The following is a 144,179-nucleotide window of genomic DNA, read 5'->3' as shown; positions in this document are numbered from 1 at the left end:
AATAACAAGGGAGTAAGTTTCTAAGAATACATAACGCATGTGATCTACCAGCCTTTTTTAAAATCTCACATCATTTGTGAACATGCCTGATTCTATTATGCTTTTCATTGACTCTGTTTCCGAGACATAGGCCTATCGAAATGACTTTATAATGACTTGCCAGGCCTCACAGAGCCAAGCTACCACCCCGAGATAAAGCTGTGCAGTTCTGTCAGCTCTATGTCATTACCAGTTCCTTTTATTCTCAGGCAAGGAGAAATTGAAGTGTCAGTACAAGAAAGAAGATTAAGAAAAAGAATCACAGTTTCAAACTACCTCAGATACATTGATTGCGATCCTGCTGGTATTTCAGTAAGCTGCAAGAAGACTGATGGTAAAGTGGAAAGATCTGGAATCGGAGAACCTAGGCTTATTAGGTTATTTTATTTTATTTAGCAGGTATTTGATTTCTGTTTGGCGAGAGGCTTTGTTATAGAAAATTTAATACTTTCCGAGTATACTAAAACACAGATGTAAGTAGCTCGTGTGAGGACATGTGGGGACTGTTGTCACTGCAGTACCTCAAGGTGAGGAATATAACAAGATTTCTCCTGAGGGCTCATGAAGATGCAAGTGAAATTTCCTGTCTTCAGAGTAGAAACAAATAAATTGAAAGCCTCCAGCAGAAATTTTGGTATGTTTGATAAGATTCAGCTTCTTATAGTCTCCATACTCTGGGGGAAACACCTAGATGAAGTCTCTATCTTTGTATGATTCCCTTTCTAATCTGATTCTATTAAGAGTCTGCTGTCTGACATTGAGCTGAAAATAAGACAAATGAGAATGTAGCCATGTGTACATGTGTGACGTGTACCCTCACGTCAAGGGTAAGAAAGGTTAGAAAGCGCTCTCGGTGTCTGAGACAGGATAATAAAGAAACCTTGGTAAAGCAGTGCCAGAAAATAGATTCTCTGTTCATCTGCTCATCATATGTGCTTAGCAGGTAATATGTCTTCTTTCTTTCTTTCTTTCTTTCTTTCTTTCTTTCTTTCTTTCTTTGTTTCTTCCTTCCTTCCTTTCTTCCTTCTTTCTTTTTGTTTTTGTTCTTGTTTTTTGAGACAGCGTTTCTCTGTAGCTTTGGAGCCTGTCCTGGACCTAGCTCTTGTAGACCAGGTTGGCCTCAAACTCACAAAGATCCGCCTGCCTTTGTGTCCTGCTGGGATTAAAGGCGTGCAGCCACCACCACCCACATCACAGGTGCTTTTCCAGTAGAAGTAATATGGCATGCTATTGAACATCCAGGGCAAACAGGTGATATTTTAAAGACACATTTAGAACGGACTCAACTACTGAACATTTGTCTTGATTGTTTAGGTGTGCAATACAACGGGAAATAGGAGATAAGAATGCAAGAGAGAAAGAAAGATCAAGGTCATTTTAGGATTACAGATCTGTACGTGAAAAACTTCCCGTTTCAACGTTCTCATGTGGTAAATGACAAAGCATGGGCCCTTAGAAATACTCAACCCATGCACGGTCTAAATAGATGTGAACACTTCCCTCACAGAGATCTACAAGATCTATGAGATTGCAAGTTTTTCGTAGGGTGTGTTCACACAGCTCATGATCTAGTCTTGTTCTATTAGCTTTATCTTCCTAATTATAACAATTATTATCATATTTTATGTTTTATACCAAAGTATTTTATTGAAACAATAAAACTAAATACTGAAATACTAAATACTAATACTGAAACAATAACATTAAATACAGTTAAATACAGTAACTGATGTATTTATTGGATTAATTATGCTTATTGTATTGATACTATCACTCACCAGTAAGGCCATTGTTTGACTTTTAAAATTCTCTTAATTTTTAAAAATTTTGTGTTTTTGAGATATATTCGGGGTTTTGAGTGGGTTGGCCTCAGCCTCACTACCATCCTACAATCTCCTATGGGGCGGTGTCTCTGTTCCCAAATCAAGAGATTATCTTTTGAGATAGGACCTGGAGCTGGGACTGGCCTCAAACTTTCTCAGTATCTCAGGATATCCTTGAAGTTTTTAATTGTTCAGCCTCTACCTCCCAAGATTTAAGATTATAGTTGTGTATCATTTTACCTGGTTTATGTGGTGCTGGGAATCAAATCCAGGTTTCAGTTCAAGCAGTGTACATCTTCAGACACCCCAAATTAATATTCCTTTAAAACATTTTCTATGCTCTAGGGCACCTTTGGGGAATCCCTAAAGAGTATAGAATGTAAAATTCAAAACTAGGTTAAGAAGAAAAGATGGGATTTCCAGATGACTTTAACACAGCTGTCAGTAAATACCATTTTATCATTACACTGGTCTCTCTGGAAAAATAGTTCAAATGTTTGTTTCTAATTTCATAATGAAATTATGAGTGACAGGCAATGTAGCCCATGTCTAGTTTTTCTCATAAGGAAACAAGATCTTAATGTTTTCAGCTATAAATAATTTGTAGACTTTCCTTATCTCCATTTTTTTATGAACTCAAATAACTAAGGAAACACTATTAGAGCTTTTGTTGCATTTGTCTATAAACAAGGAAACAAAGATGTCTTAGCACAAGGATAGATGTATAGTTGATACTCACAATGAACGTTGAGCAGCCAAGAATGTATGCTATCTAGCTCAGCTTCCTGTACAGAGATAATTTGTCATTGCTTCTCTGTCATTGCTAAGAAGGAAATACATACATGTTTGTTACAAATCTTTATCAAATGCAACAAACAATAAAATCTTATTTCATTTTCTTTTCATTGCATATCTTCAGCATCAGCATACTTCAAAGCATGCCTTTCTGCCCAGAAGACATTATGGAAGAAGGATACAATCTTGTGTTTCGTCTCTCTGGATATGAGGACCGGAAAGGAGAAACTTCTTGCTGTGTTTATGAATGGTGGTGAAAGTAGAGTAATCAATGAGCACTAATTAGTAAAACAGAGAGGATATTAGAACTACAATGTGTACAATAAGATTACACTCTGGAAACTCACCTTAAAAATTCTTCTAATGGCTGAAGTGTATCCTTATGTGGAACATTTTCTTCTTCACTACGTGTTTAAGAATAAAATATTGGGTGGGAGGTTTGAGCTTTGTGAGATGAAGGTCCAGGAGAAGCCACTGTGCTCTAAATTCAGCCATCAGTTTCTCCTGATGATCCATACTACATCATGGTCCAGAACAAAACTGGAGCATTACATGACAATGAACTAAAAATGCCAAGGGAGTAGGAGAGATGTTGGTAGAAAAGGACAATTTTCTCAGTTAAATTGCTACTGTTGTTTCAGTCTAAGAAAAATTATCTCCCTGTGATTCCTGCTTTATTCAGTAATTATTGGTTACATCAAACATCAAGACTCAAATGTTCTGTCAAAGACACACGCACAGCTGTTCAGATTCTTCAGGCAATTTTACATGACTCACATACCTAACTTTAAAGAATTAAATTTAGCTTTGTCAAATCCTTCAGTAAATTAAGTTTATTTCCTTCTCCCATGGAAACAATTAAACTTTATTATACAATTTTAGTCTAAATCTGAATGAATTGAATATCACTTTTAGACATTGTAAGCCTTGGTAAATTTACCTATCACCCCATGCCTTCTCTTGTCTTTCCAGTCTAGCACTCCCTTATAAGTTCTTTAGCTAGACATATATGCCACACAAAGATCACGAGAAAGCAAGGATGTGAGTATGCAAGCAGGCATGAAACCTGGGTTAGTGCTTATTTACAGGGAGTAGGCGATGTTTGAGTTCAGATGTTACAGCCTGCATTTCCTGAGTCTGTGTTGATCTTTCATCTATGAGCTAGAGAACTGCCAGTCACACTGTGTGATAAGCCTGATTTCCAGCATATGTGGATGCTGTCCTAGAATTTTCTTTCTATTTCCCTATTTTTAAATAAATTTAATGGAATACCAAAGAAGCCAATATCTTAAATCCAATCAAACATATTTTCAGTGGTAAATTCTCAAAGCAAAGATTTGATGTTAAAGTTTGATCTTTTAGAATCATGTAATCAAGTATGCCTCAACTATTTTGGTCTAATTCTGTTATATGAATATATACATATATGTCAAAGTATATTATATAAATGTATGTATAGACATATATCAGAGTAGTTGGTAACTTATGCAAGGTTCTCATTTACACCAAGCTCCTTAAATTTCTGTTTAATTCCCGAGAGGAAGGAGCAGAGTTCCAAACCATGTAGAGCTCCTTACCTTCCTACCCACCACACTCTGACCACATCTAGACATTGACAGAAATGAGACTTTGGAAGAAATCATAAACAGCATCAAGACAAAGATGAGATGGTCCTCATACCCTTACCAACAAACCAGCGGAAGTGCTCACTCTGCTGGTACCACACAATCATCATGTAGTTGCTGGGGATCTCTTCTGATGTTTCTGTTTGTGGTGTCTTCCTACCAGTTCTTAACTGGTTAGTTTTCCTCACTTCTCTGTGGGTACAACACTCAGTCGATCTGTGTAAGTGTAGGGAAGGATGCAGTCAGGGCTTGGCTTTGAGGAGCCACTTCCTTTGTACGAGACATCACCACCTAAAAGGCGCCTACCTCACTACAAACAACATGCATTGACTAAGGAAAATCATTTCATCCTTCTCTCAGCCAACTGACTTGGGGACTTGTGTTCTCAGCCTTCGCCCCACATCAAGACAAGTGAAATCTTGATTCGGTGATACCTCCTAGTTCCGGGTAGTATAAAAGGCATTCTCAATGTTCCACCTTTCAGGAATAGTCCAGAAAAACAACGCTTTCCATATATTAAGAGCACATGATCATATGCCTTGGATGAGCCTCAAACTTCCATTATGAAGAAGTGATAATCACAAGAAAGCCCAACACCCATGCCATAGTGACAATGCACTAATATTGTTGTGTGGAAGACACCTTAAACCTAAAGAAGGAAAATGCTAAGGTCTTCTCCTAAGACAGTTTGCTTCTACAGAGTCTCCTGATGCTCCACTGGGCTTTAGTCACAGTTGGCTTCCTCTTCCAAGACTTCTACAATCTTAGCTGAACCCTGGATACAGACACACAGCAGAGAAGCTACAGATGATATTCTTTCATGCTTGTCTAGACAAACCAGGACCTTACCTTCAAACAGCTGAGTGGCCAATGGAAACTTCTCTTTGGTTTACAGAAAGGTTTATCTGACCCATGGCTACACACGTGGTGATTGCATACACAGATAGTATCCATCCCAGACAGGAATGTTTCTGTCATCATTATTACATGCAGACATGGAGAATTCCAGAGATACTTAGGTGTGTGACTTATCAAAAATAATTTTATACTCTGAGAGTAATGGTATTGTATTTCTTCTTCTAGCTTCTCTCTGTATTTGTTTGCCTGAATTTTCATATACTCTGAATCTAAATATTATATGTCTGTCTTTCGAACAATAGGTTATGAAATTTGTTATTGCTGAGCTATTTTTATCATGTTAGGTTGTATATATCTTTATTCGCTTTGTACTTATGAGTTTCTTTTTTTGGTTGGGGATATTATTGCAGTAAAATGCTTTCATCTAACAAGCTTCCAACATACCTTCCTACTGCTCATTCAAAAACTAACTCTGAAACAGGGGCATGGGAGATCAGAAATTCAAGATTATCATTGGCCTGCTAGTTTTGGACCAGCCTACATTACCTGAGACTCAGTCTCAAAGCAACAAATAAAACTCTTCTGATGTGAGACTCTGGAAGCCACAAAGTTATTTCTAGTTCAAATTCTAAATACTTATTGACTTTGACAAACCATTTCATCTTACATTTTGATTATTTCTTTTGAGGAAAAAGTAAAAATATTTATATACCAATAGTCAGTAAAACATTTGAAATAAGAATATTTAAAGCAATTGATCACTTATCTTTTATTCTCCTACCACATAGTCCTGATTGTCTGTGACTACTTTCAATTTTTATTAACCAATGCTTGACCCTAAATATCTCCTATTAAAAGTCAAGAAGAATTCATTTATTTTAATCATGATTTTGAATTAGCAATAGTTCTCTTTCTCAAACCTCTGTTTCTCTATTAGTCCTAAAGTTTTTAACTGATGTACTCATACAGTGACAATGTCCCTAAGCCTCAGTAAAATTGAGTGGTTTCCCCACATTGACTGTAATCCTAGGGATGAGAGTCAATCTTAGCATTAGTAGTTCATATGTAGGATACAGACTTCCCCCAAGTCAGTCACTACTGCTTCTGCCCACCTATCTGCTCCTGTTACACACCCCTTCTTGATATCTGTATTTAAGTTCTCCAGTGTTGGTCAGTGCTGGGTAGTATAGCCTGTGTTCTAAAGGATGCTCCCTATGCGTGCACAGCAGTGGACCATACTGATCAGTGCTCCAGGTCTCCTGGGTTCCATGACTTAGAAATCCCTTGGAACCTGTTTACAAAAACCACTGGAAGGAAACTTAGAGATGATTCCCAATGGGCTCACACACAGCACTAATAAAGTGAGATAGAGGCTGCCCTGGTGGCCTTGTGTTGGCAGAACCCCTCAGGAACTTCTTGAATTGAGATGTTAATTGCTGTCACCACTCCCAAAGATAAAGCTACCATGCTGCCTTTCCTCTCCCTGAGGAGGAAGGCTGTTCTTCATCTTTCCTTTCTAAAGTTCCACTGAAGCCTTGAGTCATTTAAATAAATCAACTTTATGACATTTTTTGATGTCACCTTACAGCACAAATAGGTTATCCCAGAGTGCTTGTGTTCTGTGGAGGTGTGTCGGGGCCTGGTTCAATACAGGTGAAAAATACAGTACTCTTCAATTATCTGCATAAGATCCTTGCTTTGCCTCGGGAAGCACAAACCCACTCTCTGTTCTGTTGAGGAGCATGCAGAGAATATTATGGGCTACTGTGATGCTGGATGATCAGCAAATGTCTCATGGCACATTTTAAGTCTGAAAATAAAGGCATTGCATTAAAAGATATAAGACTCTGAATAAACACACAAAAATAATCTTATGATTTACAAGAAAAAATTGAAAGAGAAATAATGAACGAGAGTAAGGTTAAAAGAGGCTATCTGGGGAGTGTTGGAATCCTTCGGAGAATGTAGATCACCAGGAGCATGTCTATGAAGGTTGAACCTGAGTTAAAATCTATCAAACTCTAAGCTTCCCGTAAGCCACTTCCTTTTCCATGTGCTCACACCACCATGATGTTCCTCCTCACCATCCTCCCCAATCAATGGGCTTAAGAATCATGGGCTGAAATCTGTGAAATTGGAGGCAGTAACAAACATTTTGTCCTATAAGTTTCTTAAGTCAATAATCTTGTAAGAGTAATGCGAATCCTAACTAGGACAGAAGCTGATTCCATAGCTCAGCCAAAGAAAACAAAGAGCATCAACATCAAACATGATCTCCTTTGACCACTTTCCTTCCAGAGGAATACGCCTGTACACACACACACACACACACACACACACACAGACACATTCCCCTACACATATACACTCACATAAATTCCCCCTCACACACCCATATACATATATACACACACTCCCCTACACACACATTCCCCTGCACATACACACATACACAATACTCTCCTTTACACACACACACACATTATCCTACCGACACATAGACACAAACATTCCCCTACATACACATACACATTGCTCCCCTACACACATAAACACAAATACATACAATACACTCCCCTACACACACACCCTACTACACATATACACAAACACTCCACTTTATACACATATATCCACTTATACTCTTTCCTACACACATAAACACACACTCAAACAATATACTCCCCTAAACACACACACACACATACACACACACTTACTGCACAGTTTCTCCTGTTCTCACTACTTTAAATATTGTCTCTTTTGCAGAGAAAAGTTTTCTATTAAATATCTACCTAGAAATTGAGTCACTTCCTTTCAGAAGCATTTGTGAAAAACAAGTTACTATTGATTCATGTGTTTGGTATTGCAAAGAGTAGCGTTATTGTGACAAATTGCTTCCTTTTGAAAATTATGTATATAATTTGGGTAAACTACTTCCAGTGAAGTATTGGATTTTAGAAAAGTAAGAAGAAAATTTAATGGAGAAAACATTGACTTTTCAATAAGAGTAATGAGCAACTCGACAGTCGCCTGCAAGCAAGGATTCTAGATGCAGAAGCTGAACAAGATGCACAGCCTCAGACAGATAATATGGATGGGATACTGAAAAGTACTGTAGCAGAGACTTACATGCTGGTGAAATAAGACCTTGAATTAGCCAATTGTTTCCCAAATAAGACCAAAACTGTGATCATGAAGGAGTTGAATATGCTTGCTTTCTTCAAAATTAAAACCCCTGGGGTTGAAGAGATGGCTCAGCAGTTACAAACACTGGCCACTCTTGTAAAGGACCTGGGTTTGGTTCCTAGAACTCACATGGAAGCTCATCTGTCCATCACTTCAGAACCAGCAGAATCTGTGCTTTATTTTCTAATTTTCTTGGAGACCAGGCAAACACCCATTAAATAAAAATATACACAGGCAGAACATTCACACAAATAGCATAAAGGTAAATAATAAAATAAAAAATAAATATTTTTTAAATTACAGCACTATTTCTTAAAAGACTCTTGAGAGAATGAGGAGACAAATCATAGATCAAGTGAAGATTTTGTAAAATACATATTACATAAAATATCTGTGTCCAAAACATCCAGCAAATTCTTAGAACTCAATTTAAAAGCACTAACAATGAGAACTGAACAAAAGATTTAGCAGACATTTCAAATATTTGCAGATAGGTTGAAAAACACAGGAAAAAATGTGGCATCCTACAACTTCAAAAGCAGACTTCAGCTTTACCAAAGAAGAGGCCAGAAGGAAACCTAACCTGACAGCTATGTTGGAAGCCAAGCTGGTCTTAGGAACACCAGACCAAAAGACCAGAGAGACAAGAAATACCAAGGAACAAACACCCATCCAACAAAGAAAAACACAGGAATAAATACCTACACCTTAGATGCCTAAATGCCAGTGTAAGAACACAGTGAATAACAGAAAGGGCAATATGGCATCCCTAGAACCCAGGTATCCTATGACAACAAGATCTGAACAATCCCACACAACTGAAGCACAAGAAAACAACCTTAAAAATGACTTTATGATGAAGATAGATGTTTTAAAAAAGAAAATTAAAAAATCCCTTAAAATAATTGCAGAAAAGACAAACAGAAAATTGGAAGAAATCGGGAAATTTCCAAAAGAATTCTAAGAAAGTCAAGAAAAAAAAAACATGAAGGAAACTCTTCAAGACCTAAAAATGGAAAAGGAAGCAATAAAGAAAGCACAATCCTAGAAATGAAAAATCTGGGTAATTGAACAAGAAGTAAAAGCAACCATTACCAATAGAATATAAGAGATGAAAGAGAGAATCTTAGGAATTGAAATCACAATAAAAGAAAATAGATTCATCAGTCAAAGAAAATGTTAAATTTATAAAATTCTTAATACGAAATATCCACAAAATCTGGGATACTATGGAAAGACCAAACATAAGAATAATAGGAATAGAAGAAGGAGAAGAGATACAGATTTTAAAAAACAAACAGAGAATATATTTAACAAAATCATAGAAGAGAATTTTCCCCACCTAAAGAAGGGCATACCTATAAAGGCTCAAGAAGCTTATAGGATACCAAATAGAACAGAAAAGAAAATCCCCTCGCCACATTATAATAAAAACACTAAACAGACAGGACAGAGAAATAATACTAAAAATGGCAAAAGAAAAAGATCAAGTGACATATAAAGGCAGAACTATTAGAATAACACATGACTTCTCAATAAAGACCCTAAAATCCTGAAGGACCTGGACTGGTGCCTTGCAGACTCTAAGAGACCGCAAATGTCAGCCCAGACTACTATAGTCAGCAAAACTGTTTATAAACATAGAAGAAGAAAATAAGTAATTTCATGACAAAATCAACTTAAATAGTATCTATTTACAATTCCTGTCTCACAGAAAGTGTGAAAAGGAAAACCTCAAGAAGTTAACTACATCCACAAAAACCCAGGTGATAGATAATCTCACACCAGCAAAATAAAAAGAAGAGAAGCAGGTGTGTGTGCAAACACACACACACACACACACACACACACACACACACACTACCACCAGCAGCAAAAAATAACAAAAATTAACAGTCATTGGTCCTTAATATCCATCAGTATCAATGGACTCAATTTGTCAATAAAAAGACACAGGCTGATGTAACGAATATGAAAATAGGATCCATCATTCTGCTGCATACAAGAAACACACTTCAACATCAAAGATGGATATTACCTCAGAGTAAAGGGTTAGAAAGAGATTTTCTAATTAAACTGACTTAAGAAGCTAACTGGTATAGCTATGCTAATATCTAAAAAGATAGTCTTCCAAAACAATTAAATAAAAGAGATAGAAAAGAGCATTTTATAGTCATCAAAAGAAAAATCCAACAAGATGATGTCTCAATATGAACATATACGCCCCAAATGAAAAGACTCCTACATTTGTAAAAGAGGCATTGCTGAATATTAAATCACACATTGAACATCACACAATAATAGTAAGAGACTTAACACCCCAGTCCCATCAATTGACAGGTCATCAAGACAGAAACCAAACAAAGAAATAACAGAACTAACAGATATTATCACTCAAATAGATCTAACAGAGCATCTCACCCAAACACAAAAGAATATATCTTTTTCTCAACACCTCATGGAACCCTCTAAAAAACTTAACACATACTTGGTCACAAGACAAGTCTCTACAGATACAAGAAAACTAACATAACTCCCCCCCCCCGGTTTTTTTTTCAGTTTGTTTATATGGTGGATTACATTGACAGATTTTCATATTTTTGAAATCTTTGGAACTTTTGTATTTTCTGCATCTCTGAAATGAAGCCTACTTGATCACAGTATATGATCTTTTTAGATGTGTTCTTGAATTTGGTTTGCTAGTATCTTATTGAATATTTGTGCATTTATGTAAATGAGTGAAATTGGTCTGCAAATTTCTTTCTTTGTTGAGTCTTTGTGTGGTTTGAGTAACAGAGTGACTGTGGACTCATATAAAGAATTTGACAATATTCCTTCTACTTCTATTTTGTGGAATAATTCAAGAACAAATTATCATGTCATTAGATGCTGAAAAGACCTTTGACAAAAACCCAACACTCCTTCAAGATAAAAGTCTTTGAGAGATCATGGAAACAAGGGACATACCTAAATATAACAAAGACAATATACAGCAAATCAACAGCCAACATCAAATGGAGAGAAACTCAAAGCAATCCCACTGAAATAAAGAACAAGGTATTACTGTATACTCTCTCCAAATCTATTCAATATAGCACTTGAAGTTTTAGTTAGAGTGATAAGTCAATGAAAGAAGATCAAGGGGTCTAGGAAGGTGAGCATCCGAACAGAGTAGGATCACAAAAAGCCAGTACATGCAGACGAAACAAGTCCCAATACCATTACCAATGGCTTCTCAGACAGCCCCCATGTCAGCTACATTCAGAGAATCCAGTTTGCTCACATGCTCGTTCAGTTCCAGTCCAGCTGGCCTTGGTGAGCTCTCATTAGATCAGTCCCCTTGTATCAGTGGGTGAACGCACCCCTCGCGGTCCTGACTTCCTTGTTCATGTTCTCCCTCCTACTGCTCCTCATTTGGACCTTGGAGGCTCAGTCCAGTGCTCTAATGTGGGTCTCTGTCTCAATCTCCATCCATCGTTGAATGAAGGTTCCCTCTGATCCTGACTTCCTTGCTTATGTTCTCCCTCTTTCTGCTTCTCATTTGGACCTAGGGAGTTAAGTCTTGTGTTCTAATGTGGGTCTCTGTCTCTATCTCCATCCGTCGCCAGATGAAGGTTCTATGGTGATATGCAAAATATTCATCAGTATGGTTATGGGCCAAGACCAGTTCAGGCACCCACTCCTTTGCTGCAAAGGGAACAATCTGGGGACCTCTCCTTGGACCTGGGAACCCCTCTAGAATCAAGTCTCTTGCAATCCCTAAAATGACTCCTTTAGTTGAGATATATAATTCCCTGCTTCCATATCCATCCTTCCTCCCTCCCCCCCCATCCCATTCCCCCAACCTATCCCCCATCCTCCCCTTCTCCCTTCTCTCTAACCATCTCCCCTTACTTCCATACCCCACCCCCTGTGCACCCAAGGTTGCCTGGCAATCTTGTCTACTTCCAATATCCAGGAGGATATCTATATGATTTTCTTCAGGTTCACCTTCTTATTTAGCTTCTCTAAAATCACAAATTATAGACTCAAAGACCTTTAACTATGGCTAGAATCCACTTAGGAGTGAGTACATACCATATTCCTCTTTTTGGGTCTGGCTTACCTCACTCAGTAAAGCGTTTTCTATTTCCATCCATTTGCATGCAAAATTCAAGATGTCATTGTTTTTTACCACTGAGTAAAACTCTAATGTGTATTTGTTCCACACCTTTTTTAACCATTCTTCTATTGAGGGGCACCTAGGTTGTTTCCATGTTCTGGCTATTACAAATAGTGCTGCTATGAACATAGTTGAACAAATGCTTTTGTAGTATGTTAGGGAATCTCTTGGGTATATTCCCAAGAGTGGAATTGCTGGGTCCTGAGGGAGGTTGACTTCCAGTTTCCTGAGAAACCGCCACACTGATTTCCACAGTGGCTGCACACGTTTACATTCCTACCAACAATGGATGAGTGTTCCCCTCACTCCACATCCTCTCCAGCATAGGCTATCATTGGTGTTTTTGAGTTTAGTTATTCTGACATGTGTAAGATGGTATCTCAAAGTTCCTAGACCTGGAGGGAGGGGGGAGGAACTTGAACTTCCCACAGGGCAGGAAACCCTGACTGCTCTTAGGACTGGAGAGGGAGTAGGAGAGGGAGTGGGGGGAGTGGGAGGGTATTGGGAGGAGGGGAGGAAGTGGAAATTTTTATAAATGAATAATAATGATGATGATGATGATGATGATGATGATGATGAAAAATAAAGTGTGAATGCCTAATTAGAGTATTTCAAAATTAACCAATGCAGTAGGATTAAATCCTGCTCCAAGGTATTATAATGTAAAACAATACAGTAGGTCAGATTCATATGAATAAGACTATAGATTTTATAAACAATGCAAATCATCTGAAAACAGAGCAGAGGAATGCACTTAAGCCCAGATTTTATTGACACAATAAAGCCAAAGAAGGGACCAATGTTTGTAATTATTATAGTCATTCCTTTAAGTGTGTATGTGACAACTTACCATAAAGTGAGGGATAAATGTTTCATGGAGAATTTTTTCCACTTTGCTACCAACTGATTGACAATGTTTACACAATCTTTTTGGTTAGTTAACCATTATTCTGGTTGATTGTTACCCTAATTATTCATAGTATGTCTTCTTTGCTACTACCATTAAGTATCTTTATTTGAGTTGGTATTTTTTCTAGTAGTATTTAACCAAAATAACGGTTTGTGTTTTCTCCTGTCTTCTACTTCTAAAAATAAGAAATCTTGAAAATTAAAAAATGTATTTCACAAAAAAAAGAAGATCAAGGGGATATAAATTGGAAAGGAAGAAGTCAAAGTATCCCCATTTGCAGATGATTTGATAGTATATATAAGTGACACCCAAAATTCTATAAGATAACTCCTACATCTGATAAATACCTTCAGCTATGTGACTGGATACAAGAGTAACTCAAAAAATCAGTAGTCCTTTTATATATACATAATAAACGGAATGAAAAAAATGAGGGATATGATACCCATCACAATAGCCACAAAAAATAAATATCTTGGGGTAACTCTGACCAAGGAAGTGAAAGACCTGTATGAGAATAATTTCAAGTCTTTAAATAAAGAAATTGTAGAAGATACCAGAAGATAGAAAGATCTCTCATGCTCAGAGATTGGTAAGATTAACATAGTAAAAATGGCCATCATAGACATTAAATGCAATCCCTTGCAAATTCCAACACAATTCTTCATAGACTTTGAAAGAACAATACTCAACTTCATATGGAAAAACAAAAAAACAGGATAGCTTAAAAAATCATGTACAATAAAAGAACTGCCAGGGATATCACTATTCCTGATTTCAAGCTCATTACAGAGCTAGAATATTAAAATCCATACATTATTAACATAAAAACAGATAGGTGGATCAATGGAATCAAATAAAAGATCCAAACATAAATCCATAACCTATGAAAACCTTATTTTGGACAAAAAAAAGCCAAAATTATACCATGGAAAAAAGAAAGCATCTTCAACAAATTGTGTTGGTCTAACTGGGCATGAGCATGTAGAATAATGCAAATAGATCCATATCTATCATCCTGCACAAAACTCAAGTTTAAGTGGATCAAAGACCTCAACATAAATCCAGATACATTAAACCTGATATAAGAGAAAGTAAAAAATAATCTTGACACATTGGCACAGGAGGCAACTTCCTGAACAAGACAACAATAGCACGGACACTAAGATCAACAGTTAATAAATGGGATTTCATTAAATTGAAAGATTTCTTTTTTCCCTGTTTTAAATTGATTTTATTGAGGTATAAATTTTTCTCTGTTTCCCTCCCTTCCACCTCCCCTTCAACTCTCTCCCATGGTCCCTATGCTCTAAATTTACTCAGGAAATCTTGTCTTTTTCTTCTTCCCATGTAGATTAGATCCATATATGTCTCTCTTACAGTCCTCATTGATGTCTAGGTTCTCTGGGATTGTGAATTGTAGGCCGGTTTTCTTTGATTTATGTCTAAAAGCCACTTATGGGTGAGTACCTATGATATTTGCATGTTGGGGTCTGGGTTACCTCAATCAATATGATGTTTTCTATATTCATCCATTTGCTGCACATTTCAAATTTTTCTGCTGTGTTGTACTCCATTTTGTAAATGTACTACATTTTCCTTATCCATTCTTTGGTTGAGGGGCATTTAGGTTGTTTCCAAGTTCTGATTATGACAAACATTGCTGCTATGAACACAGTTGAGCACATATCCTTGTTTTATGATTGAGCATCTTTTGGGTATATACCCAAAAGTGGTAATACTGGGTCTTGAGAAATGTTGTTTCCTAATTTTCAGAGAAATTGCCATACTATATCCAAAGAGGCTATACCAATTTGCACTCCCACAAGCAATGCAGGAGTATTCCCTTTACCCCACATCCTCTCCAGCATAAGTTGTCATCAGTGTTTTTGATCTTGCCATTCTTACAGTTGTAAGATGCAATCTCAGAGTTATTTTGATTTGCATTTCTCTGATGACTAAGAATGTTGAGAATTTCCTTAAGTGTCTTTCAAGCATTTTATATTCTTCTGTTGAAAGTTCTCTGTTTAGATCTGAACTCCATTTTTTATTGTATTATTGATTCCTTGAGTTCTTTGTCTATTTTGGAGATCAGTCGGTCCACTGTCTTATGTGGGGTTGGTGAAGATCTGTTTCCATTCTGTAGGATGCCATTTTGTCTTGTTGACAGTGTCCTTTGCTTTACAGAAGCTTTTCAGTTTTAGGAGATCCCATTTATTAATTGCTTCTCTCAGTGTTTGTGCTTCTGCCACCATTGGACAGGTCTGTCAGACCAAAAATTAACAGAAAAATAAGGAAACTAACAGATGTTATGACTCAAATAAACTTGACAGACATATATAAAACATTCCATCCAAACATAAAAGATTATACCTTCTTCTCAGAATCTCATGGAACCTTCTCAAAAATTAACCACATACTAGGTAACAAAACAAACCTCAACACATACAAAAAAACTGGAATAACCCCATGTATCTTATCAGATCACCATGGCTTAAAATTAGAATTCAACAGCAGCACTAATTCCAGAAATCCCACAAACACATGGAAATTAAACAATGCTCACTTAAAGCATCAGTGGATCAAAGAAGAAATAAAGGAAGAAATTAAAGACTTCCTAAAATTCAATGAAAATGATCACACAACAATTATGGGACACAATGAAAGCAGTGTTAAGAGGAAAGTTCATAGCACTAAATGCCTACATAAAGAAGCTGGAAAAATCCTACACTAGTGGCTTAACAGAACATTTGAAAACTCTAGAACAAAAAGAAACAAACTCTCACAGGATGATTTGGCAGGAAATAATCAAATTGAGAGCTGAAATCAACAAAATAGAAACAAAGAAAACAATACAAAGAAGCAATGAGACAAAGAGTTGGTTCTTGGAGAAATCAACAAAAAAGACAAACCTTTATACAAACTAAACAAAAGGCAGAGAGAGAATATCCAAATTAACAAAATCAAATGAAAAGAAGGATATAATAACAGACATGGAGGAAAAACAGAGAATCATTAGGTCATATTTCAAAAACCTGTACTCCACAAAATTGGAAAACTTAAAGGAAATGTACAACGTTCTGGATAATTATCACTTACCAAATTTAAATCAAGACCAGATAAGCAAATTAAATAAATCTATAACTGCTAAAAAAAATAGAAATAGTCATCAAAAGTTTCCCAACCGAAAAAGCCCAGGACTTGATGATTTCAGCATGAAAGTCTACAAGATTTTCAAAGAAGAACTAATACCAATACTCCTCAAATTGTTCTACCCAATAGAAACAAAAGGAACATTGCCAAACTCACCCTGATACCCAAACCACAGAAAGACATTACTAAGAAAGAGAATTACAGGCCAATCTCACTCATGAACATTGATGCAAAAATACTAAATAAAACACTGGCAAATTGAATCCAAGACCACATCAGAAAAATCATCCTCCATGATCAAGTCAGCTTCATCCCAAAGATGCAGGATGGTTAAACATACAAAAATCTATCAATGTAATCTACCATATAAACAAACTGAAAAATAAAAACCACATGATCATCTCATTTGATGCTGAAAGAGCCTTGGACAAAATACAACACCCCTTCATGATAAAGGTCTTGGAGAGAGCAGGGATACAAGAAACATACCGAAGCATAATAAAGGCAATATACAGCAAGCCAACAACCAACATCAAACTAAATGAAAAGTTTTTATAAGGCAAAGGATGCCATCAGTAGGACAAAAACGACAGCCCACAGAATGCACAAAGATCTTCGCCAACCCCACATCTGACAAAGAACTGATTTCCAAAATACAAAAAGAATTCAAGAAACTAGACATCAACAAACCAAATAATCCAATTAAAATATGTAGTACATATCTAAGCAAAGATTCTCAACAGATTAATCTCAAATGGCTGAGATACAACTGAATGGATGAAAAATGTGGTACATTTATAAAATGGATTATTGCTCAATTGTTAAAAACATGGACATCAGGAAATTTGAAGGAAAATTAATGGAACTAGAAAAAAATATCCTGATTGAGGTAACCCAGACTAAGAAAGGCAAACATGGTATGTACTTACACATAAGATATTAGCCGTAAAATAAAGGATAACTATGCCACAATCCACAGACTCAGAGAGACTAGGCAACAATAATGGTTCACAGGAGAATGCCTGGATCTCTCTTGGAAGGGGAAATAGAGATTTTGTGAGTAGATTTTGGGTAGGTGGTAATAGGAACACGAGTGGTCAGTTTGGGGATAGGGTAGAGTGGGTGAGTACTGCAGACGATTACTGAAAAGAGGAGGGCATCTTGGGGCTAAGTAAAAACCTGGGTCAAGGGAATCTCCCAGGAATCTACAAGGGTGACCCTAGCTAAGACTCCTACCAATGGCAGATACATAGCCTTAACTGCCTATCTCCTGTCAATGGGCCAGATTTCAAGTGTAGGGAGTGGGAAACCAACCCAGACACATAACCTTTGACCTACAGTCTGTACTACCTGTGTTATATGCTGGGGTAAGGGTGGCCTAAAGATTGAGGGAGTGGCCAATCAGTGGCCAGTCTAGCCTAAAACATGTGCCAGGAGAGTAAGTCAACCTCCGACACTGCCCAGAGCACCAGGATGCACAGGCCAGATGACCCAGCACTTCGGATAACAATAAACATGGCTAGAATGGAAAAAATGTCAATATAATGATTTCTAATGATATTCTGCTATACACATAGGTTGGTGCTTAGCCCCATTGTCATTAGTTCATCCAGCAACTGATGGAAACAGATGCAGACCCAAAGTCAAACATTAGGTGCAGTTTGGGGAATTCTACCAAAGAGGATGAGAAAAGATTATAAAATCCAGAGGGGTCAAGGATACCACAAGAAAACTCACAGAATCAACTAACCTGTAGTCACAGGGACTCGCAGAGACTGAACCAACAACCAGGGAGTCTGCACGGGACTGAGTTAGGCATTCTGCATATATATGTTACAATTGTGTAGCTTGAACCTCTTGTGGGACTCCTACCAGTGAGAAAAGGGGCCGTCTCCCACTCTTTTATTGGGTTTTGGGACTCTGCGCTTCATACTTACACAGCTTTAAAACATGGGGAGGTGCTTTGTCTTACTGTGACTTGATATACCATGTTGTTGTTGTTGTTGTTGTTTGATAATCATGGGAAATCCACCCTTTCTGAAATAGAAATGTAGGAGGAGAATAGTGGGGAGTGGGGACAGAGTGGTTAGGACAGGAGGAGGGGAAACCGCAACTAGGATTTAAAAATCAATCAATAAATAAAATTTTGAAAATACTCGATATTAGCATTCTTTAGTCACTGCAAATAAAATACTCAAAGAGAAACCATGTGCCACTTACCTCTGACCTTTAAAGACTACCAAACTGGCCTCAGCAGCTGTTGTCAAGGAGTTAGACTAGCGATTGCTCTCCCAGTTAGCACATGCATCCACAGTTGGTGCAGCAACTTTTAAAAATAGGTTGGCACTTTTGAAGATCTTAAATATTTCTTGGCAAAACAAACTAGTCATCACTTCTTATGTCAGATGTCTGGTTTCATCTAACGGAGTTAAAAAAAAAAAGAACAGTTTGCTGGATGCTTTAAAAAGCTTTTCTTCATCATTGTTAAATGTAAGGTATAATCCCAATGTACTCTGAAATAGCAAACTGACAAACTATGACACATCAATAAAGCGGACTATTATTCAGCAATTAAAGAACCTGCCACTGCCATTTGTAGCATCAGTGTCTGAAATGCAGCGTGCTAACTGAAAGAGGGCAGACTCTGCAGTATGTTTCCTCTCATATAGTATTGTACTATAGCCAACTGCATGAACCTGAACTGACTTTCAGAGAGAGCTACCCAAAGGAACGGATGATGTTTAAGAGAGAATATGCTATGTTTGGAGGTTCAAGCATTTCTCTATCTCCATCGTAGTGACATTCACATAACTGCATGCATTTTTCAAAGGTTGTAAAAATGTGCAAAAGCATAAAGATTATTATGTATAAAGTGATACTAATAAAATTATGTTTCAAAAGAGTTGCCTGTCAGTATTTATTACAACTTGAATAATATTTAGACTGAAAAGTTTAAACTTACAGTAAGGAATTAATAATTCTTCTGGATATAATTTGAACTGTATAATAAGAACATGATGGTTATTTAATTTGAAACAAAAACTAAAATAGTCTTATCCATATTGATAATATTTACAAACCCCAAGTTACTAAAAGTTGATTCATTAGTGAGCTGTTTGAAAGCAAAGAACATCTGTTATCTGTTGCTAGATGCACAAAGGATATTTTTGAAATAAGTATATCCAAACCATGATCCCATTGCATTATCATAGGTAGACTAATTGCTGAAATAAGCAATCCCAAAATAGTGATGACTTACTAGACTGAGTTTTTATCTCATTCATGAAAAATTCCTATGTGGGTTATTTGAATGAGGTTTGATTTTTCTGAGCAACTCTTATCCTTTCAGTGTCTTGGGACCTAAAACTCTCCACCAATAGGTATTCAGCTCTCTGAACCTAACCCCTGCACATTTTGCCTGCCAGAACAAGAGATAAGTACTCTCTCTTATACTGCAATTGATCTTTATATTTACCCATTCCAACACTCAGTAGACAAGACACTATAGGTCGATACTACCAACACCTTCCCATCTCTGAGTCCTTCGTCTAGTCCATTATGACAGGGTAGAGCTACTATAAAATGGAAAATTTTATACTATAGTAGAGCTACTATAAAATGGTAAAGAGGGAAGGAACTTTAACTATGGAGGAAAGAGAGATGAATAACACAAAGGGTATTTGATAGTCATCAGGAAGTATTTTATAAGCTTGCATATATATATATATATATATATATATATATATATATATAAAGAGTATAACAGATACTTACATATGCATATGTATGGTGTGTGTGTGTGTGTGTTTTAATGAGGTTATAATGCTCTCCCCAAGGGCCGTATACAATTTAACAAAAACTCCAGTGTCGGGCATGGGAAATTTCTCTTGTAGTTGTTGGTCAGGGGTAGCCAACAGATTCATAAAACAATATAGGCTATTACTAATGTACTTAGTTATCTCTAAGAACCTGAAAGACTGTTGTTGAAGACACTATATACTTCAAACACAGGAGACAGATGAATAAAGCTAGCACTGACCTAGAAGCTCATTCTGTGAAGACTAACTGTCTAATATCTGAAGGTTCTATGCAAGCTGCATTGGGAGAAAAGCTCTAAGTAACCCTATCCAACTAAAAATCTTATGAATCATAACAATAACTGTACCAGCAAGACAGCACTACTGGGGAAATAGTGGCATTTCTTTTCTTGAAGCTGACTAACAACTGTCTAATTGGTGTAAATCCCACTGAATAGGATAGAATTCATGCTTGGTACTTTAAGTCTACACGGGTACTCATGGCTGGTAAGGGAATCATAGGCCCTAGAGAAGAACTTACTTTTGCCATTTTCCTAAATCAATATAATTCTAGTTGTATTCTAAATACTTATTCTTAACCCCACAGGTAATTATAGCTCTCCCACCTCATCAAATAAGTTTCTTTTTGCAACAGATAAAGGTCATTTCAGATATACACAACTGGTCAAATGTGGAGAATAAGAGTGACACATTTGCATGCAAACTCTTCACCTAAGACTCTGGGAATATCATGAAAGAGAGGGTAGAAAGACTGTAAATGCCAGAGGACCAGGTGCATGCTGTGAGACAGTGTCTTCAGGACATGATAGGGATACTACACCCACAAAATGTCAACAATATGGCTCTGTAAATATCACTTACATAATTTCAACACGAGTTGATAGGACAGTATAAATGGAAAAAATTCACAAAGTCCAACTCATAGAAGAAGAGCTACAGGCTTGTGAGAGACAATTAGTCTTCCTCAGAGATGAGCCCTGTGATCTATTATTCAATTCCAAGTAGCCAGCCATAAATATATACACATATGAACAGCACAGAATGGGCTCAGTAAGTACACACAGACACACACACACAGACACACACACACACACACAAGTGTTTATATGTGTGTGTGTGTGTATCTATGTCACAAAATAATTAAATAAAAAGAGATCATAAGTTTGAAAGGGAGAGGCAGAGACACAGGAGCTGGTGGGGGAGCAGGAAGGGTAGAAAAGATACAAATATAGTCCTCATGTTTGAAATTCTCAAAAGAAAGAGTTCTATGATTAACTAAGACTCAAGAATTCATTCCATCTCAACAATTGTAGACGTACGTCACAAAACAATCCCACACCAGTTTGGAATTATGATTAATAAAAGAGTTATTTATTTAAGGGGAAAATTTACAAATCACTGTTCTAGACAATAGTCCTCTGCATAACCAGGAACAGAGTCTAGTAGCTGGAAGCAGAGCTGGAATCAAAAGAGAGAGAGAGAGAGAGAGAGAGAGAGAGAGAGAGAGAGAGAGAGAGAGAGAGAACAGGGCTACCGCTACTTTCTAAAGCAAAAGAGACCATGCCCAAGTGGGCTGGTATCTTAAAGGCTATTGACTGAAAAAGCGGAAGGAGCTCCCGCAGCAAGCAACCATGAATTTCATTCATTCTTCTCTTCCTGAATTAATGAGAAGCTGGTCACAATGATGTAAATGGAGGCTGCTCATTTGTTTCCCGACTGCTCAGACCCAAATAATCACATAGAAACTATATTAATTACAGCTTAGGCTTATTTCTAGCTAACTCTTACATCTTAAAATAACCTTTTTCTATTAATCTGAGTATTGCCAAGAGGCTGTGGCCTATGGTAAGGTTCTGGCTGGCAGCTGGCATTTTTCTCCTTCAGCAGCTATATGATGTATCTCTTACTCTGCCTGATTTCTCTCTATATCTCTGTTCATAATTCCTGCCTGGCTTTACTCTACTAAACAACTGATTCTTTAATAACCAATGCTAATAAAACATATTCACAGCATACAGAGGGAAACCCTACATCATCTCCCATTTTCTGTCTAAATTAAAGGGAATGTTTTAACTTTAACATAGTAAAATCATATATAACAAAACAGGTATCAAATAAGAACTACAGTTATAGGCCAGTCAGTGGTGGTGCACAACTTTAATCCCAGCACTTGGGAGGCAGAGGCAAGCAGATCTCAAGTGAGTTCAAGGCCAGCCTGGTCTGCAAGAGCTAGTTACAGGAGCTAGTTCCAGCTACAGAGAAACCCTGTGTCAAACAAAACAACAGCAAAAAAGAACTACAGTTACAATATTTGTATCTATTTTATCTTATAAGGAAAACTGTAATTATAACTATCTATTCTTAAACTACATCAAAGACTTTAGAAGTATATAATATTACTTAAGTTGACAGAAAGTACATTGTAAGCAACTTCCAAAATTTTAGAATTGACAGAAACATCTCAGTGCCTAGACAGTCACCCAAAGTTCTGTAACAATGGGGCATCCATCTTCAGCTTACAGGCCCATAGTATCCAGCAGACTTTTCCATAAAGAAAGAAATGTGAAAGACTGTTTTACCACTATTGAAGCTTGTCAGTCACATTCTTCTGTGTCCTGCAGAATGTCTACCAGACTCTTTCATGACACAGGAATCCCGAAGGACTGTTTTGCCTTTAGGCAAGTTCAGCAGTCATTTCTCTGTGGGTCCTGCATGTCCAGTTCATACAGCAAACCATCAAGCAGTACAAGAAAGAGCAGTTTCTTGCCCAAATGGCTAGCCTTGTCTCATTGAAGGCAAATTCCTAAACTAGTTTCTTTAATATTCATCATCCTCTCTGAAGTATTACTTGTTCTGAACCTTAAGAATCCTTCTTATAAACTGTATGCTTTCCATTCAGTCTTAGTTCCTTTTCCCTCATTTCTGCTTTGCTGTTACTTTATCAGAACATTGTACGTATGACATCAGAAATTTATCTCCTCAGAGGGACAGCCTCACACTGTAAGTAGTTTCATTTAATTTGCTTTTTTAGTGATGCAGGAAGATGTTTTATTGTGTCACCAGCTTTAAGTAACAGCATTTGTGAAAATTTCAAACATGTTGTCCAGCTCAGGAATACTATCTTACCAATAAAAATTGTGACTGGATGACTTATTTATTGATCTTTGCATCTCTGTTTCAGTGGGTTTAAAGATAGGCATGGTTTCTAAAGAGAAACTTTAACATTTTGTGCCAGTACCAGAGTCATAGCAAGTGCAGCACTGAAAATAATTCATACATGGGTGTGTGTGTGGGGGGTGGGGGGGTGTGTGTCTACAGTCTAAGCAATGTAGTAATTGCAGTAGTACTCAGAAAGAAGAGATAGAGCACTGTGGGTCTCTTGATAGAGGATTGTTGCCATCCAAGAGCTTCTGCTTTGTAGGGAGCATTGGACATCCTGAATGAACAAAATTCTTAGTGATTTGTGTATTATTGACAAGGGCACAGTAATGTCAATGAGATTAAAGGCCTTGGGCCCTGTGGAACCCACAGAAATTGATCTATTACACCTTGACCAGAGATCAGAGAATTCAAACCTATCCTTGCTCCTTCAAAGTTATACAACAGGCTGTTTTGACCTAATGTGTGGCTACAGGATGTGTTGCCTAGTCAAAAGGATATGTTGACCTAGAGTGTGGTGTGGCTACTTAATGTTTGGAGATGTGTGGAGAAGGAAATTACTTTGTTTGTTCTTTGTATCATGGCAAAGAAAGTATGTTGCCTTCCCCTCTTTTTGGATTGGGGTATATAAGAAGTTTGAATAATAAACTTGAGGCAGATTACAATATTCACTGAATACCCTCTCGACTCTATCTGTTGTCTCTTACCTATTTCTTTCCTCAATCCACACTCCCCTCCTCTGGAATGTGTGGACCCATCAGACAGGACCCATGTAAATCATCAAAACTGTTTCCCCACGTGAGTCAGACTCAAGAGGAATGGCAAATCTCCTGCATTAGAGTATGAGTGTTTATGGACAATTTATCACTGTGTTTGTAAACTGACAACTACAACTTCCTCTCCCACCCTGATGTTTATCAATTGAGACTGCTAATCTACTGAGATCTCCTCTGGAGAGTAGCATTCCCCCATCTTGTGTTGTACCTAGTAAACAAGCTGAGGTTCCTTGCTGCAGGTGAGGTTCCTTCCCCAACCTGGTCTCACCTTTCCTGTACATCTGTCCATGGGTCAGTCCATTATTCATTGTCTTGAAGCCCACGGTATGTTTCCAGGCCCCAGTTCTCATGGGTCACAGTTGTTAATTCCAGAAAAATAAAACGACTGACTCCAAAGCTTCTGAATATAACAAGTGATACAGAGTCTGAAGAGTGCTTTGAAAATGTACTCCCTCAGTATGCCATCAAAACAAACAAACAAACAAAAAAAACAGAGGCTAAACAGAAAATCCAACTGAGAGGAACAGTATAGTGCTATTGAAAAATAATGCCAGTGCTAAGTAAGGGGAATTAGGAGGAAGGATATAATTTAAAGTATTTTCAGAGATGTAGTAAGCTATTGCCCTACCTATAACTTACAGAAGTTTTTGCTAGAACAATAATTTTTGCATATATTGTGCTTTTTAAAAGACAAACCTCAAATGATAGTTCATTATTAGTAATTCTTAAATAAACTTTTAAAGTGCCCAATTTTTTTTGAAAAATACTTAATGACTTTTATTATAATACTGTCTCATCTTCTCAGTGAAGCAATAATACTTTCTCACTTTCTACTGGGAATGCTTTTCACACACACCTAAAGGCTGTCATCTCAAGAAAGTTAACTTAGCCAAGGGTTAAGTTTTCATCTTAAAAACAAAAAGAAAAAATATGTAACAATATCAGATAGAATCTTACTGTGATAATCTGTCACTACGTAATCAATGGTCTCAGTAGTTCTGCTTCTTAAGAAATAAAAGTTGAAAAAAAAACCTTCACATAAAGGCTTCAAAATGAAGGGGGATTTTTATGCATAAAGATGTCATGGAATGATTGGACAAGAGAAGTCACAAACATGTGTCCAAGGGAAATAACCACATCTGAGGGAACATAGCATCTTAATGTGTCTTCCTCTATGGTGGTGAAATGCAGGTAGTATGTATGTATTCTCTTTCTTTGAATATGGCAAAGGAATATTTCTATTCTTAGATATTGTCATTGATATCTTACACATTATGTCAGAATTTATGTTATTTATGCTTTTACAATTAGAGAAAGGCCTTGTCAATTTCTTAGTGATTAGTCCAATTCAATCTTTTTACATTGACACCTTTATACATGCAACAAATTCTGTTTGGAATTAGTTGAATGTGGTCTGTTCATATCTTAATGTTTTCTTGGTCAGTTAAATGGTTTTATATGAAAACCTTTGATTAACTCCCTTTAAGGGTGAGCTAAGAGCCTCACTTTGTCTTTCTGCAGTGAATTGCATTAACTAAATGTTGATGCTGCATGTAGATGGTTGCACACAGAAACATCTTAAAAGCTTTAACAGCAGTTTCTTCCAAATGGTGGCTCACTCAGTAACTGCCTCTGATGATCTAGATCATACATTGTTTGAGTCTACCGACATAGAAATGCACATCTGCTTCCCTGGAAACACCATAATCTTCTCTGAAAGGCATTGACACACATACAGATAGGATACTTTGTGTACAAGTATGTGTTTCAAGAAAAGATTCATGACTTCAAACAATGTGACAAATTGAAAAGGTTAGTGGTTTCTTTTTTCTTTTTAATTGTCATATCATAAAAACTGAGACTGAATACTGGTGTTATCTCAGTGACAGAGATGCTTATCTCCACTGTCCACTCTGCTGTGACACAGATATCCACCCACACCACACATCCCAGCACAGCCACTCAGCCTCCTGCATAACATCACCAGTCATGATGCATCAGATCTACCTTTGTTTCCATGGCAATGACTGTCATATCTGAGTTGGGAGCAGAACAAAGGCAAAATCTTTTTCTCCAGTGATGCTCACGATTCCTCAGGTTTTCAGTTTTGATGCGAACCCAGAGACCTGCCCCAGTAGTTTCTGCCAAGCCCCCTTCACCTCCTTATTCCTCAGACTGTAAATCATGGGGTTGAGCATGGGTGTCAAAATTGCATAAAACAGAGAAATCAATTTCTCCTGAAGGACAGAGGGGCTGGAGCGGGGTTGGATGTAGGTGAAAATGGCCATGCCATAGCACAGGGCAACCACAGTGAGGTGGGAGGCACAAGTGTGGAAGGCTTTCCTTCTCCCTTCTTTCGACTGGATCTTTAGGATGGTGGAGATGATCTGGATGTAGGACAGGAGAACCAGGCAGAATGGGGTCATCAGGAGGATGATGCTAGAAACCATAATAGCAACTTCATTGGTAGAGGTGTCCACACAGGCCAGCCTCACCACAGCAAGGAGCTCACAGGATATATGATCGATGTACACATTAGTGCACATGGGCAGCTGGAAGGTGATGGCAGTCTGCATGACTGAATTGACGGAACCACTGACCCAAGATACAAGAGCCATCCTACTACACAGTCCTGCATGCATAATGGCAGAGTATCTCAGCGGATTGCACACTGCCACGTAGCGGTCGTAGGCCATCATCGCCAGTAAAACAAATTCAATCCCTCCTAAGCCCAGAGAAAAAAATAACTGTGCCGCGCAGCTCAGAAACGGAATTGCTTTGTGTGTGGCAAGGAAATGAGCCAACAGCTGAGGGACTATGCTTGTGGCATAGAACACATCCACAAGTGACAGGTTGGTGAGAAAGAAATACATGGGGGTGTGGAGTCTGCTGTCCAGTCTGATCAGAAGAACGATGAGGAAATTCCCCAGCACTGTCGACAGGTACATCAGCAAGAACAGGACAAAGAGAGAGACTTGAGTGTCCCAGTTACTGGACAGGCCAAGGAGGATGAATTCATGCACCCATGTCTGGTTGTCTGTTCCCATTGAAAAATGTTAGTCTGCAGTGAAAGCCAAACAGATGCTCATTAGCACAGAAAAGAATACTTTTGATTCACTGTGTAATATACCCATATGTCATCAGTTGGGCCAATGGTCTTTTTTGAAAGCTTTCAATCTTTTCGACTTTTATTTAACTTGGGGAAGGAAATTTGGTTTTTTCCACCCTTTTAATGTGTTGTTCTTGAGAATCTATCCTCAAGATGGGCTCAAGAGATGGGTCAGGACTTGGTTTCCAACACCTACATGGTAGCTCACAACCATTTGTAAGTCCTGATCCCGGGGCTCCAAAACCTTCCAACGTCTGCAGGCACCAGACATGACAGTCTTATGGTGCCCTTACATGCTTATATCCAAAACATTACACATAAACCAAATAAAAATTTTTCTAAAACAGATGCCCTATATTTTGGATCCTGCTCCCAAGAAAACAAGACTGTAGATGCTTAGATGATCTAAATAAAAAGAGCAAATATTTAAGTCTTTACCACCCAGACAAGAATAAAGAACGGATTTTCCTGAGAGTGTAGTTGGATAGACATTCCCACGTTACTTTTGCTGGGCTAGCCCCTTTCCAGTAAACCTGTTATGTCATAACATGAATGCTGACCAGAAACATGCTACATTGAACTTTTTTAATTGGCTCATTATTGCTGTGTGTCTGGCTACTCACTGACATTCCCTTTATCAGTGCAGAGGAGAAGAGTCTGAGGACAGGAAAAAAGAAGGTTGGTCAGATTCGGAAGATCTCTGAGCTGGAGGGCAAAGTCGCCACTGCTTCAACCCTCTTATCAGACAAAGGACAAAAGAGAACAGCCAGTTCCAGAAATCTCTGTCATACACGACCCAGACAACCTCATGTTTTCCACCTGCTCCCTGGGGTCCTCCTCACAACCTGACCCGCTTTCAACAGCTTCTCCTTTGTTGCCCAGTCCTGATCCTTCTACCCGCATCTACCTTGTTGCTTTTTAAAACCTCAAGCAGACTGAAAACATCTAACTGATTTTAAAAGACATTCAGTCTCGAACGTAAATTCTAAAAAATCTCAAAAATCAGTTCATCAGGAACAAATATGTCAACAGGTGAGTGTTGATGATGTAGTAATTCTGGGCTGAATGGAGCGTTTCCTCTGTTAATCTTACAGATCACTCAGCACCACCTCTGCCAGAAGCTGGGATTTCAGGGTGAATCCCACCTCACCATTAGGAAAATGCCAGAGGCAAAGTGGAACATTGGCTAGTGAATGGTGCCTGGTGCTCTGCCCTGCTGTCTGGAGACAGGCAAGCATTCAGTTCATGTTCTCCTTTTGTCTACTTTCAGCTGCACTAACGCCGTGTCGCACTATTAATGAGTCTCATATCCTTTGTATCCTTGTAGCTTCTTTTCTCTAAGGCCTGGAGCAAACTGTTTATACATACACACATACATACATACGTTCGTACATACATACACACACACATACACAGTCTAAGTGGCTGAAGTGGTCCCTTGTGAAATAAAGACTGGGAGGTGAGCATATACACAGAATTCCTGGACATGCAGGTACCAGTTATTGGTTATGATAACTCATCTCGACTTCCTGCTCTCCACCTCCTTCAGGATCCTTCCTTTCTCTTTATCAACCATGGGTTTCTTTGCTCTGGAGTAGGAACTGTCTCTTCAAACTTCTCCCTCATTATGGAAAATATGCATATGCAAATCTTTGTTTGGAAAAAGAACATTTGTTAATTTGTGTATGCTACAATTAACAGTTGCTCATGATTGGATTCACGTTCCAGATTCACTTTCTATTATTTTACCCTTAAACCGTGCAAAATTCTACACATTAACTTATAAAAATCCAAAACTCATGTTCACAGGAAATCATTAAATCCATAGACTTTTGTTCTGTGTTCGTTTAGTAATCCTTTATTCTTAAACAATAATCAACTGTACCCAATGTTCCTCTTGTGCTCAGCTTCCATTCTAATTCCCTCTTTCTCTTTGGAATAGTTTCTTTTAATTCTCTTGCTGGGCTGAAGTGAGTGTTTCCAAAAACTGTGTTCTCAGAGCTTGTACTTTTCTCTTTTCAGTTATTTATTGGGAGACCTCTTGATCTTAGTATCATTATTTTCTAGACTGTATAGTTTAAGTTCAATGAACTCTGCAAAAATCTCCCAGAATTTTCGCTAAAATAGATGAAACAACTTAAATGAATATTTTTTAAATCTCTCACCAATGACATTAATCTCCCCACACACTGGATTCCTTCCCAGCTGTGTTTTATTTCTGACATTAATAAAAGAATTCCCTTCTTTTTTATGTATTGCATATCTCTTCAAACCCTCACATGTTATCATGGCTGTCTTATGGAGTACATGATTTCTTGATTATATCCTTCATGTAATCTTTACCCAGTCAAAAGGCCATATCTTATACTCTAAATTGATCATTCAAAGCATGAATTTATTGATACAGTTTCCATGTGTAAATAGATCTATACTTTTTAAGTGTTTTTGGAATTAAGTTTATCATTGACAGATTTCTACATAATTCATAATCTGTTCCTGTGTTATTATTTATTTTGCTAATTTTCTGATGCTACACATTGTAGACAGATAATTTTTATTGAAATAAGTTTCTAGCACTTGGATACCTTCTGAATATTTTGGATGATGTTGCTTAGTCTACTATAACTGCTATTTATTTCTAAGGGAATTTTACTGTGGTTTAAAATAATTAATATACAAATATTCTTTTTATCCTCATTCATTCGTATATATAAAACCTGCATTTGAAAACACAAATGGTAGAAACGTGTTGACTAGATGTTTTCACACAGCTCTAGTTAATAGTATCTCCCCATTACTTTGTGCTCATCTTCCATCAAGATATAGTTGAGTTTCTTTATTTCACTATGAATATGTGAGGGTCCAAATACTGACTTCATGACAAACCATTCCATTTAGGAAGCCAGAGCTTTGTCTTTACAGCTATAGACAATTTGTAGGTTCTATAAATCACTCTAAATTTTTTATTTTTTTCCCATTGACATTAAAAAAGTATAGAATGAAAGAAATACTTGCTCTATTTATGTAAACAAGACAAAAAAGCCAGTGAGTCAAGGCTAAACGCATAGCTGGCATCAAGAGCACACTGGGTTTGAGCAGTGACAATGGTGACCATGTCAGTTTTACTGAGCTCTCCCTCCTCCACAACTCCACTTCATTTTCTGGTCAGTATTTGTCCAACTGCAGGCATTTTTCCTGTTTGCCAGGGATCCTCCATGATCCTGTGATAAATAATAAAATCCTGTTGTGCAGAATCACAGTATCCACATATTCACCATACCTCAAATAACACGGTTTTAGACCTTCTTTAATATTTATCAGTGTGCTCAAAATTAAACTGTGCTCAAAATACAAACTCATCACACAGAACATCATGTTGAAAGAAGACTTACACCTGTGGTCATTGACTGAGATATGAGTATCATGAAGGAAGAACTTTCTTTTACTGTGTTTTAAAAAATTATAGTAGGAGGTATAATCACTGTGGCCAATGAATATAACGTAGTAAATGAGACACCAAGAAAAGCTTTGCAACTGGGGGCATAGCTTAGGGGTAAAGCATGTACTTACCATGTGTGCGGCCCTCAGTTTAATCCCTGGCATGAAAAAAGGGAAGAAATAATGCAGGAGAAAAAGAATATGGGAGAGAAAGGACTCTTGAAACATCCTAAGGAAAATGATCTCCTCTGACATCTATATCACACCCCTCTTCCCAAGGCTTAGGGAACATCACAGGTGATAGGGAAGAGAGATTCTAAGATCCAGAGAGATGTGAGACCTGAGAGAAAATACTGTCTTCTTGACATAACAGAACCACTGAACTCACAAATTTACAATAACCAAAGTTCCATAACTCCTTCCCAAGATCACACTAACCAACATTCCATCATGACAGTTGATGGTCACTAGGGGAGGGAGAGACAGTTTTCTTTAAGAATGTCACTGCTGGTAGGTGGGTGGGCCATGCTCCAGTGTGTTGCCCCATAGCCATGAGTCTGTAGAAAACACACATTTTATTTGTCAGGTAAATGAATGCAAAATAATTACCTTTGTTTGGCCCTTGTGAAAATTACCTTCATGTGCCTTTGAGACTTATCTAGTAATTACTCACTGCTGCAATTTATTAAGAAATAAATGTGTGCTCTATGACAAAGAAACAGAAACCCAAAAAAAATTTTTTCAAGATCCTTTAGGCAAACTTGTTCATGCACAATACAGGCAATTTAGAAATTAAAAATTATTCAATAAATCTTTCTTTAGTGAAGAAAATCTATTCACTGATTATATGGAAACTCTCATATTTTCTGCTAATATTTAAATCCAGTTCTAAATTATAACAGCTCAAATATTTTTCTTTCACTAATTCAACCATATATGTGTGTGTGTGAATGTATGTATATATACATATATACACACATATATATATGTTCACTCACTGTTTTACATTTATCTTCCCTTTTTCCATTTTCTGCCCATCTATTATTTCTTTTGTTGAAAGTATCTGCAATCTGAAAAAAGAATGAAAAGAAAGGAATTCATTCATACAGCCATAAAATTTCGTGTAATAACCAACTTGACAGGGCTGGAGAGATGACTTGGTGGATTAAAGCACTGACCGATCTTCCACAGGTCCTGAGTTCAACTCCCAGCAATCACATGGTGGCTCACAACTATCCATAATGAGATCTGGAGCCCTCTTCCAGTCTGGCCTGCAAAAAGAACACTGTATACATCATAAATAAATCTTTTTAAAAAACAGATTGGCATTTATCTAGATGATATAGGTGAAGTTTGACTTCGGCTTCTCCTGCTCCCTTGTTCTGGAATTGTCTTTTAACATTTCATCTCTATGCCGCATAATTGCAAACAATACTCTCCATGTCTCTGCCCAAGGGCTCCTTCTAAAGGACACGACTCCTCTTACATGAGCATCCTTTCCTCTCTTCTTCTAAAAACAGAACATTTAAAAAGTCAAGATTTTCAGTATTGGAGCTCTCTAATAGATCTTGATGTCAGGGATAGTGATGTCTCCAGAAGTTCCTTTATTGTACATGATTATTTTGGGTTTTTTTTTATATGAAGTTGAGCATTGTTCTTTCAGGCCTTGAAGAATTGTGTTTGGGTTTTGATGGGTATTGCATTGAATCTATAGATTGCTTTTGGTAGGATTTCTACTTTTATTATATTGATCCTATGTATTTAAGAGTATTGGAGATCTTTCCATTTTCTTCTAGCTTCTTCAATTTCTTTATTCAAAGACTTAAAGTTCTTGTTGAGTAGATCTTTCACTTCTTTGGTTAGTGTTACCCCAAGATATTTTATGTTATTTGTGGTTACTATGAAGGGTGTTGTTTCTCTGACTGTTTGGTATTGGTGTAAAAACAGACATGTTGATCAATGTAATCTAACTTAAGACCTGGATATTAATTCACAAACCTATGAACAACTTATTTTTGTCAAAGAAACTAAAATTATACAATGGAAAAAAGAAAATGTCTTCAACAAATGGTGCTGGCTTAACTGGATGTCAACATATAGGAGAATGCAAATAGAACCATATCTATTGCCATGCACAAAACTCAAATTCAAATGGATTAAAGACCTCAATATAAGTCTGGCCACAGTGAACCTAATAGAAGAGAAAGTGGAATGTAGCCTTCAATGCATGGGCACAGGAGACCAATTTCTAAATATAACCCCAGTAGCACAGTCACAGAAAACAACAATAAATAAATGGAACCTCCTGAAAGTGAGGTGCTTCTGTAAAGCAAAGGACACAGTCACCAAGACAAAAATGCAGAGTGGAAAAAGATCTTTATGAACCCCACATCAGACAAAGGACTGATCTTCAAAATATATAAATAACTCAAAAATATAGACATTGAGATTCTAAATAACCCAATTTAAAAATGGGGTACAGAACTAAGCAGAGAATTCTCAACAGAAGGATCTCAAATGACCAAAAGAAAGTAAAGGAAATGTTCAGCATCCTTAGTCATCTTGGAAAAGTAAATCAAAACAACTCTGAGATACCATCTTATACCAGTAAGAATGGCCAAAATCAAAAACACCAATGATAGCTTATGCTTGAGAGGATGTGGAGTAAAGGGTACACTCCTCCTTTGCTGGTGGGAGTGCAAATTTGTACAACCACTCTGGAAATCAGTATGGCAGCTTCTCTGAAATTTGGGCATCAACCATCCACAAGACCCAGCAATACCACTCTTGGGCATATACCCAAAGGATGCTCAATCATATCACAAGGACATTTGTTCAACTATGTTCATAGCAACAGTATTTGTAATAGCCAGAACCTGGAAACAACCTAGATGTCTCTCAATGGAAGAATGGGTAAAGAAAATGTGGTACATTTACACAATGGAGTACTACACAGTGGTTAAAAAAAATGACATTTTGAAATTTGCGTGCAAATGAATGGAACTAGAAAAAAACACCCTGAGTTAGGTAATCCAGACTCAGAAACATGAATATGGAATTACTCACTCATAAGTGGATGCTAGCTGTAAAGTAAAGGATAACAAGCCTGTAGTCCATGACCCTAGAAAAGCTAAGTATCAAGGTGAACCCTAGGAAAAACAAATAAAGATCCACCTGGAAAGTCAAAATAGACAAAATTGCCCAACAAAACTGGAAGCATGAGTGTGGGGGAGAAGGAGGGTGGAAGTGCCTGAAGAGAGGAGAAAGAGTGAGGGTGGAGAACTTGCAGGAATGGAATAGTCAAGATCGAGGAAGGACAGAGATGAGAGCAAAGAAAGAGATTTTTATTGAGGGAGCCATTAGGGGGCTAGCAAGAAACCTGGCACTAGACAAATTCCCAGGAATACACAAGGATGACAGCAGCTAAGACTTTAAGCAATAGAGCAGAGTGTGCCCAAATGGACCTTGGCGTCAGATTGGTGAATATCTTAAATATCACCATAGAACCTTCATCCAGCAACTGATGGAAACAGGGGTAGAAACCCTTAGCTGAGCACTGGGCTGAGCTCCCAAAATCCAGTTGAAGAGTGGGAGGAATGAGAATATGAGCAAAGAGGTCAAGACTATTATGGGAACACCCACTGATACAGCTTACCTGAGTTAATGGGAGCTCACCAACTTCAGTCAGACAGGAAAGGAATCAGCATAGTACCAAACTAGACCCTCAGAATATGGGTGACAGTTGTATGACTGGGGCAGACTGAGGGGACACTGGCAGTGGCACCAGGATTTATCCCTACTGCTTCTACTGGCTTTTAGGAATCCATTCTCTTTGGATGAATACCTTGCTTGGCCTAGATATAGAAGAGGGACCTTGAACCTTCCTCAAAGCATGTGCCTTATCATCTCTGAAGAGTGGTTGGGGTGGGGGGGAGGTCTAGGAAATGGGAGGAGGAGAGGGGCTAGGAACTGAGATTTGTAAAATGAAAAATAAGATCGTTTGATTTCTTTTTAAAAATATAATATAGAAACTCAAAGATTTAAGTCCAATAACCATATTTCTGATGCTAAATCTCAGACAATGGTTTGATTATATTTGCTATTAATGTTTGGTGTCTTAAAGTCAGGAATTCAGACATCACTTAGTTTATTGAAATTTATTCAAATATACAGAATGGGAAAAGATCTTTACTATAGAGAAGCTACTTCTTGCAGCAGATGGTAGCAAATACAGAGACCCACAGCCAGATATTATGCAGAGAGTGAGAGACCTTGGAACACTCAACCCTATATCCCTCCCATCAGGGTTCAGGGAACCCTGCAGGAAGGAGTCAGAGAGGATGGAGTATAGCAAGAAAACAAGGCAGTTGAAACCAACATGGCCGGTGCATATATGCTCAGATACTGGAACACATGCACAGGGTCTACATAGGTCTGCACCAGACGGGACCCTAGAGACGAGAGGAGAAGTGAATATATGCCCCATCCCTAACCCAGAATTTCTCTCCAATTAATAACAACATGCAAAGAAAAATGTAGTTTCCCCAAAGGGAGTCTCTCTGAAAAAACAAACTTCTCTATTGGATAATCTAAATGCTCGGGAGCAGATGAATTCAAAAGAAAATGAATTCAGTAGTATCTTTGGAGGTACCTTGACTCACAACATTGTGCCAGGGGTTTTCCATTTCAAAAAAAAAACCTTTTATTTTTATACTTATTTTATTCTCTTTATATTTATTTTCTTCTCTCCTTTTCCACAATAGATAGCCGGGCAGTGGTGGCGCACACCTTTAATCCCAGCACTTGGGAGGCAAAAGCAGGTGGATCTCTGTGAGTACGAGGCCAGCCTGGTCTACAAGAGCTAGTTCCAGGACAGGCTCCAAAGCAACAGAGAAACCCTGTCTCAAAAAACCCCCCCAAAAAATCCACAATAGATAACATGCATACATGTGTAGTTCATATATATGTATATATGTAGTATACCTTCTAGTTTCATGAGTTTTTTATTTGAATACACACAATTTTTATTCTTTTATTTATTTTACAATCCAGCTGCAGCCTCCTCTCCCCCCCTCCTCTCCACCCAGTCTTTCTCTTCAATTCCGCCTCTTCAGCTCCTAAATTCCCTTTTCTTCCGTCTCCATCCAAGAAAAATCAGGTCTCTTATGAGCAACAATAAAACATGTCATATCAAGTGACGATAAGACTAAGCACCTCCCCAAGGTATTAAGGCTTGGCCAGGCAACCCCATAGGACAAGTAGGTTCCCAAAAGCCAATAAAAGAGTCAGAGACAGCCCCTATCCCCACTGTTAGGTGTCCTGTAAGAGGACCAAGATATTATAGGTCAGTCTCATGCATGCTCACTGGTTGTGAGTTCAGTCTTTGTGAGTCCCTATGAGCCTTCCTGTGGTGTTCTTGGCCTCTCTGACTCCTACACCCCTTTCACCCATTCCCAACGGGACTCCCGAACTCCTCCCAGTTCTTGGCTATGGGTCTCTGCATCTGTTCCCATAAGTTGCTGGATGATGCCTATCTGGTGGCAATTTAGCCAGCCACCAATCTTGTCACAGGAGAAGGGCACTTCAGGCTACTTATACACTATTGCTAGGAGTCTAAGCTAGGGTCTTCCCCATACACTTCTGAGCGATTCCCCTGCACCAAGCTTCTGCATGACCTGGAAATGCCCCCCATGGAGTTCCCCTCAGCACTCTCCTCCTCCATGCCCCACACCTGATCACCACCTGCTCTTGGTCCACTTAAAATCCTTTATTTTACAACTAATATCCACTTTCTGTTTAGCATGTTTATTGTTCTGGGTTTCCTCACTCAAGATGAACTTTTTAAATAATCTTTTTTTATTTTACATACCAACTCCAGTTCCCCTTCCCTCCCCTTCACCTACTTGCCCACCCCAACCCTCATGCATCCCTCAGAGAGCATGAGGTCCCCCATGGGAGTCAACAAAATCTATTACATCACAAAGGCAGGACCAAGGCCCACCTCTCTGTAACTAGTCTGAGCAAGGTATCCCTCCATAGGAAATGGGCTCCAAAAAGCCAGTTCGTGCACTAAGGATAAATCCTGGTTCCACTGTCAATGGCCCCACAAACTACCCAAGCCACACAACTGTCATTCACATTCAGAGGGCCTAGTTCATTTCTATACAGGTTCCCCAGTTGTCAGTCCAGAGTCAAGCTCCCAGTAGCTTAGGTCAGCTGTTTCTGTGGGTTTCCCCCACATAACCTTGACTCCTTTGCTCATATTATCACTCCTCGCTCTCTTCAACTTGAATCCTGGAGCTCAGCCCAGTTGTTAAATGTTTATTTCTGCATCTGCTTTAATCAGTTACTGGTTCTATGATGACAATTAATGTAGTTATCAATCTTACTACAGGGCACAGCCAGTTCAGGCACCCTCTTTACTATTGCTTAGAGTCTTATCTGGGGTGATCCTTGTGGATTTCTTGGGAGTTTCCCCAGTGCCAGGTTTCTTTCTAACCCCATAAAGACTCCATCTACTATGATATCTCTTTTCTTGTGCTTTCTCTCTATCCTTACCCCAACTGTACCTTCTCATTCCCTCATGTTCTCCCTACTTGCCTTCTCCCCTTCCACCTCTTTGCTATGCTCTCAATTTATTCAGGAGATCTTGTCTATTTCCCCTTCCCTGGGGGATCCATATATGTCTCTCTCATGGTCCTCTTTGCTACCTAGCTTCCCTTGGGTTGTGACTGCAGGCAGGTTATCTTTTCCTTTATGTCTAGTGTCCACTTATAAATGAGTACATGCCATGTTTGTTTTTCTGGGTCTGGGTTATCTCACTCTGGATGAGATTTCTAGTTCCAAAATGATTTTTTTCTACTCCCATTCATTTATCTTAAAATTCTTGGCATCCTTGTTTTGAACAGCTGACTAGTGCTCCATTGCGCAAATGCACCATTTTCTTTATCCATTCCTATGTAGAATGACATCTAGGTTGTTTCCAGATTCTGACTATTACAAACAAAGCTGCTATGAACATAGTTGAGCAAGTGTTCTTGTGGTATGATTGAGCATCCTTTGGGTGTATGCCTAACAGTGGTGTAGCTGAATCTGGTAGTAGGTTGATTCCCATTTTTCTGAGGAACCACCACACAACTTCCAAAGTAGCTGCACAAGTTTGCACTCCCACCAGCAATGGAGGAGTGTTCTCCTTGCTCCACATCCCCTCCAGCATGAGCTGTCATTTGTGTTTTTTTCTCTTAGACATTCTGACAGGGGATAAGATGGAATCTCAGAGTCATTTTGATTTGCATTTCACGGACGTCTAAAAATGTTGAACATCTCCTTAAATATTTCTGGACCATTTGAGATTCTTCTGCTGAGAATTCTCTGTTTAGATCTTTATCCTGTTTTTAATTGGATTATTTGTTGATATCTAGTTTCTTGAGTTCTTTATATATTTTGAAAATCAACTTTTCACCAAATGTGGGATTAGTGAAGTTTTTTTCCCATTCTCTAAGTTGCCATTTTGTCCTATTGGCAGTATTCTTTGCTCATTGAAACTTTTCAATTTCATGAGGTCCCATGTAATAATTGTTGATCTTAGTGTCTGTGCTATTGGTGTTCTGTTCAGGAAATTATCTCCTGTGACAATGCATTCAAGATTATTTTCCATATTTTCTTCTGTCGGGTTCGGTGCATCTGGATTTATGTTGAGATCTTTGATGCACTTGAATTTGAGTTTTGTGTAGGGTCATAGACAAGGATCTATTTACACTCTTCTACATGCTGACATTCGGTTAGACCAGCACCATTTCTTGAAGATGCTTTCTTTTTTCCATTGTATAATTTTGGCTTTTTGTCAAAAATCATGTGTCCATAGATGTGTGGATTTATGTCTGGGTCTTTTATTCAATTCCATTGATCCACATTTGTTGATCAAGATTTCTGTACTGCCCAGTACCACAGTTGTTCAGTCGCAAAGAAACACACAGAGGTCTACATTAATCATATACTGGTTGACTTAGTAGCTCAGGCTTCTTATTAATTAATTTTTACATCTTACATTAACCTATTTTTCTTGTCTGTGTTAGCCACATGGCTTGGTACCTTTGCGGTGAGGCAATCACATCTTGCATCCTCTGCATCTGGGTAACAACTGTAGACTGAATCTTTCCTTTTCCCAGAATACTCATGTTTGTATTTTTTTTCAGGAGCAATTTGTAATTCCTATTTAGGCAAAATGTTTTTTACTTCTTCAAACGTGCTTTTTAAAGTATCTGCATTTGAGTCAGATAACAAAATGTCATCTATATAATGGTAAATTATAGACTTAGGAAATTGCTTAACATTATTTCCAATGGCTGATTTATCAAATGTTGGCACAGGGAGAGACTATCGAACATTTCCTGTGGGAGGATGAGTCATTGATATCTCCTAGTAGGCTGAGAATTATTATAAGTAGGTATTGTTAAAGCAAATTTTTCTTAATCCTTTTCTTCCAAAGGTGTAGTGAAAAAACAATCCTTTAAATCAATAATTATAAAAGGCCATACTTTTGGTAATAGATAAGACAGAGGAATTCCAACCTGTAGAGGGCCCATAGGTTGGATATCCTTGTTGACAGCTCTTAAATCTGTCACCATTCTCCATCTTCCAGATTTCTTTTTAACAACAAATACAGGAGAATTCCAAGGGCTGGTTGATTCTTCAATATGCTGAGCATCTAATTGCTCCTGTACCAGCAGTTCTAAAGTTTGCAGTTTGTCTTCCATTAAAAGTCATTGTTTAACTCATATGGGTTTCTCAGTTAACCATTTTAAAGGCAATGCTGCTAGTACCTCTAAAAGTTTGCTAGTTGCTTTGTGTTCTTGTACAGCCTGAATAGCTGTTGACCTTTGTTTACAATATTTTATAATATTTTTCCCAGAAACATAAGTTTTGGGCACTGCAGGAATGTTAACCTGAATATTCCATTGCTGCAATAGGTCATGGCCCCATAAATTCACTGCAATATTAGCTACATATGGCCTTAGCCTTCCTTTCTGTCCTTCTGGCCTTAGACATTCAACCCACTTTGTACTTTGTTTTACTTGAGACAGGGTTCCAATTCCTAGGAACTGAATATCTGCCTCTTGAAGAGGACAATCTGGATATCAAGATTCTGAAGTAATGATAGTCACATTCTTACCTGTATCTAGTAATCCCTCAATTACAATGTCATTTATACACACTCTTAGCTTTGGTCTTTGATCATTTCTAGAAGTCTTCCAAATTATACATTTTCTATTTCCTACTGGAGTTTTTGACTCATCCCCCAGATCTATTTCATCATCCAGAACAGTATGATTTTTTACAGTAGACATTGGATTATTAAATTGTTTAACTGTTGACTAAGGTTTCTGTCCCACCCAGTCCTGCAGTCATTCAGCCACAAAGAAAACACACAGAGGTTTACATTAATTATAAACTGATTGGCCTACTAGCTCATGCTTCTTATTAATTCTTATAACTTATATTAGCCCATAATTCTTACCTGTGTTAGCCGCGTGACTTGGTACCTTTATTGTCAAGGCAGTCACATCTTGCTGTCTTGCTTCCTCTATGGCTGGGTCATGACTGCAGACTGACCTTTTTTCCAAGAATTCTCCTGTTCTCATTGCCGCACCTCTACTTTCTGCCTGATCGCTCCACCTATACCTCCTGCCTGGCTACTGGCCAATTAGCATTTTATTAAAGAAGTACAAGAAATAAATCTTTACAGGGTAAAGCCGTTGTCCCACGGCACGCATTTCTGTTTTAATGCCAATACCATGCAGTTTTTAGTTCTATAGCTCTATAGTGGAAAATGAAATCAGTGGTGATGCCGCCGGACAGTTTCTATTGTAAAGGATTGTTTTAGTTATCCTGGGATTCTGTGTTTGAATATAAAGTTGAGTATTGCTCTTTCAAGATCTGAAAAGAATTGTGTTGGGATTTTAATAGGGATCAAATTGAATCTACAGATTGCTTTTGATAAAATGGTTGATTTTGACTTATTAATCCTACTGATCCATGAGCATGGGAGACACTCCTATCTTCTGATAGTTTCTTTGATTTCTTTCTTCAAAGACTGGAAGTTCCTGTTCTACAGGCATTTCACTTGCTTATTTAACATTGCACCAAAAATATTTTTTATTATTTGAGGCTATAGGTGTTGGTTTTCTTATTTCTTTCTCAGAAATACATTTCTTTATTGTTCGTTTATAGGAGGGCTACTGATTTTTTTAAGGTAATCTTGTATCTAGCCACTTGACTAAAGGTATTTATCAGTTGTAAAAGTTTCCTGGTAGCCTGGTAGAGAGTTTGGAGTTACTTATGTATATCATATCGTCTGTAAGTAATGATTCTTTGGCTTCTTCTTTTCCAATTTATATCCCTTTGATTTCCTTTAGTTGTCTTATTGTTCTAGCTAGTACTTCAAGTACTATATTGACTAGACATGGAGACAGTAGACAACCTTGTCTTGTTCCTGATTTTAGTGGAATTTCTTTGGGTTTCTCTCCATTTAATTTGATGTTGGCCATTGGCTTGTTGTACATTGCTTTTTATTATGCTTAAGTATGTCCCTTGTATTCCTGACCTCTCCAAAACTTTTATCATGAAGGGGTGTTGGATTCTGTCAAAGGCTTTTTGTCATCTAATGAGATGATCATGTTGTTTTTATCCTTCAATTTGTTTATATGGTGGATTATATTGACTGATTTTTGTATGTTTAACTAACCCTGCATCTCTGGAATGAAGCCTAGTTGATCATGGTGGATCATACATCTATAGATCACATACACATATATAGAGAGAGCTTATATGTGTGTAAATCATATGTGTGTGTGTGTATGTGTGTGTGCCTTTCTATTTGATGTTTTTATGGGATTCCCAAGTTTGCAAATGAGTGAGTTTGTTTATTCTGCGTTTACATGGACTCTTTTCATTCTGTTTGTTTATTTTGTCCAATTCAGGTAGGTTAGATTTGTTTTATTTTATTTTGATTTATTTTATTCATTAGAAGACTGTTTGTTTTCTTTCCTTTCAGAATATGAAAATTTATTACTGTGTTTCCATGACCAAAATTTATGATCTTGATCTTTCCTTGTTGCCTTTGTACAGGGACAAAAGAGACACACTGGTTACTTTAACAAACTGAAATTGAGCTTCAGCAAGATCACCTGCAGCATGACCTTTTGGACTAAATCCAGCAACCAGAATCTCATGGTTTTCCTCAGCAATGTTTAAGCAACCACCCTTGGGCTCAAACTCTGTGACCTTTCTGTTCCTGATAAGCTGCACCCTGACGCACTTCCTGACAGTGGAATTCATCTGTTTGGCGTCCCAGTACAGTTCTCTTTGCGTGAGAAACACCTCCAAAGGGTTTATCTTCAAGGCTTTCTTGTGTTGTTCCTCATGCCTTTTCTGGTCGCATCTGAGACTACAGAGCTTCTTGACAGTACACAGACCAGGACACTTGCCTGTCTTGCTGAGTCACAGGCCCAAGTGCCTATTTGCTTTCTAATGAGAGATAGAAGGGGTGGATCTAGATGAGAGGGAAGATAGGGAGGAATTAGGAAAAGTAAAGGGAGGGGAAACTGTAATGAGGATATATTATGTGAGGGAAAAAAAATCTATTTTCAATAAAGAGAAAATATGCCAATTTCAGAAGGAATGTCCTCAACCCCTTTTTCTGTCAAAAAGAAAAAATAAAGACAGAGAAACTTAATCTCTATTTTACCATACAATTTTATATGATAGAGTTTAAGAGTCCTTGACTCCTTGAGCTCTGGGGTTCTGAAATCATTGGAGACTTATCTAAATTTTGATGAAACCTTTGGAGAGAAAGTTCACAAGTTTCTTCAAATTGGCTCACCCCCAGATCTCAGAAAATAATGGAGTGGCTACATTAACAATGTGAGGCAGTCAGAGTCTCCCTCCCCAGGAACCCCATTAGTCTTAATTACTGTCACCACTCCTAACCCTCAAGAGGAAGACTTCCATGTTGCTTTGTCTCTGTGGAAAGATATTCACCTCTACCCCACCATTGAAAACGTTTTTTTTTTTTTTCCTTCAGGGTCACAGAAGCTTGACCCGTGGGGTTTTATGGTGTTCTCTGACAGTCCAAGTTTGAACTTTAGTCCCCATGTGAAGGTCTGATGAGCAATCGCCCTGCATACCTGCCTGGTGAGTCAGGTCAGCTCTCATCCTTGGTGCTAGGATGCTTTTATTTATCGTCTCACAGACCATAGAGCTGTTCCTCACACTCTAAAGTTATGTGTGTGTGTAAGAGAGAATTTTGTCAATGAACAGCTAAGTGCATTTTCATAATACTGTTTACATTTCAAAATCAATAGTCAGTGTTCAGCAGCAGCTCCATCTCCCTGGCCATGCTGGTAGCCAACTGTCTGTCATCTCAATATTTACATGCGCATATATCCCCCCTGCTCATGCACCCATTGCTGAGTCCCATCATCTATATACCTCACTTTGTATACTCAGTCCTCAGTTATTATCCTGGTGGTGAGGTCAGCCTCTAGGAATCAAGGGAGAAACAGAGAGATTCCCAAGCAAATCTAGTAATCTAATTACAGCTGGGGTCTCTCTCTCTCTCTCTCTCTCTCTCTCTCTCTCTCTCTCTCTCTCTCCTTCTCTTCCTCCCCATCCATATCTATTCCTTTATTCAATACCCATTATTAATTTAGAAGGTTGGCTTGGTGCTTTTTTCTTTCCTTATTCTGATCATTTTGTTGCAAGCCTTTCACCTGTATCTGTGATTACAATTCAATGCCTCCTCAATTTATTGAGACAAAATAATTTGTCCATGTGGGAATTCCCTCTCAGAAGATCTGGCTATGCTAAGCTGCTCATCCCAGCTCCATTCCCACACTTCAGTTCAGATTTGTCTACTATCTTAGGACTGCTGTTGAAGCAGCAATTCACTAGATTTAGTCCTTATTCTGATGATTTCCCCTTTAGCTCTTTTGCCAGGGTGATATTTCAAATGTTAAACTTCATCAAACCATGACTGGAAGTAGGGTGAGGCTCTACCTCTAAGTTATCAAAGCCCTCCCTGGGTAAGATACTTTCTCTGGCAAGGCTGTCCCTCCGAAAGGTTCCATAACCTCTCCAAATTGCACCACTGCACCACCACCAGATCAATTGTTAACACACATAAGTATGCGTGATAGTTCTCGTTAAAACCTCTACAAGCCTCAAATCCATGATTCTTTTGTCCCAGCCTTTCAATTTCTTGGACTAAAAGTCATCATCCTGATTCTTAGGTTCTTTTAAACAGGAGGATTCTTACACTGTGGAAACACTCTGCAACACTTGCAACATCGCTAAATAATCACTTCATCGTCTGCCATCACTGCTGTTGGGACCATACTCCTAATCATCAGTAATTACTAACTATTGAGTCCCCTAAACCATTCAGTGTGAGCAACATACAGTAGATGGTCTACTGGTATTGCATGAACTCAAGTCAACAAAATTTAGTCTCTTGGTCTTGTGAGATATCTGCCTATCTTGCGAAACTTAGAAAAGGATCACAGGGAAAATTCAAATGTCAGATGGTCTTTGAATTACATGAAGTTTAAATTTTTCACACTAGAGTTCTGTGTCAAGACACTTACCTTGTGTTTTCTTAGATCAATAACATTTCTGATTTTCTAGATATCATCTAGTGTCTAAGGTAGCTGATATTATTTCCTAAGTTTCTGAAAAAGGTGAACATTTCAGACATCAAAAATTGTTTGATAATTTTTACTTCATCTCCAATTGATAAATAATAACTATACATATTTATGGAGGACAATGTGCCATTCTTATGAATGTATGTGACAACTCTTATATATTCAGTAAAATTCTTCTCAAACTGAATGCTGTGTGATATTATCTGAAACACAAGACTCTCTGTGGGCAGTAATAACTCTGTATGCAAACACCCTTTACTTAGCTCCTTATCAGAATGAAATAAGACCTCACTGGACCCTTCTCCATTTACTTTTTTGTGTTCTCAAGCAGCACATAAGTAATGGGAACCACACAAAAACATTTTAGTCAGCTTGATAAAAATACCCTTTTCGCCATATTGACTCATGCAATTGCATGTGACTTCCATGGTATTTTCAAAGAAGTCTTAAAATGTAAAAGTACAGTTTGATTTTGTTCTCAATTGAAACACCAAAATTATTTTTCCATAATTGAGTAAACGTTATTTTTAACAAAAGGAGGTCTCATCCTACATAGTACTAATCAGGTGCGTAATTGCAGACAATAGAATGCATCAATTGCTATCAGTCATAAAGTGGAGATGAAGTGCAGGAAGTCATATCTCAGCGGTGATTATCTCTGCCGTACACTCTGCTGTGACATAAAAATACACCCACACCCCAGCGCAGTCACTCAGCCTCCTGCAAAGCATCACCAGTCGAGAGACACCAGCTCCACCTTTGTCTCCATGGCAATGACTGTCATATCTGAGTTGGGAGCAGAACACAGAAGCAAAGCAGCTTTCTCCAGTGATGCTCATGATTGTTCAGGTTTTTCTGTCTTGATGCAAACCCAAGGAATTGTGCTAGTAGTTCCTGCCAAGCCCCCTTCACCTCTTTCTTCCTTGAATTGTAAATCATGGGGTTCAACATGGGTGTCAAAATTTCACAGAACAGAGAAATCAACTTCTCCTGAAGAATAGAGGGGCTGGATCAGGGCTGCATGTAGGGGAAAACAGCCATACTGTAGCACAGGGCAACCGCAGTGAGGTGGGAGGCATACGTATGGAAGGCTTTCCTTTTCTCTCTTTCGACTGGATCTTTAGGATGGTGGAGATGACCTGGATGTAGGATAAGAGAATCAGCCAGAATTCTGAGCATATGTGTGTTCTCATAGTGGCTGAATTACAACTATAGAAAATGGAAGCCAATTTTTGGAAGCTTCATATCTTCACTGCCCTACCTTGGTGTCTAAGACAGAGATTTGTGTCTGGGGATGTCAGAGAGATGATGAACAAGAACTCAAGGTTCAATTCTCCTGTATTTTATACCTAAATGCCCTTCCCTAAGGATATGTGCAATAAAGACTCGCTCCATAAGGGAAATGATGGAACTTTAGTGGTTGAAACACAGTAGAAGATCCCCAGATTGGTGAGGGTGGGTCCCTGAAAGGAATATGGGATCACAGCCTCATCCTTTCCCTCTTTGTTCTCTGGCTCATGATGAAAAAACAGGTTTGTTTCATCCTGTATAAGTTAAATAGAGCCAAAATCAGAACAACTTAGTGTTGTAATACAGAATTGAGGACAATTTTATTCCTTGTAATTGTTATAAAAACTAAGACACAAAGCAATGAAATTTATAATAAATTAAAGTATAAAATTTAAAATGAAAAAATTCTGTTTTCAAAAGAACATAGAAATGTGTAAAAATGTAGAGATTTATATACAATGAGTGCTAAGTTATTATCAGCTTGAAGTAGGCTGTCTTGAAGTATAACGTTATAAAGCATTCTATACAACCACAATTCAAAACAAAGTAACCAAAAACAAAACAAAAGAAATAAGATCCTCTTTTGGAAGCATGATCAAAACCAGAAAGGATTCAAAGACATCAGAGGGAAGCTATCAAACCAGTGATCTGCAACATTGGAAAAATTGACAGTAATGAGGTTTTTAATCCATCAATAATTACTTTGAATGACAGTATATTTAATTCTCTTTTACAAATAGACTCCCTAGTTAATTTTTGGTGGATATTTGCTAATCCCCATGTGATGATATTACTTTTGTTTGCTCTCTCAATCATGCTGGATGCTCTAAGCACCTGATTTGATGATATACTGCTATCAACCTACTGCTGTCTATCTTATATTTATTCTTTTGCTTGATATATAATCAATAAATTCACTCATTCAAATCTGAAAAAAATAGGTGGGATGACCCAACAATATACTATTATATGAAACAAATTAGCTTTAAATAAAGGAACCAATGTAAAAAGACCCAACAATATGCTATTTATATGAAGCAAGTTAACTTTAAATAAAGGACCACACAATGACTAAAACAGATTTGGGAAAAGATATTCCACATTGCATTGTTTATACCAGATCAAAAAGACTAAGTCAAAAGCTATAAGAAAAAACAGAGACAAACGTTCAATACCGAGAAAAGACTCATTTAATCATTCAAGTCCTGACTTCCCATGTTCCTCTTACACACCTTTCCTTCTGTATCACAACCCTGTCTTATCAGGAATGAGTGACAGGGGCATGAGCTTCAGTGCTTAGTAGTTCTTGCCTGATCTACATTTTTTTTTTCTCTAGGATGTCAAAGAATCTACTTGGTCTCTTTGAGTTTCTTGTTTTATCTGTAGAATACAAAAGCTCTCTGTCTCTTGAACGGGCTGTTAATGAGTTCACATTAACTGGAGACCCTAAATTCTTGAACTAGTGACTGAACCAGGTCAACTGCTTATCCTTTATTGATGATTATTGGCTGCCTGTTAACCCCATGTTGGTCATGTTCACCTTTGTTTATTTCTCTTGTCTGCCATTCTTTTGGCTTTTATCCATCCCTTCATTATAGCAGGCACATGGGCATTTTGGGACAAGGAACCTTTGTGTCCAATTATCTTTCTAATTCTCACTTCCTCTTGCACACAACATTGCCCATTGTTTCACATTCACTTTCTGAGTTTATGTCCTCCTAACATCGACCATTTAAGCCCTGAAAATTTGCATTCCACTTTCAGTGACTGATAGTAATTAATTGTCTCCTATGACTAGGGCAAATCATGTACAGAGACTTCGGGATGCAGAATAAAACAGTACTTGCTAGTACTCTGTTTATCTGAATGCTAGATATTCAAAAGCTAAGTCTTGATCATCCCCCACTCTAGTGTTTAATGCTCCTGAAGCTATTCTCAGATTTATTTTGATTGATATACACATTCATAATTTCAACATAAAAATGACAGAGTTCTGGGGATAGTTTTTACATCCTCTCAATGAAATAGAGATGTCAGAATTCTACTAGCAGAAGTAACCAGTTTTGAAAAACGAACATAGCAACAGTCAGCCCTATTTTGGTTCTTCTCTGTATCATCCTGAGTCTACTCTTTTCTTTTGGCAGATATCTAATGTTCCTCTATAAACAAACAAACAAAAACCTTGTTTGTATTGTTTATCTTTCTGCATCCTTACACAGAGCAAACCTCAAATCACATTCTCAATATAATTTAAGCTTTCTTTGTTTATTCATAAGTAGATCATCTATATTAATCATTCTGAACATGGTTCTGAAAAATGACACTTCTCTTTGACTCTCCTTTAGATGTAAGTACCGAAACGGAAAGAGTCTCACACCTATGCTTTATGAATTGTGGTTGGCATAGGGGAAATAATGTAACCATAGAAAACATGAATTACATGAAAGATGTCATTGAAATGTAACACTATAAACTACTATTCTATAATAAATTAGTAACCAGCTATTGATTTCTGAAAATTCAATACTACTATTTTATTACATCTATGTAGATATTTTCTTCTTTGAGAGTTGGAGATATAATTATTCTTAAGTGTATTTAAAAACTATTATCTTGACCTTATTTTGACCTTATTTTGATCTTTTCCATTAGATTAGACAAAAGTAGAAAACTGAAATCCTTAACATTATAAGGAAATTAGGTATATGCTGCTGACATTAGAGACCATCTCTTCAGTGTCAAAAGATTATTTCTGTTGACTCATATTTAAAGTATCTCAAGAGCACTGGAAGTCAGGACCGCGAAGGGTGCGTTCACCCACTGATACAAGGGGACTGATCGAATGAGAGCTCACCAAGGCCAGCTGGACTGGGACTGAACGAGCATGTGATCAAACCGGATTCTCTGAATGTGGCTGACATGGGGGCTGACTGAGCCCCCAAGGTCCAAATGAAGAGTGAGAAGCCATTGACAATGGCACTGGGTCTTGTTTTGTCTGCATGGACTGGCTTTTTGGGATCCTGGCCTGTTTGGATGCTCACCTTCCTGGACCTGGAGGGAGGGGGGAGGAACTTGGATTTCCCATAGGGCAGGAAACCCTGACTGCTCTTGGGAATGGTGAGGGAGGAGGAGAGGGAGTGGGGGGAGCGGGAGGGTATTGGGAGGAGGGGAGGAAGTGGAAAGAGTGTTTTCGGATACTTGAATAAACAAGTCTAAAGGGAAAAAAAAAGTATCTCAAGATTCCTTACCCTGTCCAGTCAGTGGTCATTGCAGAGAACTGAAACAAAATGCTTTCCTTCTATGACAAAGAAATAGAAAAAATGTATTCATAATATAAAACTTTTCACATAACTTAACACAGATACTCAAACATTTAATTTTGTTAGTTATAATTTTTTGTTCAGACCTGTGTAGCCTCAAATTTATTTGAGATTCACAGTGGGTTTATAAACATTGTTGGTCTAGGGAAGTGAGAGTCCTAAATACCCAAGCAGAGTACATGAAGACAAATGTTTCTTTTATGCTGATCAAAATGACTGAAAAGGAAAGCAGACACATCTAGTTTTGAAATTGAAGGCATGAACCCTCTTCTTTTAGTGGAAAGAAAATCTGTGAGGGTATGAAACACTTAAACTTCACTGTCAAACAGTCTGCTTCAATGGCCACTAGTAGACTGAGCTGCTCAACAAGAAAGTACATCTTACTTTCAAATGTACAGAACATTCACCCATGCACACTTTGTCTATACTCGGCAACCTAATTACCAGCTTGGCTGTGTTTGAATCAGCTAGGAGAATGAGACATACCATTGGAGTATCTATCGGGGCATTTCTACAGAAGACAGGTCGCAAGTAAATGGCCCACCCTGAGTGTCAGAGCCATGAAGCCTTGGGGACCTGAACAAAGTAAACATGGCAAAGAAAAAAAAGAGTTAAATGTAGGCATTCCCTTGTCTCTGCTTCCTAGGATGCCATGATGCAAATTAAATTTCTCTCCCACGCCCTCCCTGATTGCCATGCTTAGCAATGATTACAACCTCTAGTTTAAGAAATAAGAAAAAGAACAAATTTAACTCAAACAAGTATACAGAGGGAAAAGTAATTTTACAAGCATACTTCCATAACTGAAAAGAAAACAATTGCACACTGATTTCATAGGCCAGCATTACTTTCACACCCAAAAAAGAAAAGCTAATGTTATGGAAAGAAAAGCTGTAAGACCATATCCCTGCTAAACACAGAGCCAAAATTCTTAACAACATGCCAATGAATTCAATCATGGATTGTGTGAGAAAGATAATACAGCATGATTTTTAAAAAAGTTAGATAAATACATGTGAACTAATCAGGAGGATTCATCATATCAACAGACTAAGGAAAGACCATAAAATTGGTTCAATAGAGACAGAAAAAACACTTTTTATATTCAGCATCTAGTCATAATAAGCACATCACTAAATGATTTGAGATGAATTTTTTCAGCCTGATAAATACTTTTTGCAAGAAAACCCAGAATCTGAGCTCCAGCTCCATTATCAGACCACCTGCTGTGGTCTCTTTTCCCTCTCTGCTCCCATGGCCAGTGGATCATGCAGATCTGCTTCTCCAACCTTCCTTCCCAGCCCCTCTCATCCCCTTATCTTAACCCACATCCGCAGCAAGACATGACCTAGAATCCCATTGGCCACTTTGGCTATGGAAGCAGGCAGGCTCCCTGTATATCTTCACTTTTCCTTCTTCTCTTCCAAATCCAATGCCCCAGTCTTGCCCTGAATTCTGTGACAGACAAGCTGCTGCGACCTCGCCTCCTTCTCTGTCCCATCTCCAACAGATCACATATATTATTTCCTTCCACCTCCTTCTCTATTCATCCTCTTGTCTCAGTCCCCAACTCCTCAGGCATTCCCTGGAAGCCTGCTCGCAAATCCAGCCAGAGATAAAAGTAGGCCAGTAAGGTTTTAGCTTGTCATTCTCTCCTCTTCCCTTCAAATCCAATCCCCCGGTCTCATCCTCAGTTCTGAGCAAACTGTCTGCTGTTGTTTCTCCTCATTGTCTGCCTCCATCCCCAGAAGACTACTCAAATTCTGGTGGACCACTCTTTTTCTTTCCTCCTGTGAACCCTCTCAACAACCTCTCATTCCAGCTCATCTCTGCTTCTAAGTATCAGCTCCTAATACCAAGAACCAGATTGCACATGAGAGCTCAAGTGGCCATGCCTAGCAGGATCCTGGAAGCATTCCCAAGAAGACAATAAACAGCCACCATCCCTATGAACCAGAAAACAGCAGCAGAAACCAGGGAACAAAATACCCACCCAGTAAGTACAAGATCATATATCAGTACCTAGAATTACAATATCCTCAAATCCAGATACTCAGGCATCAGTATAAAAACACAGTCAATAATAATCAGGACAAGATGTCCCCACTAGAATCCAGCAACCCTAATACAGTAGGCACAGAGAATTGCCACATAGCTAAAGCCCAAGGTGAAAACCTTGTCATACCCTTTATGAATAACAAAGCATTAAAGGAGAAATGAACAGTCCCTTCAAGAAATATATGAGAGACACACAACAAACACACAGAAACTCATAGTGGAAGTAAATAAATGTAACTGTTTGAGACTCAAAAGTGGAAATAGACGCAATAAAGAAAATTCAAATTGAGAGAAATGTGGGAATGAAAAATTTAAGAATGTGAATAGGAACCTCAGAGGCAAGCTTAGCCAACAGAATACAAAAGATGGAAGAGAGACTCTCAGACATTGAAGAGAGTGAGTTTCAGGACAGCTAGGCCTATTCAAAGAAACTCTGTATCAAAAAACAAAAATTTAAAAAATCAAAAAGAAAATAAAAATGGAAGAAAGAAATTAATAGGGCATTTCCTCAGGAAGATGGGAATCAAACTGATGTACCTGAAGATTCAGCTATACCAATCTTGGGAATATACCCAAAGGACTCTTCATCCTACTACAGGGACACTTATTCTATCATATTTATTGCATCTCTATTCATAATAGGCAGATATTAAAAAGCAACCTAGATGTCCATCAAGAGATGATTGGATAATGGCAATGTAGTACACTTTCACATTGGAATATTACTCCATTGTCAAAAATGAAATCAAGAAATTCACAAGCAAATGTATGGAACTAGAAGAAATTATCCTGAGTGATATGACCAGATTCAGAAAGACAAATATGGTATGTGTTTGCTTGTGGTGGACATTACTTGTTAAGTCAAAGATAAGCAAGCTCCAATCTGTAGAACCGCAGAGTTTAGGTATAGAGTGAGTGTCTAGGGGAAAGGAACCGGTCTACCTAGGAAGGGGAATGATAATAGATAGTTATGGATAGGCAGGTTTGAGCTAAAATGAGAGGATCAAGTGGGAAAGGGGGAGGAAAAAGGGAAATGAGGGAGGGAATATGGGGAGAGACCGCAAAAATTAAGGGACATTTCAGTGGTCATATGGAAATCTAATAAAATAGAAGCTACCTAAATTACATACATATATGAAGGTTATCTAAATGAAATTGCCAAATTATAGGAGACTGGGGACCAATTGGATATCTCTCTTCCCCAAATGAAGCTTTAGCATTAAAAGTGGGCTGCATGTAATTGAGTTGTCAGTCAAAGAGGCCCTATGGGAATCCCCCAACAACGCAGGCTGTGGCCAACAAAATAAGTTGCTCTCCAAAAACTGAGCAAAAGGCTTCACTGCTAAAAATAACACCTGCACAATGTATTGAAAACAGAGAAGTTGAGCTGGTGCCTACGTAGAGTCTTCACCCCAACACCTAGTGTTCTTGGAACTTGAAAGTACTCTACACACTATGAAAAAGAGAACTGTAAACACCAACCCAGCTAGCTTCCAACCCTTTGATCTACAATGGGGTCATGCCTGAGAGAAATGTTAGTGAAATGGAGGCAAAAAGTTATCTCCACCAATATCTGATTTAATTTAAGGTCCCCTTCATGAGATGGAATCCACACAAAAGCTGCTTGTGTGACCAAGAGCCTGAGACTAGAGAGCCAAGGACCTGTGGGAAAAGAAAATGCTACTGTTCTACTAAAGGACTGTAGTGAAATGACTCCTAACGTCATTCTGCTATACCCATAAATAAATGCCTTGCTCAGTCGTTGTCAGAGAAGCTTCCTGTTGATGATGGGAACAAATACAGAAATCCACAGCCAGTCAATACCTAGAAAGTGAAGCTACCTCAGGACACTCACTTCTAAACAAGATGTCTCAATTAAATCCCTCCTCTCAGTTTTCAGGGAACCCTGCAGAAGTGGAGGAAGAAAAGTGGGGAAGGAGAAGGCCTTCTAATCACACCAAGACCAACACACACATGAACTCACAAAAGACGGAGGCAGCATGCACAGAGCCTTCATGAGACCCACGAAGACAGTGCACCAGTGGGGCCCAGAGTTGAAAGCAGAAGTGAAAATACACCCTATTCCTAACCCAGAAGCTATCTCCAAATGATAACCACTTGCAAATGAAGCAATCAATTTCCTCAGGGGAGTTCCCTGGGGAAGCTCATTACTGCTCAGAGTAAGCGGCCTGCATCAGGCAGTGGAGAAATTTTTATCTTCAAATGGTGTCAGGAAAATTGAATATCCACATACAAAAAAAAAATAAAATTTGGTTAACTCCAAATGGACTGCAGGCTAAAACACGAGATTTAAAGAGTCCCTGAGAAAACAAGAGAGAGATATCCTTAGCATGTATCTTGGGAGCTGCCCTTTGGATGTGACACCAAAAGCATAAAGAACAGAAGGAACACTAGACAAGTCAGATATCAACACCTCACAAAGGTGCTGTGCAGCCAAGGAAAACAGTCGGCAAAAGGAAAAGGCAAGTAACAGAATAGGGGGAGGGATCTAAAGGCATTATTTCCAGCTAATAAGAGGCTAATACCAAAAACGCACAGAAACCTGAGCAAATCAGTAACAAAAATTTATCCTGTTTAAAAATTGGGAGAGATTCCAAAATGCTTTACAAGTGGCCAATGTGTACATTGTATAGGTGTATGTATACACACACACACACACACACACATGCCCAATACCAATAGTTAAGAAAATACAACTCAACGGCACAATAAAATATGACCTGTAATCTGTGAAAGTGATGTTTTCAAAGGCTAGCAGATCACAATATTTAGGAGGGTACAGTGTAATGGAAATATTGTGTGGTTGGGATCATAAGTTACAGTCTTTATGGGAAACAGCATTGACTTTCCTCAAAATTATGAATATGTAGATAGATAGATAGATAGATAGATAGATAGATATAGATATAGATGCAGATAGATAGATAGATAGATAGATAGATAGATAGATAGATAGATAGATAGATAGATAAGACAGTGCAACCTATCAGTGTTACTCTTTCATGTGTAACCAAAGGAAATGAAATCATTATATAAAAGAGATTATATATATCATGTTTATTACAATTTCTTCATAATAGCTCAGTCATAAAAATGTGTCTGCAGATGCATAAAAGTAAGCAAAATGTTATGTACATGTGTGTAGAAAACATACAATGTGTGTTTCTCAACTTTAGGAGAGAAAGAAGTCATCTTGCCATATCTAACAACAAGGATGAACCTCATGATATACTGAGAAAAATAACCCGTAATTCCTATTACATGTGGAAGACTTAATAAACAGCCATGTAAGAGTTTAAAATAATCCCTTCCAGGTATTGATGGTGAGGGGAAGGAGACAGTGGTTAAAAGGCACAAACTTGTAATTAATAGAAGAGTAAATTCTGTAGATCTTTACACATTGTGATGGTAGTTAACAATAATGTAGTGTGTAATTGTAATTTATGAGACTAGGGTGTTCACACTCAAAATAAATGGCAACTGTGTGATAAGAAAGATATAATATCAGCTGGGTTCAAAAAATAATTTCACAGTCCATAGGTGTGTCAAACATCCATGTTCTACACATTAAATGTATAGATTTCTATCAAGCAGATCTCAATAAAGTTGAAAAACAAAGAAGGGAGAGAGGAGGCAAGAGGGAGGTTGGAGAAAGAGAGGCAGACACTGAGTTGTGGCTGTTTAAATTGACTAACATAGCCTTGTATACGTGGAGATTCACTATAATTTCTTCTTTGTGTTTCTTTAATCAGGAACAGTTTATATTAATGTAAACACCAGAGTTGTACTACTCTTTTATCTAGTAGTGAAAATGAATAGGTTCTATGAGGTGTTGAAGAATGTTCTGTTGTTGCTGTTGTTTGTTTGTTTGTTCTTTAAACAGCCACAAAGCGTTTGACTGCTGGAGTACCAACTGTATAAAAAGAATAGGCTTGTGGTTCATCGTTCAGGAAGAAACACAGTAGCTATGTGAAGGAGATTTAGAGTTACTGTTCACAAGTTTTGCCAGGCAGTTAATTCAAAAGTCTCTGTTTTCCAATATCTTTGTTCCATCTCTGCTAAGAAGTTGCATTAAGGCAATTTCTTAATCTCTCTATGCAACTTAGGCACTTCTGTAAAACTGGGGATAGTAGTAGTGCCTTTCCCACAGCGTAATGCTTCCTGCTGGAGTTAACATGTGGAGTTAACATGTTAGCCATGCCTTGTAAAACTAGTAAAGAAAGCCACTGCTTTACTAGTTTTGATCAAAAACTAAGCAATTGTCTAATATGTCGGAAGCTAACAAATTTTGCCAAAGAATCCATTCCCCAGGTGGTATGATTGATTGAGTAATTAGTGTAATATTCATAGAAATCAATGCTTTCAGAGCCGCTTTGTTGTGCAAGCAGCCGAGTGGCTGCATCTGGAGGTGCTTTTGTCTCCAAGGCAACATTAGGTTGTATTTGGAGACATTCCCAGTGTCTGATGGGTAGAGCTGAACACATTGTAGGACCATTCACTGGAACAAAGTATTGGTTCCCAATGCCAATAGCATCCAAAAGGAGAAAGGGTTCTATTCTGTCATCCACCTGTGACTTGTCCAGATCCAGAGAAACAGCTAGATCACGTTCTAAAAAAAATGTTTGTTGATAGCTTTTTTCAGTTATACCTATCATATCAAAAAATTGATCAATTTCAGCATAAGTAGTCTCTCTCTGCATCCTTAACTTACTTTGATGTGTGAGAGAAAAATGAGCAATTCAGGATAGTTTTTAGGTGCTTTAAAACCATGCACATTGGATATTGCTCATCATGGTGATCAATTTTCACAAAGGCCTATGCAGATCAAAATAATCAAGCCAAGCAATAAAATTCCAAAGACCTTAAAGGGCCTTTAACATGCACAACCATCAAGGATGCCTTTATGCTATTAAGTGTTGAACTAGATTTTTATTTTAAATTTTTGTCAGTGTCCAACTGACAAAACAATTATTTTCTGGCTGGTTTTATTGGTTGGAATTTCAGCTGATGTTTCCTTTCTCAAGGTCTTTTTGCCCCCTCGTATGGGCCATAGTATTTCCCACAGATGGCTCCTCAGGAATGTCTATAGTCTCAGGGTAGTCACGAGAATTTGGTTTACTAGCACTGGTGTAGAAAATGTTGTCCTGTTGGGAAAGAGGGGGACAAACTCCAAAGCGAACAAGAGAAAAAGGAACTTGAGTAGATTATGAAGTACATGACATTCGGTTTCTACACACTCTGTGCCCACTCTCAATATTTCTGCTTCCTTGGAAAGAAGATATGGCTAGCCCTCAAATGAAGAATCCAACTGTGCTGAGGGGATAGATTAGAGAGAAGGGACCATGGATTCATTGCTGAAGAATAAAGCATGAGAATGGGTATAAGTTAATGATGACAACAATCAGAATGCTGCAGGAAGATGTGTCTGTCCCTTCTTAGTGTGCCCTGCATATATTTATTTACATTTTTATTAAGCCCTTCTTTTGCTTCCTTTCTTTACTAGCTTCTTTAAGTCTGTTTGTCTATCATGGTGCATTTTTTAGATTGGTCCACAGGTTATAGAGCATCCATAAAGGGTTTGATATCTATTTACAAGATCTAATCTTGGAGAAACAACAAATAAGTCTTTGATGCCTATGCAAGGACAGCTACTGATTTCCATCAGTGCTTTGTTTTAGCTGTGAGATTTTGTTAAAGATTAAGAGTTGGGGTGAACATGGTGGTACATTCCTTTAATCCTAGTGCTTAAGACACAGAAGGAGAGGATCTGAGTTCAAATCCAGCCCAGTCTGTATAATGAGTTCCAGGCTAACAAGTGTTACATAGTGAGACTTCTGGGGTTTTTTTTTGACAACAGATTAATTGGAGGGCTACGGAGGTGATTCATCAGCTAAGAGCAATATCTTCTCTTTCAGAGAATATGAGTTCAGTTTCCAGCACCCACGTGGTGGTTCACAGTCACTTGTAGCTCCAGTTCCAGATCTGAAGACCTCTTCTAGCCTTTGTGGACACTTGCATTCATGTGCACATGAATACACACACACACACACACACACACAGAGAGAGAGAGAGAGAGAGAGAGAGAGAGAGGCACAACACACACACAAATAAATAAATAAAATTCTGAAAGGGGATGTTAACATGGAGAAAATAAATATGCAGGTTAGATATAGTCAACAGTGTGAGTTGTTGAGATGTCTGTCATGATCCTATTTCCTTGCCAGTGTCTCCAAATCCCTTTGCATTTGGAACTCTAATTCTTAGGAGAGGCTGGATGCTCTCAGCACTGCTTATAGAGGTGCACAGGCTCATCTAGTCTCTGTCACTCAAGTCCTCTTCTGTCAGAATTTGGCACAAGGCCTTGGAAATACTCCAGAGCAAATGCTCAGCATGAAACTGGGGTGAGACTGGTACTAGAGGCAGCAGACAGTTTAGTTTCCAGATTTGGTAAGGATGCTAGGTCTGAACATGGCCAGGGTAGCAAGGAGGTTCTATTACACTATGAAATTGAGAGCCAGGGGATCCTACAGTGGGTGTCGCCATAGAATCAACAGTACAAAATAAGTTTTGTACATTTTTCCAGCATTGGTCAACTCTGAGGCTAATACGTCAGTGTTAATACCTCTTAGGAATGTGTTTTCTGCTTAGATTAGCCCATGTGTGCTTCCGTGGCTCTTCAAGGGGGGGGGGCAATGATGAGTGATGGATATGCGGAGAGCAAACAAGTCTGGTGAGCTTTTCCTTTTCCTTTTTATATGTTGAGCCATCATGACACAAGTTAAGAAAGAGAACTTCGATTTTGTTTATTTATTTTTTATTTGTTTATCTGAATTTTATTTGAAAGTGTAGCGCAAGCTATAACCATAAGGAAACTTTCGGATGACAACTGCATAACAGCCCTTGAACTTTCTAGGCCTCAAGCTCAGCTTTTTGCAATTGCAGCTGCCTATTTGCATCAGCCTTGTCCTAGAGAAGATGATTCACTCAGATAAGCTGGATAAGGCCTCCCAGGCTGCCAGCCACGGCGTCTGAGACAGCTTTCCAAGTCAGACTTCTGTCTGTATCTTATGCACTTAGCACTAACTTATAGAGATGTGTTTAGATTGCTTTTATGGCTATTGGTATTCTCCAAGAAATTCTCAATATCATCCTTTCTCAGTTTCCTTGATCTTTCTCCTCTCCTACTTCCATAGGGAAGTTTCTTTGTTTATCAAATTATATACAATTCCTAAAAACACTAAGACACATACCCAGTTTTTTTCACAACCTGTGTGTTTTTCCCTTTTTTCACTCTTTTTTTTTTTTTGAAGCACAAACTCATAGACCTCAATAAAAGAGGGTTAGGGTAGGAAGAGGGTTTTGTAGAAAACCATTCAAACCCAGTGGGAGTCAGGAACAGTCAGGAACAGTCACTAGAGAAACACGTGGTAACTCTGTTGGCTGTTTTACAGACCCAATACTTTCTTATAATTTACATATGCATAAAGTACAAATTTTCCTAACTGATTATTCTTTTTCAAGTGAATTTTGGATGTCTTGAATTATTACAAGGCATAGAAGGGTGTATAACCCTGTGGCAGACTGCTTTCTTATTGGGCTCAGGCCCCGGGGTTCAATCTCCAGCACCTGAGAAAAACAAAACAAAATGAACAACAAGGGCCAAAAAACACAGTCAAAAGAAAATCACTGTCATGGTTGGTTATCTGATGGGAACTAGTTCCCAGACTATATGATGCCAAACTCTGCAGACATTCAACCTACGTAACTCAGTACAGGGTAGCATTTGATGTGATCGATATACACCCTCTGCCCTGCTTTCAGCATGTCTAGAATACTTATAGGAACTAATGCAATGGCAGCACTGTATCCGTTACTGCCACATTGCTTGAGAGCAATGGTATCAAAGACACTCTGTAAATGTTTGTATAGATGAACCTTTTCCCAAATACTCTCAAGCCTTATGGGTTGAGATCCATGGTTGTAGAAGTTCCTGGAAACAGCAGGATGACTTCGCAGCAAAGGGTCACAAGACTCATCTGTCTCTGATAGTGTTGAATAATTAGGTTAATAAGCAAGCAAAACAAATGCTACTCGGGCCTTGCCTAATAAACTTAAAAAGCAAGATCCAAAAAGATCAAATTAATTCCTTGCAAGCTGGAGCAAAGCTCAGAGTAATGTAATAGATTAAAAACTGTCCAGCACTGAAACCAATAAAAATCACAGTGATGTAGCAACCAAATATACAAAAAGACAGGATACTATGAACAATTTCATGGGGGAGAAACAAAGGAGAGGCTAATAAATATCATAGACTTCGCAGAATAGCACTGCAGGCCCTGCCATAAATCTGTAAGACATGAGTTACCTTGCTTAGTTTGTGTCCTAGACTGTCACCACAAACTGCTATGCAGAAATTAAGAGTAACGTTAAAGAAGACCTGGTAATAGTGTGGACATAGAACAATACTTTTGTTGTGATGTTTATAAAATTGTCAACTATATATATAAATAGTTTCTTTGTTTTATAACCCTGAAGAGATCATTTAATCACTATAAGCCTTTATTTATTATCTAAAATGTAGACCACAGTACTTGCCTCATCTGGCTATAGGAACAAAAGTAACAGCTGTAGACATGCTCAATTCTTCATGACCATCGTTAAACCTTATTTCTTCTTATTCCTAGTGCCCAGAACAGTATCTAGCATACAATATACAAAAATTATATTTTTATGAATATGCATAACTATAAAGAAATATATAAGGGAGTCTTGTGATGAACCAGTACTAGGCCTGAATTGGTATTTAAGCAAACCTCTTATATAATAAAAGACATAAAATGATACAGGTGTATGTACAAAGGAGCACATTAGGAAGTGAGGAAGCACTCATCAACTCTGCATTATATACGAGGCCTGTTTTCGGTCTCTAATAAGTGAAGCTACACCCTAGCGTCATTCTTTTTGCAACTTCCTCTGAATCTTTATTTCAAAATTTAAAATCTTGAATGTTTTTGTGTTACATTGTATTTATTCTGTCTGTGCACACACATGTGTCACAATACCTATGCAGAGGTCAGAGGTCAACCTGTGGTAGGGTCTTCTCCTTCCACCATGCCCATCCCTGAATCAGGTTGTCAGATTGTCAAGTTCCTTTACCCATTGAGCCATCTTGCCAGCTCTAAAAAGAATCTTAAAAAGTTTAAATTGACCAGTAAGGCACAACTTAGAGCTGTTCTTTTAATAGACAAATTTTAAATATAAATGTTTTACAATATTGAGTGGCTTTTTCTTACTATAAAGGATATTTAGTTCATCTTCTTGTTCAAATAAATTCTAATGGGAAAATGTAAGAGGAATTGATTTTTATTGTTCTTTGTTTTTCCTTTAACTCTTCAGCCCATCTTCTTCTTAGGAAGAGCACTGAGTTAATCCTTGACGTTACAAAGAATCTACTCTCTCAAGCTCGAGCTCCTGAAGCTGAACTCTTAATTTGTTCTGAGGTCAGAGAGTGCTGAGGTCAGAGAATGGCTGTGTAGCAAGTCAGACCTCATGAATTATTACGGAAGATGCTTTGAAATTTTCTTATATAAATACCCTTTCTAGAACCCATTGCTCACCTTTTTTCTGCCTTTGCGGTGATCTATTTGCTCAAAATTTAAAACTCACTGGAAGATCAGATTTGGTTGTTTCTTAGCTACTTTGTCAAAATGAAATATGTCTCTTTACCTCACCCATCTGAAGCACAACACAGTTGGCGGGCTCTGAGTGGGCACTTCCATTCAGTCCTAATGTCCTTGCAAAACCAAGGCTCATAATTAAAATGTTCCATTCAAAGAAAGCATTTAGGCTTTGAAAATTCTATTTATTTTAGTGAACAATAGCCTGTCTTTTTTTTTGTGCTTCTTTATCTGATATCCACTTGTTAATCATTTTCTTTTTTCTTTGTTTGTTTGAGACAGGGTTTCCTTGTGCAACAGCCCTGGTTGTTTTGGAACTTGATTAGTAAACCAGGCTAGCCTCACACTCATAGAGATCTATGTGTCTCTGCCTCCCGAGTGTGGGATTAAGGGTTTGGTTATCACCACCATCTGGCATTACTATAGTTCTGTAATAGAGCTTGATGTCAGGGATGATGATGCCTTTGAAAGTTCTTTTATTGTACAGGATTGTTTCTAGCTATCCTAATTTTTTTATTTTTCCATACAAAGTTGTGTATTGTTCTTTCAAGGTCTGTAAAGAATTATTAGAATTTTGGTGAGGAATGGGTTGAATCTGTAGATTGCTTTTAAAAACATGGTCATTTTTACTATGTTAATCCTACCGATCTATGAGCAGGGGTTATCTTTCCATCTTCTATCTTCTCCAATTTCTTTTTTCAAAAATCTGAAGTTCTTGTCATACAGGTCTTTCACTTACTTGATCTGAGCTACGCCAAGATATTTTACATTATTTGTGGCTACTGTGAAAGGTGTTGTTTCTCTGATTTCTTTCTCAGCCTGTTTATCCTTTGTATGTAGGAGGAATGCTGATTTTTTTTTTGTAGCTAATCTATCCAGCTACTTTACTGGAGGTGTTTATTGGTTGTTACAGTTCTCTGGTAGAATTTTCGTGCTCATATATATATTGTGCTCATCATATATATATATGATGGTATATATATATACCATCATAGCATTTGCAAACACCAATATCTTAGCTTCTTCCCTTCCGATTTGTATCCTCTTGATTTCCTTCAGTGGTCTTATTGCTCTAGCTAGAACTTCAAGTGCTATTTTGAATAGATATGGAGAGAGTATTCAGCCTTGTCTTGTTCCTGATTGAGTGGAATTGCTTTGAGTTTCCTTGTATTTAATTTGATGTGACTGTAGGCTTGTTGTATATTGCCTTTGTTATATTTGGGTATGTTCCTTGTATCCCTGATTGCTCCAAGACTTTATCATGAAGGGGTGTTGCATTTTGTCAAAGGCTTTTCCAGCGTCTGAGATGATCATGTGATTTATCTCTTTCAATTTGTTTATATCGTAGATTACACTGACAGATCTTTGTATATTGAACCATCCTTGCATCTCTGGGATGAAGCCTACTTGGTGATGGTGGATGATCTTTTGGATGTGTTCTTGGATTTGATTTGCCAGTATTTTATTGCATGTTTTTGCGTCAATATTCATGGTGGATGTTGGTCTGCCATTCTCTTTCTTGTTATATTTTTGTGGCTTTGGCATCATGGTGACTGTTGCCTCATTAAATGAATTTGGCAATGTTCCATCTGCTTCTATATTGTGGAATAGTTTGAGGAGTATTGGTATTAGCTCGTCTTCGATAGTTTGGTAGAATTCTGTGTTAAAATCATCTGTCCCTGAGCTCTTGGCAGAGGGTGGGGAGGGTTGGGAGGCTTTTAAAGTCTGTTTATATTTCTTTAGGGGTTATGGGTCTATTTAAATTGTTTGTCTAATCTAAATTTAATGGTAGTAAGTGGTATCTATGAAGAAATCTCTCCATTTCTTTTCAATTTCCCTATGTTACAAATTACAGGTTTTTTAAGTATGACCTAATGATTCTTTGAAATTTCTCAATGTTGGTTGCTATAGTCCCCTTTTAAGTTTTGATTTTGTCAGTTTGGATATTCTCTCTCTCTGCTTTTTAGTTACTTTGGATGAGGGTTTGTCTACCTTGTTGATTTTCTCAAAGAACCAACTCTTTATTTCATTGATTCTTTATATTGTACTCTTTATTTCTATTTTGTTGATTTCAGGACTGAGTTTGATTATTTCCTGACATCTACTCCTCTTGTGTATGTTAGTTTCTTTTTGTTCTCTAGAGCTTTCAGTTGTGCTGTGAAGTTGCTATTATGATATCTCTCTAATTTCTTTATGTAGGCACTTAGTGCTATGATCTTTCTTCTTAGCATTGCTTTTATTGTGTTCCATAAGTTTGGGTATGTTGTGTATTCATTTTCAACACACTCTAGGAAGTCTTTAATTTCTTTCTTAATTTCTTCCTTGACCCAGTGGTAATTCAGTAGAGTGTTATTCAGTTTCCATGAGTGTGTAGGCTTCCTGTTGTTTCTGTTATTGTTGAATTCCAACTTTAATCAGTGGTGGACTGATAAGATACAGGGGGTTATTTCAATTTCCTTGTATCTGTTGAGACTTCCTTTGAAACTGAGTCTGTGGTCAATTTTAGAGACAGTTCTATGAGGTACTGAGAATAAAGTGTATTCTTTTGTGTTTGGAGGAAATGTTCTGTAGAAATCTGTTAGGTCCGTTTAAGTAAAATGCCTGTTAATTCCATTGTTTCTCTGTTTATTTTATAGGAGACTGCTTACTCACTTCCCAGCCAACCAGACTCCCAAAATAATCATACAGAAACTATATTATTTAAATCACTGCTTGGTCAATGACTCTAGCATATTCCTAGCAAGTTATTGCATATTAAATTAACCTATTTATATTATTTTATATTTACCATGAGGCTTGTGGTCTACTGGCAAGGTTCCAGCTGGCAGCTACGTTTTTCCCCTCTGGCAGCACCAATAACTTCAAGAAGAAGATGGACACCAAAGAGGCTCCTTATGGAGTTTGTTAGCCATTTGGGCAAGAAACGGCTCTTGCCTGGACTGCTTGATTTTATGCTTCATGAACTGGACATACAGGTGATGTAGGTTTGGAAGATGCTTATTTCTTGTTTACTTAGGTAGTATTATATCCTTTACTTAGGTAGTATTATATCCTTCTGGAGTCTTTGATGGAGTTGAAGGATAAATAGATAGTTATAGTTTTCCTTAGCTATGATAAAAGATAAAGTAGATATAAATATTGAAAGTGTAATTTTTGCTTGAAAATTGTTTTGTTATATGTAATTTACTATGTTAAAGTGAAAGCCTTTCTTTTTGTTTCAACAGAAAAAGGGGAAATGATGTAGGTGGGTCTTTTGTTTATGTGTTACTTTCATTAGTCAAATAAAGAGACTGACTTGGCCTTTGATAGGGCAGGATTTAGATAGGTGGAGAAGACTGAACAGAATGCTGGGAGAAAAAAGCAGAGTCAGGCAGACGCCATGAGCTCCTCTCCGAGATAGACTCTGGTTAAACTCATGCCGGTAAACCACAGTCAAGTGGTGATACAGGTTATTAGAAATGGGTTAAAAGAATATGTAAGAGTTAGCCAATAAGAGGTTAGAACTAATAGGCCAGCCAGTGTCTAAAAGAATACAGTTTCCATGTAATTATTTTGGGTAAAGCTAGCCATGAGCTGGGTGCAGAAAGTGGCCTGCTTGCTCCTTTTACAACATACAGGACTCACAGAGAAATGACTGTTGCAGCTGCCTAAAGAGGGTGAGACAGTTCTTTGGGGTTCTTGCTTCATGAAAATGTCTGCAAGGCATTCTTCAGGACACAGAAGAAAGTGACTGACAAACTGCCAATAACTGTCTTTGAAATTTCCTGCTTCATCAAAAAGTCTGCTGGATACTCTGACCCTCTGGGCTAAAGATGGATACCCCAACGATATAGAAGAACTTTGAGTGACTGTCTAGGCAGCAAAATGTCTCTGTCAATTCTAGAGTTTTGGAAGTTGCTTACAGTACACTTCCTGTTTACTTAGGTAATACATCTTTCTGGAGTCTTTGATGACATTTAAGAATTGATAGTTATAATTTTCCTTAGTATTGATAAAAGATAAAGTAGATATAAATATTGTAACTGTAATTCTTGCTTGATCTCTGTTTTGTTATATGTAATTTTACTATGTTAAAGTTTAAAAAAAACCTTCCTTTTTATTTAAACAGAAAAGGGGAAATGATGTAATAAGTCCTTCTGTATATGTGTTGCTTTTATTGGTTAGTGAATAAAGAAACTGCCTTGGGCTGTTGATAGGGCAAAATAGAGGTAGGCAGGGAAAACTAAACTAGATGCTGAGAGAAAGAAGGCAAAGTTGAGAGCTGTCATGTAGCCCCACTAGAGATAGACACTCAGGATGGAACTTTACCTGGTAAGCTACAGCCACATGGCGATACACAGATTAATGGAGATGGGTTAGTTTAGGATATAAGAGGTAGCCAGAAATATGCTTAAGCTATTGGCCATTCAGCTACAGTGGCCTCCTACAACAGTTTAATTTTTGTTTGGATGATTTGTACATTGGTGGAAGTGGAGTATTGCTACCTCCTACTATTAATGTGTGAATTTCAATGTGTGATTTAAGCTTTTGTAACATTTTGTTGTTGTTGTTGTTGTTTGTTTGTTTTGTTTTGTTTTTAACAAATGTAGGTGCCCTTTCAAACATCATTTGGGGCATTGATGTTCAGAACTGATACATCTTCCTGGTGGGTTTTTGGGATAGTGTTTTGTACACTGTAAAGATTTGTCATTCATATTGATTTAATAAAATGCTGGTTGGCCAGTAGCTAGGCAGGAAATGTAGGCTGGATGACAAGACTAGGAGAATTTTGAGAAGAATAAAGGCAGAAATGCAGTTGCCAACCAGATGCAGAGGAAGAAAGATGAGAATGCCTTACTGAGAAAAAGTACCAAGGTACCTTCTGTACATGGCTAAACATAGGTTAGAACTGTGGGCTAATTTAAGTTGTAAGAGCTAGTTAGTAATAAGCCTGAGCAATAGGTCAAACAGTTTATAATTAATATAAGCCTCTGAGTATTGATTTTGGGACTAAACAGTTACAGGACCAGGCAGGACAGAAACTTCTGTCTTCAGATTTTCCTTTGATAACTATGAAATGTCCTTTTCTATCTCTTTTGTTAAATGTTTGTTAGAAGTCTATTTTAGATATTAGGATAGTTACACCACTTTTTCTTTTTGGATCCTTTTTCTTGGAAAAAACGTTTTCCAGCTCTTTACTCTGAAGTAATATCTATCTTTGATGTTGAGGTGTTTTTCTTGTATGCAGCTAAAAGATGAATCCTGTTTTTGTATCTGCTTTGTTAGCCTGTTTCTTTTTATTTTGAAATTGAGTAATTAACGTTGAGAGGTATTAGTGATCAAAGATTGCTAATTCCTACTATTTTGTGGTTATTGTTGTATGTGATATTAATGATCAATGATTGCTAATTCCGACTATTTTGTAGTGATGGTTGTTATTGTTGTTGGTGGTGGTGGTAGTGGTTGCAGTGGGGTGTGTGTGTGTGTGTGTGTGTGTGTGTGTGTATGTGTGTGTGTGGTGCCTCCTTCCTTTTGTTTTTACAATTATGAAATTATTTATTTCCTGTGGGTTTTTTTGGCTGTAGTTAACCTCCTTTGGTTGGAATTTTCCTTCTAAGTACCTTCTGTAGGACTGGATTTGTAGGCTGATATTGTTTAAATTTGACTTTGTCATGGAATATCTTATTTTCCCCATTTATGGTGATTGAAAGTTGTATTGGGTATATTAGTCTGGGAAGGCATCTGTAGTCTCTTGAAGTCTGTAAAACATCTGTCCATGCACTTCTGGATCTTGGCGTCTCTATTTATAAGTCAGGTGTAATTCTAATAAGCTTGTCTTTCTATGTCACTTGATCTTTTTTCCTTGATGCTTTTTAATATTCTTTCTTTGTTCTGTAAGTACAGTGTTATGATTATTATGTGTTGGGGAGACTGCTTTTTCTGGTCCAATCTATTTGGTTTTCTCTAAACTTCTTGTACCTTTATGGGCATTTCATTATTTAGGTTAGAAAAAATTTTCTTCTATGATTTTGTTGAAAACGTTTGCTGTAATACGATAGCTGGGCTCCAGTGGTGCCATATTGCCCTGGGTATTGTTGATTGTATTCTTATGCTGGCCTCTAGTCATCTATATTTAGTGTTATTAGGTTTAGGTGCTGATTTCTGAGTATATCTTTGTTGGATGGATATTTCTTGATTGTTTTCTCTTTCCTTCTGTTTCCTCTCTGTTCTTCTTCCCTAAGTAGCCTATGGTTCTGGTGACCAGTGAGTATTTAGGTCTGTCAGTCCATCTCTGTATGACTTCTGGGTTTTGGGGTGCTTGCATTGCCTCTGGGGGTCTGGGAACTGGAGTGATCTCTGAGGTTCTAGATACTGGTAAGGCTTCTGAAGCTCCAGGTACCTGGGGTTCCTGGTACTGGAGTGGCCTCTGGTAGAAAAAGGGTATGCTGCTGGAGTTGTAAGCTGGGATATGGAACCAAGGAGAGGGATAGACTCCAATAGAGCAGGAATCTTCTGATAGAGTTGTGGTCAGGGTATGGAGCCTAGAGGAGGAGGTGCTGCTGGGGATTACTGGGGTTTCTAGTACCAGTGTAGCCTCCTGTACAGTAGGAATGTAGAGCTTAATATTTTGAAAAAATATAATTTAACAAAGCCAATAGAATTCTAAGCACTTTAATTTAACAAAAAAAAGAAACAAACAAGTTTACAGCTCTGAATTTCCTATACGTAAAAGTTTCTGTAAATTTCCTATAATTGGGAACACCTCCACCATTGTGCCAATCCCTTCCACCTCCTCGTCTTTTTTCTGAAGATGAATCTCATATAACTTCTGTTCTGAAAATGCAGAGGAAGCCTCACTTCTAGGCTAATGAGGAATGATCCTGCACTGAGGGTGTGCAGAATTTTCAGAAGTGCCAAGGTTATCAAAGCCAAGGAAAAATTGAAGACTGAAGAGATGACAGTCAAATGTCACATGCAGCTCTAGGTCCAATCATTACAAATACCATTTGGGGGATAATTGGTCAACCTCAGGTTGAATCTGAAGAGTAGATGTCAGTAATAGCCATTCTGTTTGTGATTGCTTTGTATTATTTATGAAAGAAGACTTGCTTATATGCAGAGGGGATTAGACCATTGTTTTAAGAAATTGATTTTGAATGCTTTGGCCTAAATATTCTCAGCGTATTAAACAGTACTGCAATTTGTGTGGTTTTAACAGCAATGATTGCTTCTATCTGGAGTGGTTTCAAATACTTCTTTGTCTTCCACTTCTCTAATAAAATGGTAGTTGATTTTCTCCACATTCAAAAGCATCTGTTATTAGACTGTATCTCATAATTGGTGTCTAAAGAACCAGCTGCAGGCTATTTATTCTGCATCTCCCTGGAACATGCTGTCTTCTAGGCACATCTCAGTGTACTCCATGGGTGTTACTGTCCCTGCAGTTATGTGAATTTCGGGAGAAAGGTGGGCCTTTATTATCTTGTCTTTCTAGTTGAATTATTCACAAAGTGGTTTTTTGTGAGTCTGATGTCAACCAAGTATGGGATTTTGAACAGAAATGGTCCCCATTTACTTATGTGTTTGAATTCTTGGCTCATAGGTAGTAGCACTATTAGGAGACGTAGCCTTTTTGGAGGAAGTATGTCACTGTCGGGGCATAGTTTGAGATCCCATATGTTCAAGCTATGCCTAGTGTAGCTCACAGTCTTCCTTCTGTTGCCTACAGATCAAGATGTAGAACTCTCAGCTCCTTCTCCAGCAGTGTGTCTATCTCCACAGTCCCATGATTCCTGTCATGATGAAAATGAATGAAACCTCTGAGCTATAAGCCAGCCCCAATTAAATATTTTCCTTTATAAGAGTTGCTGTGGTCATAGTGTGTCTTCATGGTAATAGAAACCCTAACTAAGACGAAAGTTGGTATAAGGGCCTGGGGTATCACTGTGACAGGCTGAACCGTGGTTTTGTTTGGAGGAATGTGGACTTTAGAACTTTGGGACTTTGGGTTAAGAAAACAGTGGAATGCTTTAAATAGGACTTAGTGGCCCATACTAGTAGGAACTTGGAAGAGGAAAAGAATTGTAGTATGTGGTCTAGAGACTGTTATTGTGATATTTTGGTGAAGAATATGGTTGCCTTTTTCCTTTATCTGAAAAATCTGCCTGAGGTTATATTGAAGACTTTAGGGTTAATTGAGTTGGTAGAAGAAATCTCAAAACAGCCTAGTATTGACTCTGACTTGTGGTTATTACTGGTCACTCATATGCCTATCTATAATGAAAAGAAACAAGTTGAACAAAGAAAGACACAAAATGTACATTTTGAGGAGAAAAATGAAATGGAGCTTAGTCCTGTGTTGAAGGAGAAGAGCAGATTAAAAACAGATGATATTAAATGGAATAAAAGGAGTAGGGACCTCAGGGCAAGACCCCATCCAGCTTCCAACTTGTGAAAAGGAACTAAAGAATAGCTTAGATCCAGGTGTGGTGGTACATGCCTGTACTCCAAGCACTCTGGAGACAGAGGCAAGTGGATCTCTAAGTTTAAGGCTAGCCTAGTCTACACATCAAGTGTCATGTCAGCCAAGGGTAGGCAGTGAAGGAAACCATCAAAAACAGAAAGTTAATGAAGATGTAATTGAATGAGGGGACCATATTCTAGACCCTGCAAGGAGCAGAGCTTGGTAGCTTTGGTCACATGGTTCTGGCTTTAGGGTCAAGGACACAAGGAAAGGGTTATGACTTTCATAACCCCTCCATGACTGAAGAAAGCCATTGAGGCAGGCATGTGACAGTGGTGTCCCTGCATGGAGGCCTAGGGAGGCCATTGAGGAAAGCTGTGAATGTGAAGCCTGGATTGAGTTGGAGACCCCAAGATGTGGCAGATGCCAGAGCTGTTAATGGGGAGCGGAATCAGCCAAAGAGAAAGAAGTGTGTTACAGTTAACAAAACTGAAAGGAGCTGGAGAACCGAAGAGTGCCTTGACATCAGACAGGGAGTTGCAGAATTTAGAGTTTGCCAACTGGGTTTCTTTCTTGCTTTAGTTCAATATTTTCTCATTATGCTCTTTTTCCTTCCTTTTGGGACAGCAATGGATTGTCTGTGCCGTTATATTTTGGAAGTGTGTGATCTGATTTTTCATCTCATTTTACAGGGGATCCCAGTTAAGAGGTTGCATGAATCTCAGAAGAGACTTTGAACTTTCATCTTTTAAACAAGTTGGAGACTGTTAAATACTATGGGGACTTTGGAAGTTGAACTAAATGCATTTGTTATGGCTACAAGCCTATGGGGGCCAAGGAGTGGAATGTGGTGACTTGAGCAGTAATATCTCCCATAGACTTAAGTATTTGAATACTTGATCCATAGAGAGTGGCACTATGGGAAATGTGGCCTTGTTGGAGTAGGTGTGGTCTTGTTGAAGGAAGTGTGTGCTAGAGGTAAGCTCTGAGGTTTCCAAAGCTCAAGCCAGTGCTCTGCCTGATGCCTGAAGATCCAGATGTGGAATAATCAGCTCCTCCAACGAGTCTGCCTGCATACTGCCATACTTCTGACCATGATGATAATGAACTAAACCTCTAAAATTGTAAGTCAGCCCAAATTAAATGTTTTTCTTTATATGAGTTACCATGGTCATGGTATCTCTTTACAGCAATAGAAACCCTAACTAAGAGACCAAGCCTACATAGTAAGCCCCTATCTCAAAAAAGGAAGAAAGAAAGAAACAAAAAGACAATGTACCAGTTAGAAGGCAGTTGTAAGCAGAATCTCTTAGTTGTGGGAAGGTCAGCCTTTTTCTTCCATTCAGGTCATCATTAAGAAGGGCAATCTGCTTTCATCACTCTCAGAGAAACATACGAAATGATGTCCATCCAAATACTCAGGTGGTACATGCCTTAGCCCAGTAGCATTAACCAGAATGACTCAAGCTATAAAAGCATAGAGCGCAATGACTTCCTCATCAAAAGGCACCAAGCATCATTGCCACAAATAGCTCTAAATACAAAATGCTGGAGCCCTAGGACATATCAACCTGTCACCTGCTCCCTTGCCCTGGGGTATTTGTCTTGTGACAGTCGCTAGATCTTCAATGTGAGGTGGGATCCAAATGAACAACTGTGCCCTACTCTCAAAATTGAGGACTGTGGTATGAATCCTTGCCGCCTACTGCTTCTAGCGCTAAAAGCCCAGGGAGTCACAAGATGCCTCATCCTTAACTTTTCTTTTGGAGACTTTCCAAGTGTTTTTGCAAATCTGTCTCTCTTTCTCAACTCAAGTTACCACATTGCTGGAATTGCCCTTTACCCACCAACGGGGACACGATGCAGTGAACCATTAGAGACATGATGACAAATCCAAGTGCCTCGAAAGGTCAGGCACTAATTTATATGGCCACCATGGGGAGAGCTGCAAGATTCTGATCTTTCTGTGGAGCAGAATTTGAGTGTGGGAGGGGAGCTGTCGAAGTAGGTGGAGTTTGGGGATTATCAGTAGTTTTCAACAGAGCAGGGCTCCTTGTAGTTGAGCTGATGCTTGCCTGCCAAGACAGCTGCATTGCTCTCTTGCCATACCCTTTCTCTTCTCAAAGTTGACAGCCAGTCAGGCCCCTCTCTCCTCACACATACAGAGGGTAAGGGGCCATTTGTGGTTTGTGTTGTTCTCACTATGTATTTCGCCATGGCACTAGCCCTGACATTTCAGAGCAAAGGCATGCCATCCAGTTTCCTCTGTGGACAAAGGAACTACAAAATGCAGGTGGCAGAAAGGATGTACACAGATAAGGAGATGACAAACTTATGTGCTAGGGTGTGTGTGTGTGTGTATGTTCATGTTGATGTGTGGGTATATGTAGAGGCCATAGGGCAACCTTGAGTATACTTTTTTCAGAAGCCATCCACTGTAGCTTTGAGTGTTTGTTGTTGCTTATTTTTGTTTTATTTTATTTTGTTTTGAGACAGTGTCTCTTATTGGCCCAAAGCTCACCAAGTAGGGAGGCTGGTAGTCCATTAAGCCTCAGGGTTTCACCTGTCTCAGCCTCCACAGTACTGGGATGACAAACCCATGCCACCACACCTAGTTTTTTACTTGGTTCTAGGGCTCAAACTCAGCCTGTGTTGCTTATATGACAAACAGAATGAACTATGTCCTCTTCTCCCCAGCCTGCAGATGACTGGCTTGCTCCCCCACTTCGTCCCCCCACCTCATTCTCGGCCTGTTGGCGATGCACAAACACAGAGCCAGTGCAAGGAGATGGTCCTCACTCAGTCTGGAGAAAATACAGGCTAAACTGTCCTCAAGCATTGAGGTCCTTCACAGGCCCACCTTCTCCCAGCTCCTATGCTTCCACTCACTCTTCCTCTGACTGTTACTCACATGATCTTTGCCAGGTAGTGCTGGGCCTTGGAGGAGAAGAGGGGAAAGGGGGCAGCATCAGGCTCCCAGTGTAGTTCTGAGGGCCTGTTGGGAATTCACAAAGACTTTTCTCACACATTGTCTCAGTGCGTTCCAATTCTGAGAAGCAGCAGATTTTAAGTGCTACGAAGTTGTGCTAAGAGAACAAGGCAAGTGTTCTGTTGACATAATCTTCCCACTACACTGTCTGTCTGAAGAACTTATCTACCTCGGGGAGGATGCTGAACAATCTGAGGGATGGGAGAGGAGGGAACAGCATGAGAGACGGGTGATCCTTCAAAGGTCGGTTGAAAGAGGGAGGCCAGTTAAAACCAGGGTAGAACAGGACCAGGGTACAATCACTCGGGTTACGACTGTCTTCAAAAAAAAAAAAAAAAAGTCTTCAAAATACAAAGATTTGGGACAATGAGACGGCTCAGGGAGTATAGGCACTGTCTTCCAAGCTTGAAAAACTGAGTTTGCTCCCCAGGACCACCACTGTCACACACAGGCTATGGAATGGTGTATTTTCACCATGCATTATATGCTTCCCCCAAGCACAAGCGTAAGCACACACACACACGCACACACACACACACCACACCACATGCAATTAAACAAAAATATGTTATCATGGAAAAAATAATGCAACAAAACTTATTTTTAAAAATCCAAGCTTTTCACTGGTTTTCCTAACTGATCATACAGAGCCAGTATTATTTTATAGCAATTCCATGGTTGTGGATGCATGAATCAGGAACTGAAGTCTTCACTCTTAGGCTTTCTCTTATGTAAGATGTAACAGAATGTAATCATACTGTTTTACCAAAACTTGACTTTTTAATTATAATTAATATAGGACCTATAGATTTAACTCTTCTCTTAATGTTTTGTGCATCATTTCCTATTAAAAAAATCTGTTATTTTATCGATGTTCTATTTGCTTGTATTGTTAAGAATTATTTATTAATTTAACAAATTGCCCGGCTGCACGTCCAAGGAGGTGGAACTGCATCTCCATCCCAGATAGTGTTGCATCTTGGAGCAGAAATTGACACAAAACAGGGCCTCTGAGATCTGGAAGCAGAGAGCCGAGCACCGCCCACACCCCCGTGTGGCCAATCAGTTCTCGGGGCCGGCCCATCACTTGCTCCCCTTCTCTGCCAGTGACTTTCCACGTCCCCCAGCCTGTGGTCCTGCGCCCATTCCCTTCTAGGCCCTGAAGCTTCTTCCCTCTGGAGATCACTGGTGTCCACTTTGTAGCTGTTTCCTTGTGTCCGGAACCTGCACGTCAGGGAACAGCGAGGCAAAGAGTGAGTCGGGGGTCAGCGACCATGTCTGCACCAGGAGAGGCCTGCAGTGACAAAGTCCACTGCCAGAAGGGTGGGGTGCTCAGCGGGAAAGGGAGAGGGTGGCGAGTGTCCAGGGGCTGGCTGCGTGGGGGACTGGTAAGGGCACCTGGGCGTGCCGAGGTGGCTGAGTTGTTCCACAGTGGAGATCTTCCTCTCTGTCAGTTTCTGAGCTTTCCGCTGCAGCGTTTCTCCTTCAGGGTTCCCTTATTGTTTTCCCTGCGCTCGCCAGGACATCCTCCCTCCCCTCCCCCCTCCTCGCCCCCGTCCCCTCCCCCGCCTCATTTCCTTGCTGCGAGGTTTGTGTACAGCAGGGAGCCATTGGGATTTGGTCAAAGGAACCTCAGAGGTGTTCTTATCTCACCCACCGGAGGGAGGCTCCACACTGAATTCCTTTAGGGCCTCAGGTCTCTGCTGAGCCTTCTGCCCCCGCTCCCAGGTAAAAGTCCTCTCTCTCCCTGTGCTTGAGTGAATTTGCTCTGAGAGGTGGGTGGGGAGATGCAGGCAGGGTGCTGCTGAGAATGGGCGTGGGGATTCCTGAGAACGCTGGTCTGGAATGCCTTTGGCCTGCAGCAGCAGCTGGATTATCCAGTTGGCAGATAACCCCCCCTCAGCTGACCTCCTGGGTTGGCCCAACCTGCTGAGCAGGGCGCCCCGAAAGACAAAATGGGAGAAACAAAAAGGGGGGGAACCTTACCAATTAGAACCAATTAGACAATCGTGAATGTTTGAGAAAGAATCCCTCACATAGATGTAAAGCATAAATGTCTCTGTCTATTGGCTGTCAGCCACCTGTCTGTCCATTCTCCAAAGGATGTGTGGACTGAATGCATTTCAGCCATTCACTTTCTGTTTTGCTTTGTTCATACCAATTTAAGAATATATATATATATATATATATATATATATATATATATATATATATATATATATATATATATCTCACATCCCAAAATGCCTGACCATCTTTTGGTGAAAATAAGGCACCGTAGGACCTTGAACACCATATTGGAGAGGCTCTTCCCTGTCCCTGCCTGAGACATCTCATCCTTCGTGATTGTCCTTTTAGTCATCTTGCTTGGTGTTTTGCATAGTTTGATGTTTATGTGTAAAATATACATATTTTCTTTTATGTTTTTGCCTTACTTTCAGATCAGGAATATTATCCTGTGTATTCCTACATATCTGAGATTCACCCTTGTTTATGATTATTTCATTTTTATTTCTTATGGTTTAATACTCTATTTAATCTCCTGTGGGATATCTGGGTTTCTAGCGTGGGCGATGTAGTCGTTGTTTAATTGACAAACTTTCCCAACAGCAGTCAGTATAAAGTCAACAGTAAACAACAAACCCACTTATAATATTTCCTTGCTATCTGCCTGTTTCTGTGGATCTAGAATTGATTAGAGGCTCAGCTGGAGTCTCTAGAAGTCATGCCGTATAGTAAAGGGATACTGATTGAAGTCACCTCAAGACTCATAGGAGCTGACTCAGGAGTGTTGGAGAATTGGAACCTTCCTGACTTCAGCTAGGCATATCTGTCTTTATAGAGGCTCATTACAACATAACATCTTGCTCCCCTCACCCCCACCCCAGAGTAAGGACTTGCCCCAAGAAAGGCAAAAACCAGATTCTTTTTTTCTTTCCTAATCTCAAAAGTGACATCCAATTATTTTTGTCATTTTTCTGTTCCTTAGAAGTGATTGCCCCCCACCCCATACTCACACGCACCCAAGTTGGTGGATTTCACAAGGGCATGGATGCCTTCAGGTGAGCATTCTAAAGACTGCCTGTTATGACAACTGGGTAATGTCTTCTAGCAGCTCTACTATGTGTGCAGGTCTTTCTTTAGAGCTTGCATCCAAGAATAGAATGAGTGGGTAATAAGATTTGTACATATTCAACTTTATTAGGTCAGTCCCAAGCTCTTTCTCGAGTGCCAGACTAGCTGGCACTTCCTCCGACGAAGGATCAGAGATCTTGATGCTCGACAGACCTGTCATAACAAATTCCATTTTTAGGCAGTCTGGCAAGTAGGGACTAGACATACTCTGCTAGGAGTTGACTTAGCATCCACATAGCTAACAAGGCAACCCGCTTTTGTATATGCTGCTCCAGGGTTTGACTTTCTATCTGCATGCCTGATAACCTGGTTTGAAGGTATTCTCCTAGTAAGTTGTTTTTCTGTACCTAATTGACATTGAAATCTTTTCTTAATACAATCCATGCCTCGATCAACATCTAGGTCATCGTGTGTGCTGCAAATATCCAGTTCCAGATTGCTTCTGACATTTTCTTTCTCTTCATCTCTCCACGTCTCTCAGTGAGAAATTTAAACTGTCTAGTACTTTCTCTTATAGTGTCTCTTGTTTAGGAATTGTATCTTCAAGGGGTAGGAGCGATGGTTCAGGAGATACAGGCCCTTGCTGTGCCAGCCTGAGGACCAGGCTGGGTACTAAGCTCCCCTGTAAAAGTTAGGCTGGTGTGGCAGACCACCTGTAATCGAGTGTAGAGTACAGAGAGGACAGGGGACCCCCTTCCCCCACCAAGGCAAGATTACCTGCTAGAATATCAAATTTTCAATTTTAGGTCCAGGGAGAGACCCTGCCTCACTCAGTAAATAAAGTGGAGACAATTTCATCAATTGTTTCTGTGTGAGAGACGGCTCAGCCACTAAGGGTGTGGACTCCTCTTGCCGAAGATTAGAATTCAATTCCCAGCATTCGCAGGTAACTCACAAGCACCTGCCACCACCTGACATTAACCTCTAGCCTCCACAAGCAGGAACACACATGTGCAAGAAAACCTAGACCCAAGTGCATCTCTACACATACAAACACATATACACATACATGCATATCACATACACAAAAGCACACTTGGGACCCAGTTGTGTCCTTGAGGTTATAAATTAAGTTCCTATATTGTCTTTCATTGATTTCCAAGGCTGCCAATGGTTTTGCGTTTGGCAATCAGGCTTAATCCGCGTGAGAATTGATTGCTTTGGTGTTTATTTCAATGGTATGTGTGAATCAAGTTTTCCATATATGTATAAGTTTATTTTAAGTTTCCTACTCTTGTTTATATACCTGTCTTTATATATTAATTACTTGTCAGTCAAATTTGATAGAATTCATTACTCATTTTATTTACCTGTAACTGCTTTCAAACTTACCACATAAACAATAATATCGTCTAAAAATCATGGCAATTTTGTTTCTCTCTTTATTACATATTTCTAATCTTTAAATTCTTGTTCCTCCCTTCCTCCTTTGGATCATCAGTACAGTATGCCACTTAGGAAGGTTTTACTATGTAGACTTTAAACATAGCGTTTCCATAGTTATTCGGTAAATTCTTCATTTGGTGAGCATGTTTATCATAAGTGAATGTTTCATCAGTTGTTTCTGTGACTATTAAAAGCATTGTGTAATTCATGTGCCTGGGAGCTGGCTCAGGGGTTAAGGGTGTGTACTTCTCTTGCTGAGGATTGGAGTAACTCACTGTCCTCTGTAACTCCAGCTCCAGGGTTGCAGGTGGGGGCAATACCTTTTTACCTCTATGGGATCTTGCACTCACATGCACATACCCACACTTACACATAATACAAAATAAATCTTTTTAACAAGAGAAAGTATCATACAATTATTTTTCTTCAACTATGTTTAGGTGGCAAGGCCTATACATAGCATTTAATTTCTAATAGTAAGCTAGCTGATACTTTTAGAATAAACCCTCTCTAGTATATATGTCATGGCATTTATACATAGCATAAAAGGCAAACATTATTTACATTTGTGTGATTTAAACATTGGTCTGTAGTTATTCCTTTCTGCTGTGCTGTCTTGTTCTGCTGGTGGTGTTATCTCAAAATAGTATAGGTAGTGTTCTTTCTTTGCCTATCATAAAAATCTGTACAATATTGCAATTATTTTATCCTTGATTAGTAAAACCTTCTGGGTTTGGAGTTCAGGGGACTTTAGGTTTGGTTTAATTACTTGAATAATTATAGAGAATGCCTTTTTTGGTTTGTTTTCTTTTTTTTGGTAATCCTGGCTGTCTTGGAACTTGCAGACCAAACTGGCCTAAAACTCACTGAGACCCACCGGCTTCTGTCTCCCAAGTGCTGGGATTAAAGGCAGTCACTACCACCTTCCAGCTGAGAACACCTTTTTAAAACTGGCTGTATGTTTTTATTTTTAAGTTAATTGGAATAAAATGATTTCATTATTTAAAATACCATTGTAGGACTATTTAGTTTTCTTATGGCATCAATTTTTGATAAACTGTGAATAAGTATTCCATATTAGTAGAATACAATCTTTATTGGTTTAAATCTGTTTCCTACTGATATGACCTTTTCTTTAGTAATATGGGCAAACTTTTTATTCCTTTTTTTTTATTGTTTTGCCAGAATTTGGTGTACTTTATTGGCTCTTAGACACACACACACACACACACACACACACACACACACACACTTTTTTTTTACCTCATTAGCTTTTCACTTAAAGTCCAAAATTTATGTACTTCTCTGTTGCTACATTTTAGCCATATCCCACAAACTTTTATATGAACAGTCTTAGGTTACAGCTTTAAGTACTTATAATTAGCACCATGGTCTTGTGTTAGTTAGATTTTCATTAGAAATGTATCTCATATGTGCATACAGTGTGTGACAGGGTGTACATGTTTACATACAGAGACCAGACGTCTTTTCAAGATCTGTCCATCTTATTTTCAAACTCACCAACTGGGCGATGCTGGCCAGCCAGTGAGCTACAGATACCTGTCTTTTGTTTCCCAGGTTCTGGGATTACACATGCCACTATGCCAAGCTTTTTACCTTTCTGTGAGGGGGTTCGAACTCAGGTCTTTATGCTGTTATGACCAGAACTTTATCAACTGAGACATCTCCTTAGTCGGGAAATGCACCTTTCAGTTTTTGGCTGGTCATAAGAAGCTTCTTTCATATCATGTAAAAATGCAGTCTACTTTACCCTGTAGTCAAAGAATAGGATACTGACTCCACTGAGTTATTAAAACTAGGTGTGAAGCCAGGCGGTGGTGGTGCACATCTTTAATCCCAGCACTCCAGAGGCAGAGACAGGCAGATCTCTGTGAGTTTAAGGCCAGCCTGGTCTACAAGAGCTAGTTCCAGGACATGCTCCAAAGCTACAGAGAAACCCTGTCTTGACAATTATAAAAAAACAAAACAAACAAACAAACAAACAAAAACCTAGGATTTAAACTCAGTTTTCTTTGAGGTTGGAAAGAATCTATACTGTCTAATTAGGTAACATTATATGTATACCTTTAAAATTGTTATACCTTCCAATCATATGTATCCTTATTAAAACTTTGCCTCTAAAAACTGTCTGCAAGAGTTATCAAATACAGAAAGTTATGCCAAGATTTCTCATTGTAAGGTGAATTTGGAATTTCATCATTGCAAAGTTACATGAAACATTTCTTTTTTCCTTTCCTGGCCATTTAGGTTTCCTCTTTCATAAAGTCTTTGGGTGTTTTGTTCATTTGGGGGTAGGACATAGGTTTCTATCATGTTCTGGAGATGCATAAGCATTCTTCATTGCATGAATGAATTTCAAATATGCTTTCCGTTTTAGCTTGCCTTTTCACTTTGATAATAAGGGCTTCTAATAAAAATAAGTGCGTCACTTTGCTTAATTTTAATTATATCATTAAAAAATAACGTATTTTGAAACAAGATCTCACTTTGTAGCCGAGACTGGCCTTGAATTCACAGTAATGTTACTTCTTTAGTCTCCCAAGTCTTATAGGTGTGAGCCCTCACACCCAGCTGGTAAATACCCTTTAACTTTTGTAGTCAAAGCAAAACACTTGTAGTTAGTACTTGAGTCCTCTTTAAGCAAACTGTCTCCCTAGTTCCCCAAATCTGCCCAGTGCTTAGTTATACCCCACTGACACTAAAACTGTAGTTTATTTCAAATTATTCTTTGTGCATGTTGTGAGATGTGATCTAGGGTTTAGTTTTTTCCACACAGGTACCTAATCAGTCAAGAATTAGTTATTGAAAACGTATCTTGACATCAATGGATTGAATTGATTTGTAGTAAAGCAAATAACTGTATATTGTATATCTATTTCCAGACTCTTTAAAAAATGTCACTGAACTTGGGTTGCCAAGACTTTGCTTAGAATTTGCTAGTATGTTTATTCACAGATTCATTTTGAAGCAGTCTGACTATCTTGCTCTTGCTAGTCTAATAGTCTCTGTGTAGACCAGGCTGTCATTGAACTCATAGACATTCATCTGCCTCTGCTCCTGAGTGCTAAGATTAAAGGTGTGCACCACGACATTCAGCTTTTGCATAGAGTTTTAATGTTTTTTATTGAGCAGTACTTTATATACTGACTTTAGTCTTTATCATTAGATTTTAGAAAAAATATTCTTGAATTTTTAAATGTATATTAGCATTGTATTGTGTTAAATGCTTAAAGAATTTACTAAGGATTATTTCTTGATCTAAACATCTTGTGGGGTGTCTTTGAAGTTTTAGTTAAATAAGTGTAATGGATAGGATCGTTTATATTTCTACTTCTTGTGTCATTTTGGATGGATTTTGTTTTGAAAGAAATTGAAAATTCATCTGAATCTGTCAAGCTTACATTCAATAATTTGTTACACTGCGATACCTGCATCACTTCGCCATATTCCCAGTGCCCTTTGGGACTGTGACAGCACAGACTTTGTATTTCTAATAAGCAGCTAACAGCTCCCTCTCCCTCTCCTTCTCTTCCCTTCCCTCCTTCCCACTCTGTCTCTGTCTCTCTCTTTCTCCTCCCCCTCTCCCCTTCTTTCTCTCTCTCTCTTCCTCCCTACCTTGCTCCCTCCCTCCCTCTTTTGTTTTCTAATCATTCTTATTTAGGTTCATTAGATGCAGCTTTTGTTTCTTGTGAATCTGCAGATGTATTTTTAAATTTTGGTTTCCGCTTGTATGTTCATTATCCTTCCCTTCACTTTCTTTAGCTTTAAGCTATTATTTGCCCAGCTAATTTAAGAGGGAAGCTTAGTTGTCTCTCTCTCTCTCTCCCCCTCTGTCTCTCTCTCTGTCTCTCTGTCTCTCTCTCTCTCTCTCTCTCTCTTTCTCTCTCTCTCTCTCACACACACACACACACACATACACACACACTTAGTGCTACAGTTTCCCCCAGGCAGTCAGATTTTATTCCAAATTTTTTTGACATTTTTTTCCTCCCACAATTTTTGCTATTATAACTATTGAGTTTAAATATTTTCTAATTTCCACTATGATTTCTCATCTGACCTAAGGTGCTTAGAAGCTTATTATTTCAGGGCTGGGAAGATGGTATGGTAAGTAAAGCCTCTGTCATGGAAGCGTGAAACCTTGAGTTCAGATTGTCAGTGCCCACATACAAAGACTTGGGAGCACTAATTTGCAACCCTGGTGCGTAGTAGAGTTGCAGACCAGAGGATACCCAGAGCTTACTGACTAGCCATTCTAGCTCATTGGTGAGTGCTGGGTGTAGTAAGAGATCCTTACTACAAAAAATAACTTAAAGAGTGATTGAGGAAGTTGCCTGATGTCAGCTTCTGCCCCTCACACACATGACTACTAGAGTGACACAGGCATGCCTGCAAACACACAGCATACACGCTAGCCTGCTCACACACACATACACAGTGCACACCAATACACACACAGTACACACAGGTAGACTCACACACTCACACAAACATACTCTTTCAAATAAATGAGAATTTTCTAATGATTATTCTTTCTGTTGGAATTCTATTATTGTCAGTGATTATATTCCTTATGCATGAAAACCTTCAACTTGTTTTGTGCCCAATATATGATTGATCTCTTTTGGGATAATGCTTCACATACTCTTGAAATAATGTATTCTATCATTTATAATGCATGTGTTCTATACATTTAATAGGATCCAATTTATCATTTATGTTATTCAAATAATCTATCTCCTTACTGATCTCTTGTTTTGTTGAATAGGTGAGAAACATTTAAATCTGCTAACTCTGTTTTGAATTCATTTCTCACTTTTTTGCTGTTGATTTTGCTTCATAAATTTTGAATTATCTTACTAAGACTACAAATTTAAGACTGTTGTGCACTCTGTAGAGTCAATTTCTTTACTATTGTGATTTTTGCTTTAAATTTCTATCTAGCAACATTATTTACACTGGTGTTTACTTAGCCTCTTACTAATTTCCTTTGATGTCAGCCATCTTTCTTTCACTATTAACAAATACTTGAGAACGCCAACTTAAGAAGAGAGATGGCATTTTTTTTTTTTTTACCACTGAGTAAAACTGAGACGGTGGGACTGATCTAATGGGAGCTCACCAAGGCCATCTGGACTGGGAGTGATGGAGCATGTGATCAAACTGGACACTTTGAATGTGGCTGGCAATGAAGGCTGACTGAGAAGCCAAGGACAATGGCACTGGGTTTTGATTCTACTGCATGGACTGACTTTGTGGGAGCCTGGTTTGTTTGGATGCTCACCTTGATAGACATGGATGGAGGGGGGAGGATCTTGGACTTCCCATGGGGCAGGGAACCCTGACTGCTCTTAGGACTAGAGAGGGAGGGAGAGGGAAAAGGGAGGTGGGGAGGAGGTGGGAATTTTTAATAAATAAATAAATTTTTTTAAAAAAGAGAGATAGTTGGAGTTCCAGTTTTGGAAGTGTCAAGTTCATAACTAATTGGACCTGTTACTGTTGGTCCTGAGAGGAGATACTATATCATACCACGGAATACACGATAGGACAAAGTCCTTCACATCACTGCTAGTACAAGACAAACAGAAAAAGAAAGGGTGTGTTTTCCACCTTCATTAGCACACCTTCAGTGACCAGAAGCCTAACACTAGACCCCCACCTCTGAATGTTTCCATAGTATCCTATTAGCCATCAAAGAATGAGTCTTTACCTTTTGAGCCCTTGAAGGGATGTTTAAAATCAGAATCCAATAACCTGGATACGGTAGAGCATGCTTATATTCTAGAACTTGAACAAAAGAGGCAGGGAGATATCTATGAGCCTGAACTCAAAATAATGAGTCCCAGGATAGCCAGGGCTACCCAATGAGACCTGTCTCAAAATAAAATAAGACAGAACTTTAGCAACTTTTAATCTCCACATCTACATATTGAAAATAATTCTCTTTACAGAACTTATTTGTTTTGTGAGTGTTTATTTATTTGAGGGGAGAGGCGTATGCATAGCATGTGTGTGTAAGGGTCAGAGGGACAATTTGTGGGAATCTACTCTTCCCTCCCCGTATGGATTCTGGGGACTGGGTAACAGTACTTGCTATGCAAGCATGAATAACTAGATTCAGTATTAGCAGCAAATGCCTTTACCCATTGAGATATTCTCTTTTAAATAAAGTTCATCTTATAGGTAGATTTTTCAGCCCATTTATGTTTAATACGATTATTGATTAATGGGTATCTTAGTTATTTCATGACTCTGCAACAAACTTCCTTTAGACTTTGTCGGCTAGACTCCATATGCTTATTTCTTGTGCTTCTGGAGGCTTGGGCATATAATGTAAGGATGGGTCAAGTGCTGTGTCTGGTGAGGGCAGGCTTCCCGGTTTCTAGACGGGTGCATTCTCACTGTATCTCTACTGATACATGAGAGGAATCTTAGTCTCTTTCTCTTCATGCAAGGAAGCTAATCATAGGTACTCCACATTTATGACATTATCTAAAACGTCATTGCCACCCAAAGTCTCCACTTCTTTGGCAGTTTGAGTTTCAACACGTCACTTCAAACGTGTCACTAACAATGGGGTTGGAGTCTCCTAAGTTGAGCCTTGTTTTCTCTTTGTTCTTTTGTTTATTTTCCGCTTCCTTTGGAATCAAGTATTTTATGCTATTCATGTGGATGTGGATGTGTGTGTTGTGTGGGTCCAGCACACGTAAATTAGGGGAGCACCCTTACACATACACAGAGATCAAATAATAAAAATGTGTGTCCTACTCTGTCACCCTATTTCCTGTAAGGGAGGTGACTCCCTGGACCTGGGGCTTGCTCTTGCTGCAACAGGGCCTGGTCAGGAAAGTCTGGAAATCCTCCTGCCTCTAACTCACAGCACTGGATTATAGATTTGTGTTCTGCCAATCTCCCCACCTGGCTGTTTAAGTGAGTGCTAAGGATTGACTTCAGTTCCTCATCATTGGAGAGCAAGCACTCTTACCCGCTGAGCCATTTCCCAGTTCCTATATTATTTTTAAATAATATAATTTTTATCACTTTTAATGGTAATTATGCATTTTATGACTTACCTTATAGTCATCATAACCGCAAATTATTACATTTATCTATTTTAAAAGCAACATTTTAGCCAGTTAATCTCCATAAATCCAGTCATTCAGCTGTGTTAATCATATAATTGATTTCACGTTATAGTCTACCACAAAGATCTGATGTTTGTTTATTTTCAGAAACCAATATTCATTTACGTTTGTACATGGTTTACTCTCTACAGCACATTCTGTGTCTTCCCACAGTGTGGTATTTCTGTCTTTGTAGTTTTGCTTAATCTGAAGAGCTCCATTTAGCAGTTCCTGTACTGTGTTCTACTGCTCCTAAATTTATTCTGACCGTGGTTATCTAAAACTGTCTTTATGTTGCCTTTAACTTTGAGAGATATTTTTGCTATGCACAAAATTGTTGGTTGCTATATTTTAGTTTCTTTCTTCCAATTCCGTGCTGTCCGTATTTCCATCATTTCTTTTGAAGGCAAGCTATATTTTGGAAACTTTGAGTAGAGAGTATCCCTGCCTCTGGTTGGTCGTCAGATCTCTGTAAACCTGATTTTCAGCAACTTCACTATGCAGAGTGTGGGTTTCTCTTTATTTATTGTGCTCAGAAGCTCACAGATTCTTGGTTTGTGTTTTAATGTTTTTCATCTGCCTTAAGTAATTCTCAGACATTCATTATCAGCATATTGCTTCGCTTTCTCTCCTTTCCCATAGAACAAAAATTGTACACATCTTGCCATGCCTCATAATTTTGTTCAGCACTGTTTTTTAGATTTGTTTTTAGTACATGTATGTCTTATGCGTTTGTGCCTGCAGGTGCAGCACCTGCAGAGGCCAGAGGAAGAGGTCAGATCCCCTAGAGTCAGGTGATTGTGAGCAGCCATGGTGTGGGGGCTAGGACTGAGTTCCTGTACTCTACAATAGTAGTACCAGCCCTTACCTGTGGAGCCATCTCCTACCTATCAGGACCACCCAAAAGTCTATTTCTCTCATCTGTTGTTTTTCTTCAGTTCTAGGCAGAATTTCCTACTTCTTAGCTACCTTCAACTTTTCACTGAATTTAAGATACGGTTGATGAAAAATTCTAAGGTTCTGGTTGATGTTGCTGCCATCCAAAAAGACTAGAGATAAAGGTACAGATAACATTCTTGAACAAAGATTCTCGACCTATGGAACCCCTTTGAAGCTTGAATGAGCCTTTCACAGGGGGTTGCCTAAAACCATCAGAAAGCACAAATATTTATATGTCACGCATAAGAGAGGCAAAATTACATTATGAAGTAGCAGCAAAAATTATTTTATGGGTGGGGGTCACCACAGCATGAGGAACTGTGCCGCATTCATTCGGAGGGTTGAGAACTACTGGTCTAGAAGGAAACTTTCACATCTTTCTGCTAGTACTGGTCCTCTTCAGGTTTGACTTTGCTCTGAAAGCATAGTCTTTATTGCTAAAATATGACCCCTACTGATAAACGGTGAGCTTTCCTCTATGCCAACTGCAACCACAGCAGGAGTGCAGGAACTTTCTTGTTTTAGCTCAATGTCCACTACCGTGTTTTCAGGTACTGAAATGAATGACGTTTTGGCAAGGTTTCGTGGAGGTCTTTCCTGCAAGTATTGTAGGAAACACCCGAAGAGAAAAGGAAAGCTTCAGGTAGAGTTTTTATTCTTTGTGTTCGAGGCTCTCCTTCTGAGGTCTGTGTTTCAGCTCCGGTCTGTTTGCTGATCTCGAGCTAACGAATGGGGCTGACAGCGACCTCAGTTATTTTGCGCTATGAGTGGCAAGATGTCCAAGTGGAAAAAGTTAGAGGGAAGGTGAAGTCCTGCGTTTTCTGTTCCTGGAGGACGTGTCTCTTGAAACCTTCATCGAAGGGTCTTGACTTGTTTATTCTTTAGAAAAGACTCTATGTTTTCCGGGTTTTTTTTTCTTCCTTTCTATCTTTAGTGGGTTTTGTGCCAAAGATAAGTTCTCAAGGTGAGAGCAGCTGACCTCTCACCATTATGGCCTAACATCTCAGATCTTTGTCCTCATTCTTAAGATACATTCTTCTGAATTTCCTTTAATCAGATCTGATAAATTCCCACTATTTGTTGGCCTGAAAAAAAAAAATGTTTAAGAGGTAGTTTGCGGGCTGTGACATTCCAGATCACCTAGTTTTTTTATGCTGAAATATCATCGTATTGTCTCTTGCTTTAGAGAAGGCTGTGTGCTGTGAAGCTGTCAGCTACTTTCCAGTGATCCCAATCCTATGACCACTAGAATAGCTCTTACTCACCCATTGTCACGCCGTTGATATTTTTCTGCTCTTGAGTTCACTAGGATATACAACAAGATCTGTCTTGTTTGAATGTGTTACGCATCCTGAATCTGAGAACTGGGACTTCTATAGAACTATAGAAAATTAATGGCAGTTACTTCTGCCAAAAATTACTCTGGTATGATTTTCTCTAACATTCACTTAGAGATCAGAGCAGGTACATGTTAAATTTTCTTAATATGCCCTCCATAGCTTTCATTCATTCTTTTCCTTTTTCCACATTTCTTTGCTTTCCTCTACTATAAATCCAGTCCAGTAATTTTTATTAAATTTCCTCTGTTCTAGATCCACTGCAATAATTTACATTTAATTTTGTGTAATCGTCTATTTAATCTATTCAAAAACTGTTTTTATTTTGAACATTATATTTTAACTATCCTATTCATTTCTAATTCTGTTTGATATCTTATAAATATAGCTATGTAATGTTCAGACTTGTTTTACAATTTCTCCTTTGTTTTCTGTCTGTTAAATGTGGCTAGTTTATATTCTATACCTAACACTTTTCAGAATTCTACCTGTTTCCGATATATTGTTTGTGATGATTTCTATTCATGGTCCTTCCTGGAATGGCTGTTGACTTTCTTCAGCTGTCACTGTGAGGTGCTTCTTTTGTGTGGAGTTTTGTTTTTTCCTCTGTAACAATTCTTTGTGTACATTGAAGTTAACGTTCTCCGGAAACAACCTGTATTAGTTTCGACATCCTTGAAATATTACCACACTGGGACTATTTCAAAATATATTATTTGCTTGGAGTTTTCAGTTAGTAAAAGTAACAATCATTTGGATTCTAAATCTGTATGGGTTACTGCTGTGAAGTTAGTTATGAATCCTGAACGCTTTTCCCTCTTTCTCCAGGAAAGCCGAGATGGGGAAGTTGCATTCATTTTTTGTTTTGTTGGGTAATTTATTTCTTGCTAAATTTACTCCCCAGGAGCTCACCTCTTGTCGGTGAGCCTTAAATCACACCCTTCACAAATGTGAGCTTGCTCGTGCTGTTGTGAGCTGGTGACGCCATAAAGTCACTCTTTATTCATTCTCCTAGGTTCTTCAAAGTCGTGGTGAAAGGTAGATCCTGTACCTACTTCTCGGCATCCCTAGTTTTCCTTTATTTTTACTTTGTCTATCCCTTACCTTCATATCATAATGGCACACTTGTATTCTGCATTTGTCGTCTTTTATTTGTGGTTTAACATGGAACATCTAATTGAAGTAATTTTACAACCAAAAAAAATAACTTCCATAACCTATTAGCATAATACTTGCAAGAGAATGTATCAACAGTGAGGCATAGATGCTTACGTAGCTTTATGAATTTTTACAAACTCAAAATATCCTTGAATTAGTACTTAAAATGTTTAAAAACAATGTGTAAAACAGAACTAAATAAAAACAAATTAAAAATAAACCAGATCCCCGTTGGGGACACTCATTGTCTTATCCTCAGATAAACATTATTCTGAACTTTATTCATAAACTTGGTTTTCTGTTTAAGTGAATGTATGTGTCAGGCTCGTCTCTGTGATAAACAACCAAGAGAGAGAAACACTTGAAAGAGGGATTGTTTGCTCAGTCTAGTGTGTTTAGAGGTTTCAATCCTTGATAGATTTGCTCCGTTGCTGTGGGCTGAGACAAGGAGAGACTACAGCAGTCAGGCAGGCTTTCTCGAGGCTGCTCGCCTCATCGTAGTCAGCAAGCAAAGAGGAGAAGAAAGAAAATGTCTTGAGATGAAATATAAATCTCAAAGGTGCTCAACAAGTGTCCACTTCTAACTACATCCTACTTCTTACTAGCCAATTAGTTTAGAGTCTGAAGTGAGAGCCTGCATGATCTAAGCACCTGCCAGTCAAGCCAAGAATTGAGAACTAAGCCTTCAACTAATGAGCCTTTTGGGGTGGACACCTCATATTTAAACTACTGTAATGTATATATACTTCTTTTATATTAAAAAATTTTTTAATACGATCTTTTCTAATTTTTCATAACTATCCCCTATTCCCACTCCCTCTCCTTTGTTCATCCCATGCTTCCCCCCCGCAGCTCACCCCACCCTCATCCACTCCTCAGAAAGGGTAAGGCTTCCCACTGAGAGTCAACAAAGTCTAACTCTTCACTTCAAGGCAAGACCAAGGCATTCCCTGCTATGTCTAGGCTTAGCAAGGTATTCCTGCAAAGATTCCTCCAAGATGTCAGTTCAAGCACTAGGGATAAAACCTGGTCCCACTGCCAGTGCAGCCACAGACTTCCCCAGGCTCACAACTGTCCCCCACAATCAGTGGGCCTAATTTGGTCCTATGCAGGTTACCCCGTTATCAGTCCAGAGCCAGTGAGCTCTCACTAGCTCAGGACAGTTGTTTCTGTGGGTATCACCATCATGGTCTTGACCCCTTCGCTCATATTATTGCTCTTCCCTCTCTTCTACTGGCCTCCAGTAGCTCAGTCCAGGGCTTTGCTGTGGATCTCTGCATCTGCTTCCATCAGTTACTGGATGAAGGTTCTATGATGACAATTAAGGTAGTCATCATCGCTTTTAAATAAATACTTGTATGAACTTCTATTGGGTAGAAAGACTTAAGGGTGTTTAGTAAACAGTTTTGTCTTTCATTTCAAACTGTTACTTTTAATATTTTAACTTAAATACAAAAAGTTATTGAACCTCCAGTTCTTGAAGAAACTAGTCTTTCCTTGTTTTTATGTGATAACATGTTCCTTGTGAAAGTAGGATTGTAAAAGTTTCACTGAAAATACACGTTGAGAGAATTTAGCAGTATAAGAATTGAGCTAATACTTTGAAAGAATACCTTAACTACAGATTGTCAATAGATGGTTCCTTCCCTCACAAGTGGCTGGGCACATAGACTTAATGTCTCAGAAGTTACTTCAGTGCTCTCAAAATTTTATAGCAGTGTCCCTTACTTGGGAGTATGAAGGGTAAAAACCATAAGCAAAACAAGAGAAATCAAGAAGTAGAAATAAGAAAGGGTGTAGAAGTCAGAACTGATTTAGTAATAGGGACCCTGTGACAGAGGAAGAAAGAACCAGCTCATGTGTTGAAGAAGGCATTGAGGGGCCAGAGAGATGACTCAGTAGTTATGAGTGCTTGCTGGTCTCCCAGAGGAACTGAGTTCAGTTCTCAGCATCCACAATAGACAGTTAACAACCACCTGGAATTCCAGCTCCATGGGGTCCCAATGCCCTCTTCTGTCCTCCACAGGCACCCAAATGTGTGCATGCATGCACACTCTGAATATTAAAATAAAAACATACTTTTTGGAAGGTATTTAGAGATATATGGAAAAATCAAAAGGCCTAAGAGGGAGACTCATTTGGAAATGAAGGAGAAGAAAAAAATGCATGGTACAGAAAACTGGTAACGTGGTCCCTCTTCTACACTGACAGCTGTTGGTTCCCTTGGGAGTCATTCTTGGCACTTCCTTCCTCACCTCACGGCCATTTCTCCATTTTATCAGTCGAGCAGACACCATGTGCGTCAATTGCTTTTCTGCTGCTATTAAAACACATACTGAGAAAGTCACTTAAGGAGGGGTTTGCTTTCGTGTGCAGTTTGGTGTGATGCTTCCTCATGGCGGAAGCCGCACTGGCAGGAGTCTGATGCAGCTCCTCAGCAGTCAGGAAGCAGGAAATGGTGAACGTCTGTGCTCAGCCCCCTTTCTCCTTTTCATACAGTCCGAGCCTAGGGAATGGAGCCACCCATGGTAGCAGAATCTTCCCCTGACTGTTAACCTAATCAAGGTAATCTCCTATGGGCAGGCCCAGAGGCCCATCTGCCAGGTGATTCTAGATCTCAACAAGTTATCACTTGCTATCAACTATCACACTGTGGACCTCCAGAGTGTGACCTGGGTAAAGTGAGAAATTATAAGAAAGTAAAAGCACAGTTGTTAATTTATAGTTCCTCTGGATTGGGGAGTTTTTAAGTCTTTAGTGATATAGTGTGTCATTTTGATACCCTTTAGCAATTGAATCTGCTTTCCCGTAAAGATCTAGTCTGGGAACCGGCTCTTCTACCTGGCAGCAAGGAAGCTGGAGATTGTACAGGACCAGCACAGACCTACTTCAGCCTTAGGGGTCCCCATGAAAAGACCTAAGTGGCTTTTCCCAGGGGTCTGCCCTTGAGATCACAAGAAACACAGACTGATAAGGCTCAGCAGAACATGGCAAAAAGCCGGGCTATGGCTTGGTTTTAGAGATCCCACGCTCAAAAAGACCCAGTCATTGCTTATCAGGTAGTGGTGGTGAGGGGCGTGACCTGGCTCGCGCGTGTGCACTATACTCCCAAGTTAAGTGCTTGGGCGGGTCCGGGCCATTGGGGGTTAAGGGAATGGGAAACTGACACAAACCAGATGCGAACCAGAGCATCTGGCGGAGCTCCGCCCTCATCCCCAAAGTGATCAATTGGCTCCTGGAATTGGCCCCCTCCTCTCTTCTCTCTGCAGCCCATGTACCACCACCCACTGAATCCCGGGGCTGTCTGTGTATTTCCTTGCCACACGCCTGCAGGAAGGAAGCTCTTCCTACCATAGTGAGCCCTTTATAGAAATTTGTGGACCCATGGTGAGTCTTCCAAAGGCAGTTTCCGAAACCAGAGCAGGCGCAGTCAGAGGGCTGGGTTAAGGCCCCTGGGGTCTGCCACAGTCTGGTGAGAGACCTAAATTCTGAGGTCCCTGAGAGCCCGCGATGCTAGGACAACCCGCTGAACTCTGGACTCAAGACTGCTTGGTGTCTGTCAAAAGCGAGGTCTTGTAACACCCCTCGGCGGTGTCTGAACTTATCTACCCATCTCTCCAGCTCATGTTCAGTATGTTCATTTTCCACCCTGAAACTTAATTAAGAAAAGTCTGTTGATTTCTGCCCTTAGACAGTTTTCATTATGAAGTATTTCAGAGTTACAGAACGAAAATGCCGTTTTTCAGCTGCTGACGTTGTTTCACCTTCGTCAACTCCCCCTCCCCTTTCCCACTCCTGCTCCGCCTCCCCCCACCCCGCACCTCCATTTTCTGAAACCTAGCCCCCTAGCCCCATTCTTGGAAGCAGGTTAGTTTGTGCTCTTCTCACATAACTTTTACCGTTTATATGTATTTTTATATAAGCAGCATGCATTTTTAATTCTGATGTTCAGCCTCCCCCACCACCACCCCCAACTCATAAGGAGATTTTATCCTGACATACTGTCAATCCTGACTTCTGTCAGAGTGGGACTTAGTTGTCATGTCAAAGCTCCTCACATAGCTGGGAATCCAGCGACCTGGATGAGAGAGCATAGATCCGGAACCCAGAGACCTCAGAATCCCGAGACCTAAACAAGAGAGGGTATATACTTCCTGTCTCTCGGATGGCCTTTACCTGACAGGGCCTGAATTCTGGTTATTTGGTTTTATTCCATCTGGTCCCTCTAAGTAAAACCTGCCACTGAACCCTACCTGCCGAAGGGACTTTGATTGGAATTCGTATGATTTATTTGGGAGAAAGGCTATTTGGAAAGAGACGGGAAAAGAAAGTGTGGCTTGGGCGTGCATTCCAACCCTGCTTAGAGTCAAAGCACAAAACGCTGAATCTTGGGATGTCTGAATATTTGTTTTGTCAAGATAGTCACACAGTTTTATTTATGCCTGGTGTTCTCTTGAGAACATGTATTAGCCCATCTGCTTAAGCCTTCTATCTGTGGTACAGGGTTTCGGTTTTTATCTCCATCTTGCAGAAAATAAAAGAGGTGTAGATCGAGTAGCTTAAATCCACACAACTGGTGACGTGCGACACTGAGATTTGACTCAGTCCCACCACTGACTGCCCTTCCCCGCGTTTTACTTATTAGACCTGACAGTGTCTCAGTGGGAGTCAGCACCCAGCTAGGACGAGGCATTTCATAAAGGGAGGTCAGCTGGTTGTCAGGCAGGACCGGCTTCCCAGAACAAAGTACTTCAACTGTCTATTGTTCTTTTGAAGTGTTATTTTGCATTTACCGAAGTCACACACATAACAGTGAGATCAGTGTGGTTATACGCAGTGCCCTCTCTCCTATTCCTCAGATTAAACAGTATTGACAGGAGAAAGGTTTCTTTCCTTTCTCATCCTCACTACAAAAACAAAAGCATATTCAACAATCCCTGCAATTCCCGTGTTTTTCCCTAGGCAATATATCAAGGTCCATCCATCCTAAACTAAACAGGGATTTGGGTTCTGCGTAAGCGGTCGGTAAGTCAGAATGCACATGCCTTGGGTGATTCATCCTGTACCTTCCTAGTAAACAGAAATAACCCACTGAAGTTTTAATAAAATGGCCATCCACATTGCTAGGATGAGACCTCCTCTAGGTGTCCCTAATCCACCTCAACGCCTTGTCGCCTCAGCCAGCGACACAAAGAAGCGTTGTCTCCTGCCAAGCACCGCCCCTCGGGCTCCCACTCCAGCCAGAGGAAGTTGGGAGGAGACTGGCTAGGAACCCCTCCTCTTCTCTGGCTTGGGTCTCCTCCCCGCTCGGCTCCAGGCTTTCGGCCGCTGCTCCGAGACGCCTCGGTACTCTACAGAGAAGTCCCTGGCTCGCTCGCTTCTGCGGCCCTTGCAGCGCTAAGACAGCTGCACTGGTGGAATCGCAGGGTGAGTGGCCCACAGGGAAAGTCGGTGGGCGAAGGAGCCTGTGACCCGGGTGGGCGCCGGGGTTGGAGGCGGGCGGAGCGGGAGATCAGGGCTACTCTGGGGACGCTGGCGACCTGCGAGAGGGACCTGGGTGCTGCGGGCCTGGGTGTGTCCGGATCTGGACAGAGGCTGCCTGGTGCTTCCTGCCAGCCTTCTGACGGTGATTTTGCTATGCTCCGAGGCTGAGCATCCCACCCCCCACTCCCATCCCGGACCCCGCGATCTTGCTCCTACTGGCCTGGGTCTGACAGTGACGTTTGTGTGCAACCGCTTTGTGTGGGTGAGTTCTAGACAGGCCCCACCAGCAGTAGCACATCTAATGCGCGGCTTCAGAGGAGGGGGCTGGGCGTGGGCGGACTTGTCACACAGGTGATAGACCACCATTTCATCCTACGGCTTCTTGAGCCTAACAAACAGGATCACTAGGACCCAGATCGCTGGCCCACTCCGCATTGTTCACAGGGGCCTGGAGTGTGGGTGTGTGTAGAGAAGAGGGCAGTCCCTGGTCCAGAGGCCTGGAGAATTCGCAGCCTGAGATTTTCCACTTGGCTGCTCTCCTCCTCTGCTAGCCAAACCTCCCTCCTCCTGCGCCCCCACCCCCTCCTCTGACGTCACTCACATACTCTGCAGACTGGCCATTAGAGGGAAGGGAAAGGAGAGGGGGCGGCCTTCGCCAGGCTCTAGCGTAGTTGTGGCTGCCCCGGTGGTTTGGATAGATCTTTATCACACAGCCTATTTGATAGAATCCCTCTGGGGCAAGCAGACCCACAGCTAAGAAGCAGCACCTGGGCTTCTAATGGCAAAGGGTGGGTCCGAATCCTCAAATACCCCGTTCTTAGTAACCCAGCGGGAAAAGTGAGAAGTGTGAGCTAGAGAGAGATGGGAGCCCTGGAATGCAGGGGTCTGTGTGTGCTGAGACAGAAACATGGACCCATAAACACAAGTTTTTAACCTTACTCCTGCGGAGGATGGGATGGAGGGATCCAAGGTGGGGACTCCAGAGAGACTTCTTTGGGATACTGATGCTGTTAATCTTATCAAGTAAAAAGCTTAACTTTTTAACTGTTGCATTACCGTTTTATTGTCAAGTCTTCTGAATGCATTACACATTGAGACGTGTGAGTGAAACAATTTCTTAAACTAAAATTCAGTAAAGATGTGGGAACTGTCTAGGATGGAGTGTCAAAGAAAGAACTGGATCCGTTTGAATTCTGGGTTAGCAGAAGAATACGATGGACATTGGGGAAAGTCTCCGATGTATAAGGAAAAAGAAAGAAAGCCTTCTTTGAAGAAAGAGGCGTGGAAAAGAGAAGAAACGAAGAATGAAGAATTGTGTTTCAGATATTAGTGCAAGTTCCGACTATCCGTTTATAGAGAAGTACCCCAGGTGTACCTTCACCCTCAAATCCAGCCTTCAGTCATACATCCATGATAGCGACCTAGGGAATGCAAATCACAGAAGGCATCCTCTGTTCTCAGTTAGGTCTATGTTTCAAGACCTGAAATCAAAGGGAAGTGCAAGCTGTGATGAATCCTTTCCCCCCAAGATGGTCACACCTCCCCTTCCGTATATCCTTCACGGGGAAAACCACGTATGGGTCTATGGGACTGCTTTGTGGTTGAATTGGAATGTCTGCTTTCTCCCTGCCGTACAGATTGCTCCTGAGGTAACTTTTGCACTGACAGAGATGGTAGTAAGTTCAGTGGGACCACAGCTCTCACAGGAGAGAGAGGATAAAAACTTGCGGGGGAGGCAATTTAAAGGATGAAAATTTGTATAAAGAAAAACACTTTCCCTTCTTCCCTCCCTAATGTGAGCAGGATACTATGTTTAACTGGGGCCTCCGTGGATATATATGCATATAAAGAAAAACCTGGAACTTAGCAAATGCTGACATATTCTTGTTGCTTAAGAACCTCTAGAGAGATAGCTCAGTCGTTAAGAGTGTTTTTGCTTGATTTCCTGCACACACACATAGTTCCTTAAAACCACCTATAACTCCAATTCCAGAGGATCCAACTCCTTCTGACCTCTGTTAGCTCCTGCAGGCACATGGCCAACGTACATTCTACTCAGACATATATTGTGGTAGTCAGGGTTACTATTACTGAGATGAAACACCATGATCAGAGGCAACTCAGGGAGGGAGGAGCTTATTTGACTTAAACTCTCACACCGTAGTCTAATCACTGAAGGAAGTCAGGACGGCAGCTCAAGAAGGACTGGAACCTGGAGGCAGAAGCTGATGTAGAGGCCATGGAGGGGTGCTGCTTACTGGCTTGTTCATCCCTTTGTTTTGTTTTTTAACTAGAACCCACGACCACCAGGCCAGGGATAGCATCATCAACAATGGGCCAGGCCTTCCCCATCAATCATTAGTTAAGAAAATAGCCTATAGCTGGAACTTGTGGAGGCATTTTCTCAATTGAGGGTCCCTCCTTTCAGATGACTGTGTCTTGTGTCAACTTGGCTTAAAACTAGCCAGCACACACATACATGCACATAAAATAGATAAATATTTTAAAAGAACTGTACTTCAGCTCTGCATTTCCTGGGTTGGGAGTCTAGATTCATCATTTACCCACCTATGTGATACTAAGCAAGTGACAAATTCCCTGACCGCTCAAAAGATTTGGGGTTTTATTCCCCAGAAACTGTACAGTGAGTGGGGAGACGCAATAATATATGCCTTTTACGTTTGTCAGAATTAAGCAAATTTTATAAATTACGTGTTGCAATATGAGAAAGTGATGAGGAGTGTTTTCCTATTGCTGCTGTTGCTACTGTATTGTTACCACTGTCTTAGCCACAGAATAAAGGTTCAAAACTTACACAGGGGCTTTAAATTCTCACTAAAAATATTATCTAGATCGTTCTAAATAAGTGCCAAATAGATTTAGGTCATGTGCATGCAAACCATCTCAGAGAACAAGTAATGAGCTAGGCATATAAATATGAATTCTCTTCTCAGAAGGTGTGACTTCCACATTGTGGAAAGCATTGGCCGAGACAGAGAGGTCTGGTGGGCCTCCCTTGAGGGAATGTGTATGGTGCAAGGAGATGTGCAGCAGGATGTCATTTGGGGTACAATGGAGTGTCTAGGGAGGTACGTGGAAATTGATTAAGTGCATGACCAAATTTCAGATCCTGGACCACATACATGAAAGTGATCCTAGGAAACTCCTTTGTCTTTGATCTGTGCCCACTCCTGGGTTTCACTTACTGGTGTCCATTTGTAGTTTTGGGAGGCATTTGGCATCTTTGGACATATTTCTTTAATTCCGCCACTCTTATTACGAGGGGGTATGGATGGGCCAATTAATTATCTTCATGTTCTTCTTCATCTATCGTATCTTATTTGCTCTGCCTCCTCCTCTTTATCTTAGTTCATCCCTTGATAACCTTAATTATACTTCCTAGTCTTCTTATTGTCTGACTTGTGCCTTTTGATTAGTTTTTTTCCCATAGCAAATTTTGAACTTCCTCCTCTGGGTGCATCTTAACTTAGAAAAGTAGAATTCCCGAAGTCAGAAAGGTGGCAATGGGGATACAAGTGGGGAAGGCAGAAAGGGAGTCAGAAATGGAAGCAGAGTTTGTCCTGGGTAATAGTGTGAGGGAAGAAGGGAAGAGAGGTGGAATGTGTCCTGTTCTGAGAGCTTGAGGGAGGGAGAAGAAGCTGAGACTGTCTTGGGTAATAGCTTGAGGGAGAAGGGCATGAGCTGGAGACTTGCAGGAGCGGCCACCCTACCATATGGAAGGTCACTCTGGGGAAGGGTCTCTCCGGTGGACACAGATGAATCTCTGTAGATTTCTCTTCACGGACAAAATATTACTAGAGTACTTTCAGAAGAATAAGGGTAGGAACAGACCTGAGAGACTTGGAAACAAGATTCCTTCAGTCCAGACATGAATTACTAAAGAACCAAATTGGGTTAATCGCAGTGCGCTGGCAAACTGTCAGCGAAGACATCGACAGGGCTTGTGGCCAAATGGAAATGGGAAGAAATAGAAAGAGTGGACGTACGGTAACTCTGCACAGTGTGCTGCTGTCCTGGTTCTCTATGGGCACCAGGAAAGGCGAGGAAGGGGCAAGTTCCTCGCTAACTTCTGTTGGCTGGTTAGCTATTTTCTGAGAGAGGTAAAAAGTCAGTGCTACTATTTAACAGCTAAAAGCATTAGGTTCATGAATTTTACCTAGAGAAGCTCTTCTTTTCCGCAAGGGAAGGTGTTTTGTGTTTCAGAGGCAGAGTCTCATGTAGCAAAGACTGCCCTTGAATTCCTGACACAGGCCACACCACTGTCTCAGTTCCAAGAGGTAGCCATATTACACAACGGCACATAAGGTGGCTGAACATCATAGGATTTTATTTTCTCACAGTTTGCCTCTGCTTCCTAAGTGCTAAGGTTTCAGAAGTGCACCACCACACACAGATCCAAATTTAAGGATTCTGTAAGTTGGGGACATGCCGCAGGTCATCGGTCCACTTTTTTCAGCAGGCACTTGAGTTTATTAACTACCTGGGACAGAGGTCTTTCCTTCCATGGCTGTGGAAGTCAAAGCACGGAGGTCAAGGCTTTTTCCAGGGATCCAGAGAGATATGTAAGAATGTGTGCCATAGCTATTATTCCTCATGGTCAGCATTAGCCTTAACATTAGCTGCAAAATAAGAGAACTATGCAATCACCATCAATAAATGCTCAGTCTCATGGTTGCAATACTCAACAGCAGATTCGACTTCTCCCTTGTGAATATCCCATATTATTCACAAATATAAGTGAATGATTTACTCTTAACCAAACAAGTACAAGAGCAAATGTGTAGGATGTGCACATGACTGAACACTGATGGAAGATTGTAGAGAAGCCTTGAATCGATGCTCCCAGTGAAGGGTATATGGGAGCTGATATACACAGGCAACACTCTTCTCAGCTGTGTCTTAGGTGCAAGGAAGAATCTGCCATGGCTTCATGATTTGCTGCATTCTGCTTCTGGTTGTCTGGCACGTGGTATTCAGCCCCCGAGAGCTTTCATGTATCCCTGATTCAGCTTGTGACTGACTGAAACTGGGGCTGCCTGACTTTTCAGCCTGGCGTTCTAAATGCTCCCAACTGAGGTTAACAAGCCCAGCAAGGAAGCTAAGACGGATGGGAGAGGTGTGAAAGCAGAGCAATCTGCACCACTGCACCAGTCCTCAGAGGCGTCCACATCAAATGATTACAATTAGGGCGGCTTAAAAATGATGCTATTTTATATCCGCAAAGTTCTAGAGCCGTGGTTCTCAACCTGGGGGTCCCAATCCTTTGGGCGTCAAACAGCCCTTTCACGGGGGTTGAGTATCAGATGTCTTGCATTTCAGATATTTATAATTCATAACAGTAGCAAATTTGGAGTTATGAAGTAGCGATGAAACAATTTTATGGTGGGGGGGTCACTACAACATGAAGAACTCTTTTTAAAGGGTTGTAGCATTAGGATGGTTGAGAGTTACAGCTCTGGAGGGTTCCAGTGTTCCTGCCCAGGCTTGAGTAATGCTGATTCCTTCTGGAGTTTCAGAGGTAGAATTGTTCCATGCCTCTCTTATAGCTTCTCAGTTTTGCCAGCAAGCCTTGGTATTCACCGGTCTTCAGACACATCTCGTCATTCTCTGTCTCCATCTTCTAATAGCATTCCATCTATGTTCCAATCCCTCAGTTTCCAAATCCAACATGGCCTCATGTTGACTTGGTAGCACCTTCCAGACCCTATTTCCAAAATAAGTCGCATTCATCGATAACAGAGGGTTAGGAAATCAAACTACTGTCTTCGGGAGATACGATTCTACCATCATCTCTCCTTTCTGTGTTGTTTCCCTCTGCGGTGGAAGAGAATCTTGCACTCTCTAAGTTTGGTCATGAGGATGAATTCAATGCATGGATACTGAGACTCAAGTTGTCTCAAAGTCCATCTTTTTACACAGTAATGTTATTGCTACAGCTGGTAGAAGAAGTACCTTGCTTGGGTTTTGATTCTTTAATCATTCTGTGCTAAACTGGGTCTTTGGTCTTTTTCTCTGTAGAAACCAACAGAACCATGGAGACTCCTTCTGCTATCTTTGAGTCCCTTATGACTGGAGTGACGAGCTGGGATATCCCTGAGGATTCTGTCCCATGTGAACTGCTTCTTATTGGAGAGGCTGCATTTCCTGTGATGGTGAACGACATGGGCCAGGTCATCATTGCTGCCTCTTCCTATGGCAGAGGTCGCATGATCGTACTAGCTCATGAGGACTACTTGGTGGAAACTCAGCTCTTTGTCTTCCTTGTCAATGCTGTGGGATGGCTCCGTTCCTCCTCTCAGTCTGCCATTGGCATACACTCGTCATTAGCGCCATTGGTTAAAATCCTCGATAGTTGTGGAATAGATTCACAAATTGAGCCTGAAGTAAATGACTCCCTGGGAGTTTACTGTGTTGATGCCTACAATGAAGCCATGGCTGACAAACTAGTCCAGTTTGTGAAACGCGGAGGGGGTTTGCTCATAGGAGGCCAAGCCTGGGATTGGGCTAACCAGGGTGAAGATGAAAGAGTTCTGTTCACATTTCCTGGGAATCTGGTGACCAGTGTAGCTGGTATATACTTCACTGAAAACAAAGCGGACACAAGTTTCTATAAAGTCTCTAAGAAGATGCCTAAGATCCCCGTCTTAGTTAGGTGAGTATCTTACCACGATGGGAAGTTGGCCTCATATTAAAAAGCATACATGATTCCATCTGTGAGTTCCTTCCAGAGTTACTAGAAAAGAATAGAAATGTATTTGCTACAGTCAATTAGATTTTTTTAAAAAAGTAACCTGAGTCTAAGGATAGGCAAGGTTTCATTGACACTGCCTCCACAGACCAATCCATTTTTCTCCTTGAGGAGAAGAATTCCTACTAAATCTGATATTCCTCAGCACTTAGCTTAATAAAAATATTGTTTACCTCAAGAATTGGCATGATTTGGCAGGGAGGTTCATAGGAGATTTCCTTACAGTGAAAAGGAAAATATTAGGAAAAGAAAATCATAGAACAACCCTCTGGGCCAAAGTCTGGAAGGCGGTGAGTATTTGGAAATGTCTGTATGTGTTTAGGAAGGAAACAGAAAGTTGTAGATTTGGAAGTTGAGTTGAAAAGAGACGGTGCAGTGATATATAATAATGCTAGGCTGTGGAAGAGGACTTTTATCTCTGGGGTCAAATGGTCATCTAAGAATGAAGATGACAGGTGCTGATACAGAGGCAAGCTTCACTGAAGGTTCCAGAGAGTGTATTCTGATCAGTTTTATACACATATGGTGTTGTACATGCAACAGATAAATAAGCACTTAGCAGACATTCATTCGGTGTATGGTTTAGATTGAGGAATGTGGGGTATTAAAAGCTCTGGTCCTCTCAAGAGCCATTTTACATAAAAATTCTTAGCTTTCTCAGAAAAATTAACACTGTTAGTTCCACAGAGTGGGGACAAAGTGAGGAGGATCCAGTGAGGCCTTTAGAAGGATGATAAATAAGCTAAGTTAATCAATCTTCATGACAGATTAATCAGACAGACTGTGTCCTCTCTATTTTTGGAAGGAAATCACCTTGTCTCATTTTAACCCCAAATTGGGGCTTCAACAAGGAGTGCAAACTATCTTTCTGTTTACCCATTAGTTATTCCAGAATTTATTGAATATATTGTTTCAGATATTATTTCTTATCTTAAGACTGAGTTACAAAGATTTGAGAATGAATGGCATGGGAGTATCTCTAATGACAATATCTGAAAGACATTTAAAAAGCCAAATAAGATGTGATACATTATAGTGCAGAAGAATTTGGAAATGGATCTAAGGCTAGTAGCTGTACAGTGTGTCCTTAGAATGTCCTTTCAACTCTTTCCACCTAGAAGGAGAGTGTCAGGATACAACCTCTGGGCTACCCTTTTAGGTACCATTCCCTTCAGATCTGGTTTGTGTGATCCTGTGTGTTCCCAAAGTCAACAGGCATGCAAGGAAATGAATGTTCAACAAATGATCATAGTCTGCATATTCATGTTCGCTTAAATACCATGTTGAAACCTAAATGAGCCATCCTTCAAGTTGACGTTATATGTGTCCTTTCCATCCTGAATATTAGTGAAATTATATTAGCCACAGAAGAATATTTTGACTTTCAGATTACTATAAGAGATTTCTGAGTATTGAAAGTTATGTCCCAAGTGGCTTAGAAAACATCAGGGTGTTGGGAGAAACTGTTGAGCTAATAGCTTAAGCATATTTCTTGCTAGCTCTTATACCCTAAAGTAACCCATCTCCATTGATCTGTGCATCACCATGAAGTCGTGGTCTACTGGGAAAGTTTTGGTGGGCTCCAGCAAAGGTGTCTGTCTCTGGCAGTGGCAATGTGGCTTCTCGCTGACTCTGCCTACTCTCTCTATGTATATCTCTTTCAGCCTGGCTTTACTTTTGACAGAAGTTTCTGTCCTGCCCAGTCTCACAGTTGTTAAGTCCCAAAGAAATCACACAGAGATCTCTATTAGTTATAAACTGATTGACCTAGTATCTCAGGCTTCTTATTAATTAATTCCTATGTCTTATATTAACACATTATTCTTGTCTGTGTTAGCCTCGTGGCTTGGTACCATTTTTTTGGTGAGGTAGTCACATCTTGCTTGCTCTGTGTCTGGCTTCCTCTCTGTCTGAATGACAACTGCAGACTAAAACTTTCCTTTTCCCAGAATTCTCATTGACCCACCTCTACTTCCTGCCTGGACACCCCATTTATACGTCCTGCCTGGCTACTAGCCAGTCTGCATTTATTTAAAATACAAGTGACATGGTACATACCTTTGTCCCACAAACCCTGTCAAACCATTGTCCAAAAGCAGCTTCTTTATTAACCAATGGCAATAAAGCATATTCAGAGCATATATCACCTCCCACATCATTGGGGTAAGTATAGATGAGTATTTGCAAGAAGGAGCTGCAGATTGTTACAGGTTATTGGTAGTTCTGTGCTGTATATATGTAGGACAGAGTAAATAAGTAAAGTCAATAATTGTTTGATTGAAAAAAATCAGCAAAGTGATAACCACTAGATAAGCTGATCATGACAATAAGGGAGAATTAAAAATGTAAAGAATGGAAGTAAGATCATTAATATGGATCTACAGATATTGAAAGGGTAATAAGAGAATTTTTATAATCTATACCAGTAAATGCTTCAATAACTCAGTTGAAATGGATAGACTTCTTGATAGATACATGTAAACAGAGACTGTGCATTGGTTTCCTGGTCGCCCAGACCCAAATAATCACACAGAAACTATATTAATAACAACACTGTTTGAGCAATGGTTCTGGCATATTTCTAGCTAGCTCTTATATCATAAATTAACCTATTTCTATTAATCTATATATTACCATGAGGTTGTGGCCACCTGTAAGGTTCAGACATCTTTCTCCTTCAGCAGCTACATGGCATCTGCCTGACTCCACCTTCCTTTTCCCAGCATTCAGTTTTATTTTCCTGCCTAGCTCAATTCTACCCTGCCAACGGCCAAAGCAGCTTCATTATTAACCAATGGTAATTAAACATATTCACAGAATACAGAGGGGAATCTCACATCATCTCTCTTTTCTGTCTAAATGAAAAGGAAGGTTTTAACCTTAACATTGTAAAATTACATATAATAAAACAAGTATCAAGCAAGAATTACAGTTAGAAAAATTCTTTGTGAGTCTAAAACATCATATCTAATTTATGTTTTATCATAACTAGGGAAAACTATAACTTTCTTCAACTCCACCAAAGCCACCAGAAGGATATACTATTACTTAAGTAAACAGGAAGTGAAATGTAAGCAACTTTCAAAACTCTAAAATAGACAGAGGCATCTTCTTGCCTGGACAGTCACCCAAATTTCTTTTGTAATATTGTTGCATTCATCTTCAGGCTACAGGCCCATAATATCTGGCAAACTTTTCCATGAAGCAGGAATTTGAAAGACTGTTTTTCCTGTATTGGTAGTTTGTCAGTTACTTTCTTCTGTATCCTCTATCATGGCAGACTCTTTCATAAAGTAGGAACTCTGAAGGACTCTCTTAACTTCTTTAGGCAAGTTCAGCAGTCATTTTCTGTGGATCCTGCATGTCCAGTTTATATAACATGCCATCAAGCAGTCCAGACAAGAGTACTTCCTTGTCCAAATGACTAACAAACACTATAAGGAGCCTGTTCAGTGTCCATCTTCCTCTTGAAGTAGTTGGTGCTGCCAGGAGAAGATGTGTGTCACTATCAAGTATAGTCTAAGTTCTTAAAACCTTTTAAATGTCATAGTCTATAGATCTTTGAAGTGTTGGAGATTATCTATCTAACTGAAATATATCTCTGTATATCTAGAAAATATAACTAACATGACTACAAGTTTGACTATTATAAATGGCTATTAATCTGAAATATTTCATTATACATTGCATTTTAAAATGAGCTATATAAACATAATACCTTAAATAAGAGTAGAAACACACATAAAAACTGACTTTAAATTTTATATCAACAAACCAAAGTCCATACCAATGTAAAGTATTCATTTCTTTATCATATTTCTCATTAAATGAAAACAAACATTTATAAACAGTCATTCTGGGAATTCGGGCACAGTTTTCTCCAAACTGCTTGCTGCTGTTTGTTAGGTGAAGTAACTTTAGGGTTCATGGAAACTTTTCAGGTGGTCTGGTTCCATCAAACCTCATTAGCTTAGAAGGAATCCACAGGTTCTCATCTTCTGTGGAAACAAAAACAGAATCTCTTTTCCAAAGTAACATATCCTTAGAGTCAGATTTTTAAGTCAAGATACCTTTAAAATATACATGTTGGTTTAGGTTAGCCAGCCCCAGAATCAAATGTTTTTCAGTAGTTAACTCATTAATAGTCAAAAATCCAATGAAAACACAGTAATACACATAATCCAGACTCTCTGTATATTCCATCTTTACATGGCTTATTTTTTTAATCTATTAATTTTTAACATTTATTTTATTATCTTTACTCCTTAAATCTATGACTATCCATACCCTTTCTTCTCTCTCTCCTAAACCCATGTACACTTATCTAACACATTATCTGACACATTCAGAAGTGTTTTTGTCTGAATTTGTTTTATTGTGTATCTGACCTGGAAAGGTATTTTTTTATGCTAAGCAGCATGGCTAGGACTATTGCTGTGGCTTTTCCTGTTGCCCCAGTCAACATGGCAGAGATATGTTCACCACCTCTATGAGCCATGCCCATTGCTCCAGATCCCAGGACAAAGCAGGTCTATGTCACCATTTAGTAATTTGTAACAAACTGCTTACAAACCCCACTTAAGAGCTCTGTAGCAGAAACTCTGGAAAGGGCCAGAGCCTTTCGTGCTGCCAGCACAAACCAGGCAGTATTTTCTGCTAACACTGAGTCAGGAAACCTTCTCTCAAAGGAGCAATGCCTCTGCTCACTGCCAGCAAACAACCTTCCTGAAAATATGTGGCTACCAAGAAGCCTCAACTGACTCTATTTTTCATAGGTCTAGAAGCCCTATTTGTAAGCATAGGCTTTAACTGGAAGCATGTTGCCCCCCATGCTGGGCACTATTATATAAATGGAAACTGTGCATTGGTTTCCCAGCTGCAGTGATTGATTGAAGAATGTACCTAGCCAAATAATCACACAGAAACTATATTAATTGCAACACTGTTTGGCCAATAGTTCAGGCCTATTCCTAGCTAGCTCTCATCTCCTAAATTAACCCATTTCTATTCATCTATGTATCACCACAAGACTGTGGTCTACCAATCAGGTTCTAGCATCTTTCTCCTTTGGCAGCTACTTGGTATCTGCCTGACTCTGCCTTGTTTCTGCCAAAATTCGGTTTAGTTTCTTATCTAGCTCTATTCCACCCTGCCGTAGGCCAAAGAAGTTTTTTTCGTAACTAGTGGTAATAAAAACATATTCACAGCATACAGAGGGGAATCCCACATCAGACACAAAATATGAAGCTAAACTTAAGAAAAGAGACAATGTACACTAAAATAAATTGAATGGTAGTTAAAGCACCCCAGTTCTGTGTGAAAGTTGGTTTCCTGGATCGAATTCTAGAAGACATTAACAGTAAAGCAATTTAAAAAAAATTACAGTTTTCAAGGTATGGTGGTATATGCTTTTAATCCTATCACTCAGGAGGCAGATATAGCCACATCTCTGCACTGTAAGTTCCAGGCTACATGGTGAGTGAATTATAGGCCAACCAAAACTACATAGTGAGACTTTGCAAATAGCAATAACAATTATTAATATTATATTATATAATTACCATATGTTTATATATAAAATATACTATTTATAATTATATATTTTATTATAACTACTATAATAATAACAAAAGGATAGTAATAATAACAAGAACCAAAAAGTTAGAGATGTTTGTTAATTGGCAGAGTTCAATGTGAAATACAAACTATCCTTAGTCTAATCGTCATCACTTCTACCTCTTCATTCTGAATGCTGGGATGGTCAGTGTTTACCACCTGTGAGCTAAAGATAGTTGTGTAGATAAACAGCCTTCTGTGTTAGCATGAAAATTTGAGCTGGATTCCCAGGAAGTCAGTCAGGGTAGTCTACCTGTAATCTCAGTATTTAGGAAAGAGAGCAGAAGGATGTCTGGGGCTTGCTGGCAGGCAGTCCAGCTCAGTTGGTGAGCTCGGGTTCACCAAGAAACCCTGTCGTAGAAAATAAGGCAGAGAGTGATTGATTGAGGAATGTCCCTAGCCAATATCAACCTGTGGCATGTACACATCAAACACACGCGCGTGCACACACACACACACACACACACCCCTCAAAATGAAATAATAAAACCAGTGAAAGACACTTTAAAGGGAGAGGGAACCTACAGAGCAATATCCCATAGATGCAAAGTTCTTTTTGTTTTTTCAAGACAGGGTTCTCTATAGCTCTGGCTGTCCTGGTACTTGCTCTGGAGACCAAACTGGCCTGGCCTCAAACTCATAGAGATCCACCTTCCTCTGTCTCCCAAGTGCTGGGATTAAAGGTATGTACCACCATAGCCTGGCACAAAGTTCTTGATTAAATATTAACAACTGAAATAGTTTAATATAAAAATATAATATTTTATAACAAAACTCAACCATTCTACTTATAAATGGCTGGTTTACTAATTAGAAGCCAAATTAATTTCGCATGATAACTGGAGAAAATGAGATCATACAATTCAATAGATATACACAAAGCATTTGAGAAGATTTCATACTCAATCATGATAAAATACTGAAAAACTCAGCATAAAAAATAATTTCTTCAGTCTGAAAAGAGGCATTCACTTTGTTCTGTTAATTTACTTTGTTTTGTTGGGATTTTTGAAAAAGGGTTTCATAGCACAGGCTGGTCTTGGGCTTACTGTGCAGCCAAATCTGGCCTGGAACTTTAATAAGTCCTACTGCCTCCACCTCCAAAGTGCTGGGATTACAGGTGTGTGCCTTTGTATCCAGCTATAAAAACATCCTTAAAGATGCAGCAGTGTTTTTACCTTAGAAATGAGAACAAGGCAAGACTAATACTGGTTCCGTCTTTCTATTCATCATTGTATAGAAAGCATTTGTGAGCACGGTGGGACAAGAAAAAAGATTAAAAATCAGGAGGCAGATTTTTTTTACATACCTAAATATACTAAAGTTTAATTTATAAATGAAGTACATTGTGAGTATAACAATAGCTATTAATAAAAATCTAAGAATTGTACAATATATTCTAATAAAAGGATTATGAAGGTGGTCTCTCGATCTGTCTTTTAACAATTTATTATTATCCTTTGTGTGTGTGAGAGAGAGAGACTTGGGAGATAAAATGTCATGAGTACAGCACACTTGTGGAGGTCAGAGGACAATAGAGTCGGTTCTGTCCTTTGCCCTTTACATGAATGTCAGGGATTGAACTCAGGTCCCTAGGCCTTTATCCACTGAACCATCTCTCCTTCCTCTCACAGACTATCTCACTGCTCTATGGTCACCCTTTTGGTGGATGTATGTGCAGCATAAATAATAAAAATTCAGAGACGGATATTGGGGTTCTAGCTGAAGATCAGAGAAGCAAAGCAGCCAACCACTAGAGAGCTCTTACCTCTATGAAATCTTCAGACTGAAAAGAGAGGGGATACCTGTCTCATCCCTCTTTATAGTCCTCTCTAGTGCTGGGATTGAAGGCTTGCATCACTACCGCCCAAGCTCTATGGCTGATTAGTGTGACTGCTGGGATTACAGGCGTATGCCACGACTGCCTGGCCTGTATGACTGACTAGTGTGGCTAGCTTTGCACTCTCATCTCCAGGCAATCACTACATGTATGATACAATGCCTGTGTGGCAAAGTGAGGTGAAGTGAGCGGTGTGACTGAAATACCATGCTACTGGCATAAGGGTAGACAAATCAGTCACGGAAACAAACTACATAGTTCGGAAGGATTTGCTCAATGAGGAAAAAGCCGTGTTTTCAACATAAAGTTCAGGAACAACTAGATACCATACTGGGAAAGGTGAACTTTGACTCTTAATGTATTTCATACAATATTCAAACATAGGTCTGGACCCAAGTACAAAAGAAAAACTAAAAAAACTTCTAAATGATAGCCCAGAAAGCAAACAAACAAAAGCAAGAAAACCAAACCAAAACAACCACAACAAAAACTCCTGCAACCTTGCATTAGGCAGGGATGGCCTGTGGAAGCCAATGTACAAGACTACAACATGGAAAGAGGGGTAGCATCTCAACCGTCTTGTTCCTAAGTATTACCCGAGAGACCTGAAGTCATGCCCTCCCCAAAACTTCACATAACACATTCCCTTCTTATCACTGGGTACCCTGCGATTTTCTTTATCTTGGCTATTGTGAAAATGCTGCAAGGATCATGGGAGTCTCTGGAAGGCACCAGTCTTATTGCTGTGGGTACATACCCAGTGTAGGGTTGGCTAGGTTTTGTGGTGGTTCCCTTTTAGGTTTCCAAGGTCTCTGCAAACCATTTTCTATAATGGCTCTACCAGTTTACATTCCTCCCAGCAGTGTGCAAGAACTCCCCTTTCTTCACATCTTCATCAGACTTGGCTATCTTTTGGCAGTTTGAGAGTACTCATTCTAATAGATGGGGAGAGGTTCCTCCCTCTGGATTTGATTTCCATTTTCTTGGAGAGTAGTGGTGGCAACCTTCTCATCGTCCTGTCGACCATCTGTATGTAGGGTCGTAAGGGGAGGTGACCTTGTCCATTGTCAAATGCACAGAAGTTCTCAGCTGATTATTACTGGCTCCTGGGAGGTATTTTCCCAAACAAATGACAATCCTGGCTCTTCTGTTTATCCATCTTCTCTTCCTCGTATGCGTTCCAGATTCTTATGGTACCAAAGGTTTCTGATTCAGCTGATTTCATCTGTGCTTGGTCCTACATAAATACCCCCTCTCCCACCTTGCTGATTGTGCCTTTTACCAGATCAGATGATAGTTCGAGTTTATCTTTATTTTAGTAACTTCTATCCCATCTCAGAATACTGTGTGAAAGAGAAGAAAATCAAAGCAAGAAGAGATACTTAAAAGATTTTTATGATTGATGTCTCAAGGAAGGAGAGGACCAGTCTGCAGCAAGGCCCCAGTTTCCCTGCCAATTAGTCAGAGCTCCGTACAATACAGGAGCTGAAAATCCGTTGTCTGTCTGACACCCATTTTGTGTTTCCTCTATGCCGACTCCTGTCATAGCTTGACACCTAGCAGAAGTGACAGATTCAATCCTGGAGTTGTAAGTGTGTGGAGGTCATCCTATGCATCAAGGGTTCAAGCTCCCTGTGGAGTTTATAGGTGGCCTGAGGTCCTCATGGTGGGCGGGGGTGGGTTATGCATAGGAAAAACACTAATGCTGAGCAAAATGGCACAGCATGCAACACTGCCCTCCTCCTGGGCAAGCTGCAGACAGGCAGCATTCAAACATGGTACTCCCTCCCACTAAGGGACCGCAGGTCTCATGAGAGTCCGCCTCCCACTCCATCTTCCGAGGTCCTGACTGTTCACTGGCACCACTAACTCTGCTTTTATCCCAGCCTTTTTCTCTATCAAATTAGTGGTGTGAAATATATACACGAGACTCATTATAAAGTAAAGACATGATTCCTCGCCTAATTCTTCACATATTGCAATAATACATGGGTGGAATATGCGGGAACTTAAGTCTGTACTGTTCTGCCTTAAGTATAATATCTGATCAACACAGCAAGATTTTCTATGCAATTTCCTTTGAAGAACTGATTTGAAAATGAGCATGACAGAATTAATGGTCAGAGTTGTGTCCCCTTTCCAAAGAACATTCATCTGCTCTGTTCTCTCAAATCCTCTACAGCATCTTAAAAAAAAAAAAAAAGAAAAAAGAAAGAAACAATATTAGTGAAAATGGTGGGACCCCTGTGTCACAGCGTTCACGGAACTACATGCGGAGTGGCCCCTCTAATCAGGAGTGTGTATTTCTTTTGCAGTTGTGATGATGACCTCTCAGAAGACAGAGATGAACTTCTACATGGCATCTCAGAGCTGGACATCACCAACTCGGACTGTTTCCCATCCCAGCTTCTAGTGCATGGGTCTTTGGCTTTTCCCTTAGGGCTAGATACCTACCATGGCTGTGTGATAGCCGCTGCCCGCTATGGCCGGGGACGAGTGGTCGTTACTGGTCATAAGGTGTTATTCACTGTGGGTAAACTTGGCCCATTTCTGCTCAATGCTGTCCGCTGGCTGGACGGGGGCCGCAGGGGCAAGATTGTGGTGCAGACGGAGCTGAGAACACTAAGTGGTCTACTCGCAGTAGGCGGTATAGACACCAGCATTGAGCCCCAACTGACCAGTGATGCAAGTGTCTATTGCTTTGAACCCACAAGTGATGTAGGCATTAAGGAGCTGCAGGAGTTTGTAGCAGAGGGTGGCGGGCTGTTTGTTGGAGCCCAAGCCTGGTGGTGGGCCTTTAAGAACCCAGGAGTGTCCCCTCTGGCTCGCTTCCCAGGAAACCTGCTCCTCAACCCTTTTGGCATCAGCATCACAAGCCAAAGCCTCAACCCAGGCCCCTTCCGCACCCCTAAAGCAGGAATAAGGACCTACCACTTTCGTTCCACCCTGGCAGAGTTCCAAGTGATAATGGGCAGGAAGAGGGGGAATGTGGAGAAGGGCTGGCTAGCTAAGCTGGGACCAGATGGGGCAGCTTTCCTGCAGATTCCTGCTGAGGAGGTCCCTGCTTACATGTCCGTGCACCGACTTCTGCGGAAGCTGCTAAGCCGCTATAGGCTCCCAGTGGCAACCCGAGAGAACCCTGTAATCAATGACTGTTGTAGGGGGGCCATGCTTTCCCTGGCCACGGGTCTGGCCCACTCCGGAAGTGACCTCTCACTACTAGTCCCAGAAATTGAAGACATGTACAGCAGCCTCTATCTGCGCCCCTCAGAGTCTCCCATCACCGTGGATGTCAACTGCACTAATCCAGGTACAAAGGCAGGAGGACGGAAGCCTAGTTTTATGGGCAGCAGCAAAACAGGGACATGAGATTGCTGCAGTGTTTGGAGTTTGATCACCTGCAGAGGGTCATCACTATCTTTCACTATCTTCCTCTTCAAGAAGATAAGGGTTGGGTATTAGGCAGTGTCTGGCAGAATCAGAGCTGTATAGCTGGGGGGGGGGGGGAGTGGCTGACGTCATGAGGGGGTTTGTGTAGCACTGTATGGAGCAGTCTGCCCTTCCTGTCCTTTGGCAGGCACGCGATACTGCTGGATGAGCACCGGACTCTACATACCCGGAAGGCAGATCATAGAGGTCTCCTTGCCTGAAGATGCTGCCGCTGCTGATCTGAAGGTAGGGCGACTCCCCACCTCAGGACGTGATGCAGAAACCCGATGCTCTGACTAGCCGAGTTGGCAGGGTCTGCATAATGCACTACTGACAATTCAGTTTTTAAACACTTTTCCCTTCTTAATGGTGAGGAAACTTTGTTTTGATATGTAACGAAATATATCAAAGTGATACATTTTGGAGCCCAGGACATCTTGCCTCAGAATAGCCATCTCCGCTCTTAAAATTTGTGTTTTTGATTTACATAATAGAATTAGGACTAAGAGACCTAGATAGAAGGTTCCCTGACATTCTATAAGCATTCAGTCAGTGAGTATCACCTTACTTTCTGTCTCATAACTTAGGACATATGAACTCAAGAAATGCTATTCTATGACTACCATATATGACATCATCAATGGTACATGGGGTCATAGCCTAATCCCCTTCCTGAGTCCATCTCCTGTTCTTTCTTCTACCACCCACACATACGCCATGTGACTATGAGGGTGATTTCTCTGCTTCAGATACAAATTGGCTGTCATACTGATGACCTGACCAGGGCCAGCAAGCTGTTCCGAGGCCCCCTTGTGACTAACCGGTGTTGTTTGGACAAGCCCATGAAATCCATCACCTGCCTCTGGGGTGGCCTCCTTTACATCATCGTACCTCAGAATAGCAAATTGGGCTCTGTGCCCATCACCGTGAAGGGGGCTGTCCGTGCTCCGTACTACAAGCTAGGTAAGTCAACATTATAAGGGCACATTGAGAAGCGGCAGGCTAAGAATGAACAAGTTTCTGGGGCTATTTAGTACAGAAGACAGGGGTAACCAGTGGAGGGAGGTAGTTGGTTTCTTTAAGTTCTGCTTTGGTGCCAAGAAAAAAATATTAAATCATACCCATAGGGGCTTCCAAGAAGGGTGGAGAATAGGGACGGCTTTCATCTCGGGGTTCTCATCTGGGGTTCAAGTTGCAAGCATGTTTCAACTTAAGGGACTTGGAAAAGGATGGTTCAAAGTCTGTTGCCTCTCTTCATAGGGGAGACATCCCAGGAAGAATGGAAGAGGCGTCTCCAGGAACATCCTGGCCCATGGGGAGAGCTAGCCACCGACAACCTCATCCTGACTGTGCCAACGGCAAATCTTCGAGCTCTGGAGAATCCTGAGCCACTGCTCCGCCTCTGGGATGAAATAATGCAGGCTGTGGCGAGGCTGGGTGGTGAGCCCTTCCCTTTGCGTCTGCCTCAGAGGATTGTGGCTGACGTACAGATCTCAGTCGGTGGGTATTCTGAGTGATCCTTGCTTCCCCAAGTATTTTCTTCCTTCTTTCCACAGCCATTAAGGCGAAAAGAGTGAGAATGTTCTTTTGCTAGCAAGACATGTAGATGTATTCATTGTGGTTTAAATGGAAGCAGGAGAAATTACATCAAAATAAATATTAGCTTAAGTTAGCGTGTCATGAAATCAAAGAAATCAAAAGATGCCATTAGAGCTTTGTTAGGTTCTCCCTGGGAATCTTAAGAAGTGGGAAAATACAGCAGAGGGCCTTCACCTAGTTGAGGTAACTGGAAAACTCAGAACACAGAGCTGTTTGAAAGTGAGTCCAGAAGCCTAAACAAAGAGGGTGGGTACAAGCATGGAAGCACCATAGAAATTTTTCTAGATCCTCATTTTTACACTGCATGACTTTATCTTGCAGTGTGTTGTCAATGTAGGTAATCCCACATTGAAGGATGGGGCAGAGGCATCTTCAGAGAGTTTGAGAAAGGGTTATAAATTAGTCTCACATGGGTACCACCACCACCCCACCCCATAAAAGCAGGACACTCAAAGAGCAGCATGAATGGCCTTCAGCAACCTGTACTCCTCCAGGGCTCAAATCAGAAGAAAGATGAAAATGTCCCTGTAGAATGAGCACAAAGAAAATCTGGAAGTTGTCTAGGTTTGGATGACCTCTTGTAGCAATAGGGGTGTTAGAAGGAGCCGGGGGCTACTGTGTGTTTTGGAAAAGAAACACTTCACAGACAGACTTAACGACGAGATGAGAGGATGCTGACCTGCCCTTCTTCTTCTGTATCCCCAGGCTGGATGCATGCCGGGTACCCCATCATGTGCCATCTGGAGTCAGTACAGGAGCTCATCAATGAGAAGCTCATCAGGACCAAGGGGCTGTGGGGCCCTGTGCATGAGCTGGGCCGCAACCAGCAGAGGCAGGAGTGGGAGTTCCCACCACACACAACTGAAGCCACCTGCAACCTGTGGTGTGTTTATGTGCATGAAACGGTTCTGGGAATACCTCGAAGCCGTGCCAATATTGCCCTGTGGCCCCCTGTTCGGGAAAAGAGAGTCCGAATCTACCTAAGCAAGGGGCCCAATGTAAAGAACTGGAATGCCTGGACTGCCTTGGAAACATACTTACAGGTACTGGGAAAGACTGTAGGGTGATAAAGGAAGGGGGACATCCAAGACCACATGGTTAAATAATAAGCCAGGGACTCTGGAGACCACCTACTCCATCTGCTTCTCAGATTCAGCCCCATGAGTCCCTGCGAGAGTCTAGGGCTAGCAGCCCATAATGATGACTCTCCGGGCAGTACTTTGTGTGACCCTACAAAGTGTACAGCCCTGCACTGGATTATACTCCCATAGTGTAGTAAAGAGTGCATCGCACTGAGAAATCTTAAATCTGGTTGAGTTACATGGAGTCCTATAAATACACTCTATTCTCTGTGGCTTTCAAGCCAAGCATACCAGTGATTGAAACCAACCTCTCCTACTTCATAGCTCTCAGGCCTCCCTCCTCACACATTCTATGACGGGTTGTGACCAATTTTTTCCTTCGATGAGTATACTGCTTCCTCGCTATGGAAAAGCTTTGCTGTGATAAGGCTTTGCCACAGATTCCACTGTGTATAGACACTCCTGGACTCCTCTCTGCCTTGGAGCTGGAGGTTCACCTGGCCTTTGAACTGACTTTCTCTACCCCAGTTTTTCAGCCCCAGTGCCTGGATCAGTCCCTAGATCGCTCTGGGGAGTGGCATCATCTTGGATTTAAGCCTGGCATAATTTATTCTGGTTCTCCCAGCTGTTTAAACCCTTCACTGTCCAGGCTCGGCGCTACTTTCTTCTCTTTATGTGCTCATTCCTGAAGGGAAGACATGTTTGTTCTAATAACTACCAAGAGGCCCCTGAACCCCAAAACCTCGTGACCCTGGCTAGCGTGGGCTCATTCCGGTAGCCACATGAAGGTTACTTTTAAACAGGCCCCGTGGCTCGGTCAAGTATGAGCTTCTTCTAGTGGCCCCAAAAGATGGCAACTTCTGAAATTCTCATTCTTTGTTATAATTATCTAGACTGTCTATAGACGTCTACCTGATTCACTCTCCTCCCCAAAGATGATTTTTAGTGGCCTTGTGAATTAGTAATAGGATGAATGAGGGTTTGGGAGAGTTCCAAGCTATGGGAATTTAACCTGGCAACTGTGAAGGCTAATGAGGATTAGCTCCACCCCAGCCAGTTTTAAATCCCCATCTTCCTATCCCATTGTTCTCCTCCTGATCCTGTGAATAGAGGAACGGGGACAGTGTGAGTAACACTGATCACTGGAGCTGCTTCTGTGGCTGTCACTCACCGCGGGTCTGCCAAGCACTGTCCTGGCCCTGACACTTTTCTTAACATTAGTAAATGACAGAGGGGGGCCTGAGGCCCGCGCACAGAATGATCCGTGGTGGATGAAAAGCTAAATTTAGCAAGCTGAATTGACTAACTTCGCTTGTGTGTGTGTTGTGCCTTATTTTGGTAAATGGGGCTTCTCACCTGCTTTCAACTTTCCCTTCTAGCTCCAAGAGGCCTTTGGTTGGGAGCCGTTTATTCGTCTCTTCACTGAGTACAGAAACCAGACCAACCTGCCGACAGACAATGTCGACAAAATGAATCTGTGGGTGAAGCTGTTCTCCCAGCAAGTGCAGAAGAACCTGGCTCCGTTCTTTGAGGCCTGGGCCTGGCCCATCCAGAAGGAATTGGCTACCAGCCTAGCCTATCTGCCTGAATGGAAGGAAAATATAATGAAATTGTACCTCCTCACACAGATGTAAGGAGTGCCCATCGAGGTGGCAGGTAGAGAGGTTTGGGGAGGTAGGCAGAGGCTGGGGTTTACTCCTCTACCTCTGTCTTCTAAAGTTCTGGCTTTGTCCTCTTAATTCATTGCTCCTGTGTCTTATTCCTGGCTTCTGTCTCTAGGAAGCGGGTTAAGAACACGGCACAAAGTGAAGCCAGACTTTCTTAGGAACAGGCCTGTGTTTAGGAGCCCTACCCCTTTGCTTCTCATTTGTCAGGCACCCTCCTGACCCTGTACTGGCCCAGTGCTGGGAGCTTGGGCATTTGTGTCTGTGCTGACCATTGATCTATCATGATGGGCCATAGAAGGCAGTCTTTCCCTTGTCTTCGGGATAGGTATAAAAGTCTCTGCCTCTTGGGGTGGTCATGGAGTGTCTGATTGATTGTTTTAAAGAAACCTGTGAACTATATGGTGCATGCCGACTAAGGGTTGCTTCATTTCATGCTGACCCATCATTCTCTTTCAGAGCTCAGAGGTTAACAGCAGCCTTTTTCTTAGCAGACTCCTTGTGCCCAAACACTAGGTCTTTTATTGACCATTTGTATGTTACTGGCAAGATCCTTGACTTGTCCATGGCTCTATGATCTCATCCTATAAATTGGGATCTATTTCATATGATTATTGGGAGAACTGAGCTTTGTAACGCCTCTAAAGGTGATTAAAGCAGTTAGAGGGTGTGAGAAAATGTCATATTTAATTAGCCCAAAATTATTATAGAGCTAGACTTCTCTTTTAGGTGGTATTAGCAGATGTGGTCATAGCCTTTTATGGTTTTTAAGCTGATATATGAAAAATATAAAACCGGCATATATTAATAAGACGCCATGTAATGTCTAATGTATGAATACAGTTTTTTATATCTGAATTGGGTAAAATGCATCTGTCTACTCCAGCATCTATCATTTCTTCAGACAAAATGCCTTCAAAATCATTTATAGTTTTTTTAAAACACAGTGCATAACTGTTACTGAGGGCCAGTGGGTAAAGACACCTGCTGCAAAGACTCAAGACCTGAGTTCAATTCTCAGAACTCATTTAGTAGAAGGAGAGACCCATGCAAGAGCATGTTGTTCTGTGATACACACACAAGCACACTAAACAAATTTAAAAGAAATGATTTATCTGCCCTACCCTATCTTACACGACACATACCAACCACTAAGGTGCTTTTGGTACTTTGCTTTATGAATCTAAAGCAAGGATTCAACACTCACAATGGAATTTTTTGATGGTTGTTTGACACCAGGCCTCTCTATCTAGGTAGAACTGGCTGACTTCAAACTCGGTGATCTTTCATCCTCAGCCTCCACGTGTTGGTGTTACAGGTGTGCACAGCCACACCTAGTTTCGCAATGCAGTCCTTTTTCTTCTGTCTTTCACAGCTCCTTAGAGTTGACCTCTTTACCCAGTCCTTTCAGTTCAAATTCCTTCTTTGATAAAATCCAGAGTGGAGATCTTAACAAAAACCAGAACAATCGTACGATAGTGTTTAGTGTTAGCAAGCAATAGATACCCAGCTTTTTATATATTTCCATAGGAGATACAAGACACCATTGCTGTCAAAGGTTACTGATTACACATATATAGACAACTTCACTTTGGAGCAAGATAATTTCACAGAGCTAACCCAAATTTCAGTACTTACTACACATTCAAAGATCTCTTAGTTTTCCCCCATTTTCTTTTAAAGTTTCTTTCATAGTTTTAATGAGTTTTACAAGTTTTAATGAGCCTCTAGGATTGATGTTTTGCACAACCAGTTTCCCCACTTATTTTCAATTTGTTTTAGTCTAATCTATTTTATTTATATAGCTTGTTAGTGGGTGACTGTACAGACTATAAAGTTTGTGTATGTGTTTCTTTATCATGCAACTTCTCAATTCTAGATTTATTTCATGGATATTTATTACCGAGGCATTTTGAACACAAACATTCAATCTTAATAAAATAATTAGTTTCAATTATGCGCTATTAAGCGTGTGCCAGGCATTGTTCTGGTTCCCATTTATAGGTTTATCACTTACTCTTCCCAATAATCTCATTAAGTAGAAATTATTATCACTCTTATTTTATGAATAAGTGAACTGTATTTTATGGAGATTAAGTCAGTTATGTGAGACTCCACTGCTTCAAACTCATAGACCTATGAGGTTGAAGCCAAACATTCTGATTGCAGATTGGGTATTCATAATCACCATGCTTTGAATAGGCAAATAAAGAAACAAGCCAGTAACACAGAACATTTATCCTCCTGCTGGCCAGAGCATGGGCTCTTCATGCTTAGCCCATATCTAACCTTAGCAGGACAAAAGGACTCTAATTCTCCAGAACACCTCTGGAGAGGGAGAATTTAAATCAGACTCCTAAAATGCTTCCCGGCACAAATGTGATGAACCATTAACATCAGGAAACTCCTTAGGTTCCAGTTATCCAGACTGTTTGTCCCTCTCCCCTGAGTACATGAGAGCATTTTTGGGTTTATTGGATTTTGAATATGATCTATTTTAGTGAAGTACCTGATTTCCCCAAGTCCCAAATGCTTCGTGTTTGCAGAGAGAAAATTGGATCTTCAATCTTTTAGGATAAGCTTTTTCCATTCTCACTCCTCCGGCTTAATCTGTCTCCGTTCTCACCCTGCCCCTTTAATCTCCTTTCAGCTGTAAAGCCTGGGATCTTTTCAGTAAAGTTGTCTATGCTGTTTCCCTGTCGAAAGCTTCCGGTGGTGCTGCCGATTTAAGATGATGGACTAAACCTGTACATTTGCCTTCCCTCCTTTCCCAGGCCCCACTGAAACTGAAGACAAGGAATGCAAAAGAGAATTGAGACATGGCGAGGCTCAGCAAAGGAAACTGAAAGCATTTGGTTGAAGAAGATCACAACAAATTTCTGGAAGAGATAAAGTGAATGAAGCTTGCTAATGAATGGGAAATGTGAAGGCACGTTTCAGACAAAATACACTGATCTGATCATCGTAACCCCAAAGAGACTTGAGCACTAGAAAGGTCTAGCTACTAAATAATTGTACCAGTTGTAAATTGATCCCCCGTTCTACCCTGCCCCAACCCTTGTACATAGAACACAGAAAATCTACCATTGGTACTAGTGAAGCTGTTATTGTTATTGTTGTTTGAATAAAGGAATCAAATAAACCACCAGAGGAGAGGGAAGAATTGGTGTTCCAAATGATACTCTTTTCATGGAAATAAGTGGTCCCATAGGCTTTTTGTTAAGTTTCTTCTGGGTCTAGGAGAGATTTGCCGGAGGAACAGAAGTCCTTTCAAAAGACAGTAGTTAGCACAGGTTCTTAATGTGGACTTGCTGACAGGAATCCCATGCATGGAAGGAATCAAGGGAGACTCCTATGAAAAGTAACAACTTAGATGTAAAAAGATTTAAAAAATATTATAAACTTAAGGAAAAAATTCATAAATTTTTAAAAAATTTTGGCCATCTCTCCAGAGAGATCTGAGTGCATTTGTAAGATAATATACTAAAAGGAGATTCTGAGCAAAATAAAACTGCCAAAAATATTCAGTAGATAGACTGGAAAATGAAATAGAATGAATCTCCCCACATATGCAACAAGATGAAATAATAGGAAGGAAAGAAAGAGAAGTAGACAAGCACTGTTTAACCACTGTGAGTTCCCAGAAGACAGGATGTAGATAGCATGGATGAACAGAGAAGAAGAAAGACTTGAGGAACACCAGAGTGAGGGGACCTAATGCCAACTACATCTAGGTACAGTGCTAAAGAAAATGAAATCATAGGAGTGCCCAGAGAAAGGAAAACAGTTGAGCCAAACCTGGATGAGAAGCATCTGCCAACTTCAGCTGCAGCACTGAATGCTAGAAGTCAAGGAAGCAATCAATTTACTTTACTTTTGAAAATGCTTGTTTCTGGAACTCCATATGGGTCAGATTGTCGAGAGTAATGTAGAAAGAAAGATAGCTTTTGGCAGATGAGTTTTTAGAAACCCTCTTTCCCTCCTCTGTACTCTTATTAAGGAAATTTTCTTTGTTAAAAAAAAATGAGGATTAAAGTCCCCAAAAAGGAGGAAAGTTGTCCTGGACAATGGTGGACCTTACCCAGGATGTCTTTGTCTTAAGTGGAAGTTATCTCGTAGACTCGTTTTAGAAAAGAACACCGCCGTTAGGCTCCGAAAAGAATGTGCCAGAATAGTTCTGAGTAAATGAGACATTTGGAGATGTGGAAGACATACAGTCTTCTATCACAAAAAAAGAAAAAGAAAAAGAAAGAATATGTATAGAAATTTAGGTTCAACTGTGCAGGGAGATAGAATGGGATAGGATTCTGAATGGACTATGAGAAGAGACTTGATTGACCATTGGCAGTAGGTAGATAAGTTTTGTTTCCAGTGGAACTGGCATATGACATTGGGAGTGTATATATATATATATATATATATATATATATATATATATATATATATATCCACGTGTCTCAGTAAAAACTGTTTTATAGCCAAAATAATGTAGATGCCCCTTATAGGTCTTCAGTGTTCTGATCACCTAGGAACAAGGCCTGAAAGGCTAAATGTTCCACCCAGAACAGAAGTGGGAAGTGACATTATCCCACTGAGACACAGCAGAGTGGAGGCTGGATTCATCGGGAGGAGAGGAGGAGAGGGAAGAGTGGGGCTACTTGAATATTCAAAGTGGGGATGAACACAAACTGTTCAATTAATGGAACACAGCTACGTGGTTAGTGTCCTGGTCAGTGCTGTACATTAGACCCTCAAAAGAATGAAAAATGACATATGTATAAGATATTTGGAGAAGGGCAGGCAGGGGAAAGGTGGAGATGATGTATGTTAAATCCTTATCTTTTGTAATGGTGAATTATTAAAGATTGTCTAAAGTTAATAAGTCAAGAGATTATTGTTCAAACATGTTATTTAAAGGTAGGAAGCTAGCCACCAAGAAGATCCAAAAAATAGATATTGTTAAAAAGCATCGAGGAAATGGGATTAGAGAAGGAGGGTGGGGTGGGAACTGTGTTTTCATTTCAAGGTCCTCTGTATTATTTAATTTTTTTACCTTGTGCATGTATTACTTGGAAAAGTTTGTAATAAACCAAAATAAAACATCCTTCAGAGACTTTATATTGACTAAGATATGGTTGAACCAAAACTATTGACTAGCTGACAAGGGTAGCAAGCATTGGTGTTCATCCAGTGTGCCAGTCTAAGTGGTCACAAGTCCTCCATGACCCTGTAATTCTAGCTACTCTGTCTGACAAGATTCAATCCCACCTCACCTCCTCTTATTTCTCCGGCTATTCAACAGAACACAAAACCTGCTGCTGTTCTCGCAGGTCTTGTAATTAAGCTTCCTGTCTAGCAGGCTTGCAGTACTGTGGAATGAAGGAGTGTCTGTAAGGCTGACCGTGGGGCTGTATTACTCTTGGATCTTCAGGCAAACTTTATTTATTAAAACACAAATGAAAAATTACTCATTCTGTTGCTTTGGGGAGGATATGCAGCGACTACACCTGAGACCAAGTATCCCGTAGGCAGCCATTCCCTGGGTTAAACCTCCTGTCCTTTCCGTGAAGGAGCAGGAATAAGCTTGAATTCTCTGACCTTTGATCAAGATGGAGCAAGATTCACCTCTATGGGCGGTCTTAATATCTACAACACCAAGTAACCACACCCTAGGGTGGGATATCTTGTTTGTAGCCTCTTCTTAAGGCAGACCTCTTGTCAATAACTTTGAAAGAGCAAGAGTAGGCATAAGCTTTCTGACCTTCAGTCAAGGTGGAATGGACCCATTTCTGTAGGCCACACACACAAAATGAACCTGAATATTCATTTCCACTAGATTGTGTGTGTGTGTGTGTGTGCATGTGTGCATGTGAATAATCTAATAAAGAGTAGTAGAAAACATTTTCTTCAGTACCCAAATTACCTCACTGAATATGTAACCTGTGTGTGACTGGAAACTAAGTTGGTAAAAGTTGTGGCTTCATTTGACTTTCAACTTCTCTGGTAAACTAAATTAAACCACGGGGATAATTGCCTCCCCAAGTAAAATCAAAACTGCTTCAAATGGGGACTCTACAGACACATCTCACTCAGCGCTGAGGAGCACTTGCTACTCAACCAGAGGATCAAAGTTCGATTCCCAGGACTCACTTGACAACACACAGTTGTCTGTAGCTTTAGTTTAGAAGAATCTAATGCCCTCTTCAGGCCTCTGCAGAACCATGCCCACAGGCAAAACACCCATACACATTTAAAAATAATTTTTAAAGAAACATTCACAGAATCATCATAACCATCATCATTAGGACTTTTGTACAATAGCTACTCAACATTTGAATGCCCTATTTTAACCTAGCAAGTAAATTCATTCGTACATATTTTCATTTACCACAATTTGCATTTACGTATACATTAACCCCAATTGTTCTAGGGCCTAGAAATAAAACTAATAAAACAAACCTTTTGCAATTCTAATTTCCTTTCTGTTGCCGTCAAAAAAAAACACCGTGATCAAAAGCAGCTTGAGTAGAAAAGGGTTTATTGGGTTTATACTTCATAAACCATAGTCCATCATTGAGGGAAGTGGGTACAAAACGTCAAGCAAGAGCTCGACGCAGAAACCATGGAGGAATTCTGATTGCTGGCTTTCTCACTACCCCATGCTTAGCTATCCTTCCTATGCAAACCAGGATGACCTACCTGCCCTGGGAATGATACCACCCTCAGGGAACTGAGCCCTTTGCATCAAATAATAATAAAGGCCATGCTGATGTGAGCAATCCCACAGTTGAGATTCCCTTCTCAGTTGACTCTAAGCTATATACAGTTAAGGTAATGTTGACTAGGACACTGGTCCTCAGGGTGCTATGTTCTAATGTGAACATAAATATTCTAGAAGAAGATGTGATGTGGTATATGAAGTATCATGAAGAAAAATATTGTAGATAAGAATGGAAGAGTGAACGGATGGGTGAGGCCCATAAAATGGGCACATTTGCTGCTTTATGTAATGTGATCTAGGGAAGCTTCTGAGGGTGATATTTAAGCAGATCCTAAAAAAGAGTAATGCAGCATATCATGCAATTAACTCAAAACAAAGGGAAGCAAAAGTATGCGGAGCACATAGAAGAAACACTAAAGCCGATGCTTTGGAATGCCATCAGTAAACAGCTACTTTCCCAGATGTAAATCTTTTTTGATGATATTAATTTTTATCGATATGCATTTGTATATATCTTCACATGTATATATCATGTGTCTGCAGGTTCCCAAGGAAACCAGAAAGGGGCATCAGATTCCCCTGGAGTTGGAGTTACATGTGAGTCACCCAGCACGAGTGCTGGGAACTGATTTCTGGTTCCTCTTTGAGAACAGCAAGCATTCACCACACCCAGCCCATCGTTTCAGCCCAGACCAAAGTGTGGGATAACCATTAGTAGGATTTACTGAGTGTTACAGTTTTTAGTATGAACGTGTTCCCATCCCTACCCCCCAAAACACTCCTGGGTTAAAAGCTTGGACTCCAACAAACTAGGTCCCTTTAAGAAAAGGGATCCAGTGGAAAGTTTTTCATTAGGGATGTGGCCTTAAAAGAGATGTTGGAACTTTGACTCCTCCCTCTCTCTGTTTCCCAGAGGGCATGAGGATCAAAAGGATGCTAATGAAGCCGCAGGGCGATTGGTAATGAAAAGTCCCCAGACTATCTTGATACAAAATATACAGCTTTAATAAACAGAAGTAAGACTTACAACAGCTTACACCAGAATCCGAACGATCCATCCGGATGCGGGAGCCAGGCGAAAAAGAGAGCTAGCGGAGCGCACTTGTTAGGTTTATAGGCAGGCTTTAGCCTGAGGGCAGCATGCCCCAAAACAGAATGTGATTGACTGAACTCCCCTATCATGCTACACTACACATTCCTTACCATGATGGTCTAGCTTATCTAAAAGCAACAGGAAATGGACCATAGGTAGAAATATCTGAAACTTTAAGCCCAGACAGACCCTTCCTTTCTTCAAGCTTATCATTTTGGGTATCTAGTCACATCAATGCATAGCTGACAAACACACTGACCTAGTGGAAACTTACAACTTTTGAGTTTCAACTGTGAAACTTCAAAATTAAATTGCATTTTTCAGTAAACGTTTTGGCTTCTCCTTTCTGAAATTACTCTCCAATAGGAAGCAAAGTAGGTTCATTTTAGTGGTTGCTATGCTTTTTGCCAAATATAATGAATGGAAACACAACTCTAACCATTAGCACACTAATATCTGGGTCCTTATCAATGATCTGATGCATTCAGGAAAATGGAAATTTGAACCAAATTCATATGAAGAAGATTGACTAAAAATATGACTTGGTTTACTCAGCCATGGACATTTTAGTCTACTTATTGGAGTTCATCTGGACATAAGATTAGAGTACTGGGTAACTCAGGTCCCATGATTCCAGGCTTCCCCTTCCACATCCACCTGCATCCCACTGGCTAAACTGGTGTCTATTTGGCTTCAGTTGAAAGTAAAGACACCCATGGTCAGAAAATCTCAGTATAATCAGAGACTTTGAAAGAATTGGTTTTAATATCATAAGAAATTTTGAGAGAGAAATTAATAATTATTTATGGTTTTAGAAAAAAAGTGCTAATTAGCAGGCATGTTAACTTACTCATTCTCTGCAAGAAGTTTTTTGTTTTTTTCCTAGAAACTTTGTTTTATGGTGCTGAGGACCAAGAGGAATGAACATGGTTAGGTAAACAATCTATCCCTAAACTATTTTTCCCATCCTTCCTGTGGGCACATTGACCATTAGTGAGTGCCAGTTCCCACCCTCTAACCCCTCTGGCATCTCAATACCTTCAGCCTGAGTAAAATTGTGCATAGAAATGTCTGTGAAGGTATGGGCACCATATTGGTTTTGTTGAGTAAAGATAATTTGTCTACTATGGCTAGTGAATAGGATATTTCAGAGTTTGAGAAACATCAATTGTTAGGTTCAAACTGACATAATTTTGCTGATTCCCAAAAGTTCAAGTCTTCCATAAATACTAAGGTTTATATATGACCTAGAGGTGGCTAAGACCACCCTTGTCTCTTACTAGAGGAAGAAATCTAGACAGCAATCTGTATCTCTGCAGCAGTAATGTGTTCTAATCTGTCACTAGAGTATTAGCGGTTCCCACCACAGATCTTCCACGCAGTTCTAATACAAGCAGACAGAAAACATAGGTCCTAGTTAATTTCACAGATCTACCAAAGAAGAATGTGAAAGTTTTCCTTGCCAGAACTTAGGACTGGCCACCTGCCAAAAGAAGCTAAGGAGTTCAGGTTCATAGTTTTCAAGGAAGGAGATTGATGATTGTCCTTGGAGACAGACTGTGAGGTACTCTGAATAAAAGTTATCACAAATGTAGCAGAGTATGAAATGTGCAATAGTGAGTCTCCCATGGATGCTCAAGTTAATAATAATAATTAGAAGGCAACTTTCGTGAATAGACTGGAAAAGCAGACTGTGTGGAGTTATATTTATAATAGTGCTTATGCTCGTCTCTCTCCTTTAAGAGGAAGGAGCCAAGATGGGATTCCATGTGTTAGACATTTATTAAGGGAAGTGGCTGTTAGATGATGTGAAGAGGGGCCGAGAGGAGGCTGGGAGTAGCAGTAGACTGCAGTGTAGGCGAAAGAAGAAAGCAAAGGCTGACATTGCATACAGATCTCATGGAGTTTCTTCAAGACTATTGCGGAGTCCTTGAGCTAAAATTACCATCAGCTGCATCCCTTGTCTTCCAGGAGTGCCCAGGCCTGCTTTAGAATTCCTGGTACATTCAATCACTGGCTGGGAGAACCCTTGGGCAGTATTGGCGCCAAGGGTTCCAGGACACACCAGCTGAGACCGACTGGCACTTGCATGGCCTGCAGTTGGAAATCTGAGAGCAGCACACTTTCACGGCCAGCACATTATTTTTTATTAAAAACAGCTGGAGGCACCTGCTGTGGACCATCTCTGGGGCTTAGTGAACCTCTCCAGTGACTCACACCAGTCAAAGCACATCAGTGGACTCAGCCATCTCGTCTCCTAAATTAGATCAGAGCTAATCTTTTCCACATTCTTGAGAACATTATGGGAAAGAATTTACAAGACCACATTAAGTTAAACTTGTGGCTAAAAATAATTGAAGAAGGACAAGGACTATTAATTATACTTCATAATTAGAACACATTTATATGAAACTATATTATTCGGCTTAGTGGTAAACTGGAATAACTACAGACAATGCCTTCTAGTCTACAAAACTACACCAACATACCATGAGTAACAACAGCTATTCAAATTTTCTATTGTACAGAGGACAATTAAGTAGTTTTAGACGTCGGAGAATTTTCAGGAGGTCTTGTTCCATCAAATCACATTAGCCCGGAAGGAATCCACTGATTCTCATCTTCTGCTGAAACAAAAGCAGATCCTCTTTCCAAAGCAATATATCCTTAGACCCAAATTTTGAAGTCAATGTATCTTTATGTTGGTTTAACTTAGCAGCCCCTAGAATTATCTCTCTGCAGTCAAAAAAATTCAAAGAAAACACAATAATATACTAAATCTAGACTATCTCTGTATATCCCATCTTTAGGTGACTTATTTTTCTTTACTCTTTTTTTTCACTTTTTTAATGATTTTATTGAACTATACATTTTTTTCTACTCCCCTTCCTGCCTCTCCTCCCCTCCAATCCTCTCCCATGGTCCCCCAAGCTCCCAATTTACTCAGAAGATCTTGTCTTTTTCTACTTCCCATGTAGATTAGATCTATGTAAGTCTCTCTTAGGGTCCTAATTGTTGTCTAGGTTCTCTGGGATTGTGATTTGTAGGCTGGTTTTCTTTGCCTTAAGTTTAAAAACCACCTATGAGTGAGTACATGTGATAATTATCTTTCTGGGTCTGGGTTATATTACTTAATATGATGTTTTCTAGCTCCATCCATTTGCCTGCAAATTTCAAGATGTCATTATTTTTTCTGCTGTGTAAATATACCACATTTTCCTTATCCATTCTTCAGTCGAGAGACATTTAGGTTGTTTCCAGGTTCTGGCTACAACAAATAATGCTGCTATGAACATAGTTGAGCACATATCCTTGTGGCACAATTGAGCATCCTTTGACTATATACCCCAAAGTGGTATTGCTGAGTCTTGAGGAAGATTATTTCCTAATTTTCTGAGAAATTGCCATACTGATATCCAAAGGGTCTGTACCAGCTTACACTCCCACCAGCAATGCAGGAGTGTCCCTTTTACCCCACAACCTCTCCAGCATAAGTTGTCATCAGTGTTTTTTATCTTGGCCATTCTTACAGGTGTAAGATGCAATCTCAGAGTTGTTTTGATTTGCATTTCTCTGATGACTAAGGGTGTTGAGCATTTCCTTAAGTGTCTTTCAGCCATTTGAGGTTCCTCTGTTGAGAGTTCTCTGTTTAGGTCTGTCCTCTTTTACTCTATGACTGTTTGTACTCTTTTATATTACTACTACTGTCTCTTTAAAAACTTTGTTTTAATTTTTTAAACTGTTTCTTTTTATAACTGTATATACTCCTTTTCTTCTCTCTCCCATGCCTACGTACATGTTTTAAACACATTGTTATCCATCCAGAGGTGTATTTCTGTCTAAATCTGTCTTTATTGTGTATCTGTAATCATTTTCTGACCAGGAATGCTTTTTAAAATGCTAAGCAGCATGGCTAGGACTAATTGGCTCCACCTCATCCAACATTGGCCGAGGTAGGTTAACCACCAGCTCTATGAGCCATGCTTACCACCCACATCCAGGGATGTAGTAGGTCTATTTTACCATTAAGCATGTTGTAGCACTCTGCTCACAAACTCCATTTAAATGCTCCATAGCCAGCCCTCCCAAAAGAGCCAGAGCTCTTCCTGCCAGTAAGAGGCAGTTGTTTTTTTAAGGGGTTGTATCTCTGCTTTCAGCCAGCAAATAGAGCCTTTCTGAAAATAATGTGACTACCAAGAAGCTGCATTTGGCTCCTGTTTTGGAGTTCTAGAAGCACTCATTTTAAGCTTTCTTAGGTTTTATGTGAATGTACATTGCCAAATGTTCAGGCATCTTTGTAAATGGAGACTACTTGTTCATTTCCCAACTGCTCTGACCTGAATGATTTTACAGAATTAATTACAACACTATCTGACCAATAGCTTAGTTGTATTTCTTTCTAGCTCTTGCCTCTTGAATTTACCCATTTCTGTGTATTGGCACGAGGCTGTGGCTTACTTGTAAGAATCTGGTATCTGTCTTCTTTGGCAGCTACATGGTGTTTCTCTGACTCAGCCTACTCTCTCTATATATCTCTTCCAGTCTGGCTATAGTTTCTCTGATATAGGCCAAAGCAGTTTCTTTATTAACAAATGATAATAAAACATATTCACTGCAAACAGAATAACATGTTCACAGCATAAAACATAAACATCCTAGAAACTTCCACAGTCTTTAGAATGTCAAACACTTTACAATCTCCATCCTTTAAAATATCCAACATCTCTTGACCTAGGGTGTGGTTACTTGGTGCTTTGGCTATTAATATGGTAACTGCTTTGCTTGTTCCTTGCATCATGGTAAAAAACGTTTTTGTTGCTGGGTGATGTTGGCGCTTGTCTTTAATCTCAGCACTTGGAAGGCAGTGGTGGGCAGATCTGTGTGATTTCCAGGCCAGCCTGGTCTATAAAGTTCCAGGAGAGGCAACAAAGCTACGCAGAGAAACACTGTCTCAAAACCAAACAAATAAAAAGAAGTTTTTTTGCTTTCTTCCCCTCCTTTGGATTGGGGTATTTATTTAGAAATCATGAGAAATAAACAAGGGCAGATTCAGCATTCACTGAGTTGCCCTCCCAACTTTATCCTATGTCTCTGTATCTCCTTGATATCTGTCTATTCTGCCTGACATTTCCAATCCATGTGCCCCTACTCTGGAATGTATGAACCCATCGTGGCTGGATCCCAACAGAACATACATATATTCAAGCATGCACATGCATTTGAAATAATTAACAAAAATCATTTTAAAAAGAAACTGATGTTTTCCACTATATGACTTTAAAAAAAATTAGACAAAATTCACTGGACTGCAGTCTTGGAAGCAATGACTGATAGTACATAGCAAAAAAGGCTTGCTTTCTAGAGGGAACTTCCTCTTTGACAACAGGGGTGCCACTGGTAGTTTAGTAATTTAAAGAAATCAATTGGGCCTGAATCCTTGGAGAAAGTAGGAACCACGGTGTCAATGAAAGGTGGAAGCCCAATCAGAAATTACCCATGTGGATGACACGTGTCTAGGTTGGGAACCCAGGGTTATAGGGAGTCAGTGGATGGCAGCTAATGTGATCATCACTGAACTTTGGGAAGGACACCGTAATGATGCCAAGATGCTTTGGTAGTAAGAGTGCTGGTTATACAACTTGCAAATCTGACTATGTATGGATTTTTGAATAAGTAATTCTGAACTGTCACTTTATTTAAAATAACTTGGCCATGAATATCTTCTGTTCAATAACCATGTATCCATTTACATAGAGTAAATTTCTAAGACTGAGATTGCTAGGCCATGGAAAACATGCATGCATTTACACACTTTAATAAACATCCCTGGCTTTTCTTATTCTTCTTACTAATATTGCTTGTTCTTTTAGATTTTATTTTTTGGTTCTTCATGGCAGTGAGTGGAAGGAAGACATGGCTTGGTTGTAAAAGTGAGCCTTGCCGATGTATTTTCCACCCTAAAACCAAATCAGTAACTGGGCACAGTTGTATGTTGTAATGAATCTTTTTCTGTCCCACCAGCCAACTCCCAAATAATGACGTGAAGACTTTTTTTTATTAATTATGAAATCTCAGCCTATATCTCAGGTTTATTCCTAACTAGCCTTAACTATGATGTAAAGCAACTATTTACATGTGGTGCTCTTTTCCACCTTGTACCTCCCATTTCCTCTCTCAGCCCTCTCTCCTGCATGTCTAGATTCATCCTCAGTTCTTCTTTTTGCCCAGAAGTCCGGCCTATACCTCCTGCCTAGCTGTTGGTCATTTGGCTCTTTATTAAACAATCACAACACTATATCTTCAAACAATACAAATATCCCCAAATGGTATGCATGTGTATGCATGTGTGTACACATGTGGGGACAAAGTGTGTATGCACATGTGTATGGAGGTCAAAGAATGACCAGTATCATCATCAAAGATGCTATCCACCTCCTTTGATACAGGCTCTCTCATTGACCTGGACCTTGCCAATTAGGCTAGACTGACTGGCCAGAGAACCTCAGGGGTCCTCCTCTTGCTGCCTCTACAGTGCTCTGATTACAAGGATGAACCACCACACATAACATTTTAATGCAGATTCTAGGGATAGAATATCTAAATGTTTGGGATGTAAAAACTTTACCAACTAGCCCCTCCCTTTGGTTCTGGGTTTGTACAGATCCAGAAAGCAACACAAAACCACTTGCTTAATTTTTCTAGGAATATACCTTTAACATTCTCTAGCTTGTTTAAAGTAAGGGGGAGGGCATGTTCATTCCTTGTCTAAGACATATCCTGTCACAGGCAGGGTGGTTTCTGGCAGCTCTGTAGCTTGGCAGTCTGAGATCAGGGAACAGGCAGGGTCTGCTTTTCCTAAGGCCTTCCTCGTTGGGCAGCGATCGTTTCTCTGTGGCATCACACAGTATTTCTTCAGCATTCCTGTCTCCTTTTCTTCTCATAAGGACACTGGTTATTGTTTAACGGGTGGGGATGCCACGTTAATGACTTCCTTTCAACTAAATCATCTCTTTAAAGACGGTCCCTGAAAATACAGTTATATTACGAGATACTGAGCATTACAACTTTATTCGAAAATTCTGGGGAAAGGGCACAAAATATTAATGTTAATAGTTTACTATACGAGATCTCGTACAAGAACGGCAGCCCTGGACTAAATCTAACTTAACTAAAGATATATTTGATAAAGTTCCAAACAGAAACACAGTCAACATTTGCCAGCTGTGGGCTGAAGTCAAGGAGGGAAGGCAACCCCTGGTGACCATGGAAGGACATGAATGAAGTGCTAGAAACAGAAGCTGGTTATAGTGCTGACCCTCCTCCCGGCAGAGAGTGAATGGCAGGAAAGAGTGCCTGGTGTATACAGAAAAGCGTGGACGAGAGTCTAGCCAAGTAAACTTTCAGGTATCACAAAATAAAAATGCAAAGCTATGGACAACTTTTCAGCAAGGTCCTGGGGTAGATGCCATTCACCCATGAAGGAAATGAGCCAGGAATCTGCCTTGGCAAAACAGAGAGACTGCTGGGAAAATTCAGCATGGTGTTTATGAGAATAACTAGTGCTTTTTAATAATGCAAATGGAAGACGAAGCACATAGTCATTTTAAAAACAAATGTATAATTGTAAAAACCTCAATGGTTGAGGGTATAGCTAGTGGTAGACCAAATGAGCTAAAGTCTCTTTGTAAGTATTCTCACGGTATCTTTTTACCTCTCTTTTGGCCCCCTTCCTTTCCATCAGAAAACAAAATCATACACTATATTACAGAAATATAAACAACACACTGCTATACAAATCTGTGTTCAAACCGACACATTTATCTGCCCTTCCGCCTTCATTTTTCTGGCCCCCTTTGGGCAGAAATTCGGGCAGTGCAGTATCGAAGCTTTACCTTTAGTTTAACTTCTCCATCTTAGTCTTGCATGTGTAGATCACATCATGGTCGTGTTTTCTACCCAGTAGCAATGTCTCTGGAATACATTTTATGCATCCTCACTCCAAAATGTCTAGTACGTGCTCCCCTCAGATCCCTACAGATGCACGGCCAGTGTCAACCACCAGGGGGCAGGCCCTGATGCCCGAGCCAGGGAGCCGGTTAACACCGCAGTGAAGTCCTGCTGCCACCGCAGTGAAGTCCTGCTGCGGCGCGGTGTCGGTTGGAGCCAGATTTCGGGTCTGGCGCAGTTGTTGAGTGATGTTCACATCGAAATCTGATCAATTGGAGATCTGGAATTTTATTTTTCTCCCTTGGTCCATCAAGAGCTTTGCATAGAGTCCTCTCTCCATGTAGGTTGCGTCAGCCTTCTCAGGATGAGGTTCGCCTCCGGAAGATAGCTCCAAGGGCAGAGGTCATCCCTCCAGGTTACAGGAACAGCTCAGCTTTCCGAGGGCCTTGCCTCCAGAACAGCCCCGCCCCTAATCAGCCCAGTTCCCTAGATAGACCACCCCACAGGACAGCCCACTTTTAACCAGCCCAGATTCCTGCATAGACTACTCCACAGAACAGCCCACCCTTACCCAGCCCAGTTCCCTGGATAGAGCACCCCACAGGACAGCCCACCCCCTAACCAGCCCAGTTCCCTAGATAGACCACCCCACAGGACAGCCCACCCTTAACCAGCCCAGATCCCTAGATAGACCACCCCACAGGACAGCCCACCCTTAACCAGCCCAGATCCCTAGATAGACTAGTCCACAGAAAAGCCCACCCCCTAACCAGCCCAGTTCCCTAGATAGACCACCCCACAAGACAACCTACCCTTACCCAGCCCAGTTCCCTGGATAGACCACCCCACAGGACAGCCCACCCTTACCCAACCTAGGTCTCTGGATAGCCCACCCCGCAGGACAGAACACCCTTCCTTAACCAGCCTTGTCCCCTGATAGCAAGGCTCCAGGAAAAAAAAAAAAAAAAATCCGCCCCTGAGAAGCTCCGCCCTGGAGATCCAAGACGGCCCCGCCCAGGGAAACCCGGCCCAGAAACGCTGGAGAACCTAACCGACTCTCGCCCTCCATCACCGGTTCCGAGAGGTCCCGCCCTTGTGCCGACCTTCATCGGGACTGCGCTCCTCTAGTTGCTGCTACAGTCTGCAGGCACAGCGGCCTCCTCGCGTGAGTATTTTAGTCCTCGTGTGTCCTAGGGTGGGGCTTGGTGTTCTAGCACCAGGGCGACTCTGGGAGGGAACCCCTAAAGTGTCAGAAGGCTACCGGACGACATTCCCGACAGTGTATCTTCCACAGGTCTGTTTCTTTTTTAGTTTCATTCATCTGGTACAATTTTCTACTTAACTCAGAACTGCTCTTTACACTGGAGTCATGACTTTGATAAAGGTGTGTGTTCGCGCGTGCAAGCTCATTTAGCTACAGAGTGGTGGGAGGGCCCGTCGTTTCTGGACAGATTGCCCAAGGGGTTTTTGTGAGAGAACTTTCTTCTCAGACAAACTTAACATGACTTAACATTGAACTTGGAGTTCCTAATCCATCTGAATTCCCCACTGTTCACTTTCCTTGGGAACTGCACCGCGGTGAAACGGGATGGAAAGTGGGGGCGGCGGTGGCGAAGAAACACACACAGACATGCCAAGGCTAACATAACAGACTTTCACCGCACAGGGAGTGACTGAAACGAGGGTTCTGGAGTTCTTAGTCAAGCATGCTGAATGAAAGTGGAATGTGTACTACAGGCTCAGACCGGGTTAGTCAGCCTGGTCGTGGTCATGAGAGGAGACCGACATGAGCTCTTGACAGTTCATGAGAACCGGAGGAACAAAGGAGACAAGAGGGGCACTTGGGTCTGATCTGTTCAGGTTCTTCCCACTCCCTGGAAGCTTTTTTGGGAAGAAAGCCCTGAAAATCCAAGTGAAGAACCTGGGGAGGGGGACAAGGAAGGAGGGAGCTGAGCAAGGTGAGCGTTGGCTGTCTGGAACTGAGCCCGCAGAGCACAGCCCTGCCAGGGACCCTCCCAGGATGCACCTCTGGAAGGCACTGGGCAGGTGTCCATAGCTCCCTCCAGTATCTGAAGCTAACGTAGGATATCAGCTCACAGCCATTGAAGGACTGCCCTACCATTCATGTGAGTGGACAGGAGGTCCCTCATGGGGAGCTATTCAGATGTGGGGATAGGGAAGTCGTGTGGGGCACCAGCTGTGATCCACAACACTCATGCAGATGAGAAGGGGAAGAAGAGAGGGCACCTCACATGGGCTCACTGTGTCTGTACCCTGTAGTCTTTTGTAAAACAATGGAGAAAGTCTGCCAGGAGTACTGGAGTGATCTCAGCTGCTAGCAGACAGCCTTCAGCAGAGTTTGTAAAGATCCCTGGCCAGACAGTGGGCAGATTTGATCATCTGGAAGCCATTGACAACAGTCTGACAAGTCATGTGACCCTTTTGTCTGACCGACTAGACAAACACTAGGTCAGCTCCTGCATTTGATCCTCCAGGCCATTCAGGAACCTGCACTCCCAACCTACCTCAGGTCCTGTTCGCCTTTGCCCTTGACTCTATGGCTGCCCTGGTGTGCCTCTTACCAAAACGTTCTTCCCACAGCATTTCAGGTTTCAGCTTGAAGGCCACATTCTTACCAGGTCTTTCCAGTGAGTCAGTCTAAAGCAGCCTTCCGGTTGACAGGTCTGTATCTCATTACTACATAGCATCTGGAAATCGCTTCCTCTTCATTTATTTTCTTACTTATTTATCATCCTTACTCCTCTTGTGTATTTGAGTCATGAAATTGGGGTGGTAATAATTTGCTTGTCTTTTTTTTTTTTTTTTTAAAAAAAAAACTGGTTCCTCAATCCATTTTGACCAACCCGAGTCTCTGCTTCCTCTGCAGCATCTGCAAGAACCATGGCAACAAATCCTGATGCTGCTTTTGAGACCCTCATGAATGGAGTGACCAGCTGGGATCTTCCCAAAGAATCCACTCCTAGTGAACTCCTTCTTATTGGGGAGGCTGCCTTCCCAGTGATGGTGAATGCCAAGGGCCAGGTGCTCATTGCTGCCTCTTCCTATGGCCAAGGCCGCCTGGTTGTCGTATCCCATGAGGGTTACCTGCTGCATGCTGGCTTGGCCCCATTTCTTGTCAATGCAGTGAACTGGCTCTGCCCCTCCCCAGGGGCTCCCATCACAGTGCATTCCTCCTTGGCATCACTAGAAAACATCCTAGGTGACTCTGGTCTAGAGGCACTGGTTCAGTCTGAGCCTGGAGAGGCTCTGGGTGTTTACTGCACTGATGCCTACAATGACAGTTTGACTGAGAAGCTGGTCCAGTTTGTGAAGCGTGGTGGGGGCTTGCTCATTGGAGGCCAGGCCTGGTATTGGGCCAGTCAACACGGCCATGACAAAGTGCTGTCCAGTTTCCCCGGGAACCAGGTGACAAGTGTGGCTGGAGTGTACTTCACAGACGTCTGTGGAGATATAGATAGATTCAAGGTCTCTAAGAAGGTACCCAAGATCCCTCTCCACATCAGGTGAGTGTGCCACTATAACACCTTATAGATTCTCACCCTTTTTAAATAGCCCTGGTGTTCCCTCTTCAGTAAGTGTCCATTTAGCAATGTAAGCAATTATTTTCACTCATTATTCTAACTGCTGCAAATCAAAAACCTGGTCACTAAAATGCTTCAAGGCACAAGAAAAGCCAGTCCATCTGGCCACTCCCTTCTATGGGAATGCAATCACTCACTTACGAGAAAAGCTCGCCCTATTTGCCTTTGTTTCTCCACATGGAGTGCCTGAAACATAGACTGCTTGTCAGTGTCCTAAATGAGTCAGAAAACACTGATGTGTCTACGTGGACATCTGTAGCTGGGCCCAGCCTACTGCAGATGGGAATGTAGCACAAGTCAGAACAGACTGTGTGATACCGTGCACATCAGTGGAAAAATCAACAGGTAAGCAAAGCAATAGGTAAGATTTCTATCAGGAGCCCCAAGGGCAAAAGGCTTGTCATGAGATAAGCAATGAGCGGAAGAGTAAAGGCTGCTTAGTCTCTTCAGGGAAGGCATCCATCAAGTTTGGATGGAATTCTATGGTATTTCAAGCAGAACCAATTTAACCAACAGAACCCGTAGTTCAGGTGAGAGAATATTAGAAAAGTACATAGGACTGGACCTCAACCCAAAGAGTAGGACAGACTGAAGAAAACGGTGGCATTGCTGGAGTCTAGATGTGGTGGTCACCTTCTAGATGCTGGACTCACAAGTCTGCCAAGCAGGAGTTAGACCCTAGATGAGAGGTCAGTCTGGTGTTAGCTGGAGTCCTGGAGAAGACATGGTGTTAATAGAGATCAAACCTGAAGAAACCACCAACCTTAGGATCTTCTTCCTTACTGCTTCACTGCAGACAGCCTCTCCCTTCCCTAGCTGAACTCACCAGGGTAGAGTAACATAATACAGATGAAGGCAGCGTCTAGACCATGGCTGTAAGTACAAATGAGCAAGTGACATCCATAAGAGACCACTCAACTAGACCATGTTAGAGCTGCTGGTGACCTGTCTAGGATGATGGAAGTGGAGTAACTGGAGCGTAGTGTGGCGTTGCTCCCAAGGTAGCATCCAGCAGTCTGTGTCAATGGACCGGATATGGAGCAAGAAATGAAAAAGAGAAACTGATAGTTTTGATCATAGTGGATTAAAGATGATGCCATTAACTGAGACTACGGGGGATCAAGAGTTTAATTTTAGATTATTAGGGAGTTATGAGATATTAATAACTAATTGTGCTTTGCCCTATGTAAAGAAGTTAGCATAGTTGATTAACAATTTTTGATTTCATGTTTCGTGTGAAACATGAAGCCCATGGAGCCAGTCCAGGATTATAACGGTTTCTCCATGAGGTCCCCAGCTCCATGCTTCCCTCTCTGTCCCCATTTCCATTGCTGTTTTTGGCTTTTGTTACACCATGAACAGCAGCATGGCTCCAGGCTCGATCCTTGCACCCAGGCATGATCCCTGGAGCATACACACTACACGGGTTTATCTGTTTTAGAAAATAGCCTATTTTATAGCAGTCCTGGAAATTGCATGGAACTCTATTTATATCCTAGTGATGAAAACTTAATCAGGTGGTAAAATTTAACCACCGCAGGGTCTGAAGGTATTTTTAAATGGACTTCTCCTGAGAAATCAAAATCCTGGCCCAAGGGAGAAAGGGAATGTCAGGAGTGAGTGAGTGGAAGCAGGGCCCAGGGCCCTCAGCCCCAGGAAGGAGCCTGAGATTTCTTCCCTGGGGGGTGAGGGTCTAACCAGACACACCCACACCAAGATGAATCTGATTTTGATTCTGTAGCCCACTGAAAGCTCAGGCCTATGGGCCAGCCTCCTGCGCTTGTCCATAGGGTTTTACTGGAGACGAACCATGACCTTTTATCCCTAAATTGTTTGTGACTGCTTCCAAGTCACAGTAGCTCTTTCAGCAGAAACCCTGAACCCCAAAGCGTTGATCTGACACCTTAAATGTCTCCTGACATTAAGTCTCAGCACCCTAGTTCTCTCTGTGGCCTCAAAGAATTCTCTCTCTCAACCAAGGAAACCTGTTTTTCCTCATCTCCACCTACACTTTTCATCTCTGCTACTAAACCTGAAGCTTCCTGGTTTTCTTTTTTCAAGTTTCATTTCCTATGAAACTTAAGTATCCGCAGAACTAGAGAGGCAGTAAACTATTCCTCTGGGCAGTTGTGGCCCACCCCTGAGAATGGTCAGCTTCTAGTCAGTCTTCCCATCTACTACAAGAAATTAGTCAGCAGAGGAAAATGGAAAAATACATGCACTTCAACCTCAAAATGGTAAGAGCAGACTTGATTGCTCTGAGGAGCTGACTCCCCCAAGCCCTGCTGCTCAGTACTGGAAGGTCCAGGAAAACAGGATACGTGGCGTCTGAGGGTCACCCTCTATACTGAATAGTGGGGAGGGTCTGGCTTCAGCATGCCCAGAGCAGACACGTGCACATAAGCGATAAGTCAGGTTGCCTGCTTTGCCACTAACTAGCTCCAGGTTCTCAAATTCCATGGACAGCAGGTTTCCGTAAGCAAGTTTTATGACCCAGGATTCAGGGTAGGGAGTTTTTCTTTAATCTACAGCTTCACTTCAGAGTAATTTGGAACAAATAGCACACATCGGTACACTCTATCTGCATTGCTGTATTGCTCCACAGATACAAACTGGAGAACACAACCACAGGGATGTCACCAATCCTTTCTCCAACCATCGCCAGGCTTCCATACAGTTTGGTGTGTGAGGTTTCAGGTCATTCGTGTGCATTTCTTATCTCAGAGCCAGTGTCAATGATTCCTCATGGGATTCTATTCCTTTTGTGGAACATATTTATTTGTACTAAGCCATTGTCTATTGATCTTCCGAGTGATCAAAACTAAGAAAGATCTCTCTGTTTTAGGAGCAATAAGTACATCAGAGTTTACACTGGTGCTTCTCATTTGAATTCAGAACAACAGGGATTTTATTTAGTCTCCATTATCTCCTTAGAGATCTGTTTTTTTCCCCATTTTGTAAGACACCAACATGATGAACTACCTCCTTTACTGTAATAAGAAAGGTCTCCCTGTTTTAGATCAATAAATACACCAGCATTCTCATTTCAATTCAGAACAACAGGGCTTTTATTTAATCTCCATAGTCTCTTTGAGATCTGTTCTTCTCGTTTCCCATTTTGTAAGACACCAACATAATAGACTACTTGCTTTACCATAATATACACCCAACAGTTGCAAAATTCAAATGAAAATACTAGCAACAGCAAAATAATTGTGGGGTTGCTGACTGATGGGAATCCCAAGGAGTATTTGCTAGCATTGCTAAGTTTGCTTTGTTGGTTTCCTAAGAACAGGTATAGAGAAATAGAGAATTCCCATTTGCAGGGAGGGTTTCCCGAGAAGTTGACCTGTACAGAGAATAGTGTGGGGGAAATTCCTTAAAAACTACTTTCAGTGTGGAAAAAGAAGAAAGAAAGGTAGGACGGGGTGCAATTGGTGTGGGGGGGGGTAGGCAAATAACAACATATATTTATTAGCAATAAATCATAGCAATGATTATTTCCTGTGCCTTTTATCCCTGCAGCATATTTTCCTAGGGATAAATTGAGTTAGGTCACTGAACTTTGATGCCCTTTAAAACACTTCCCTTTTCTGTGCTTATATCACTGGGTACCTGGAAATGTCTGGTCACTTGTTTATTTGATTTTCCTGTTTAACTTTTTAGAGTTATGCCAAATAGTTCTATAGTGCAAAAATAAAAATTTAAACCTATATTCTGTCCCCTCCCCCGCTTAAGTCTATTAATGCTGCATTATTTCTTTATATACATGAGCAGACATTTATATATGTATCAGTATTTGTCTATTTCTTTGAGAAGCAGTGGAGCACACTATCCATTTTTCTCCACTTACTCTTTCCACCCAATAGTACGCTGGATTATCAAGCTGGGCATGGCTACATAACAGAATACCAAGATACCCTGAATGATCTATTGTGTTTCCATGCATAGTTACCATATAATCTATTCTTAAGTTCCTTAATGACAGACTTGAATTTCTAGAACGAGTTTTTATTTTTTCCAGTATTTTTACTCCCACAGAGGGGCTGCAATGAATATCGTGATAGATACATCTTTATGACCTCACTATGTCCGTGCAATTAGAATGGCTGACTGATGGGGCATGAGTGTGTAATATTGCCAACACTGCCATATTACTGCTGTTAGAGACTGGGCTCTTAAGGAGCTTACTCAGAGACAGAGACTGGTATGCAGAGCCCTTATTAAGAAGCATCTCCAGTGGAGATAAAGAACAAATACAGAGCAGGGACAGAAAGTAAGCGATGAGGCAATATTCAGTACATCTTTCTTAGTGACGCTGTCACTGTCAAGTGAAACACAGAAAGACACATTGTCTGCAACAGAGGACTCTAATAGTCTATGGTGTATACTGCAGTTATAGAGTGAATGATTATGTGTCCATTAAAAATCATGTGTTCAGAGACCTCAAGGGGAGAGAAAATACTCAGAATATAGTAAACAAAATTAAGACACACAGTTCTTTAAAATGATGCCAAATTCATGGAGATGGGACGTGTGCAGGTGGAATATGAACATGAGAAAACAAACGTGGAAACAGGCAGTGTATAACAGTGATCGTTTCAACTATAAACAGGCTAAGTTCTCACCAATTTCCCTATAATTGCAACATTAAAATTACACTTTAAATAACTTTACCTTATTAAAGCCCTTAGCAGTAGAAAAACGCTTCTTGATCACATTAAGATGCCATCCTTTCACCCGATGTCAGGCTAAAATGTCCCTTACAGGTGTATGCATCAAAGGCCTGGATTTTTGGCTCATGAGGGCTCTGACCTTGCAAGTAGGTTAATCAACTGATGGAGTCATAATTTGTTGGCCCTATTGCGGAGTGGTAGAAACTAGAACATGGGCCACTGGAGCACTGAAGGCATTCCCTGGAAGGGCGTAGCTTGTTCGCTGCCTTTTTCTTTCTCTCTGTCGTACTTTTTGCTTCCAGGCATCCTGAGATGGGCAGGGCTGCTCCAAGGTGTTTTTCCAGCTTGGATGTGCTGCCTCAGCACAGCCCCAAAACAAGGGAGCCGTCTGACCTGAGCTAACCAAGAGCTGAAACTAACTTTCCTCTTTTAAGATATTTTCTCCAGGGATTTAGTCATGATGACCAAAAGCTGGCTAACACAATTTATGTTGAGATTTCTTTTTAAAATTTCTTTGTTTGTATGTATATCTGGAGTACATTCTGAAGCCATGATGTATATACATGTATTATATAAATATGGGATACTTAAGTTAAAAGAATTGGCATATCCATAACCTCACATCTTTATCACAGCTTGTAGTGAGGACATTTACAATTTTCTCTTAGCAATTTTGAAGTCCACAGCAGTATTATAATTGTCGTCATGGTTTGTGAGAGACCATTAGAATTGACTCTTTCTGTCTAACTTAAACTTTTACCCTTTGGCTAATAAGGAAATGAATAGAAAGTTATCATCTGTTTAGGACAGTTCAAAGTGACATTTCGCAGCACTGATCCGCAGAAAATGCAAGTTGCCAAATAATCTAAAAATAAGTTATAATTTCTCTTAATATAAAATCTATATATTTTACATAAACCTACACTTTACATATGTCCATAGAAAATACAAAACATTAAAATACTCACTAATCTTTATCAATTGAATTCTAATGTATTAACAAACGCTTTCAGAAATAAAAATGACATTACGTGTTATTTTTATAATTTTAGAGAAAACCAAAACTTTGAAGAGTGGTTTTCATAGGTATAAGTTGTAATCATCAACAGTCAGTAGATCTTACTCCATTTTTTGTTGTCCTAGGAAAAATAGATTCCCTTTAGCAAGCAACTTTAGGTGTAAATTATTTTTTAGTTCATTTCATAAATATCAATTAATGTTCGTAGAATTTTAGTGTTTCATTCTGGACTTCCATGTTATTCTTCGATATGAAGAATGCATTTGTAGATGCGTTACTATGTAACTATTTACTTATCTCTTGGTAGTATTTCTGAGATAGCCAAGAAAGACTTAATTAAAGTCATGATGTTTGAGTCAGAGAGGCCTGGATCTGAACCCCAGTTTTTCACTTTTCTTGGCCTTGTGCCCATGAGCAAGTTAGCTGAACTCGTTAAGCACCATTCATGCAACTGACTAATTGATGCCATGTGTTCGAGTGCTGACAGCTATGAAAGGAACAACCCCAAATGGATTTTCTTGTTATTCCATCCCTTCAGTATATAGTATCTCTTACGTCGTTCATATGTTGTTTGCTAAATGCCTTTTAAATTCCTCACTTCATTCTTGACAATTTCTATGAAAGTAATTTTTCACACTGCTACTTTTCATAATTTAAAAAAGACAACGGACAAAAAGAGCAACGCCACACTAACGTAGTTGAGTATTTGAAATTTTCATTAATGTTTCTCACAAAGTATTTACTTACATGTCTTTCCTTACTTACAAAGTCTTTAGTCACTGTGCGACCAACTGTTGTCATTACCCACTCCTTCTTTGTGTTGTGTTTAAAAATAATTTGAGGTTTAAAAAGAATCTCCTTAATGAGAATTTTTAGTCACAATATGATGTCAAGATTTTTCATAACAACTAAATAATTTTCTTTTGCTGAATGTGCAGAATTTTATAGTTTTGTCCTTTGAGGGAGAAGGAAAGGAACCCTAGAATCATTTCATGATCATGTCACATCTTTAAAATAGTTTGACTTTCGCTATCAAGGCAAACACAATAACATGCAACGTAAAATGTCTTGTTTTATTAAAAAATTTAAGATATCAAGGTATTTGGAAACATGGTTATTTAAAAAATCTAACCAATATCAAACACTTGGCTTCCAAGTTGCTTTCTCTATCATGTATCTCTCAGCTCTTAAGATGCAGATCCTCCTTATACAAACTTGACATGAACAGCCAAGGACAGAACCCTCTCCCAGCCCTATTAAACCAGAACTGTCTTGAAGTGCCCACTCCTGGGCACATCGCCTAGTACTGTCTCCACGTTAGCCACCTGGCCACTACTTGCTAATGTGTCTAGTCTCCCAGAATGTACAGCTTGGACAAGGTCTGAATGTCATCTGCCCTGTCCAATGTTTCATTCTGTCACCACCTTTGGGTCTTGATTGGTTTTGTTTTCTCTGTCAATTAAAAATCGAAAGTCGGGAAAAGTCTCTAGGAGACAGCAGAGTAGGGAAAATCTCAAACACAGCAGATCACAGCAGACAGATTCAGCTGGTAAGGTAAGGTTTTTATAAGGGGTGAAAAAGCCAAATAGACACAAAATACACAGCAAAAAGGACTTCATAAAGCAGAGCAGGGAGGCCTCTCGCTTTCAGCCTTAGCTCTTTCTTTTCTGTCTCTCCCCTGAAGAGGTAACTTCTCCTCTCACCCCTCCTCTCTCTCTCTCTCTCTCTCTCTCTCTCTCTCTCTCTCTCTCTCTCTTTCTCTCTCTCTCTCACCACCTCTCTCTTCTCTTCCCCCTACTTCTCTCCCTCCTTCTCTTCCCCACTTTCCCCTCCATAAATACCCACTTTCTCTGCATGATGTGTCTATCCATCTGTGTCTCTCACCGGCAAAGGCTCTCAGTGGCCCACCCTGGTCTCCCACTCCCTGCTTGCTGCCGCCCCTTGGGGACCTGGCCACTTTTACCATTGCAATCAAACCATGAACTTGTTGAGTCAATCCCTCTCCTTCAGCAGGGCCCCTACTGATGGGAGAAAGAAAAAAAAACCTGAGAGACTTTTGACTCTAATTAGGAGGGTGAGGAAGAAACCAGCCATCTTTATTACCTTTATTACTCCTAACTCTCTGCCTACCAGGGAAACTAAATCCTAGTCCCTCAATCCTAAGTGCCCCATGTGTAAAAAAGCAGAGCTCAACAATATTTATATTTATAAACTATAAAATTAATGAAAAGCATATGAGGCAAAGCTATCACGGGAGAAAGGGTGACCTGTGCCTCCAATGTTCGCACTAAAGAGAACTTTGCATTATGGAAGACGGTACAAGACGGAGTTTCAGAAACCAATGGGAAAGGGTTGACTACTTCATTAAACTCTGAACTCTGAAAAGATCCCTAGCTTAGATTCCGCTCTACTATTTCTTACAGCCTTGCTGTTGAGGTTTCTGTAAAGTTCCCTGTTGAGAAGTCTTGGCCAAGGCGCCTCCCTCCCCAAACCTGACAGGTTCCTTATCTGCAAATCATACCTTAAAGATCCTGAAGGCAAGGAGATTCTTTTCTGCCTCACTCACCCAACTTCATCTGCCTAAGGGAAGGGCAGGGACATAAATCCACAAAGCTTCTTCCCACCTGGCTCCCAGAGCAGCTGACTAACTGTTTGTAGTGATTTACGCTCACCACAGTTTTGTGGAGCAGAAAGATCGTTGTCCAAGGACCTCAAGTTGTAAGCAGCTTGGTTCTTCTTTCACAGTTTTGTATTTCATATAATCCATAAACATTGACCATTGCCAGGTAGGAATTTGTGTGAAGCAAATGAATCAAGGTCCTGTAAAAAGATTCACAACCAATGGCAATGCAAAATTTAAAACTGTGACTGGGGAATAGCACATAAGCAGGTGGACATGGAAGGCTTTTCTGGCGATGCTGTGAATGGCTAAGGTACATGCGGCACCTCACCAAGGACTGGATTACTTTGCTGGAGCTGTTGTAACAAAGGGCACACTTCTAAAGCAGTAGAAATTGACAATCTCATGGATTTTGGAGGTATTACCTGAGATGAAAATATCCGTAAGTTAATCCCTCCTGAGCATGTGGGAAAGGATGTACAGTGCCTTTCTCTGATTCATGTACTTTGAAGGCCATTTTTGCTGGCCTGTCCTTTGACATCTAGAGGCACCATCTTAGGAACATCACTGACACTTGGTATTCTTCTCGATGCTTGCTCCTTGTTCTGATCTCCATTCTTTATAAGGACACCAACCATATTGAAACACCCTACTTGAATAATACTTTGGTCTTTACCTAGCTAGCTATGTTGCTATTTTTAGTCAATCACATTCCGAGGTGCTACAGTCTACACTTCAACATGCGGATTTAGGGTCGGGTGAAATTCAGACCATAAAATGACCGTTACTGTATTCCTTGTTTATCAGGTACAGAATCCCTAATAATCAGATCTTCTTAGTGTATCCATATGCATTAAACAATCACTAGCATGTTAGTGGCTTACTGTGTATCAGACACTATATGAGCTAGTGCATTAGTAAGTTCTTTTAACACAGATGTGAGACTGTTCCACCTTGACTAAAGGTCAGAGAGTCTGAGCTTTATTTACTCTTTCAAACCTATTCCTGCTTCTTCATTTTAAGACAAGAAATTTGACTTAGGGAGTGGCTCCCTACAGGATACTTGGTCTAGGGTGTATTCACTGCATATCCTGCCCAAAACATCAAATACTTTATTCAGGAAATAATGGCTTGATGTCTCAAGTATTGAAACAAGTAACTGTTCTGGTTGTCCTTTGTGAAATGTTAAAGCAATCTTTTTCCTTCTCCCTGCCCCCCTTTTGTATTGGGATATAAAAGCATATGAAAATTAACGTGGACAAATTCAGTATACAATATACACTGAGTTGCCCTCCTGGTCCTATCCTGTTTCTCTATGTTTCTTCCATGTCTCTGTTCCTCCTACCTAACATTTCTAATCCACCTGCCCCTCCCCTGGAACATATGACCCCCTCATGGCTGAACCATGACAGAAATCACCCAAATCACCCCAGAAGCGTGGCTTACAACAATTATCTAGTTACTTTGCCAAAATACAATGACTAGACACTTTGACTAGTCAAAAAGCTGAGTGACTCGCTCCCTGGATCGCAGCAGCTGTGTGCAAGCACAGAATGCAAACTTT

At 40.2% G+C, this 144,179-nt stretch overlaps 3 protein-coding genes and 1 pseudogene across 8 annotated transcripts in view; 2 read left to right on the top strand and 2 right to left on the bottom strand.

Annotated features, from left to right (window-relative positions):
* Positions 1-26,400: 26,400 nt before the first annotated feature.
* Positions 26,401-27,354, bottom strand: LOC146889659 (olfactory receptor-like protein OLF3). Its single transcript, XM_085683690.2, has one exon. It carries the CDS (start codon positions 27,352-27,354, stop codon positions 26,401-26,403), a length of 954 nt encoding a protein of 317 aa, XP_085539816.2.
* A 14,591-nt stretch (positions 27,355-41,945) lies between these two features.
* LOC148117901 (small ribosomal subunit protein uS12 pseudogene) lies at positions 41,946-73,439 on the bottom strand (annotated as a pseudogene).
* A 5-nt stretch (positions 73,440-73,444) lies between these two features.
* Positions 73,445-120,056, top strand: LOC146889658 (TRPM8 channel-associated factor 1). 4 transcript variants are annotated; one of them, XM_087901855.1, is made up of 10 exons: positions 73,445-73,608; positions 76,237-76,376; positions 98,979-99,612; positions 109,480-110,474; positions 110,742-110,839; positions 111,343-111,556; positions 111,854-112,093; positions 112,898-113,235; positions 114,654-114,904; positions 117,713-120,056. In XM_087901855.1, the coding sequence occupies exons 3-10, from the start codon at positions 98,993-98,995 to the stop codon at positions 117,720-117,722; spliced, it is 2,766 nt and encodes a 921-aa protein (XP_087757981.1). In that variant the 5' UTR covers positions 73,445-73,608; positions 76,237-76,376; positions 98,979-98,992; the 3' UTR covers positions 117,723-120,056. The 4 variants fall into 4 exon arrangements, with proteins under 4 accessions (XP_087757981.1, XP_087757979.1, XP_087757980.1 ...); XM_087901853.1 differs by lacking the exon at positions 76,237-76,376; XM_087901854.1 differs by lacking the exons at positions 73,445-73,608; positions 76,237-76,376 and adding an exon at positions 92,728-92,882.
* An 11,654-nt stretch (positions 120,057-131,710) lies between these two features.
* The window catches only part of LOC146889656 (TRPM8 channel-associated factor 2), a 21,938-nt gene continuing 9,469 nt past the window's right edge, over positions 131,711-144,179 (top strand). The window contains exons 1-3 of one of the 3 annotated variants that reach the window (XM_087901642.1): positions 131,745-131,864; positions 133,301-133,381; positions 133,587-134,223. In XM_087901642.1, the coding sequence (XP_087757768.1) occupies positions 133,601-134,223 (623 nt within the window). In that variant the 5' untranslated portion in view covers positions 131,745-131,864; positions 133,301-133,381; positions 133,587-133,600. Of the gene's footprint in view, positions 131,865-131,910; positions 131,994-133,300; positions 133,382-133,586; positions 134,224-144,179 lie in introns of those variants that run through there. The other 2 variants (XM_087901643.1, XM_087901644.1) reach the window with 2 other exon arrangements.

This window comes from Myodes glareolus, chromosome 25 (genome assembly GCF_982192425.1).
Source record: "Myodes glareolus chromosome 25, mMyoGla1.1, whole genome shotgun sequence".
Taxonomy (NCBI): domain Eukaryota; kingdom Metazoa; phylum Chordata; class Mammalia; order Rodentia; family Cricetidae; genus Myodes; species Myodes glareolus.
Note: the sequence above shows the minus strand (reverse complement) of the source record. Positions and strands in the feature narration are given on the sequence as shown.

Excerpts from the sequence above, each read along its gene's own strand:
- LOC146889658 (XM_087901853.1), top strand. The coding sequence starts at position 98,993 with ATGGAGACTCCTTCTGCTATCTTTGAGTCCCTTATGACTGGAGTGACG. Across the intron at positions 99,613-109,479 it reads AAGATCCCCGTCTTAGTTAG|TTGTGATGATGACCTCTCAG; the intron begins GTGAGTATCTTA and ends TTTCTTTTGCAG. Across the intron at positions 110,475-110,741 it reads TGTCAACTGCACTAATCCAG|GCACGCGATACTGCTGGATG; the intron begins GTACAAAGGCAG and ends GTCCTTTGGCAG.
- LOC146889659 (XM_085683690.2), bottom strand. The coding sequence starts at position 27,354 with ATGGGAACAGACAACCAGACATGGGTGCATGAATTCATCCTCCTTGGC.